The sequence below is a fragment of the Malus sylvestris genome, chromosome 6, assembly GCF_916048215.2.
Source record: "Malus sylvestris chromosome 6, drMalSylv7.2, whole genome shotgun sequence".
Taxonomy (NCBI): domain Eukaryota; kingdom Viridiplantae; phylum Streptophyta; class Magnoliopsida; order Rosales; family Rosaceae; genus Malus; species Malus sylvestris.
Genome location: NC_062265.1, coordinates 28,164,085 through 28,308,263, shown reverse-complemented (window position 1 = coordinate 28,308,263; position 144,179 = coordinate 28,164,085). Strand labels below are relative to the sequence as shown.

The 144,179-nt window shown below is 37.2% G+C and overlaps 6 protein-coding genes, 2 long non-coding RNA genes and 7 pseudogenes across 18 annotated transcripts in view; 4 read left to right on the top strand and 11 right to left on the bottom strand.

Moving 5' to 3' along the window:
* LOC126627256 (26S proteasome non-ATPase regulatory subunit 6 homolog) overlaps positions 1–94 on the top strand; it is a 2,946-nt gene extending 2,852 nt beyond the window's left edge. The window contains exon 8 of the mRNA XM_050296728.1: positions 1–94. This exon is cut by the window's left edge and continues 345 nt beyond it. The gene's annotated coding sequence lies outside the window, so the exon portion shown is untranslated.
* A 1,584-nt stretch (positions 95–1,678) lies between these two features.
* LOC126625583 (flavonol 4'-sulfotransferase-like) lies at positions 1,679–2,779 on the bottom strand (annotated as a pseudogene).
* Positions 2,780–12,993: 10,214 nt separating this feature from the next.
* Positions 12,994–15,036, bottom strand: LOC126627277 (uncharacterized). The gene is made up of 2 exons (XM_050296748.1): positions 14,909–15,036; positions 12,994–13,629 (listed from the first exon to the last, which is right to left on the bottom strand). The coding sequence occupies exons 1-2, from the start codon at positions 14,988–14,990 to the stop codon at positions 13,160–13,162; spliced, it is 552 nt and encodes a 183-aa protein (XP_050152705.1). The 5' UTR covers positions 14,991–15,036; the 3' UTR covers positions 12,994–13,159.
* Positions 15,037–17,745: 2,709 nt separating this feature from the next.
* Positions 17,746–19,742, bottom strand: LOC126627262 (uncharacterized; annotated as a pseudogene).
* Positions 19,743–21,634: 1,892 nt separating this feature from the next.
* LOC126627287 (uncharacterized) lies at positions 21,635–25,704 on the bottom strand. Of its 4 annotated transcripts, none has more exons than XR_007624948.1 (8): positions 25,438–25,704; positions 24,943–25,012; positions 24,756–24,859; positions 24,268–24,488; positions 24,024–24,158; positions 23,354–23,394; positions 22,448–22,636; positions 21,635–22,104 (listed from the first exon to the last, which is right to left on the bottom strand). It is a non-coding gene; the product is annotated as an uncharacterized LOC126627287 (long non-coding RNA). The 4 variants fall into 4 exon arrangements; XR_007624950.1 differs by having other exon boundaries at positions 24,268–24,436; XR_007624949.1 differs by having other exon boundaries at positions 24,943–24,988.
* Positions 25,705–35,556: 9,852 nt separating this feature from the next.
* LOC126627253 (uncharacterized) lies at positions 35,557–40,394 on the top strand (annotated as a pseudogene).
* Positions 40,395–45,816: 5,422 nt separating this feature from the next.
* Positions 45,817–47,551, bottom strand: LOC126627269 (uncharacterized; annotated as a pseudogene).
* Positions 47,552–55,405: 7,854 nt separating this feature from the next.
* On the top strand, positions 55,406–56,473 carry LOC126625582 (uncharacterized mitochondrial protein AtMg00810-like). The gene has a single exon (XM_050294637.1). The coding sequence runs from the start codon at positions 55,406–55,408 to the stop codon at positions 56,471–56,473; it is 1,068 nt and encodes a 355-aa protein (XP_050150594.1).
* A 451-nt stretch (positions 56,474–56,924) lies between these two features.
* Positions 56,925–140,306, bottom strand: LOC126627275 (uncharacterized). Of its 7 annotated transcripts, XM_050296742.1 has the most exons (9): positions 139,738–140,306; positions 139,605–139,652; positions 139,168–139,371; positions 138,373–138,470; positions 58,775–58,934; positions 58,142–58,253; positions 57,745–57,845; positions 57,503–57,646; positions 56,925–57,253 (listed from the first exon to the last, which is right to left on the bottom strand). In XM_050296742.1, the coding sequence occupies exons 1-6, from the start codon at positions 139,784–139,786 to the stop codon at positions 58,240–58,242; spliced, it is 573 nt and encodes a 190-aa protein (XP_050152699.1). In that variant the 5' UTR covers positions 139,787–140,306; the 3' UTR covers positions 56,925–57,253; positions 57,503–57,646; positions 57,745–57,845; positions 58,142–58,239. The 7 variants fall into 7 exon arrangements, 4 of the variants coding, with proteins under 4 accessions (XP_050152699.1, XP_050152702.1, XP_050152700.1 ...); XM_050296743.1 differs by lacking the exons at positions 56,925–57,253; positions 57,503–57,646; positions 57,745–57,845; positions 58,142–58,253; positions 58,775–58,934 and adding exons at positions 137,421–137,564; positions 138,076–138,241 and having other exon boundaries at positions 139,738–140,283; XM_050296745.1 differs by lacking the exons at positions 56,925–57,253; positions 57,503–57,646; positions 57,745–57,845; positions 58,142–58,253; positions 58,775–58,934 and adding an exon at positions 78,594–79,013 and having other exon boundaries at positions 139,738–140,303.
* On the top strand, positions 59,975–62,202 carry LOC126627265 (uncharacterized; annotated as a pseudogene).
* On the bottom strand, positions 86,945–88,631 carry LOC126627273 (uncharacterized; annotated as a pseudogene).
* Positions 100,283–102,343, bottom strand: LOC126627272 (uncharacterized; annotated as a pseudogene).
* On the bottom strand, positions 105,199–107,310 carry LOC126627298 (uncharacterized). Its single transcript, XR_007624965.1, has 3 exons — positions 107,031–107,310; positions 106,062–106,188; positions 105,199–105,755 (listed from the first exon to the last, which is right to left on the bottom strand). It is a non-coding gene; the product is annotated as an uncharacterized LOC126627298 (long non-coding RNA).
* Positions 123,431–126,261, bottom strand: LOC126627271 (uncharacterized). The gene is made up of 2 exons (XM_050296739.1): positions 126,100–126,261; positions 123,431–124,138 (listed from the first exon to the last, which is right to left on the bottom strand). The coding sequence occupies exons 1-2, from the start codon at positions 126,227–126,229 to the stop codon at positions 123,669–123,671; spliced, it is 600 nt and encodes a 199-aa protein (XP_050152696.1). The 5' UTR covers positions 126,230–126,261; the 3' UTR covers positions 123,431–123,668.
* LOC126627276 (uncharacterized) lies at positions 128,473–130,323 on the bottom strand. 2 transcript variants are annotated; one of them, XM_050296746.1, is made up of 2 exons: positions 130,184–130,323; positions 128,473–129,194 (listed from the first exon to the last, which is right to left on the bottom strand). In XM_050296746.1, exons 1-2 carry the CDS (start codon positions 130,263–130,265, stop codon positions 128,725–128,727), a joined length of 552 nt encoding a protein of 183 aa, XP_050152703.1. In that variant the 5' UTR covers positions 130,266–130,323; the 3' UTR covers positions 128,473–128,724. The 2 variants fall into 2 exon arrangements, 1 of the variants encoding a protein (XP_050152703.1); XR_007624944.1 differs by having other exon boundaries at positions 129,052–130,085; positions 130,184–130,291.
* Positions 140,307–144,179: the final 3,873 nt, after the last annotated feature.

The window sequence follows — 144,179 nt, the reverse complement described above, 5'->3', positions numbered from 1 at the left end:
TACTGCTAGCTTTTTGGGTGTATGGATACAGTCGTATTGTTCTCGACTCATGCTGTGAAATTATTGAATTGGCTCGGTGCGAGAACTTGGAACACCTGCTGCCTGCTTTTTTTAATTGCTGTTATTTTCCCAATTTCTCAACGTTTGTAGCGTCGTTGGATTCGATAAAAGATGCACAAGCTTATGATAGCATATAACAAAAGTACAGACATTCTCTACAGATACAATACAGCATAAGTAGTTATCCAATACGGACGATCGCAAATTAATAGTAATTTACTAAAGTACAGCAACTTCTTAATGTTAATTAATTATCAGTACCCGCCCTCTCTAGGATTGTAGGCGTGGTATCAGTTTTTAATTATTTACCTAATTGGTTAATGTTAAGTGTCGCTGAAGATCAAGAAGATGATGAAAGCAGGCACATGATGTTGATAGGCAAAAATTGGATCACCGTGATTAATGAGGTTAAGCACGCAACACCATAGACATAAGAGAATGCCTAATTAAAAAGAGAGGGTACGTACTTACTGCAGCAGTATAACCACCTTTAAATAATCGACCTTGAAACAAAATCCAGGATACGTACTTATCGAGAGAGCTGCTGCACCAACTGGACACCTACAAGAGTAGCCAGGCCCTCCATTTGATCTGCACCCAATGTATGCAAACCCTAGCAAGCTGACGATCGATGTGGAACAGCGATGGCGCTAAGAGGAGATTCTACGCAAGGTTAAACCCTTGGATTCAGCCATATCTATATCTTCCGCTGATGTTGGCAGTTTCTGGTCGAACTTCTGCGCTACATTTGCCAAAGCAAGCTCAATAATAACCGAGGAAAACTAAATTGCTGGGCAGCTCCTCCTGCCAGATCCCGTACGGAAGGGTTTGGAAGTCAGTCGCTTTGTAATCTATTTCACTATTCACAAACCTCTCCAGCTCAAACTCATCCGGCTTGCTGTGAGATTTCGGGTCTCTTGTAATGTCCCTCACATTGACTATAACTTGTGTGCTCGCTTTTATGTCGTAGCCATTTATTTTCACATCTTGGTTTGATATTCTGGGGATTAGTAATGGAACGACAGGATATAAGCGAAGAGTCTCCTTGATCACTACCTTGAGATTAATGCATTTCAACCAAGCGAAGAGTCTCCTTGATCACTACCTTGAGATTAATGCATTTCAACCAATTCATCCCCTGTTATTATCTCTTCTTTGTTTCCATTACAATAAAGGAAAGCTTGCTTATATGGAAGAAAACAAGTCCTTTTTGGATTTTGTTGTCCTAGAAAATACAAGGCATCGTGGCGCACAGACCGAGTAATAACTATGAACTAACTAGTAACTACATCTTTATTGTGAAAGCGGGTGTGTCAACTCGCCACTGAGCTCGGTCGGGCCAGAAGAAAAGATGTGGTGGTGTCGAATGCATTGCTGACTTCTGCACAAAAGCTCTGAGGAAGGAACGCATCTTGGCCTTGGGCTCTAAAACCTGAAGACAAGGTTACTAGATGACCGCGACCTAGATTGATTCAACGTTTATCCGGAAACAAATCATGATCCTCAATATTTCTATCATCCAACAACTTAGAGTACATGAGCCGAATGCGCACAAAATCGGGTTCAAATAGTTTTACATAAAATGGGTTATTTAAAATTAGAAAACAATGGGGTTTTGCATAAAATGCAATAGTTATTATACAAAGTCAACAACGCGCAGATCTACCAACTAGTACAGGACCGAATTGGGAGGAAAACACGAAACATGACTGAATAAAGCAAATACTTGGATCATAAGCCCTTATTATTATTGATTAAGCAACTAATTAATCAAACCTAGGCATCTGTATAAAATGTCAATACGGAACCGTTCAACTTGTCATCTGTGATTTGATCCATACGTTTTGCCATGTCTTCAGTGAAAAAGTTCTTCCAGTCCCCACTTGACCTTTCCTGAAGAAGTCACAGTTATTAATATCAAACTGCGTTTTACTAAACAGTTGAGTCTTGCCGGTTTTATTAACCTCCAGACCGCTCAAATTCTCGAAACAACAGAGCTTGATGATCTGCTGCACCACCCCTTGGCTCTCTTCCTCCAAGGAAAAAGGTCGGCCCAAGAACTCAGCCAATCTCTTCACATGCACATCCGGCTCTTTTTTCAGATCCTCATATTTTAAGAACAATATTTTCTCTGGAAATTCCTGGCTTGCTTTCCAAAAACCTAGCACATGGTCCCAAAAGGGTCCATAGTCAGAGACTCCTTGGCAAAAAAGCTCAAATGCTTCTTCTAGTGAGAGGGGTGTACATACTTTGGACTTCAATTTGTTCATGAAGTTCCATGAATACAAACATCTTTTGGGTTGCGGCAAATGTACACAAATTTTGACCCACCAATATCATTAGTAGTCACTGATTTTGGTAACAAAGAGTAAGGCTTGTGGGTTGCAAAGAGTCTAGTAGTTGTAGCAATGCTAGTACTACCATCACCATCATGATCATGATCATCATGCGACATCAATGAACGGCTGTGATGATCATGATCACGATGTTCATGCATATTATTATTATATAGATATGCATCCAACTGTAAGTACGGAAAACAGTCGTGGGGCCCCGTGGTGAGCAAAGGGTGATGAGGAGAGGCAACATCATGCAGGGTTCTATTGATGGTAGCAAAAATGAGTGCTCTATGCCATGTTGTACCTGATTTCGGAAACATAGCCAAGAATATATTGGACTTACTACTTGCACCAGCTTTGAAATGATCTTGAAGCAGCATGACCGCTTTTAAGACAAAGCTAGAGTTTAGCCAGAATCCTTGGTATTGAACCAAGTGTTCAGTGGCCCAACCCTTCTCTTTTGGAAGGTTTGGCAGTAACTCTCTTTATTTTGCATAGGTTTCTCGATAGGCTTCCACATCTTCCTTCTCCTCTATATTTTGCATTCTCTCATCTGGAAGATTATGGGATGGCTTAGAAACAGGTAGTAGGGACGAGGTTGAAGACATGCGCAGAGGATATATATATATATATATACGATCAAAGTGTTAATTAGGGTTTAATTGCAGTGATGATATGATCGAAGTGTGGTTGTTCAGGGTTAATCAGAAAACCTTGTATATATAGTAGTTGCGATTTTAATTTGGTTTGTTGCTCTCTAGACTGTTCCAATTAAACAATTATTTACATAACTTAGATCTCCATCAATGTTATTCGTTATATGCATACACAAGATCGGATGCATGGGTCCAAATCTCCTGAACATTTTCCCAACTTCGTACGTACTCAAATGAAAATTGTGGACGGAACTCCATTTGTGCTGGAGATCGGCCGAATTATTATTTTTATTTGGAGATAATAGCGTGATTAGACTTAAGTGTAAAGTTGAAGTTAAATGGGTGTTTATGTTACTGTACAGGTGTGGGAAAATTGGAGGTGGCACATGAGGTACTGGGAGTTTGAGTACGGAAGATTTGATGCCGGAGACATGGGCTCAGAAGGAACACATGCCAGTGTTCAATGTTTATTAAAAAATAACAAATTAATGATAGTTCATGTAAAGCGTATTTAATGTATTTTAAGAAAAATGTTAGGAAGTATTTTTGTTCACCATCATAAATTATGGTATATGCTTACCATCCTATTTACTACTGTTAAATGAGTTTAAATTTCAAGATTCGTGCAGTGGACAAACACAAATCTCAAAATTAAAACTCATCTAACGTGATAAATAGGGTAATGAGCATTACTACCACTTGAGGGTGGTGAGCAAAAATGCACTCAAAATATTAGGGAGATTATGTTTTTAAATCATATTTTGTAGACCACGTATGTGATGTGGCGACTAATGGGTGAATTCCTTTTCTAATGACTTGAAGGAATCCAACCATCAAAATGCCACATTATATATATGTAATCTACAAAATACAATTCACGTAAATAGTCTCTAGCATCAGTAATGATACACTTACTACTTATTTGTACTATCACTTACTACTTATTTGTACTATCTTTCTAATAAAGGTAGGGTCGACCAACGCATTTAGGTGAAAAAGAAACCCTGGAGTCGCATCCTGTGCCAGGTTAGTGAAACAACTGAGAAAGGGTTAGGTCAACAGTAAGAAGCACAAGGCCAAGGAAGCCAGACTGAGAGCTCAGCAACTGGACAAGAGCTCCGGCAATGCACCATCGTCGCAATCAACAAACTCTGATGTTGACTTGATATTATGATTAGCAAAACGCTAATCGGACTCCTACATTGTTTGTGAAAATCGTATCTTCTCATGTTTCGAAACCCTAGTGTTGATTTTATTGGAATTTAGGATTATTTTGTTATTTGAATTTGGGCTTAGCCGATTAGTATTAGGATTTCGTTTTCTTGCTTATTAGGGTTAGGTTAGTTCTTTATATATATGGTGCTTTGTAACTCGTAGAATATTAAGTTAGTCACAATGTAGCCTCTTAGGGTTTTGTAGCCGTTTCGGCATTCTCGTTTATTAATAATATTCTTATTATTCTTGTTAGTCTTGTTCATTGTGCACTCTGATATTCAACTTGGTATCAGAGCAGGTTTGATCCTTCGGGATTTAATCTGCTTCTGTTCAGTATCAATTTGTCTGTCTCGTTCGTTTGTTTGTTGTTTTGTTCTCAATTGTCGTTGGCTTAGGTTGCAGAAAAAGTAAAGAAAAGAGTGTAGAAAAAGAATTTGTTTGACAATGGTTTTGATGAAGCTCTGACTCGAGAATCACAAACTCGGATCAAGTTTGTCTCTACCTTAGGCCTTCCTGTTGAACCCAGCTTGCATGAACCCACCATACCAGTACCCGTCGCCACATCTGACTGAATCCGAACCGTTCGATCCATCGACCATTGCTAAGAAACCCATCCGCGCATTGCCGCTGCTCATGCACCCAGTCACCAAGCTTGCCGCTGTTATCCATCGCGCCTATAGTCACCGCATCGTAGCAGATCCAGATTGTCCACCAACCTGCACCCATTTCCATCTCCATGGATTACACCGTTGTTGCTTCTATATTAGGGAAAAAAAGGGAAAAAAATGAAAAAAAAAATAGATAAAAAAATTGTTGGAAGTTTTGGCCCACACGAGCAGAGAGGAAAAATGGGTTGTAGGCTATTTACCGTCCATTTTTTGGTTTGATGTCTTTGAGGTCCACACGGATATCATGGAAATAACCTGCTGTTGGAGCTTGTTGTTGCAACGATTACTCGAGTACTTGAATTGGTGACCACTCAAGTGATGTTGTGTGCTGGTGAACTGAAGTTTGTTTGATTGGAAGTTTACACTGGGATTGGAATTGGAATCTTACACTTGCACCACTTGGAATACTTTCGCTTGCTTGCCTGTTTGCTCTCTTGATCGCTCACCCACTTGCCATGTCGTGTCCGCCTAACGGAGCTTGCCTTGTCGTGTCCGCCTAACGGAGCTTGTCTTGTCTTGTCCGCCTAACGGAGCTTGCATTCGCATCTGCTTATTGGCAAACTCATGATGTGTACCGCCATGAGTTTGACGGAGGTGTTGGAATTTAGGATTATTTTGTTATTTGAATTTGGGCTTAGCCCATGAGTATTAGGGTTTCGTTTTCTTGCTTATTAGGATTAGTTTAGTTCTCTATATATATATGATGCTTTGTAGCTTGTAGAATATCAAGTTAGTCACAAAGTAGCCTCTTACGCTATATTTGGATGAAAAAATTTAAGATTACTAAGGAATTTCAAAATGATGGAAATTAAATTGACATGATTTTATTTTCTAGAATTTGTGAATTTTCTTGTTTGGTTAACCTAAAAGAACAATGGAATTGAATATGGAATTTGTTATTTTTAAACTCTCAATCATAGAAATTGAGAAATGACACCTATTTACATAGAATTTAAACTTGGGAAGTAGAGGTCCCAAATTCCAAATTTTTTTCTATGCGGAAATTCTAAATTTCTATGGTTATGAATCCAAACAAGGGAACTGGTTCATATCAATTTATAAATTCTGACTTTTACACAAATTCCAAGTTTATTTCCCTCATCCAAACGTAGTGTTAGGATTTTGTAGCCGTTTCAGCATTCTCGTTTATTAATAATATTCTTATTATTCTTGTTAGTCTTGTTCGTTGCGCATTCTGATATTCAACTGATTTTTCACCTAAATCATAATCGTATCAAATTCCATATATTTGTATGTATTACAAAATCAGATGCCATACATATAATTAGTTGCAAACCCATACATAATAATCGCTCCGTTACAGTATTCAGCAAATCACCCCAGCTGCCAGAGATCGATACCGACATTGTTGGGATCACGGTAACTCAATCTGTTTGGTGTTTGGAGCATAAGTGGCGTGATATGAGTAGAATGAGCATGCTTCAAAGTTGAAATAGAGGTTATGTATTTGGTGTTGAGGCAAGTCCATCTCATTTTTACCACCTAATTAGATCAGCTGCCCGCTGGCTGGGGATGTAGCAGCAGCAACCACACAACTAATGTACGTTTTGGTAAGTAATGTCCGCACTCCCCTTTATAATCATTTCAGTTGGTAATAATATGGTAGCGTAAGCGCAAGCAGAGAGCCGACCAGCTTCAAACCACCGTGGGATGACCCAAATTGACCTAGGCCTACCTTTTCCTATATGTTGTAAATCTTCCATTACTTATTCCAACTTGATTAATTACCTTCTATTGTTTGTGAAAATCATACATCATTCTTACTTTTCATATGAGAGATGTTTTATGCACTCTCTTACTTTTCGGTAACAATCAATGGAGTATGAATAGACACAACTGAGGGAAGAGACTATACAATTAAATAACTCATGAAATTGGTCTAATCATTTGGGTTCGCTTTGTAGGACATAGTAGAAACCAACAATCGACACAAGGGAAAGAGAAGGAGCAGGTATCTACAACCAATACTGAAACCGAAACATCCACAAAACTCAAAAGACAAACGACGACTCGACAATGCAGAAGCTTGCCTGCTCGAAGGCAAGGTGTATGTCAATCATTCACTAAAATTGTTGATTAAAAACACACGTACACTCTCAAAGCAAAAACACCACCAGTTCAAGCAAATCAAAGCAAAACATCGATTCAAATTAATAGGCACTGCACATTTATCATATTCCAAGACGAGTTCCCAAGGCCAGTGCTAGCAGGGCGAACGTCTAGGGCCCAAAATAATTGGGGGCACCAAATTTATTAGGACGGTATATTTATACATGTTTTCATAAAAATATAAATTTATATAATTTGGTTCAATGACAAAAAAATTGAATTAGAACTGGTGGTTTTGTTATTTGAAATTAATGAAAAAGTCTTAGGTTCAAAACACCATGTGTGCTTATTTATTTTTCAATTTTTACAAATTTCTTTTCATCATAAGAGCATAAATAAATAAAACTTGACTAAATGAACAAGAAGTTTAATAAGAATCAATGGTTTTTGTTGTTTAAATTTAACGAGAGGTCCTAAGTTAGAAATGCTAAGTGCATGTTTATTATTTTCAATTTTTATGAATTTTTGTTTGATTGTTAATTTATTTTTAATTAGTAGCTAGTAGCTATGTGGGTTGTTGTTTTTAAACATTTGTTACAATTCAAGTCTAATTTTCAACAAAAAGTCATGCGTTGACCAAATTTGTAAATTATATGACGTGTCATAAAAAAGCTTAATTTAGTACCCATTTATTACTTATACATATCAATTAAATACTAAAAAACATCATTATTTTTTTAGTCCCATATTGACAAGGTTAGTAAATAAGAAAAAACACCTCACGATTTAAACAAAAACACTTTTAAAGTTCAGATAGAAAACAAAACTCATATATATCTACATGTAAACCTAGAGTTTTTTTTTTTTTTTTCCTTCTCATGATACAAAATAAATTATTTTTTCCGTGTTTATAAATTATTAAGTTTGAAATGCTTTTCTAAGTATAATTTTATCGATGTCTTACGTGTGAAAACAAATAATTTTATTATATAAAGTGAGGACACATTTTTTAGCGTCGTCCCGGACCTCAAAAATCTCTAGACCGGTCCTGAGCACATGCAAGGGACAGCCAAATTAAACACAGAAAACACCCAACAAGAAGTATATATACCAGTGACGACAACAGAGCTATCTAGCTTAATTATTCCAAGACATACGTGGGTGCACAACAACATATATATAACATAGAGTACTAAAATGAAACGATAATTCAACAGCTGCTGCATACATGCACCCAGTCCTCCTTAGCTTCAGCAATCAGCAAGCGGTATATCATCGAGCAAACAGGGGTGCAAGGGCGCATATCCCCTCCATTTTCCTCGAGTAGTTTTTTTAAAGGGGTAGGTGGAGTTTAATCCTTGGCATAGATCAACTTTTCATAAAAACCTGGTACAAGATAAAAAATTTAAATTAGTCCCTTGACTGGATGTCCACCTCAGAATTAACATTAAAACTCATATTTCATTGGATTTAATGTCTTTATGTGTATTTTAGTTCCTAAAATACCCCCACAATTAATATTTGATTTGAGGGCTTCATTTCCTCCTATAAAATAAGAAATTCAGTTACATACCAAATAAGAAAACAAAATTATTGATTAGAATTCAAAAAGTTTCATATCACAATGAAACAAAACTCTAGAAATCAAATTTTAATGAATACATCATACCAAATAAGTAAATAATGTACCTAAACCATGGTACCTATATCACAGTACCTATAACATGGTACCTATATCATGGTACCTAATACATGGTACCTGCAAATTAAAAAAACATTATTAGGATTTTAATGTACCTCAACCATGGTACCTATGTTGGATTAGTGTACCTCATTTCTATAGTGCTCCAAAATATAGAGGAGCGAATGGCATGAGAACTATTAGAAACCATGTGCAATACACATATGCAGATCATATACAAATATTGAACTAATATATCAAGTATACCACAAACAAACAACAAATCCTAACAAAAACCCATGTACACGATTTTAGTGAAAATGCTAAACTTCCTAGACAAAGAAACGAATCTGCGCAACACCATAGAAGAGGACGATGAAAGATTCATACAATTGAACTTTTGTGTTTAAAATGGGCAAAAATTAAAAATATATTAAGTAATAATTGCACACTCATAACTCAGCATTTAAAATTTGTTATTGTCCATAATCACATATGGGCAATGTTGGAAAAATAGAATCAATAAAACCACCAAAAAAATAAAAGCTGCCATGGATAATATATATTGACATGGATGTATAGTCAAAGGACTATAATCAATACTTAATCTTGTATAAGACATTTTTCTAATTATAATCTTAAGCAAGGATTAAAATCACATTTACCATTTTTTAAATCCAGGCAGTCATCAAGCATGTGGGTACCAATCTCATAACAATAAACACACTCAAGGAGAACAGCACGCCCCCACTCTACTACATAGCCCTTGCCAACCTGAGTTACGCCTTTTGGAAGCCGTTTCCTCCAGGGGCACATACCAGGAAAGTGCCCAAACTCGGAGCAAATTGCACAAGTAGACGGCATAGAGGAAAATGTGCCTGGCTCGATTATGAGTTTACGACGGGCTAGGCATGTGGGATTATTATCCTCCTTGAGAAAAGCTGGAAGAGTATTCTTCTCCTCAAGCTGGAGTTTGAGTCTGAGAGTCTTGGGCAGCCTCTACTTTTGTGAGATGAGTCGTCGGAGAGTCTTTAATAGAATCTTTTTCTTTATTCTTATCTGCACCTGTGTTTTAGAGAAAATGCACATATATATTAATCAGTAGCGGACCAAGGATTTAGCTCATGTGGGGCATAAAAAGAAAATTAACTACATATGTTTCAACAAATTATGAGAGTGAGGACATTCGTAACTTGAGACCACTTTCAATATTAGAAAGAGAACAAACACTAGACCAATAACTAATATAACTGGTAAGTAAGAAACCTAATATATGAAGTAAAAAGTTTTGACCTTTGACAATTAATAGCATTTTTAATAAGTTAATTTACAATTATCCAATAATGCATTTTTCATAAGCTTACTTTCAATTATCCAATAATGCATTTTGACCTTTTCACAATAATGCATTATAGTCTTATTAGCCTACAAGCTGTATCAACTACATAGTTAAAGTTAGAGATTGTATAACCAAGTGAGGGGCATATGCCCATACTTGGTCCCCCCAGTGACATTAATAATTTAGAAGATGAGCTAAGTAAGCGAGAACATCTGGATTCAACCCCTTATTTACTTTGTACCCTCAATTTCATTCATCAAATACTTATTACTACTACTTCTACTTCATGATCAATTACTTTGTACACAAGTAATAAATATCTACTCGAAGTATTTTTACACGAGTGGCCGGCATGGCCAAATCAAACAGAACTGCGGTACTTAGCTAACAGAGCCGGCCCTGAGATTTCAGGGCCCTGTGTGAAAGTGAATTGGAGGCCCTAAAAAGTACTAAGAATTTATTTATTTTTTATATTTTTTTGTTCAAAATAATAATTTTAGTTTTCAATTGAGCTTCTATAAATTCTAATAGCACAAACAAATTTAACAAATTAACAAGTGGAAAGGTGGCATATTGTTTTTCCTTAACTATTTAGAGGGTTAGGGTTCAAATTTGTATGTTATTCTGTGGAATTTTTATATTATTTTGTGAAAGTTTATGCATTTAATAAAAATATAAACTGAAAAAATGATGGAGATGAGTTTCGAACCCGCAATAATTCCACTTGCACTAAGACTCAAGTTTGTAATATTTTACAAATACTACTGCATACAAGTAAATGCATGTAAAATTGAAAAATCGGGGGCCCTTTCAATTTAGGGCCCTATGCGGTAGCACCACTTGCACCCCCTCATCGCCGGCCCTGTTAGCTAACCAATCAAAGTTGCGATTCTTAATGGATTCTTAAATTAAAATCTAGCTATTAATAATTAAAAAATGCAAAAAATTAGGCATCAAGTACCCTAATTAAATTCAAGCACCGAACCCTAAAAACACATGCAGATTGCAACAAACATATGCAGCCGGAATTGAAAGCAAACACCACCGGTTCAAGCAAACCAAATCAAATCAAAACGTCAATCCAAATTAACTAAATATGTTTCAACAAATTATGAGAATGAGGGACATTCGTAACTTGAGATCACTTCAATATTAGAAAGAGAACAAACACTATACCAATAACTAATAACTGGTAAGAAACCTAAAATATGAAGTAAAAAATTTTGACCTTTCGCAATTAATAGCATTTTAATAAGTTAATTGCAACTATCCAATAATGCATTTTAGTCTTCAACGGGATAGATTTGTTTTATGTGGCCGCGCGAATATTAACCTATGGTCTTACTAGCCTATAAGCTGTATCAACTACATAGTTAAAGTTGACAACTTGTATAACCAAGTGAGGGGATAAGCTAAGTAAGCCAGAACACCTGGGTTCAGGCCCCCTAGTATTCTCCATCTCACTCTTTCAATCATCAAGTACTTATTACTAACACTTCTACTTCATGCTCAATTACGTTCTACACAAGTAATAAAGAGCTACTTGTTCTACACGGGTGGCCGGCCTGCCAAATCACAAAACTTTTGTTAGTTCTAGAAACCTGATAAAGTCGAAAGCTAGACTTGTTGATCAAGGAAAGCTACACTCATTGATCAGTACTCGAACTCGAGGATGAGTAAGAGTAGACTTGTTCCATATATTGGAAAAAGGAAATGTGACAGTTCCAAGCGAAATGCTGAAGATCTGTGTAATTGTGCCAAAAAATGTTTGGGAAAATTTCAAAGGTTGATGAAATGCTTGTTTCGAGGCAGAAAAAGAATGAAACTATGCTGGTTTCATTTGTGTTGCTGCCTCCCTCGGCTCTCCAAAGCTATGCCCCAATGGACAAGCTTTGCAAGAGGAAACATTCGCTGCCGAATGATGTGGACTATTACATTGAACTTTTCTAGTTGAATTTGTTTGCATGTTTGACCTTTTGTAACATGGCAAGTCACCGTTGGTCCACTACTTTCGGACGCATTGTAGTACAAAAACATTGTCCTTGTCTGAAAATTTGATTTGCCCTGCTCGTAATGAAAAATAATGAACGAAGAGCAACAAGAGAGATAAATGCACATATTTTCCGTACGACAATTTTTTGGGATCGCAGACATTATAAATTTTATGTAAGAGCTGATTTAATTAGACAGTTATTGAATATCTTCTTCTTAATCAACTAAATGCGACCCTTATTTGATGACAACAATAAAAAAAAACATTTGCGCATTTTTCTAAACCATTAGTAAAAGCGGCTCACTAAAAAACGCAATCTATTTTCATAATCTTTACAATTATTATATTTTGCATAAACTAAATATAATAAAGACGAAAATTTTACGACTACTCAATCTTTTTCTACTCAAGAACTAATACTACTTGTTAGTCGTTTCTTGTACGATCAGTAATAAATAAATGTCTCATAATATTTCCTTTTTCAATTTAGGAAAAAAAAAAGAAAGAAGAAGATTGTATGTTTGTTGTATATTTAAAATATATTTTGAAAAGACAAGATATTTTCCCCCTTCAAAACAATCATGAAGGCTTTTGCCATTTGGGGAAATTTGCAACGTATTGTTCAAGGGAACCATGAATGCAGCAGCACTGCACAATTAACCCCAACAACAAACAATCGACACGACACTAACTGATACGAACCCCAACAACCATTACTTATGCGAAATATCTACAAAACTCACAAGACCAACAATAACTCAAAAATGCAGAAGCTTGCCTGCTCGAGGGCAAGGTGTCTGGATAATTCACTACAACTGTCGATTAAAAACACACGCATACCCTCAAAGCAAAAACACCACAAGTTCAAGCAAATCAAATCAAAGCAAAACATCGATCCAAATCAATAGGCACTGCACATATATGACATTCCAAGACGAGTAATTGCAAAGGACAGCCAAATGACACAGAAAACACCCAACAACAAAGCATATATATCCAATTATCCACAACGACAACATAGCTATCTAGCTTAATTATTCCAAGACATACGTGGGTCCACACCAACATATATAACATAAAGCGCTAAAATGAAACGATAATTCAACAGCTGCTGCATACATGCACCCAGCCCTCAGCTTCAGCAATCAGCAAGTGGTGTACCATCGAGCAAACAGGGGTGCAAGGGCACATCCCCTCCATTTTCCTCAAGTAGTTTTTTAAAATGCGGGCAGTCATTAAGCATGTGGGTACCAATCTCATAACAATAAACACACTCAAGGCGAACATCACGCCCCCACTCTACTACATAGCCCTTGCCAACCTGAGTTACACCTTTTGGGAGTCGTTTCCTCCAGGTGCACATATCATCCCAGTGGTCAGGCTCAGAGCAAATTGCACAACTAGACGGCATAGAGGAAAATGTGCCTGGCTTGATTATGAGTTCATCAGCTAAGCATGTGGGATTATTGTCCTCCTTGAGAAAAGTTGGAACAGTATCCTTCTCCACAAGCTGGAATTGAGTCTGAGAGTCTTGAACAACCTCTACTTTTGTGAGATGAGTCGTTGGAGAGTCTTTAACAGAATCTTTTTCTTTATTCTTACCTGCATCTGTGTTTTAGAGAAAAGCATTGATACATTAATCAGTGGCGAACCAAAGATTTAGCTCAAAAAAAAAAAACAAATTAACTAAATATGTTTCAACAAATTATGAGAGTGAGGACATTCGTAACTTGAGACCACTTCAATATTAGAAAGAGAACAAACACCATACCAATAACTAATAACTGGTAAGAAACCTAAAATATGAAGAAATTTTTTTTGACCTTTAACAATTGATAGCATTTTTAATAAGTTAATTTACAATTTTACAATAATGCATTTTAGTTTTCAATGGTATAGATTTATTTTATGTAAACGCACAAATATTAACCTAGTCTTATTAGCCTACAAGCTATATCAACTACATAGTTAAAGTTAACTCTTTGGATAACCAAGTGAGGGGATAAGCTAAGTAAGCTAGAACACCTGGGTCCAGGCCCTTACTTGTATTCTCGATCTCACTCTTTCAATCATCAAGTACTTATTACTAACACTTCTACTTCATGCTCAATTACGTTCTACACAAGTAATAAATAGCTACTTGTTCTACACGAATGGCCGGCCTGCCAAATCAAACAGAATTGCGATACTTAATTGATTGAGAAATTAGTATCTAGCTTAGCTACACAATTCGGTTTAAAATTCTACTCAGTAACTGGGAAAACCATTCAAAGTTGCGATACTTAATTGATTGTAAAATAAATATCTAGCTATTAATAATCAAACACTGCAAAAAATTAGGCATCAAGTACCCTAATTAAGGGGGTGTATGCAATTGGAAATTTGAGAGATTTAAATGGATTTATAAATCAATGGATTTTTATGGAGTTTATTGATTTGTAGAAATTCTATGTAAAATTTTGATTCAATTCTCTCGAAATCTCATGGGAAGATGTGAGATTTGTGAATACTTAAAATACACTACAAATTATCCCTAATTCCTCAACTTTTTCAAATTCTTTAAATTCAAATTATAATTGAATACACCTAAAATATTTTTAACTTCTTTAAAATTCTAATTGAATGCATCCGGATTCCTAAGAATTTTTAAAAACTATCTTAAAATCCGGATTGAATACATATTGAATTTCAGATAATCACTTAAAATCCTAATTGAATACACCCCCCGTCAATTAAGCACCGTAACCTTGAGAACACAAACCCTAATTAAATATAATGCTACTGCTAATCGTCCCCTAAGAACAAAATTGAAACAGATAATCGTCCCTTCACAAACCCTAAAAACAAAAACTGACAAGCGTACCAATACTAGGAGTCCTATTCTCACCTTGTAGCTTCGTGGGTTGGTCCGGAGTTTGATTCTCCCTCTCCGCGGATTCTCCTGATCCGCCTTCGAATCGCCGTTTCATGGCTTTGTGTTTGTCAGAGAGGAGAAATTTTTAGTTGTGACGGGAAATTTTATTTTTTAAGTTATTAACTTTTTAGCATATATATCTCACTATTTGTTTAGTGATACGTGGTGTACCACCCGTGTACCGGTATCTCTCGTGAGAGAGAGAGAGAGAGAGAAGGGGACACGAGTTTGGGTTTGGTGATAACTTTTTGTTTACTTTTGTCAAGATTACCAAACTTCTAAACTTCAACGTAAATTGATTGGATTATTACTTTAATATTATTTTTTTGTCGAATATATTATTTAAGTGTTAATTAATATGTTTATTTCAACATGTCAAAGCATTTCTACAGGAGATTTGACTATAACACCCTCCAAACATTTAACCGATTATGTTTTCTTTTCCTTAGAAGGATTTGACTATATACCCTTCACAAAAGACTGTTTACTACCCTCATGTTTCGTGGTTTTCAACATTTAGTACATCAAGTTTTTTTCGTCTCAGAATCATACTTAAAGTGTAAATTTTGGGACAATCTCATACATCCGTTAGTCAAACTGTTAAGTCTCCCGTTAACTGTGACGTGGCGCCTATGTGGACAATGACTGGGCACCACATGTCATCCACGTGGAAATTAAAAATAAATTATTTATAAAATAAATATTAAAAAATAATATATATATATATATATATATATTTATAAAAATAAAAAAAATAAAAAACCTTCATCTTCCCTAGATTCGGAGGAAGAAGAAGAAGAAGAAGAAGAAGAAGAAGAAGAAGAAGAAGAAGAAGAAGAAGAAGGAAGAAGAAGAGAAAAAAAAACCGAATCTGCACCCAGATTCAAAGGAAGAAGAGGAAGGAAGAAGGAGGACGAAGGAAGAAGGAGGAAGAAGAAGAAAGAAGAAGAAAAGAAAAAAAAAAAAACCTTCATCTTCCCCAAGAGGAAGAAGAAGAAGAATGAGGAGAAGGAAGAAGGAAGAAGGAAAAGAAGGGGAAGGAAGAAGGAGAAGAAGGAGAAGAAGGAGGAAGAAAAAAAAAAGTTGCAGTTGGAGGAAGAAGAATAAGAAGAAGAAGAAGAAGGAAGAAGGAGAAAGAAGAAGAAAGAAAAAGAAAAAAAAAATGGAATCTACAACCCAGATTCAGAGGAAGAAGAAGAAGAAGAAGAAGAAGAAGGAGAAGGAAGAAGGAAGGAAGGAGAAAGAAGGAGGAAGAAGAAAAATAAAAAAATAAAAAGTAACCTTCATCTTCCCCAGATTCGGAGGAAGAAGAAGAAGAAGAAGAAGAAGGAGAAGGAAGAAGAAGGAAGAAGGAGGAAGAAGAAAAAAAAAATTGCAATCGGAAGAAGAGGAAGAAGAAGAAGAAGAAGGAAGAAGAAAGAAGAAAAAAAAAAAAACCGAATCTGCAACCCAGATTCGGTGGAAGAAGAAGAAGAAGAGGAAGGAAGTAGGAAGGAAAAGGAAGAAGAAAAAAAATAAAAAAAAACCTTCATCTTCCCCGGATTCGAAGGAAGAAGGAGGAAGAAGGAGAAGGAGGAAGAAAAAAAAAAAAAAAAAAAAAAAAAAAAAAGTTGCAGTCGAAGGAAGAAAAACAAAAAAAAACGTGGATGACACATGACGTCCAGTCATTGTCCACATGAGCACCACGTTACAATTAACGGCAGATTTAACAGTTTGACTAACGAATGTATTAGACTATCCCAAAATTTAAACTTTAGTATGACTCTAAGACGAAAAAAACTTGATGTACTAAATGTTAAAAACCACAAAACATGAGGGTAGTAAACGGTCTTTTACCCTTAAAAGATTATGTTTTCTTTTCCTTAGTTTTTATTTATTTATTTTGTGTGTGACCGTTTGTCAATTTAAAAAAGAGTGATACTATCTACACATTTATTTTCTTCGCAAACACGCCTCTCATTTCTCAATTGTCGGATCGAATAATTTGGAAAAGAGCAATAGCACTACCCTTCAAAAAATTCTCAAACGCAAACCATGGGTTATCAGCAAGACCAATTGGAGTATATATCAGAGGCAATACATGGCCCTAAACACCTTCTGGAAAAACAAGAAGCAACATCACTATGAAACCACCATCTCCATACCGACAAAGAAATGTGATACCAGAACTCCACACCATATGACAGCATACCAGATAATTAATAAGTTAATCCATGCATTCAACACCTCAGAACTAGAGGAACCAAACGAAGACTCCATACAATCATAAAACAACATCTCCAGTAACAGATAACAAAGGACCATGATTGAGATGAGAGTAAATCCAAAATCCAATATCAACATCCAAGCCAAAGTGAGGTACAATCGTTATCCAAAATGAAATGTGAAAAAGAGATCCACTAACCGCAACCAACGTTCCATATATTGGAAAAATGATTTGCTCAAGGGACGACATACATCCAATATCTGCTATGCAGCTGGAAGCAAGATTAGCTTCAGCATGATCTAATATTTCATCCAACTCTTTAGCCATCTGTAGAGTCGTAAGTACAAACAGTATACGAAAATAAATACAGATACAGTATGTTCTAAAATTTCATTAAAAATTTCCTGCCGGCACTCTAATATTCAATTTGGCACAATTAACCACCATTTTTGGTTTTGGAAACGGATTCAAAACTAACAATCGACACAAAAGAAAGAGGAGGACCATATGAACACCAACAACCATTACTTAACCGAAATATCCACAAAACTCAAAAGACCAACGACTCGAAAATACAGAAGCTTGCCTCCTCGAGGGGATGGTGTACGTAAATCATTCACTACAACTGTTGATTAAAAACACACGCACACCCTTGAAGCAAATAACACCAGTACAAGCCAATCAAATCAAGTGTCAATCCAAGTTAATAGGCACAGCACAGATAAGCCAAGTGCATGCAAAGGACAGCCGAATCAAACACAGAAAACACCCAACAACAAAGTATATATATCCGCGATGATAACAGAGCTATCTAGCTTAATTATTCCAAGACATACGTAGGTCCACGATAACATATATATAATATAGAGCACTAAAATGAAACGATAATTCAACAGTTGCTGCATACATGCACCCAGTCCTCCTCAGCTTCAGCAATCAGCAGGTGGTACATCAACGAGCAACCAGGCAGGCAAGGGCACATCTCCTCCAGTTTCCTTGAGTAGTTTGTTCCAATCCGGGCAGTCAGCAAGCCTGTGGGTACCAGTCTCATCACAATAAGCACAATTAAGGCGAAAAGCACGCCGCCCATCAAATCCATAGCCCTTGCCAACCTTAGTTACACCATAGGGGATCTGTTTCCTCCAAGGGCATTGATTGGGCCAGTGGCCAGGCTTAGTGCAAATTACACAACTAGACGGCGGCATTTGGGGAGGCTTCGCAACTATGGGTATGGGTGGGCCTTTGGGAAGTATGTCCTCCTTGAGCCAAGCTGGAAGAGTATTCTTCTCCTCAAGTTGGAGTTGAGTTTGAGAGTCTTCAGCACCCTCTACTTTTGTGAGATGAGTTGTCGGAGAGTCTTCAACACACTCTTTTTCTTTATTCTTATCTGCATCTGTGATTGAAAGAAAATGTGCAGATACAATAATCAGTGCCAGACCAAAGATTTAGCTCACATGGGGCATTAAAAAAACAAACTAAATCTGGGGCATGAAAAATAAACAAATTAACTAAATCTGTTTCAAAAAAATTATGAGAATTTGTAACTTGAAAACACTTTTAATATAAGAAAGAGAACAAAGACTAGGCCAACAACTAATAACTGGTGATAAACCTAATATGTGAAATAAAAATTTTAGATGTTCACGATTAATAACATTTTTAATAAGTTAATTTACAATTATCCAATAATGCATTTTAGTTTTCAATGGGAATATATTTGTTTTATGTGGGGGCACAAATATTAACCTATAGTCTTATTAGCCTACAAGCTGTATCAACTACATGGTTAAAGTTAGAGATTGTATAACCAAGTGAGGGGCATATGCCCATACTTGGACCTACGTAGGTCCGCCCCGGTGACATTAGTAATATAGAAGATAAGCTAAGTAAGCCAGAATATCTGGATTCGGGGCCTTATTTGTATTCTGGATCTCACTCATTCAATCATCAAGTACTTATTACAACTACTACTTGATGCCCAATTACGTTCTACACAAGTAATAAATAGCTACTTGAAGTATTTCTACACGAGTGGCCGGCCTGGCCAAATCAAACAAAACTGCGATACTCAATTGATTGAGAAATGAGTACCTAGCATAGCTACACAATTCGGTTTAAAATTCTACTCAGTAACTGGGAAGACCAATCAAAGTTGCGACACTTAATTGATTCTAAAATAAACATCTAGCTATTAATCATTAATCACTGCAAAAAATTAGGCATCATGTACCCTAATTAAATTCAAGCACCGTAACCTTAAAAGCACATGCAGCAGGAATTGAAATGCATGAACCCTAATTAAACACAATGCTGCTGCTAATCTTCCTCCTCACAAACCCTAAGACCAAAAATTGAAATAGATAATCGTCCTCCTCACAAACCCTAAAAACTAAAATTTAAAAGCATACCAATACTAGGACTCCGAACCTCACCTCGGAGCTTCGTGGGTTGGGCCGGAATTGGATTCTCCCCCTCCGCGGATTCTCCTGGTCCGCCTTCGAATGGGCGTTTCATGGTTTTGTGTTTGCAAAAAAGAGAGAGCGAGCGAGAGAGATAGAGAGAAGGGGGCACGATTTTTATGTTTTCCTTTCCGCCTTGGTCTTTTTTATTTAAGAAAACTAACGAAAACTTCAAAAAAAAATTCATTTTAATGAAAAGTCTTTTTCAAATGTATGGTGAATAGTACCAGAGAAATATATAAATGTGGTTTTTAATTAAAAGTGAATAGTAATGTGAGTGTTTTGTTAAAATTTCCTTTTATTTATATATTTATTTTGTGGAGTAAATTACCGATTTGCCCCTTGAACTATCATCTAACTTTCAATTTGCCACCTGAAATTTTTAATTGGAAAATTAAGGACTTAAACTAATTTTTTTTACCGATTTGCCCTATGCTGTTAATTTTTCATTCATCTTAAACTAATTTTTTTTACCGATTTGCCCTATGATGTTAATTTTTCATTCATTCTATCCAAATTTCTATTAAATTGAATCATGTGCATAACATGTAAGGGTAGTTCGGTTGCTTCATTCTTTAAAATAATTGAAAACCTTAAATTTCTAAAATATAAACATATGCAAATATGTGTGATTTTATAGCTTTTGTGTCTGAAGGTCTAGCGAAGTAACGCTTTTGTCCATAAAGGAGAGTCACGTGGTGTACACGTGATAAGAGTTAACGTTAATTTGGATGAAATCTATGAAAAACTAACGGTATGGGGGAAATCGGCCAAAAAAATAGTTTAAGTCCTTAATTTTCCAATTAAAAAGTTCAGTGGGAAAATCAAAAGTCAAGTGATAGTTCAGATGGCAAATTGGCAGTTTAACCTTTTTTATGTGTGTCTATTTAGAAAATTATCAAACTCATAAAAACATGAGGAAATTACAAACTAAGAAAACCCATAAAATTTTGAAATATCCAACAAAAACAATGGAACAAAATTTCAAATAAAATGTGGAAAAGTAGGAAGTTGTTTATGACTAAATTACAGTAGGACGTTTGAAAGTATTTAAAATAATCGACTGCGTTTTTGGTAGTGGTTAATAATTTTTGTGCTTTTTGCAAGAAGTAGTTTAAATACTTTTAGAATACAAAATTATTTTCCCTAAAAAGCTTTATGTCATTTAAAAAATATTTCTAAACGAGTCCTATATTGTTTTCTAAATTTATATACATTTAATTATTTTAAAACTTGTTAAAAGAATAAAAACGGGTTAAAATTGTCAATTACATACTCGGATCAAGAATGTTTTCTATTACACTATGTTTGGATGAGGAAAATAAATTTGGAATTTTGACCAAAGTCAGAATTTATAAATTGACATGCACCAATTTCCTTATTTAAATTTATAAACATAGAAATTTAGAATTTCAGCATTGAAAAAAAAACTTCAAATTTGGAACCTCCAATTCCCAAGTTAGAATTTCATGTAAATAGATGTCCCTAGCTATGCTGCGAGTATTGAAACAGTTTAAGATGATACTATTTAGAGGTGGGCACGGTGCGATTCAGTGCAGTTCTACCCATAAATTGGAATCGGAATCGAAAAACATGAACGGTTCGATTCGGTACAGTTCCGCTTAAATTTATTACCAAAACCTTACGGTTCGATCTACACCGGTTCCAATTCGGTTCTTGCCGGTTTACTCCGAAGCTCTCATTCCCACATATCTCCGCCATATTATAATAAAATCAACAACAACAAAAACAGAAAAGAAAAGAAAAGAAAATACTCCACCAAACAAAAAATGAGAGACTTCTATGACCCAAAAGGACGGATTTCTAAGTCCCAACTAAATACTGCGTCAGAAATGGTGGAAACCAAACACTAATTTTCAAAGCTTCAACTAATACAAATTAGAAACACTTCAATTCACTTGTTTTCATTATTCAATTTATATCCTAAGAATAATTACTAATAGTTCAAATAATAACTACTAATAGTTCAAATATTAAACGTTCCGCAACCAAAAGCATTAAACACCTCAAAAGTTACCGAAACTCTGATTTCACTAACAAACATAACAAATCCAGAACACCAAATTCAGTATACCTGCTGCTCTCATACTTTATGAGCATCCAAACAGAACCCAGAATACCAAATTCAAAACCCCTAAAATCAGAAAAACGTCCCCAAAAAAGCCTCTAATACAGACCTTTTTTTTTTTTTTTTAATCTAGAGTAAGATAAATTGCTTACCTATTGGTGTCTGGTGGTGCGGCGTGATTAACGCATGTCCTGCATTACAATATATCCTCCGCTACAAAATCTCAAAAGGGCTTTTCAACGTTCGAAGCACCAGAAGAAGATGAAGAAGCCGCTTTGCTTTTCTTTTCTTTTTTTTTTCTTCTTCTTTGATTTTTGATTGTTGGTTGAAGCTACACCGGCTTTCGTTTTCAGCTCAGGCCCTCCATGGGTTCATCAACATTTTCTGATTCATCCTACTGCAACCACCCAAGAACCTACAAAAAAATAGAAAATTAGAAAACACATCCTGACAACTAAAGTTCTATACAAAAACTCTTCAAGAGCTCAATTGAAAAAAAAAAATGCCCCATATCTATCCACTTGTCATGCTCTAATTAATTCTTACTCTCCCATTTCCAATTCAATTGGGTTTTATTATCTAAGGTTTCGAGTTGAAGTGTTTGCTCTAAAGTGTAAAGGGTTACGCTAAAAAAAAAATTCAAAGTAAAACCCTTTTACAGAATCCAATCAACAAATTTTCACCTTTTAAAATGTGAATTTGTTTCATTTTCTTAAATCCAAAAAAGCAAAAATTAAAATTAAATTTAAAAAGTGAACCTGGTGGTCATTGTTGTCTCCGCGGCCATTGTTGATTGATTTTAGCTTTTACATTGAGCTACTGGCTTTCTTCCTCCTCCTGATTCAGATTCTATCACGTGTCAGTCTTCTTCTTCTTCTTGTTCCTTCAAAACTTTCTTAATTCTCAATTTTTTCTAATCAAATCAGCTTCAGCCTTCAGTAATTCACCTTCCAACAAATAAAACCCAAATTGTCTTTCAAACCTTGCATACCCAAAAGAAAATCCCCAGAAGATAATTTTCTTTTCCACATAAATTTTTGAAATCTAATGTTGGAACAATACTAATCCAATTAGACAGTGTTAATCGGAACAATTAACTTTTCTCAAGAAGAATTGAAATCAAGTGCTTTCTCGAAAAAGGTACCCTTAGTGATGATTGGCAATCAAATCGTTCGAGGAGAAAGTAATGAACTTTTGTGAAATGTGATTAAGATTTTGAAAGGTGGAGTAAATCTTTGTTATCTAGATGATTGACCATAATGGATTCCCCTGTTCCAACTTAAGATGTATGCTTCAATGAAAAAATAAGAGGCATTTGCAATGTAATGGCCTTTGAACTGAAGTTAAAAATTAGGATTTAGAGAAGGAAAGGGACCCATTACTCTAAAGCAGAAAAAGTAAGTAAAAAGATTGTGGTTCTTAGCTTTACCATACTCTTGCAATGGATTTTTTATTTTTCAAATTAAAGCCAGTTTAATATTCATTTATTGGGACAGTGAACTGAAAATTCTTAAGCAAAATAGTTGAATAATCCTTTGCTTAGACTTTTAATTATGGTGGATTCGTTAAGCATAATTCTGTTGCAGCTGCAGTTAATTTAGTTAGTTTTTGTGAACAGGTGACAAACCGAAACTGATAAAGAAATGAGTATAATCTGTACTTACCACAATTGGAATGATTGCAATCCAGAAATAAGGATTAGATCCTGTCATAGTTCGCAGAAAACAGTCACATTTTAGAGTTTACAAAACTGATAATAGTATTATGAATTTATGATCTTCCAACTGGCAGCTAGAAGAGTATCAGAGTAATGAAATACACAAGCTACAAATATTACTGAAGGTGACTACAGATAAATCCTCTCGAGTTCTATGCATACGTTTCACATTAAACAGCATGAAAACAACAAATCCCCAGAGTGTGCCACTACAAGATATTTAAGAAAATGCATTTAGCTATTCATTCTTTGTGGAATTCAACTAATTTACCACTCGATCATAATAGGGGAAAACAATTAAACCGTAAAATTAAAAACAATTAAACCTAGCAAATTTTCTGTAATTCAAAAAACACAGAAAACAGTTGGCAACAAAGATTTAGAGTTAATTTATACCATGGAGTGCCAACTGATGGACATAAACAGGATGTAAAGCGAAATTTGAAAACAACAAAATATTCACACAAAAAAAAAGGAACAAAGGTGGATCATATAAGAATCTTCTTTCCTTAATCATATTGTATTGCATTATTTCAAAAACTAAGTATCTAATTTCACCCCCCAAAAAAAAAAACCAGATCAAATATTTCACAAAAATTAACAACTCCAGAAATTACCTTCCAAGAGATGAGTTGGTAGCTTCCATCTATTCGATTTGAAGTGGGTCTGCAAAAAAAATGTCCTTTGATGACCCAAGAGGAAGACGGAGAAAAACCCATCTCTCAAACACCCTTTCAGCTAAAGCGGTTTCGCTGCGAAAATCACAAAATCACACACAATTTCAACATAAACTTGAAATTCAGGAAATGACTTAACACTATAACGATTCGAAAGCATTGGAATTTAAATAACAGTTCTTACAAATTCAGCTAGATTATGGATATAAATTGTCAGTAGCTCGGCCCCCTCTTGCTCATACATGAATGTCGTCTTTTGGAGGCCATGGCTGCAACAAAATAACAGTACAATTTTCATTTCCCACTACCAACTGTGCGGCAGATGGACTTCTGTGTAGATGCAAGCTCGCGATCTGGGAATGATTCCTTCAGTCAGAAACTCAACCAAACATAGAGATCCACAACCTTTAATTTTGGCACAAACAGAGAAATTATCAGAAGCTCACCTCATAGAAAACTTATATCTTTCGGTTCCGAATCTTACTAATGAACAAATAGTACAGACCAGGATATTTTCAAGTAAAGTGAGAACTAAAATGATCACTAAAACTGAATCTTACGGGCTAGAAATTAGTATTTCCATCAATTGGGAGTGAATATTCCACTGGTGAAATTTGGAAATTAAACTCCCATAGTCCTCACAAAACAGGCAATCTAAACAAACTATATTACCTTGTGAAGGTATTCAAGCTCCGAGTGCGGCTTCCGATTTTGGTACCTTAAGTGACCTTGGCGTGAATCTTTCCCGAAGCCTAACAATGCCCTTTTTGTGGAAACTATAACAGGACAGAACGGTTATAATGGGTACCGGTAAAGAATAAACAACATGCAACACTCGAGAACAGTATTTTAATGTCACCTGTGTAAGGCTCTGAGCTGAAATTTCATCATCCATGTCAACTGGGCTGCAAATCGCAATGATAATAAATCTGAATCGGTCAAAGTTTAACACAAAAAAACTTAAGTTTAGAATATATGCATTATGGTGATAATCAATTTATTCTAAGCACTGTCAGTTTAACACAAAAAAGTTTAAGCATGCTATATCCAGTTGCCATGGAAAAAAAATAACAAACCTTCAACGCCACCTAAACTTAAATTTTCATTTTTTATTTTTTTTTGTAGAAATCTCAAACACATTTCATTCTGATCTAACTACCACACTATGCAGTCCAAATATAAACCAAAATTCAACTAAACCAATCAAAACCCACTAACAAAACACTTCACACAGATCCAATCCGAGCAAAACTCAGATTCAATCACACACACAAACCCTCAAATTAACACAACCCAGATGCAAAATCCCCAAATTTAACTGAAAACCGCAGCTCAGAAGGAGCTAGAAGATTACCTTGCCATCGACGACGAGGCAGCAGTCCTTGCAATCATTGTGAGTGGAGACCTCAGCCAAAGTGTATACCTTTTTGTCTCCAGCCATTCTTGAGGAACAGGAGAGTCAGACGCCGGTCTGCTTCTTCTCCTCAAAGACTTTGAAATGCAGAGCTTCCGTGTGAAGGTAAGGATTGGCAAATCGCTGAAATCACTCTCTCTGTCCCATCTCCCTCCTCCGTATGCAAATCCTCCCATCTCTCTCATCAGCCCAATCCGTGCTTTTTGGCTGAAGCACAGCCACAAACACAAACATGAACAGTGCTAATTTTAACCTTTACTTTTGAATACTGGCAAAACCGTAAATATTTCCAAATCTGTTCGGAGACAAAATTGCCCTCCTAACTTTTTATAATTACCCTCTAACCCAGCTACAAATTTGATGGCAGTGTTGAAAATAAAGCAAAATCGAGTGTCAAAAGAATCCCTCCTCAATTTTAGAATAGATAATTTCTAAATTTAATGAAAGTTTAAAAATAACAAATTTCATAAGGAACTTTAATGAAAAAGGATTCGACTAAGTTTATTTTAACAAAAAAACCATGCTATAAACTTTATTTAATGAAAAAAATTAAATTTTAATGAAAAACCCTTAATTTTAATAAAAATGACAAAAAAACTTAATTTTTATCGAACAGGACACAATTTCAAAATAAATAAATAAAAAAAACCTAACGAGCGCAGTACATATACACTGTTTATGAAACTTAACATTATTTATGAAATTGAACAGTACTATACTATTTATTGGTTCAATTTCATAAATAGTGTCTAGTTTTTTTGTCCACTTTCATAAAATGAAGTTTAGTTCTTGATCATGTTTCATAAATAATGCCTAGTTATTGGGTCTAGTTTCATAAATAATGTATAGTAATTGGTACAATTTCATTAATAGTGTCTCTTTCTTGGTCCGGTTTCATAAATATTGTCTAGTTATTGGTCCACTTTCATAAATAGTGTCTAGTTCTTGATCATAATTCATAAATATTGTCTAGTTCTTACTCCAGTTTCATAAATAGTGTATAGTCCAATGTTCAAAATTATGCCTAATTCTTGTTTTCATTTCATAAATAATGTCTACTTGTTGGTCTAGTTTCATAAATGATGTCTACTCATTGGTCTAGTTTCATTAATAGTGTCTACTTATTGATGAAGTTTTATAAATAGTGTTTAATTCTTTGTTCAGTTTCATAAGGTTTGAAACTTAGACCCTTATTGGTGAAGTTTTATAAATGGTGTTTAATTCTCAGTAATTATATTTAAAAAGTTGTTTTCAATTACCAAATTAAAATTTCCTCACTTTTTCATATACCTACAATAATAAATGTAACTCTCCATCCACTTTCTTGAGCTTGGTGTCATTTTCGAGAAATTTTTCATTGTACCCGTAACACAAATGATATACCACGTGTTATTATGTGTAGTGGAAAATTTTATTTTTTATGTTATTAATTTTTTAACACAAGATTCTCACAACTTGTATGGAGTGTATCATCTCGTGTTCTAGGCACATTGAAAAGTTTCTCATCATCATAATTACTATTAGAAAACTACACCACAAAAATAAAACAGAATAATGTAATTCAATTCAAAGTTTTAATTTTTTCTACGCAACAAAAAAAAAACTATTAATGTAGATGGGATAAAAGGTATAAGAAAAAAGTGGAATTGGGGGGCTTTTTGGGGTGGTTGTTTGAGAGAGAGGGGGGTAACGCGCCCAGCATTTGTGGGTTTGTTATTATTATTATTTTTTTTAGTCTTTTGTTTTTATTATTAAAATAAAGTTAATGAGTGATTTTTTTATTAAAATGTAAAGATTTGAAATCCTTTTCATTAGTTTTTATAATTTCATATTGAATTTTCGTTTTTCTTTTAAGTTAGTCAAACAAGAAAATTCAAAAATTCTAGAAAATAAAATTTTGTCATTTCAATTTCTGTCATTTTATAATGAGTAATGCATTAAATTTGTAAACTAAATTTGCAAACTAAATTATGTGTCATCAATAAGAAATGAACACGTTTATCAACGTTTAAGTAATAATCAAATCATCAACTTCCATGTCATTTAGTTTACAAGATTTAGTCTACAAATTTAGTCTTCTTAGCATTAATCTTTTATAATTCTTTAGTAATTTTAAATTTCCTCAGCCAAACAAAGTGTGAGGAAATTTTATTTGAACCGATATAACCTCTCTACACCCAACTTAAATTTTAAATGTGAGTTGTCTTTTTTATCGTGTTGCATAATTACAATCAAATATGGTGAAATTAATAATGAAACTAAAATTTATCAATAAGCCTTCTATTAATAAAGACAACTAAGGGAGGCTCCTTCAAATTGAAGAATCTGAATTAAAGAATTTGGATTTAAAAATTTGGACAAGCATAAAATCATCCTCTCCTACTTCTCACAACCTTAGGCCATCTCTAACCGAAGGGTCCAGAGGGCCAGAGGGCCGAAAATAGCCCTAAAACCGTCTCCAACCGAGGGCTAGGCCAGAGGGCTCGAGAATCTGGGAGGGCCCCACAGAATTTCAAAGGGCCAAAGGGCTGGCTGCTTCCGGCCAGCCAACTAGCCCCGGGCTGGCTATTTTTTTTTATAGTTTTGTTATTCCTGTCGGTTATAACCGACAGGAATACATGCTATTATTTAATATACTAAATAATGGTGTATTCCTGCCGGTTATAACCGACAGTATTGTTTTAAAAAATATTCAAATGAAACGGCTACTAGCCGTTGCATTTGATTTGATTTGATTTTTTTTTTTTACATTTTTTTTTTTTTTACAAAATTTTTCATATAACTTCTATTTTTTCCTATAACTTCTATTTCACAAAATTTGGTTCATATTTTTTTTTAATTCCATTTTTTCCCTATAACTTCTATTTCACAAAATTTGTTTCATATTTTTTTTTTCCTATAACTTCTATTTCACAAAATTTGTTTCATATTTTTTTTTTAAATTCCATTTTTTTTCCTATAACTTCTATTTCACAAAATTTATTTCATATTGTTTTTTAAATTCCATTTTTTCCTATAACTTCTATTTCACAAAATTTGTTTCATATTTTTTTTTAATTCCATTTTTTTTCCTATAACTTCTATTTGACAAAATTTGTTTCATATTTTTTTTAAATTCTATTTTTTTCCTATAACTTCCTAAGCCATTATACAACATTAAATAATATGAAACAACATTAAATAACATTAACCAATATAAAAATTATACAACATGAAACTTAAACAACATTTTAGTTGTAGTTTTTAAATAATAAATTATGTTTGGCCCTATGGCCCTTTGGCCCTCGGTTGGAGACGGTTTTTTGTGACAGAGCTAAAACGAGCCCTCTGGCCCTTTGGCCCTCAGTTGGAGACGGAGACAAATATGGCCATATACTGTTCATTAAAATATTAATATCTTGGAGAATCTTGGAGGGCCAGAGGGCTAAAACGAGCCCTCTGGCCAGCCCTCGGTTAGAAATGGCTTTAAAATCATCAAGTTCTCTCTTCCACCCCAAACAATGCCATTGAGGTTAAAATCGAGGACATATCTCCATAGCTAGAAAAATTGCTCTTAGAGGCCTTAACCCGCTTCTACCCACTTTCCAGAAGAATAAAAAATAACAATTAACATCTTCGTTGAATGTAAAGATGAGGGGATATCTTTCTTGACGCTCTAGTTTACTCTTTACTTTCAACCTTTCTTCACCAGCCTAATTTCAAAATACTAAAATTGTTGCTTCCCGTTAAGGTTTAATCCTTTGAGCAGCCACATGGTGTCTACTGCGAACCCCACATCAACCGCTGTTTGCTGACCTCAGATTCTTCCTCTGTTACCTAAGCAATCCTCGTGGTTGACAAATAAAGATGACTGGAACAAGAGCACCTCTATAAACATAAGTGACAAAGGTCGAGTAAACACGCCATTCCATTAGCACATTTTTTCTTCTTGTTCGTAACTTTTTTTCCTGGAAGCTTGGCATTGTTGAAAGGCTCTTTTTGTAGAATTATCAAAGAGACGAGCCGAAGGCTCACATCCAACAACACTGATATTGTCCCTAACTTGGTATTTACCACCTGCACAATCCGTCAAATGTGGGGTTTTATCACAAAAATGCATTGGTATTAGTTAGAGTAGAGTAATTCTATTTAAATTGCTTTTCTCCTTACCCTCTAGCCGATGTGGGATTCAACACACCCTCGCACGTGAGACCCCATTTTTGTGGGTCACACGTGAAGATCCACACATTGGCAACCATGTGGAGTAAAGGGGACTCACCCTACATGCGGGGCCAAGATGACCCGCTCATCATTGCACGTGGCCAAGGAGACCCACCCATCTCGTGGTAGTATGGTATTGGCCCGCTCTCTGGCTTTGATACCATATAGAATTATCAGAGAGACGAACCGAAGGCTCACTTCCAACAACACCGATAATGTCCCCAACTTGGTAATTACCACCTGCACAATCCGTCAGGTGTGGGGTTTTATCACAAAAGGCCTCGGTGTTAGTTAGAGTGTGGTAATTCTATTTAAATTGGTTTTCTCCTTTCCCTCTAGCTGATGTGGGATGCAACACACCCTCGCATGTGATACCCCATTTTTATAGTTCACACGTGGAGATCCACATATCGGTAACCATGTGGAGCCAAGGGGACTCACCCTACACACGGGGCCAAGGGAACCCACCCATCATCGCGTTGGGCCGAGGGGATCCACTCATCACGTGGCAGTACAATATTGGCATGCTCTCTAGCTCTGATATCATGTAGAATTATCTTCTAGAACCTCTATTAGGTTAACTTGATGGTGAGCTAATCATCTTATTAGATTAATGTAGTGATTCACTAGCTAGTTAAAGAGCATTCTTCTTTCTGGTAAGAGGGAACATGAATTGTGCAAGCAATCATAATCTATATTCATGGAAATGCCACTCACCAACAATTATTGTCCTGCATAACTCATGACACTATAGCCCTAATACTAGCTTAAGCATTTGGGCTTGATAAACATAAAAAACCGGACAAAATTAGAACCCATTCTATTCTATATAATTTCTGTATTTATATAATTATTATTACTGCTATGTGTGTATTTATAAAATGATTTTGAGTTACGAAGTAGAGTTTAATTACTGTGGCAATGGGAGTGAGTGAGTGAGTTTGAATAGATCTTGTTTATGAAGCGGCAATGGTAAGAACAATGGGAATCCAATTCAAATAAAGCACACTTTGAATGAATTGCAAGGCACTGATTTGGAGTTTTTATTTTCTAAATCTGCTAAAGCTAAAAGCTAGACTTGTTGGTCAAGGAAAGCTACACTCATTGATCACTCAAACTCGAGGATGAGTAAGAGTAGCGTTGTCTGGAGAAACTAGGTCAAACCAGAAGGGCACAAAGATCTGTCCAAATTTGAGAAATTCAAGGACTTCTTTAACTAGGCCTTATCCCACCATGTGTGGTCGGCTGTATGAATCTTGAAACTCCACTACACTTGGTCTTTTGTCAAGTCTTCCGGTAGCTCCAAAGACTCATATGATTCGACGTGAGAATAGAGTACCGGCTATCGACTACCTGACACACTCCCCCTCCTCCTTTATTCGGGCTTAAGACCGGCAATGTAAGATACACTTACACATACTGAGAGACAAATATAAAGTGAAAAAGAACACAATAACTTTAACCACCGTCTCCATACCAACAAAAGAAATATACTAACAAAATCTCACATCAGATTACAACATACTAGATAATTAATAATTTAATCCATGCATTCAAAACCTTAGAAAGAGGCACCACACGAAGACTCCATATACTCCTAAAACATCATCTCCAATATTAGATAACAAAGGATCATGATTGATATGAGAGTAAATCTAAATCCAATATCAACATACAAGCCAAAATGAGATACAATCGATATCCAAAATGAAATGTGAAATAGAGATCCATTAACTGCAGCCAATGTTCCATATATTGGAAAAATGATTTGCACAACGAACGACACACATCCAGTATCTGCTCTGCAGCTGGAAGCAGAATTAGTTTCAGCGTGATCTAATATTTCATCTAACTCTTTAGCCATCTGTAGAGCCGTAAGTACAAACAGTATACGAAAATGAAGAAATCTTATGTTCTAAAACTTTATTAAAAATTTCCTGCCGGATGTAATCTTGCACTTTAAATCTGAACAAATAAATTCAAAAGGGCCAGCCAACACTATATAATTCACTTGACCTTGCATACAATACAATTCATAGATAATTCACTTGACCAAAGTTTCAACCTCTGGAATACAATATTGAAATATTAGTACTACTGTTATCGGTTGATGAATAGTGTCATCTTAAATCACTCACTATGATTGTAGCAGCAACAACAAAGTATATATCGGTCAACCATGGACCACAATAAAAGTCTTAAAATCCAAATCCTACTGGAAATCCTATTTTATTACAAACCTTAAAGTTCATCAAACCCTTCAAGCCTTGTGATCTTTTCTGTCAATGATTTCAAGAACTTTTCCGAAGGCTTTGCCATGTAAATCTTTTCTTTTTCTGCAAATTTTGTGATTTCTTCATTTGAGAACTTCGCTAACTCGAATGCCTCAAGATTCCTCTCCATTGCATCTTTCATATTCAGCTCAAAAACTTTCATATGAGGCGAATATGTCGATGCAAAGTTCAGAGCTGCATCAACATCTTTTTGTTCCTCCAATGTTAAGCGGTGTAAACAAAGGTCATCTTCCAATAGGGCCACGCGATGTCCTTCATATTTCACCTTTTCACGCACAATCCTATAACCACACAACAGTTCAAAAAAAAAAAAACTAAACAACCCAAGTATAACTTAACTAAAGCCAAAAGTAGACTTACGGGATATTTTCAACAACAAAGAAGCCGAAATTTGACCCCTCGAGCCTTTTGTGATATATTAAGAACAATGTATTCGCCTCCATCAAACCTTCATAAAAGTCGAGATAGGTTTTAATAAAACCATAGGGGCCCTCACGCTCAACTTTTCCCTCTATGCTAACACTGCACACTGGAAATAATAAAAACAATAACAATCAACGAATTTGGGATATAATATATCTACAATAAAACAAAAAATACAATTTTATTATAACTCAGTTACCTCTAAACGGCGCGCCACAATTATTATCCTTCAAACAAGCCTTAAGCATAGCAAAACAAGTGATCTTTCTTGCTTGTCTCAAATCCATATTCAATTTTCTCTTAATGTTCACAATTTGGTAATCGTCCGCATTACCGACTTGTTTTTTCTCCTCTCCATCAGAAAACGGCATAAACAAAGTATCATGCGCATCACTTGCACCAGATCCATCATTGTAAACAGCACCATGCTCCAACTTCTGAGCACCGCTTCTAATTCCAACTACTAGACATTTACAAGTGTAATCTTCTTTGCATTCTTTTTTATGGTCAAAAACAGGGACAAAATAAAAAACGTGGCCGCTCGGAACTCCATCTTCTATGTAGCACATATATGTTGTAAATGCAACCCTACCACGATGTTCGTCTACAAAGGAAGTTCCGTACTTAACGAGTTCTTTAATTGATTCATTATTTGTTGCCTTAGACCTTAAATACTCAACTAAATTCTCCGTTACTTCAAAATCACCGCACATCAAACCAAGAATCAGTGGGTTCTCTCTAATTGTTCGAATTTTAAGTTGATCGGACATAACTGGAAAAAAAATATACAAAATGCACATATAAATAAACTGAAAAAAAATAATAATAATGGATTGATCGAAAATAATAGATAAAGAAAGAGATTATTACTTCTATCGTCTTCAAGATCGAGGATCCTTGCATCCGATCCCAATATAAAGCCACGCTTCAATAGCATGGTTGAAACTATGGTACCCTTCTTAGATTTATATCCTTCAGTGCAAGAGATAACACAGTTAGGCGTTTTCTCTAGAGAAATGCAGTAATATGTTAAGCAGAAGTAGCAAACTAAAAAGGGAAGAAAGCACAATATAACAACGCAAAAGTTTTGTATTATTTCTACGTGGTCCTCACTTTTCGAGCTCATTTTCGACCCACGAAAATCCGTCGTTTAAAAAGCCACTCTTCAAATCTGCTGCGAGCTGATTTCCACAAACCTTCAACACCTTACACTGCAAACCACAAAAGAGGTGCAATCTTTACTCTGAAAATAAATTGCACTACACAGAGAAAAAGAGCAAAAAAAATTCTTAAATACATGGCGCTTACGTCATTTTGTCAAATATTTATGCCGATTCCAAGCTTTGGGACGGAGTGAGTAACTTGCTGCAGACTATGATGGCAAAAGGTGGGATGAAGCTTCCCGGTTGTAGCGTCGTCCTAGAGGTCAATAGAGAAGTTCATGAGTTCCTTTAATTTGGGAGACAATTCCCATCTCGGTACGATGAAATCTCTCAGCGGCTGAGGTTGATGGGTTATGTGGCTAATACCAGGATTGCCATTTGCTATGGAAGAAGAAGAAGAAAAAGGATGTATTGTTTAAACATAGCGAGAAGGTACAACCATAAAAAAAAATGAAAACATATTCCAAAAAAGAAAGAGAACAAAACTTACAATGCAGACAATCACAATCCCAAATGAAGTTCTAAGCTCTTCGTGTGAAAAATTTTCCGGAAAATTTTCAAACGTACCCAATGTACAAGACTCCCGCTTTACGCAGGGTCTGGGAGAGGTGAATGTCGGCTAGCCTTACCCCCATTTATGGAGAGGCTGCTCCCAAGTCCGGAAAAATTTCAAACGATTGGATGAAATACTTGTTTGGAGACAGAAAAGGTATGAAAAAATGCTGGTTTCATTTGTGTTGCTGCCTCCCTCTGCTCTCCATAGCTATATGCCAATAGACAAGTTTTGCAAGAGGAAACATTCGCTGTTGCAGACAGGTGTGGGAACACAAATAATGTATCTTTTTCACCCTTGATCGCCACGTGGACTAGCACATTGAACTTTTCTAATTGAATTTGTTTGCATGTGTGACTGTTTGTAACATGGCAAGTCCCCATTGGTCCACTCCTTTTGGACGCATTGTAGTACAAAAAGGTTGTCCTTGTCTGAAATTTTGTTTTGCCGTACTTGTAATGAAAAATAATGAATGAAGAGCAACCACAAAACAAAATGTATGTTTGTTAAATATTAGAGAAATTATTATATTTTGTCGAAATTAATGTTTGACAATTCCTAAAGCTTTATTTTAAATTTTCATAATTTCCATTAAAATCAACCGATATCGGTATCGATATCTGTCTATATTTCTATAAATTTGCATATCAATATTTCTACCGATACCAATATTTTACTATTTTATGTGAGAGCTAATTTAATTAAATAACTACTGAATATCTTCTTAACCAGTTGAATACGACCTTTATTGATGTCAAAAGAAATATATATATATATATATATATATTTTTTTTTTTTTTACCCATTTTTCTACATCATTAGTAAAAAGACTTCATTAGGGCATGTCTTCAAGTAAATGTTTCGTGGAAAACTATTAGAACATAAAGGAAACACTAATCGATATGAATTTTACTTTCTAATTTAACGACACATGTGTGGTAATTAAACATTTGGTTGCCTTTTTTTTCAAATTGTTCATGAAACGAGTGGTGTGTTTCATCAAACCAAAATAAGCGACTCACCCAAAAACGCAGTATCTTAATCGCCTGCTCAATCTCTTTCTACTTAGTAACTAGTACTACTTATTGACAGTACAATAAATGCCTCATATCCTTTTCGTTTTTTTTTTAAAAAAAAAAATGTATCTTTATTGTATATTTAAACTATATATTTTGAAAATTAAATGAAAAGATATTTTTTACTTTCAATACAATTACGAAGGGTTTTGCTATCTGAGGAAATTTTGCATGCCAGCTGCCCTGCAGAAGCACAGAGCACAGACACCGTCTGCAACAAGCAACGTTCCATTGATCTCAAAGATATGGATTCGTGACTTCCCCCAATTTCTGATTTTTGAGTCGAACCCATAAAACAATGCCTCGATTGTACGCTAATTACTCTGTTTAATCTGCCCATTTGATTGGAATTTTGGTATTTTAAGCAAAATTGATAGAAACCCAATTGCGATAAGAATAAGAGAAGCTCAGAGAGCTATGCTTCCTCTGCCTCCCATTGATCTTAAAGTTGTTCAGCAGGAGCTCGCCACCCATTTCAGGCCATGGCAGCGTTCCTTTCGGGTGCGTTTGGTACGCGGACGGGACGGAACGGAACGGGACGGGACGGGACGGAACGGAACGGGACGGGACGGGACGGAACGGGACGGGACGGGACGGAACGAAGGTGTAATTTTTGAAAAAGACATGGGGTATATTTATCTTAAAATGGTAAAACATTGTGTTCCACAGACGTGGAACAAACCCGTTCCAGGGGGGAGAGGTGGAACGCAAAAACACCCAAAATCTGTCTCGTGGAACAACCCGTTCCACCCATTTTTAGCGCACCAAACGCGGGACGGAACGCCTCGTTCCGTTCCGTCCCGTCCCGTCCCACGTACCAAACGCACCCTTCAGTTCTGGGTTCGAGCTGTTGATATCTACACTGGCTACAAGGTCCCCCACTCCTCTCTCTCTCTCTCTCTCTCTCTCTCTCTCTCTCTCTCTCTCTCTCTCTATATATATATATATATATATATATATCTATATATAGATATTTCTGCATACTTTGATGGTGTTTTCTTTGTTTGGTTTTGATAGGCGTTTCAGCTGAGAGTGAGTTTGGTGAAGGATGCGAAGAAACAAGAGGAAATGCAGGAGAGGCAGCATGAATTTGCAGCTGAGAAGATATATGCAATGTGCTCGGACCTTGGCGGTTTCTTCCTCAAGGTGTTCGATGAATTTACTGTTTTAATTTTTCGTATGGATTCCTTCATTCCTTGCCCTTGTGCCACTGGATTTAATTTTAGGAAACTAATGAAAATGACTTGAAAACTTTGAGTTTTAGCATAAAATAAAGAGTAAAGTGAATAGTACTAGGATTCACTTTTTAGTGTAAAAATGTGTTTTTTCGTTAAAATGAACAGTATCGGGAGCTTTTCGTTAAAGTTCCCAATTTTAGGAGGCGGAATTGGGAAATCACTTGGATTATGTGTTTTGTATTGAAAACTGGATTTTTGTGTATGATTAGAAACGTGAAAGAGTCATGCTTTATCAATTGCTTCTTGTTGAAGTGCATTTTAGACTGTCAACGAGGACTTGTAGTGTATTTGAGAATACATAGACATATTATAAGGGAGAGGCATTAGATAAGAGCCTTTCTACAGAGAATTTGGGAGAGAAGAACAGTGCAAACGAAGGTGAGGAAAGCCTCCCTGGCTGCCTCTACGGCAGTCCCTTTTGTAGGCTTCTAAACTTCTTAAGTTGGTTCCAACATGTGGACACAATGTAAGGGTAATGTGGCCTAATAGAAACCACTCAGTAAATATCAAGGGTCAAAGTTCTCCCTTGGTTGGTGGATCTTGGTGAGGCCCAATATGGTATAAACACTTGTTGTTCGTTTCGATTTGATTTCCAATTAGTTTCCAGATTAGGGTAGTTGCTAGTTATCAGTGAACATATTGGTTTTAAAGAACCTTGGAATTCATCGTTGGTGGTTTATTGTTTTTGTAATTTTTGTGCTGAATACTGAGTTACTTCTTGAATGGGGTTTTCAATTAGGTTGCCCAAATTGTCGGGAAGCCAGACTTGGCCCCAGCTGCATGGGTGAAAAGGCTTGTTACATTGTATGATCATGCTCCTGCAACCCCATTTGATGCTGTGCAACTTATGTTGGAGATAGAGTTGGGTCGAAATGTTGGCGAAGTGTTTGAAAGATTCGATGTGGATCCTCTTGGCTCTGCCTCAATTGCACAGGTATTTCTATTCATGAGTAATTTCTCGTTTGCTAAAAATGCCACAGTAGAAGTTACAGTAGTAATTTGAAATTGCAAGTTAATATACTTAGCTAGTATCAGTATCAAGTTTTTAATTAAGAGAAACTTTCTGAAAGCCGACACGACTTGATGTTGATATTGTTCTTCTATAAGTATGTAATTTGCATCTAGAGCATTAATACTTAAGATTCTTGGTCAGATATTACGATTAAGGAACAATTTGTCAAATTTCAGAGTTCTTCTTGGAATTTATAGTTATCTTTTTATTTGCATTTAATGTCTTTTTGGGCTAGCGGTTTTGTATTGGAGGCAACCATACTGGAAACGGTATTAGATTGGTTGTGGAAGCATATACATTTTCACCTGATACGTGTTTTATGCTCAAACTAAGTTCACTGAGCAAGATTGAGAGGTGATAAAACTGATGTTGTTGTCAAGGTGAGGGAACTTAGAAAACTCTGTGGCTACTTTATGTTCTGTGAAATTCTGATTTCTTTTGGGCTATAACAGGTGCAACATCCTGGAGTTCAGGACCTAATGATGACTGATATCCATAACCTCCAAGCCTTCGCTTTATACATGCAAAAGACAGATATGAAATTTGATCTATACTTTGTAACTAAGGAAATGGAGAAACAGGTATCTAATACACACAAATTGTGGAATCATTCTCGTGATAGATTATATCTGAAATTTAATCATCAAAATCTGGAGAATAACTATCTTTGATGTTTCCATTTTAAGATTGGATACGAATTTGATTTCACGAGGGACGCTGATGCTATGGAAAAGATTAGACGCTTTTTGTAGGAGAATAACAAAAGGAGTCCTGTTTTGGTGCCAAGACTTATACGTGATATGGTCACTAGGTATGTAATGTTGCACCCCATTTTCTTTCCCTACCAATAATGATGCATTTGATGGTTTTTCCTTGTCAAATCCTTGCACCATTTATTTGTGGGTGCTGTAAGTCTCATGATCTGATCAAGTGTTCTTTGTTTGGTTAGGAGAGTCTTAGTTATGGAATATATTGATGGAACCCCAATCCTGAACCTTGGTGATGAAATTGCGAAAAGAGGCATAAACCCTGGTGGTAAGATTGCAGCAGCCGCAAAGCAGTAAGCATCTAATCCGTCCAGGGTTTGCTGAATTGTTTATCTACATGTGTTGCTATAAAATTGCATTTAATTGTCAATAAAGTGCTATTTATTTATTTTCATTAATTGTTTTACGTATTTCTTCAAAATTAGATATTCAAACTTTCATGTATTTTATTAGGAAGGGCCCCTTTGGTCAATTCAATACCTTCACTGTCCCCTTCTTTCTCTTTTGCAAACTGATTTCGTATATGAAGATTCTGAGAAAGTTCTCTGTTCTAGCTTTTCGAAAAAAAATTCATATTTGTCTTTTTATTAGATAGTTTGTTCTCTCATAAGGAATGGAGAAGGACATTGATCTGTTTTCTAAATATGCAGGAATATCCTTCAAAGCTTGACACTAGCATATGGACAAATGATTTTGAAGACTGGTTTCTTCCATGCAGATCCTCATCCAGGAAATATTCTAATCTGTAAAGGCTCGGAGGTAAATGACCAACTTAAATTTGCAGGAAAAACTTTCATATTTTATGCTTTTTCTCCAGGAAAGCTACATACTTTTGTCTTTCTAGTTAATAACATACATTATAGATAACATTTCCTTTAATTGGAACGGTAAGCTGATTCAGAATTTGTACAATTCTTCCAAGTTAGGTTGCCTTACTGGACTATGGCCAAGTGAAAGATCTACCCGATGAGTTAAGACTTGGCTATGCTAACCTTGTTCTTGCCATTGCTGACGGCGACCCTATTAGAGCATCAGAGAGCTACAGGTAATTAATAACTTTGCTGTTGTTGTTATACTTATTATAAATGGGCATAAGTAGCCAACAAGGCAAGAGAAACTAAGGCTGATATACGAGCTGCAAACTGCACGCAAGTGCATGTGAGTTTGAGGCTCAAGGAGATAGAATCGCAATAAAGAAAGTAGTTGAATTTCTGTGCTCAACTTGCATATATGAAACATGGGACTAAGTAGAAAATTGACCTTCTTTCGTTTTTCAATCTCAGTTTAATAAGGTGCTTTCCGGATTGACTGTGTATGCACATTGTACTAATTTATTCCTCTTTACAGTGAGCTTGGCATAGAAACCTTGAGCAAATGTGAAAATGAACAGCATGAAATGTTGAAGTTGGCGCAGACAATGTTTGACACAAAATTACCCCCCGGCTTGACGATGCTGCAGCCTTTTTCTGACAAATCTTCAATTAAAAAAATTGCAGTTCAGGTATCCTAGATACCAAATTTTCATCGACTACTTAATTCACATCAGTTCATCACTCTGGTTATCAACTAGCAAAGGCGTTAATTTGTTTTCTTTCTAATTCTAATGCCTTGTTTTTCCTGATCTACAAGTTATTGTTTACTTGCTGTTTCCCCTATTGTCCCTGGCTCTTGTAGGGTTTTCCAGAGGAGTTGTTTCCAGTACTTCGGACAGTGCTTCTCCTGAGAGGACTTAGCGTCGGTTTGGGAATCAACTACTCATGTGCGGAACAATGGAGACCAATTGCAGAAGAAGCTTTGTTCTGTGCTGGGAGATTAAAAGGTAGCCTTTCCAAACTCCATATTCTTGTGCTAACCCCGTCATGAGGAAGCATGTTCACGGAATTGCTCTTATTCAACGCAATGTTTGAATACTGCCCCTTGAGTTGTTTTCTGATGTCTCTTTCATTCACATTCTCTCTACCAGGTAGGCCTATCAAAGCCAGAGGTCGTAGGCACGGTTTATCGAGGTTATTCAGGAGATACTGATTATCTTGTGAGAATAGGTAGCCTTTTACTGATATAGTGATAGTGTTTTTCCTAATTGTGTGATTGATGTTAAACGTAAAGGACGAAAATTCATTTCATCCAATGGTGTATATTCTGTATTCGTTATGTAATTATGCTCACTTTTATTCTACGTGTAATTATGGTTAGTTACGACAATCGTCCATGAAACTCATGCCCGTGTTCCATATTGGTCCTTCGATACAGTTTGTAAATTCTATGGTCCTCCAATTGCGTTACGGGTCTCATTTGAGTAATTTCATCCCACTTTCGTCTGTTTTGATCATTTTAGCTCTCAAATGGAGATGGAATGACTAAAGACACATGACACAATTGGAAGGGCTATATACTTTGCAAACTGAATTGAAACACTAAAGTAGAACGCAGGTACAAGTTTAGGGACCACTACCGTAATTAACCCTAAATCATAATAAGATTACTAAAAACCGTTTTACTCTGATTTTATCTTCTAAAAATAAAAACACATTCATCCTCTCTACCCTAAGGCAATCCAAGCAAAAGCACAACGAAGCACTGCGTGTGCCGTATGGTGTCTAGTTGCAAGCACACAGTTCAAATGGAAACATATTACAATTTAATGATATTCTCTTTAGTTGTGAATGAGAGGCCTCGTGTCCGACACCTCACCTCTCAGATCCTCAGGATCTTTGTAATAAAATAAAATAAGAAAATTGCTAAGGGTCTGGCCCAGTCAATGCAGTCGGCTCGCCCCAAAACGAAAGAGTTCAAAGCATGCTTCCCGCCATTCCTCTGTTTCTCCCGCGCCCTTCACTTCTAGTTTCTCTCTCTCCTCAAAGTGAAGACCACACGATTCAGATCTGTGAGAGAGAGAGAGAGACTGAGAGATGTTTGGGAGGATAAGAGTGTCGTATTGCCCGGCGGAGAGCTTGGAGAGACTGCCGTCCAAGATTCTCACCCACATAAGAGCAACTTCACCGTTGCAAAGGCCTCATAGGCAAGTCACTATTAAATAGCCTTCAATGAACGCTAACTGTTTTTAGCATCTCCACCTATACACTAAATAGCCCTGACGATGGGTAATAAAATATTACTATTTTTTATTTTATAAAATAATACAAAATAATTTTATTTGTAATTTCGGATATGATTTTTAATCGATCTCGTTGTACCACATGTCATTAAATAAGAAATTACAATCCAAAGTATTTGAGAAAATATAAAATTATGGTGTAAGTTGGAAGATAATGATAACATATTTATAGAAAAATTAAATCAAAATTTTTTAAATTTTTTAATATTTTTTTGATTTTTTAAATTAATTTTTTACTTTTTTTAAATTTTTATTAATTTTTACATTTTTAATTAATTTTTACATTTTTTATTAATTTTATATTGTGGCTGACGTCACCCTGACATCAGCCATTCATCACTTGAGCCTCAGGCTCTCAGGCTGTGGATTCGTATCTGGCCTGTCCATCGGGCCTCCCCCGAGCCCCATTGCCCGCATGAGCTGGAGCTGATTGCTGAGGCTATTGCCTCATTTTTGTCGCCTATCCATCGGGCCAAATACATCGGTGGACTTGCTCTAATAATCTCACCCACCTCAAAAAGATGAAGAAAAAAAAATGTTATTTTTCCACCCTCTATTATTTCTAAAATAATCTTTAATATATATGCTATAATAAATCCCTTCCTCCTCTGCTTGCACTTGCAAAAAAACTGAAATTAAATGATTAAACATCTTCAAATACGAGTGTGAAATTTGAGAGAGAGGACATGAACGGAAATGAATGGTGGTGTTATAGATGGAGGAAGAAAGAAGTGACAGGGAGGTAGAGAGAGGTCCGGGGAGAGAATAAAGGGGAGGGAAGAAAAGGACCACTAGCGTGATTAGAGACAAGCTAAAGCGAATTTTCTCACTCCTCTTGTCTTTTTGGTTTCAGTTTTTTTTTTCAAGTTTGAAAATGGAGCATGAGAACCAAATTTTGAGAAGGGAGATTTCGGATGTGGTCTCTGATCACTAATATTTTAAGCACTGTTTTATGTGAGAGCTAGTTTAATTAAATAGCTACTGAATATCCTCATAACCAGCTGAATACGACCCTTATTGATGACAAATAAAAAAATTCTTTATTTTTTATGCATTTTTCTATACCATTAGTAAAAAGACTTCATTAGGGCATGTCTTCAAGTAAATGATTCGGGAAAAACTATTAGAACACATAGGAAACACTAATCGATATAAATTTTACTTTCTAATATAAGGACACATGTGTGGTAATTAAACATTTGGTTGCCTTTTTTTATTTTTTTTCCCAATTCATTCCTGAAATGAGTGGTGTGTTTCAACAAACCAAAATAAGTGACTCGCCCAAAAACGCACTCTCCTTTCATATTCTTTAGGATAATTTTCTTTTGCATAAACTAAATATGATAAAGACGAGAATTGAACGTTGAATGGTCTGCTCAATCTCTTTCTACTCAGTAACTAGTACTATTTCTTGCCAGTACAAATAAATGCCTCATATCCTTTTCGTTTTACAAAAAAGATTGTATCTTTGTTGTATATTTAAACTATATTTTGAAAATAAAATGAGAATATATATTTCACTTTTAATACAATTATGAAGGCTTTTGCCATTTGGAGAAATTTTGCAACGTCTTATTCAAGGGAACCATGAATGCCAGCTGCCTTGCAGAACTGAGTTCTGAGTCTGAAAAATGTAACAGAGTACATACAATGTTTGCAACAAGCAAAGTTCCATGGGCCTTGCCTGCCCTACCCAATGTCAAAAACCCAATATCAAGATCATATGGGCCTCCAAGAATCCAGTCCAATATGCAACTGGGTTCCACAATTAACCACTACCATTTTAGGTTTTGGAAACGGACTCCAAACTAACAATCAACACAGAAGAGAGAGAAGGGCAGTATGAACACCAACAACCATTACCTAAGCGAAATATCCACAAAACTCAAAAGACCAACAATGACTCGAAAATGCAGAAGCTTGCGTGCTCAAGGTCGAGGGCAAGGTATACGTGAACAAGGGCTGGAAATTTATTTTAAAAAAAAGGAAAAGAAAAAAACAGATTGAACCGCAACGCCGGATTAGTTTAGTTTGATTTTTGTTGTTGGGTGTTTAGTTCTCCGTGGTTAAACGAACCATACTGACTTTAATTGGTTTGACAATCGGCTCCTAAAATTTTTGGAGTGTGATTAACAGAACCGACCCGTATATATTTTATTTTTTTAATTATAATTAATACTTGTAGTAATAAAAATTGTTAGTTATTTACGAGTTACCGTTTTTCCACCATATGAAAACAAAACCTGACTAGTTTAAGAGTCATTTGGAGAAGGACGGGGGCACCATTTGGAGAAGGTAGCAACTACTGCTTTGGTGCTCTCCTTGGGCTGCTTCATTTGTGCTTTTCTTTGAGCAATCGCTCATATTGGTCATTGGTGCTACATTTTGTAGCTTTTGAGAGAGAAATTTGTTATGTATTTTCGTCTTACACAAACAAATAACCAATCCAAACCAGCCCACCACTGTCGGTTAACCGATCTGATCGGTTTTAGACCCAGTTTAGTTGGTTTCGATTTACAATTTTGGCCCAACCAACCAACACCCACCCCTATTATGAACTACAATTGTCGATTAAAAACACACGCACACCCTCAAAGCAAACACCACCGGTTCAAGCAAACCAAATGAAATCAAAACGTCAATCCAAATTAACTAAATATGTTTCAACAAATTATGAGAATGAGGGACATTCGTAACTTGAGACCACTTCAATATTAGAAAGAGAACAAACACTATACCAATAACTAATATAACCGGGAAGAAACCTAAAATATGAAGCAACAAATTTTGACCTTTCGCAATTAATAGCATTTTAATAAGTTAATTTGCAACTATCCAATAATGCATTTTAGTCTTCAACGGGATAGATTTGTTTTATATGGCCGCACAAATATTAACCTATGGTCTTATTAGCATATAAGTTGTATAACCAAATGAGGGGATAAGCTAAGTAAGCCAGAACACCTGGGTTCAGACCCCCTTGTATTCTCGATCTCACTCTTTCAATCATCAAGTACTTGTTACTAACACTTCTACTGCATGCTCAATTACGTTCTACACAAGCAATAAATAGCTACTTGTTCTACACGAGTGGCCGGCCTGCCAAATCACAAAACTTTTGTTAATTCTAGAAACCTGATAAAGTCGAAAGCTAGACTTGTTGATCAAGGAAAGCTACACTCATTGATCAGTACTCAAACTCGAGGATGAGTAAGAGTAGCATTGTTACATATATTGGAAAAAGGAAATGTGACAGTTCCAAGCGAAATGCTGAAGATCTGTGTAATTGTGCGAAAAAATGTTTGGGAAAATTTCAAAGGTTGATGAAATGCTTGTTTCGAGGCAGAAAAAGAATGACAATATGCTGGTTTCATTTGTGTTGCTGCCTCCCTCAGCTCTCCAGAGCTATGCCCCGATGGACAAGCTTTGCAAGAGGAAACATTCGCTGCCGAATGATGTGGACTATTACATTGAACTTTTCTAGTTGAATTTGTTTGCATGTTTGACCTTTTGTAACATGGCAAGTCATTGTTGATCCACTACTTTCGGACGCATTGTAGTACAAAAACATCGTCCTTGTCTGAAAATTTGATTTGCCCCGCTCGTAATGAAAAATAATGAATGAAGAGCAACAAGAAAGAAAAATGCACATATTTTCCGTACGACAATTTTTTGGGATCGCAGACATTATAAATTTTATGTAAGAGCTGATTTAATTAGATAGTTATTGAATATCTTCTTAATTAGCTAAATGCGACCCTTATTTGATGACAACATTAAAAAAACATTTGCGCATTTTTCTAAACCATTAGTAAAAGCGGCTCACTAAAAAACGCAATCTATTTTCATAATCTTTACAATTATTATATTTTGCATAAACTAAATATAATAAAGACAAATTTTACGACTACTCAATCTTTTTCTACTCAAGAACTAATACTAATTGTTAGTTGTTTCTTGTACGATCAGTCATAAATAAATGTCTCATAATATTTCCTTTTTCAATTTAGGAAAAAAAAAAAAAGAAAGAAGATTGTATGTTTGTTGTATATGTAAAATATATTTTGAAAAGACGATATTTTCCCCCTTCAAAACAATCATGAAGGCTTTTGCCATTTGGGGAAATTTGCAACGTATTGTTCAAGGGAACCATGAATGCAGCAGCACTGCACAATTAACCCCAACAACAATCGACACGAAACTAACAGAGAAGGACCATACGAACCCCAACAACCATTACTTATGCGAAATATCTACAAAACTCACAAGACCAACAATAACTCAAAAATGCAGAAGCTTGCCTGCTAGAGGGCAAGGTGTCTGGATAATTCACTACAACTGTTGATTAAAAACACTCATACCCTCAAAGAAAAAACACAAGTTCAAGCAAATCAAATCAAACCAAAACATCGATCCAAATCAATAGGCACTGCACATATATGACATTCCAAGACGAGTAATTGCAAAGGACAGCCAAATGAAACACAGAAAACACCCAACAACAAAGCATATATATCCAATTATCCACAACTACAACATAGCTATCTAGCTTAATTATTCCAAGACATACGTGGGTCCACAACAACATATATAACATAAAGCGCTAAAATGAAACGATAATTCAACAGCTGCTGCATACATGCACCCAGCCCTCAGCTTCAGCAATCAGTAAGTAGTGTATCATCGAGCAAACAGGGGTGCAAGGGCGCATCCCCTCCATTTTCCTCAAGTAGTTTTTTAAAATGCGGGCAGTCATTAAGCATGTGGGTACCAATCTCATAACAATAAACACACTCAAGGCGAACAGCACGTCCCCACTCTACTACATAGCCCTTGCCAACCTGAGTTACACCTTTTGGGAGTCGTTTCCTCCAGGTGCACATATCATACCAGTGGTCAGGCTCAGAGCAAATTGCACAACTAGACGGCATAGAGGAAAATGTGCCTGGCTTGATTATGAGTTCATCAGCTAAGCATGTGGGATTATTGTCCTCCTTGAGAAAAGTTGGAACAGATAAACTTCTCCTCAAGCTGGAATTGAGTCTGAGAGTCTTGAGCAGCCTTTACTTTTGTGAGATGAGTCGTTGGAGAGTCTTTAACAGAATCTTTTTCTTTATTCTTACCTACATCTGTGTTTTGGAGAAAAGCATTGATACATTAATCAGTGGTGAACCAAAGATTTAGCTCAAAAAAAAAAAATTAACTAAATATGTTTCAACAAATTATGAGAGTGAGGACATTCGTAACTTGAGACCACTTCAATATTAGAAAGAGAGCAAACACTATGCCAATAACTAGTAACTGGTAAGAAACCTAAAATATGAAGTAAAAAATTTTGACCTTTCACAATTGATAGCATTTTTAATAAGTTAATTTACAATTATCCAATAATGCATTTTTGTTTTCAACGGTATAGATTTGTTTTATGTGTAATCACAAATATTAACCTATAGTCTTATTAGCCTACAAGCTGTATCAACTACATAGTTAAAGTTAACTCTTTGTCTAACCAAGTAGGGGATAAGCTAAGTAAGCCAGAACATCTGGGTTCAGGCCCTTACTTGTATTCTCGATCTTACTCATTCAATCATCAAGTACTTATTACTACTTCATGCTCAATTACGTTCTACACAGGTAATAAATAGCTACTTGAAATATTTCTGCACGAGTGACCGGCCAGGCCAAATCAAACAGAATTGCGATACTTAATTGATTGAGAAATGAGTATCTAGCTTAGCTACACAAATCGGTTTAAAATTCTACTCAGTAACTGGGAAAACCATTCAAAGTTGCAATACTTAATTGATTGTAAAATAAATCTCTAGCTATTAATAATTAAACACCGAAAAAAATTGGGACCCTAATTAAATTCCAGCACCGGAATCCTAAAAACATATGCAGCCGCAATTGAAATGCATGAAACCCTAATTAAACATAATGCTGCTGCTAATCTTCCTCCTGACAAACCCTAGGAACAGAAATTGAAACAGATAATCGTCCTTCTCACAAACCCTATAAACTAAAATTGAAAAGCATACCAATACTAGGACTCTGAACCTCACCTCGGAGCTTCGTGGGTTGGGCCGGAATTGGACTCTCCCCCTCCGCGGGTTCTCCTGGTCCGCCTTCGAACCGGCGTTTCATGGTTTTGCGTTTGTCAGATAGAAGGGGGCACGAGTTTGGGTTTGGCGACAATTTTTGTTTATTTTTGTGAAGGAAGCCTTTAGCTACCGTTTGGTACGCAAATGGGACGGAACAAGACGGGACGGGACAGGACGGAACAGGATGTAACAGATGATGTAAAAATTGAAAAAGATAAGGAGAAATTTTGTCATAAAATGTTATAAATTTGTGTTCCATGGATGTGGAACGGGTCGTTCCAGGGGGAAGAGGTCGAACGAAAAATCAGTTAAATTTCGTTCCATGGGACAACTCGTTCCACAGTTTTTAGGTGTATCAAACGTGGGATGGAACGGCTCCCGTTCCATCCCGTCCCGTCCCACGTACCAAACGGTACCTTAAGGAAGGGATCCATTTAAAATAAAAAAAAATTGGAACATTCTCTTGACCCGTTAGATTTGGCTTTAAAGAAATCTTATGGTTGAGATTTTGTGGCTGTGATTTAATCTCAGCCACATAATTTTATTAAAGTCAAATCTAATGGTCAAGAGAATGTCTTCATTTTTTTTTGAAAAATGGGGATCCCTTTCCTTAAAGGACCTGTTTTTGTGAAATAGTTTTGGGGATGGTTAAACTTTCAAGGATTTGACTATAATACCCTTCACACTTAACAGATTATGCTTTCTTTTACTTAGTTTCTATTTATTTATTTACTTATTTTGCGTGTAAAAATAATCATTGACCGTTTGTCAATTCAGAAAATTCTCAAACGCACAAAATGCGTGTCTTGTGTTTTTTTTTTGTGTGGGTAAATTGCATTTTATCTTTTTAGGTTTCAGTGCAATTGCAATCTCATACAACATATTTAAAACATTTCAATTTCATATATTTACTATTATTTTATTTCAATTTCATACAACCGTTACAAAGTCTGTTAAATTAACCGTTAAGTGATGATATGGCAAATATGAGGTCCTTATTTGTGCTGACGTGACTACCACATTTGTAACACGTGGCTAAACACTTAATAAATTTTTTAGAATTATTCAAATAATTAATTAAAGAAAAGTAAAAAGAAAAAAAATGAAAAACCAAAAATCTCCTTCGTCTTCCCCACCCATCACCCACCCTTTCCCCCATTAATTCTGCACCCTTTCTCAAACCCAAAATTTGCAAAAAATTGACCTTTCACAATTAATAGCATTTTTAATGTTAATTTATAATGCATTTTAGTTTCAACGGGATAGATTTTATTTTATGTGGGCTCGAGTGGGGGTCGAAAGGGGATTTTTGGTGTTTTTTGTTTGTTTGTTTAATTTTTTTAACTTTTCTTTAATTTATTTTTTTAAAATTTTAATTAAATATTTAGTCACGTTGTACAAATGTGGTATTCACGTCAGCACAAATAAGGAACCCATATTTGTCATGTCATCACTAAACGGTTAATTTAATAAACTTTGTAACGATTGTATGAAATTGAAATAAAATAATAGTAAATGTATGAAATTGAAATGTTTTAAAGGCGTTGTATGAGGTTGCAATTGCATCGAAACATGAGAGGGTAAAATGTAATTTATCTATTTAAAAAAAAATAGTATTAGACTAGGGGAGAGGCAGGGAGAGAGTTAAGTCTTACAATGGGTTTGCCATAATAATGTGATTCAACTTCGCCTTTGGCGAAAATCAAACCTAAGACTTCTTCCTTACAAGTGAAAAAAAATACTACTACACCGTAGTACTAAGTGGTAAATATGAGGAAATTATAAACAAAAGAAAACCCACAAAACTTTGAAATATCCAAAAAAAGAAAAACAATGCAAAAAGAATTAAAATAAAATGAGAAAAAGTAGGAAGTAGTTGATAACTAAATTACTATATTGTTTTTCAATTTATATGCATTTAATTAGGGCAAATCAGATAAATAGTCATGTGCTTATAAGGTATTCGGATAATAGTCTATTTGGTAAAAGAAATTATGATATATACCCTTGTGGTAAAATCTCTCCCCCTCTGGACCTCTGATTCGCCTTAATCGTTGAACCCAATTTGTCCAATTCTTGCATTCCAACCTAGAAACCCAGTTTCCACCGACTCTTGAGATTGACGGCGATCACCCAACATAGAAAGGAACGCTCCCAAATCGATTCCCAATTTCCCATACCCTCTCAGTTTGGTTCTTCAATTGCCGTTGTTTGTTGTTGTGATTGAATTCCTCCTTTACGAATTCCAATTCTTGTTTTTGTTTTCAATTGTTGTTGTGATTGAATTGGGTATTCTCTTATTTGGATTTTGTTTACTATTTGAACTGTTTAATTCGTGATTTGTTCTATGCCAATTCAAATTGACCGTGGATTTGATTGGTTTGATTCAATTCTTGCATCCAATTTATTAATTTTTTAATGTTCTTGAATTGTGCCAAGAAAATGTGGGTTTGGTAGGAATTTTGCCTAAGCATTTGAGATATTGTAACTGGACCTCTAATTTTAGCAATTCTTTGATTATATGTTTGATGGGTAATTTGGTTTCGTATTAATATCAAAATGCTGCTTTGGTAGTAGACTGGAAAAGAAACCAGACACCTTTAACTTAAGCTTTCGACTTAAGCTTTCGACGGAAGAGGCTTTGAACTCGGATACAATGAGATTAATACGAAGAGGCCCTCGTCACGGAGGCAATCGATCACATGTGCACAAAACAAAATAAATATTGATTCATATGAAACAAAAACAGTTTATCACTACTTATCAAAGCATCCAAAAGCAAAACAAGGATATTTGTGTTGAATTGTAATCTTGTTTTGACCCAAAGATAATGGATCTAGCCCATGCACAAAGAAATATCCATGCACATGCTAGAGAATTCTAGCAAAGTTCAAGTTGGTGGAAAAGTCTAGAAGAATGGTGAGGATTTCACCAACATACAAGATTAGTATAGATAATTCTAGCATAGAAAGGTAGTGGAATTGTCTAGATATATCTAGCATGATGTTTCCATGCTTCTCTAAGGTTCCATCCATGCATATAAAAGGAGAAGACATCCACACCATTTGTAACAACCAAGAGAGCAAGTAGTGAGAAGTGAGAAGAAGCAACAAAGCTTCTAAGAGTGTTTGAGTATTTCCTTTTATACTAAGTTTGTGAGTGAATAAAAATCTTGTGTAATACTTTGAGTATTCTTTCTTTCTCTTGCCTATAGTTTCCGTTGCATTACATTCTTCTTTGTGAGATAAACGTCTCCAAAGTAGGGAAGTCTTTTTAAACCCCAACAAAGTTGTATCAGAGCTTTGGCTAGCAATGCTATGGCAGCCTTCCAAGTTTCAATGCTCGACAACAACAACTTCGATAATTGGAGTATCAAAATGAAGGCCCTTTTGGGAGCACATGATGTATGGGAAGTCGTGGAGAAAGCCTACACTGAGCCAGAAGATGAAGCTACTCTGTCCCAACCCCAGAATGAGAGCTTGAAAGATTCAAGAAAGACAGACAAGAAGGCTCTCTACCTCATTTACCAAGCATTAGATGAAAATGGCTTTGAGAAGGTCTCGAGTGCAACCTCCGCCAAGCAAGCATGGGAGAAACTTCAAACCTCTTACAAAGGAGCCGAACAAGTGAAAAAAGTTCGTCTTCAAGTATTAAGAGGTGAGTTGGAATCTCTACAAATGAAAGGGTCTAAATCAATCTCTGATTATTTCTCAAGAGTCTTAGCCGTTTGAAGAAACTAAAAACTTGGAAGAAATTAGTATAGAGCAATTAATGGGTTCGCTACTAGCATGCAAGAACAATGATGGAGACCAAGACTATACATGGTACCTTGACACCGGCGCCAGCAACCACATGTGCGGAAGAAAAAGCATGTTCGTATAGCTCAATGAATCGGTGAGTGGCAACGTTTCTTTTGGAGACGAATCCAAAATACTCGTCAAAGGAAAAGGTAACATCCTTATTCCCCTGAAAAATGGCGGTCACCAATTAATTTCAAATGTCTACTACGTGCCCAATATGAAAAGCAACATTTTGAGCTTGGGTCAACTCTTAGAAAAAGGTTATGATATTCACATGAAAAATTATAGCCTTTTTCTTAGAGATGACAAAGGAAGATTAATTGCCAAGGTGAAAATGTCAAAGAATAGGATGTTTCCTATGAATATTCAAAATGATGTTGCAAAGTGCCTCAAAACATGTTACAAAGACACATCATGGCTTTGGCATCTTCGTTTTGGGCATCTGAACTTTGGGGGACTGGAGTTATTATCAAAGAAGGAGATGGTGAGAGGCTTACCGTGCATCAGTCGCCCTGAACAAGCTTGCGAAGGATTTTTACTTAGGAAACAGTTCAAGAAAAGCTTTCCAAAGGAGTCGACCATAAGAGCCCAGAAGCCACTCGAGCTCATTCACACTGATGTGTGTGGTCCAATAAAACCAAGCTCTTTGGGTAAAAATAATTATTTCCTTCTCTTCATTGATGATTTTTCAAGGAAAACCTGGGTGTATTTCTTGAAGCAGAAATCAGAGGTATTTGGAGCATTCAAGAAGTTCAAAGCCGCCGTAGAAAAAGAAAGTGGTTGTAAGATCAAAGCCATGAGATCTGATCGAGGAGGAGAATTCACTTCGAAGGAATTTCAAGAATTCTGTGAAGCCAATGGAATTCGTCGACCTTTGACAGTTCTAAGATCCCCTCAGCAAAATGGTGTGGCGGAAAGAAAAAATCAAACCATCATCGACATGGCTTGAAGCATGCTCAAAAGTAAGAGATTGCCTAAAGAGCTGTGGACAGAAGCTGTAGCATGTGCTGTCTACCTATCCAATCGGTCTCCAACAATAAGTGTGGGGAAAGACTCCGCAAGAAGCATGGAGTGGAAGAAAACCAGGTATCTCCCATCTAAGAGTTTTTGGAAGCATAGCCCATGTACATGTACCAGACGAGAGGAGAGTCAAACTCGACGACAAAAGTGAGAAGTTCATCTTCATCGGCTATAACTCAAATTCAAAAGGCTATAAGCTGTATAATCCAAACAATGGGAAGATGGTGATCAGTCGAGACGTGACGTTCGATGAAGAAGGAGAATGGGATTTTTGCTCTCATGCATGTGATCTTCACTTTTTTTCCTCAGTTTGAAGAAAAGAATGAACAAAGGGATGATGGAGCAAGCAAGAGAGGTTCAACAAGAATCCACTACTCCACCTGCTTCACTAATATCAACCAATCATGGTAATTCACCAACATCAGCATCATCAAGTGGGAGTCTAAATGAAAGAGAAGTACCACGCACAAGAAGTCTACGAGATCTCTATGAGGTAGCTGAAATACTTGATAATCCTACACTTTTCTGTCTCTTTGCTGATTGTGAACCAGTTGACTTCCAAGAAGCAATGCAAGATACTAAGTGGAGGAAAGCAATGGATGAAGAAATTGAAACAATCCAGAAGAACGATACATGGGAACTCGCTATTCTTCCAAAAGGACACAAAGCCATCAGAGTCAAGTAGGTGTACAAGACAAAGAAAAATGCCAACGGAGAGGTCGAAAGATACAAGGCAAGATTAGTGGCGAAGGGTTATAGTCAAAGAGCTGGAATCGACTATAATGATGTATTTGCACCCGTTGCTCGGTTGGAAACTATACGATTACTAATTTCTTTGGCAGCTCAAAACAAATGGAAGATTCAACAAATGGATGTGAAGTTCGCTTTCCTAAATGGAGTCCTTGAAGAAGAAGTCTACATTAAGCAACCGTCAGGCTATGAGATCAAAGGGCATGAAGACAAAGTTCTGAAGTTGAAGAAAACCCTCTTTGGGTTAAAACAAGCGCCACGAGCATGGAATAGTGATGCGAAATATATAAGCACACAAATTAAACCCTTTTTTTATCAATTGTAGCAAAGTATGTAAGTAGGGATCGTTCTAGGCTGGGGATTATGAGGGATTGCTAAATCACTTGAAAACTGACTCAAAACTTAAAAACAAAGTTTAAAACACTAAACTAGACTCAAAGAATGCAAAACTAAACTCGAAAATACTAAAACAAACCAAAAGACTCAAAACAGCCCAGAAACACTCAAAACTGCCTTAAAAACACAATCTGGGCAGTTTTGAGCAAAAGACACAATTTGGACGAAAATAGGTTATAACTTGACTCAAGACACTTAAAAACACAAACTAAATTGATTTCTAACTAAGATGACTCAACAAAATAAAGGGGGATTGATTTTGGACGAATTTGAAAACAAAACAGAAACTTTGTAACTTGAACAGATTTTAAAACGAAGTTGATAAAAGTGAATGGATGGAAAGCTAGTTAAGGGGTTCTTCTCCACACATGTCACACTTGCATACAAAACGATTTCCAATTGCTTCTCAATAAACCATAAATTCCCAACGCCCCAGATTAACCGTGAATTGCACTAATTAACCCTCAAATTTTCCTAAAGTTATTGAATTGGATGAATTGCATACGACAACCCAAAGCATTCCTCACAAGTTCCCCGCATGAATTGCATAACAAAGATACAAGCAAAGATCATTAAGTTCTATGAAAATCATAAGCATTGGCGAGGCACTTGTTACTATGAATTGCATGAAACTTATGCCAAGAATTTACTTAACACGATTGTGATCAACAACCTTTACTACTTTCGAATATAAGTTCATAACGATTAGGTGAAATTCCCTTATATCCTAACATCAAACTTATGCATGAAAATTAAGAGTGCACTCTCAACCAACACACACAAATCGGTTTTAATTCATATAGATAAGCAAATTGAATTCACAACTTATGAAACGCAATTGAAAGTAATCAAATCATATAGCAAGCATGAACATGGTTTCGAATCCCCCCTAGCCAAGGAGGGGTTTAGTTCCTCATACGAACAAAGCAAAGATAAATAAGTTTAAACATTGAAATCCAAGGAAAGAAAACACCTAGATACTCCAACTTGGACAGCAAATGCATCCACGAAGTTCCTCCTTCCTCCTTGCTGCGGCAGAGAGTTTGTGGACAGGTTTTGGGTTATTAAATGGTGTACAATGGATGGGGGAGAGTGTGGTAGTGGTTAAGGTTGATGGTTGGTGCGGCAAGTGATGATTTTTGGCTGGAATTAGAGAGAATGGTGGTGGAAGGCTGCGGCAAAGAGTGGGTGTATGATTCTGACGTGAATGATGTATTATGAGGGGTGGTAATTCAGCCAAGGGGTGAATGAGAGTATATATAGGCACTTAAAACCCTAGGGTAATCAGATATGGACTTGGATAACCCAAATCCACAAGGAAAAAGGCTTAGAAATCAGAATTAAAAGGGGAAAAGGTCCAATAGTTGCGGCAGCAAAGGGAAACAATGGATAAGGCTTCTAGAAAGCCTTGCAAGGCAAGGAAAATAGATGTCCTTGCTGAAATTGGTGCGGCACTCCTCTAGGATAAGGCTAAGGTGTCCTAAAGTGTTTAGGACTCCTCTTTGTAGCTGAAACCTTTGCCCATTAGGAATAGGGAAACTTGCTTGATCAATCCTTCTTCTTTTTGGATTCCTTCTCCTTCTTTGACTTGGAATACTTCTTTGTTGCTGAAACTCAAGGCCAATTAGGTTTAACTTTCCTACTTCAAGTAGGAAACCTTGTTTGAGTAGGAATCTTCATTCTCCTAGGAATCCATCTTCAACTAGAAATCCTTCGTCGATTAGGAATCCTTATTCATGTAAGCACTTTCCTACTTCAACTAGGAAACCTTGTTCAAGTAGGAATCATCATCTTCAAGTCTTCAAATTCGTCCAAACTTTTGGCTCCAAATATGTGACATTCATTCCAAGCTCCATTTTGCTTCAAAAGGCTCCAAAATGTATCTTTTTATATGCTTTGCCCTTAAAACCTGAAAACACATAAAACTAGCTTAAAAGACTACTTTAACTAAGAAAACACCATGGAAATGCATAAGAACTAGCTAACTAAGGCGCATAAATATGCTCCTATCAAATAGTCGCATTGACAACTACTTTCAGGAAAACAACTTCATCAAGTGCCCTCATGAACATGCTCTCTACGTCAAAGTCAAAGATGGAGATATTCTAATTGTGTGCTTATATGTGGATGATCTAATCTTCATCGAAAGTAATCCAAGCATGTATGAACAGTTCAAGAGAGTGATGACCAAAGAATTCGAGATGACCGACATCGGGCTGATGGCATACTACCTAGGCATTGAAGTCAAGCAGAACGAAGAAGGTATTTTCATCTCCCAAGAAAGCTACACAAAGGAGATACTGAAAAAGTTCAAAATGGACGACTGCAAGCCCATAAGCACGCCAGTGGAGTGCGGAGTCAAACTAACCAAGCATGACGAAGGAGAAAGTGTAGATCCAACATTTTTCAAGAGTTTAGTTGGAAGCTTGCGTTACTTGACTTGCACAAGACCAGATATTCTCTATGCCGTCGGATTAGTCAGTCGCTACATGGAGAATCCCACAACTACACATTTGAAGACCGCCAAAAGAATTCTTCGATACCTTAAAGGTACTGTTAACTTTGGCTTGTTCTATTCAAGTTCTGATAACTACAAACTTGTTGGGTATAGCGACAGTGATTGGGCAGGAGATTTCGACGATAGAAAAAGCACTACTGGATTTGTGTTCTTCATGGGAGACACTGCATTCACATGGATGTCGAAGAAGCAACCGATTGTCACTCTTTCTACCTGCGAAGCTGAATACGTAGCTGCTACCTCATGTGTCTGTCATGCAATCTGGTTGAGAAACTTGCTAAAAGAATTAAGCATGCCACAAGAAGAGCCAACAGAGATCTATGTCGACAACAAGTCTGCAATAGCTCTAGCAAAGAATCCAGTATTCCATGACAGGAGCAAACACATAGATACCCGCTATCATTACATAAGAGAGTGTATTGCAAGAGAGGATGTGCAAGTGGAATATATGAAGTCACAAGACCAAGTTGCCGACATATTCACCAAACCACTCAGGCAAGAAGACTTTGTCAGATTGAGGAACACAATCGGCGTCACAAGCCAAGATTAAAGGGGGATGTTGAATTGTAATCTTGTCTTGGCCCAAAGATAATGGATCTAGCCCATGCACAAAGAAATATCCATGCACATGCTAGAGAATTCTAGCAAAGTTCAAGTTGGTGGAAGAGTCTAGAAGAATGGTGAGGTTCCACCAACATACAAGATTAGTGTATATAATGCTAGCATAAGAAGGTAGTGGAATTATCTAGATATATCTAGCATGATGTTTCCATGCTTCTCTAAGGTTCCATCCATGCCTATAAAAGGAGAAGGCATCCACACCATTTGTAACAACCAAGAGAGCAAGTAGTGAGAAGTGCGAAGAAGCAACAAAGCTTCTAAGAGTGTTTGAGTGTTTCCTCTTGTACTAAGTTTGTGAGTGAATAAAAATCTTGTGTAATACTTTGAGTATTCTTTCTTTCTCTTGCCTATAGTTTCCGCTGCATTACATTCTTCTTTGTGAGATAAACGTCTCCAAAGTAGAGAAGTCTTTTTAAACCCCAACAATTTGAGCACTCCTCTCTTTTCCCCATTTTATATAAAACACAGCATCAGCGAAGCAATTATAAACCTTTCTAATCGAGTCGCCAGCTCTCACTTCGATTGTTGTTTTTCTCAGCCATACACACACTCTTTCTCCTCTACCCCAACACTCACAGATATCGATTCGTCACTTCCCCAAGTTCTGATATTTAAGCCGCACCGCACCATCTTTTTTCCTGTCTCTTGACATCACGATTCCGCTCTATTCGGCCCCCATCTTTGTTCCAGATTCAGCAAGAGGTTTAATCTGGCAGATTGAAAAGGTTGGCGTGTACACTTGTTACTTTCACTTGATACACTGACTCGATATATATAAAAAACACAGCACAAATACAATAAGTCCTAGCCTAAGAGAAACTAAAGATATATTTCTGCCCCACAACAACAATTCCCTTTCCCCTCCTCGCATAAAAAAATTCCGATTTCCAATTCAACCAAACATATATCACATATGAAACTAAATTCTCATATAATTTTGTAAATTATATGAGATTACCTATTCCATGCAAGCCGAGTCCGCAGGTATCCGCAGAATTCATATATAACACATTCTAGTCTCCGTAAGTTTGGATATCTCAAAATCAGCGAGAAGTTTGGGGAATTGCTTGGTATGCCTAAGTGCTGATATTGCACCTCTAACCTGGTGAGATAACCAAACATTCAAAATAGTAAGTCACGAGTAACTTCAAGGGCAGGAAGAGCAGATGGCAAAACATATATAATTCAGGCCAAACTTACTTCTGGGAAAACTCCAATTGCATTGGCCAATTCTGGGGAACAACATTATAGTCTGTAAGTTCCCCAGATGATGTTGCACTGGTGTTTTTAACTCTTCACACCTATAAACCCAGATCAATGACAAAAGTCAATCGCTTACACTGAATCTGAACCAACAATGCTGAAAATAGTTGGCAACAGAGATTCGTAAACCATGTTTTTGTTTCACCATTATTATTATTATTATTAATCACCCAAAAGCGACTCCAATAAGTGAATATAAGATGAAATTCTAGGTATAGTTTATATGGGTCAAACTTCGCTAAGTGCAAATGGATTAAAAGACACAAACAGGCTTACAACAAGAAGCCATTTGTTGAATATTACATGCAAACATATGAGGTAAAAGGACAAATACCTCCCCCGAAATAAGTCTTCCAACTCCATTAGGATCGGCATCTTTGCTAAGTACCTCCATCAACTCAACTAAAGGCCTCAAGGTAGCAATTGTCTTTTTCATTTCCAAATAACTGAGCTCCAATATGAGACAAAAAAGAAGAAATAAATAACATATTTAAACAAATCATAAGGGAAAGTTCTATCCATTTTCTATATGTTTGAAGAAGTGGAAAAGAAAACCATTTCTTTGGGTTAAAAAGAAAAATAACAAACAAAACTGCATGCTCATAACGCAGCATTATACTGCCACACACAAAATATTAACTACCTTGAAGGAATTTCCCATAAAACAGATATGTCAAGAAAAGAAAAAACAACCTCAATTTCCCCCTTTTTACTAATTATGAACTTCTTAAATTACAGCTTTCTAGTGCCGAATCCTAGTTCTGTTATGCATTCCAACACATAATGCCCAAGTGGTTCAAATTCATGAGTTTCAAATTTCAATATGTGTATTCTAGTCTCCGTAAGTATGCATCGCATCTCATTAATACAGAATACAAACACACAAAAATATGGGCAGATTACCCAACAATTTTTGAGTTAAAAAAACAAGTATCCAACTAAAGCAAAAAATGGAGGCCATACTTACCAAAGTAAGCACCAAAAGTTCCAGATTCACGCCATCTTTGTTCCTGTCTCTGGATATCACCAACTCCATGCCGTCGCTTGTATTGCTGGTAAAAATCCCAGAGGTGCTCAATATCACGATTCCGATCTATTTGACCCCCATCTTTTTTTGCAAGTTTTTGCTGAAAGAAAATTTCAAATACTCATATCTTAGAATTTTAACCATAAGAAATGACAAGAAAATACAGTAGACTTGCACTAATATCAGCCATTCAAAAATTACCAGTCACGATTAGAGCCTAAGTGATACCTTGATTACAGACATCAATCCAGTCTTAAACTGAAGAACACCTCTGCCATCACTTTCCAAGACATACAAAGGACAACCAAATTAAGCACAGAAAACACGGAACCATCTAGCTTAATTATTCCAAGACATACGTGGGTCCACAACAACATATATGTAACCTAAAGCACTAAATAAAACGGTAATTCAAAAGCTGCAGCACACATGCACCCAGTCCCCTCAGCTTCAGCAATCAGCAAGTGGTATATCATCGAGCAAACAGGGGTGCAAGGGCGCATCCCCTCCATTTTCCTCAAGTAGTTTTTTAAAATGCGGGCAGTCATTAAGCATGTGGGTACCAATCTCAGAACAATAAACACACTCAAGGAAAACAGCACGCCCCCACTTTACTGTTAAAAGGTAATCTTGTCTTCAGCCCAAGACAAGTGATCCAACCCAAAGCCAATGTACAAATGCTAGAAAATTCTAGCAATCTATGTCGGTAATAGTAGCTGGAAAATTCCAACTATGTAAGTCGGTGGGAGTGTGTGCATGATCAAGAAAGTTCTAGAAAAATTGTGAGGACATTATGCAAGCCAATGTTGGTGTGCATGCTAGAAAGGTCTAGCTGATTGTAAACTTGTGTGGTTGAAATGCAAAGCCCAAAGGCGGTGGGCAGTAGTAAGTCAGCAAAGTATGCCTATAAATATAGGTATGTGTGTGTTGTAAAAAAAACCAACCAAGAGAGCAAGTAGTGAGAAGTGAGAAGAAGCAACAAAGCTTCTAAGAGTGTTTGAGTGTTTCCTTTTGTACTAAGTTTGTGAGTGAATAAAAATCTTGTGTAATACTTTGAGTATTCTTTCTTTCTCTTGCCTATCAATTCCGCTGCATTACATTCTTCTTTGTGAGATAAACGTCTCCAAAGTAGAGAAGTCTTTTTAAACCCCAACAAAGTGGTATCAGAGCTATGGCTAGCAACGCTATGGCAGCCTTCCAAGTTCCAGTGCTCGACAACAACAACTTCGATAATTGGAGTATCAAAATGAAGGCCCTTTTGGGAGCACATGATGTATGGGAAGTCGTGGAGAAAGGCTACACTGAGCCAGAAGATGAAGCTACTTTGTCCCAACCCCAGAAGGAGAGTTTGAAAGATTCAAGAAAGAGAGACAAGAAGGCTCTCTACCTCATCTACCAAGCATTAGATGACAATGGCTTTGAGAAGGTCTCGAGTGCAACCTCTGCCAAGCAAGCATGGGAGAAGCTTCAAACCTCTTACAAATGAGCCGAACAAGTGAAAAGGGTTCGTCTTCAAGTGTTAAGAGGTGAGTTCGAATCTCTACATATGAAAGGGTCTGAATCTATCTCTGATTATTTCTCAAGAGTCTTAGCCGTTTCCAATCAATTAAAAAGAAACGGAGAAAAGTTAGAAGATGTTAGAATTATGGAGAAGATACTACGCTCGTTGGACCCCAAGTTCAAGCACATTGTCGTGACGATTGAAGAAATTTAAAACTTGGAAGAAATTAGTATAGAGCAATTAATGGGTTCGTTACAAGCATATGAAGAGAAACATAAGAAGAGGCAAGGGAATGATGAGAAGCTCCTCAAGACGCATGTTCAACCAAAGAAGAAAGAAGAAAGCTTTGATAACGAGAGAAGCCAGTACGAAAAAAGTCGTGGTTGAGGACGCGGACGTGGACATGGACGTGGACGTGGTTGGAACTTCAACAACCATAGCAACTACGAAAGAGGAGGAAACTCAACAAAAGGTCGTGGAAGAGGACACTCAAACTTGAGGTATGAAAAATCTCAAGTTTAATGCTACAATTGTAAAAAGTTTAGGCATTATGCTTAGGAATGTAAAGCTCCAAGCAACAGACCTGATGAGAAGGTCAATTACGTGAAAGAAGAGAAAGAAGATAATGGCATTGTGCTACTAGCATGCAAGAACAATGATGGAGACCAAGACTATACATGGAACCTTGACACCGGCGCCAGCAACCACATATGCGGAAGAATAAGCATGTTCGTAGAGCTCAATGAATCAGTGAGTGTCAACGTTTCTTTTGGAGACGAATCCAAAATACCCGTCCAAGGAAAAGGTAACATCCTTATTCCCCTAAAAAATGGTGGTCACCAATTAATTTCAAATGTCTACTACGTGCCTAATATGAAAAGCAACATTTTGAGCTTGGGTCAACTCTTAGAAAAAGGTTATGATATTCACATGAAAAATTATAACCTTTTTCTTAGAGATGACAAAGGAAGATTAATTGCCAAGGTGAAAATGTCAAAGAATAGGATGTTTCCTATGAATATTCAAAATATTGTTGCAAAGTGCCTCAAAACATGTTACAAAGACACATCATGGCTTTGGCATCTTCATTTTGGGCATCTTAACTTTGGGGGATTGGAGTTATTATCCAAGAAGGAGATGGTGAGAGGCTTACCGTGCATCAGCCCCCCTGATCAAGTTTGCGAAGGATGTTTACTTGGGAAACAGTTCAGGAAAAGCTTTCCAAAGGAGTCAACCACAAGAGCCCAGAAGCCACTCGAGCTCATTCATACCGATGTGTGCGGTCCAATAAAACCAAGTTCTTTGGGTAAAAATAATTATTTCCTTCTCTTCATTGATGATTTTTCAAGGAAAACCTGGGTGTATTTCTTAAAGCAGAAATCAGAGGTATTTGGAGCATTCATGAAGTTCAAAGCTGCTGTAGAGAAAGAAAGTGGTTGCAAGATCAAAGCCATGAGATCTGATCGAGGAGGAGAGTTCACTTCGAAGGAATTTCAAGAATTTTGTGAAGCCAATGGAATTCGTCGACCTTTGACAGTTCCAAGATCCCCTCAACAAAATGGTGTGGCGGAATGAAAAAATCGAACCATCCTCGACATGGCTCGAAGCATGCTCAAAAGTAAGAGATTGCCTAAAGAGCTGTGGGCAGAAGCTGTAGCATGTGCTGTCTACTTATCCAATCAGTCTCCAACAAGAAGTGTGTGGGGAAAGACTCCGCAAGAAGCATGGAGTGGAAGAAAACCAGGTATCTCCCATCTAAGAGTTTTTGGAAGCATAGCCCATGTACATGTACCAGACGAGAGGAGAACCAAATTCGACGACAAAAGTAAGAAGTTCATCTTCATCGGCTATAACTCAAATTCAAAAGGCTATAAGCTGTATAATCCAAACAATGGGAAGATGGTGATCGGTCGAGACGTGACGTTCGATGAAGAAGGAGAATGTGATTTTTGCTCTCATGCAGGTGATCTTCACTCCTTTCCAAAATTTGAAGAAGAGAATGAATAAGGGATGATGGAGCAAGCAAGAGAGGTTCAACAAAAATCCACTACTCCACCTGCTTCACCAACATCAACCAATCATGGTAATTCACCAGCATCAGCATCGTCAAGTGGGAGCCTAAATGAAAGAGAAGTACCACGCACAAGAAGTCTACGAGATCTCTATGAGGTAGCTGAAAGACTTGATAATCCTACACTTTTTTGTCTCTTTGCTGATTGTGAACCAGTCGACTTCCAAGAAGCAGTGTAAGATACTAAATGGAGGAAAGCAATGGATGAAGAAATCGAAGCAATCCAGAAAAATGATACATGGGAACTCGATATTCTTTCGAAATGACACAAAGCCATCGGAACCAAGTGGGTGTATAAGACAAAGAAGAATACCAACAGAGAGGTCGAAAGATACAAGGCGAGATTAATGGCGAATGGCTATAGTCAAAGAGCCGGAATCGACTATGATGAGGTATTTGCACCCGTTGCTCGGTTGGAAACTATACGATTACTAATTTCTTTGGTAGCTCAAAATAAATGGAAGATTCAACAAATGGATGTGAAGTCCGCTTTCCTAAATGGAGTCCTTGAAGAAGAAGTATACATTCAACAACCATCAGGCTATGAAATCAAAGGGCATGAAGATAAAGTTTTGAAGCTGAAGAAAGCCTTCTATGCGTTAAAACAAGCGCCACAAGCATGAAATAGTCGCATTGACAAGTACTTCCAAGAAAACAACTTCACTAAGTGCCTTCATGAACATGCTCTCTACGTCAAAGTCAAAGATGGAGATATTCTAATTGTGTGCTTATATGTGGATGATCTAATCTTCACCGGAAGGAATCCAAGCATGTATGAAAAGTTCAAGAAAATGAGGACCAAAGAATTCGAGATGACCGACTTTGGGCTGATGGCATACTACCTAGGCATTGAAGTCAAGCAGAACGAAGAAGGCATTTTCATCTCCCAAGAAAGCTACACAAAGGAGATACTAAAAAAGCTCAAAATGGATAACTGCAAGCCCATAAGCACGCCAGTGGAGTGCGGAGTCAAACTAACCAAGCATGACGAAGGAGAAAGTGTAGATCCAACATTTTTCAAGAGTTTAGTTGGAAGTTTGCGCTACTTGAATTGCACAAGACCAGATATTCTCTATGCCGTCGGATTAGTCAGTCGTTACATGGAGAATCCCACAACTACACATTTGAAGACCGCCAAAAGAATTCTTCGATACCTTAACGGTACTGTTAACTTTGGCTTGTTCTATTCAAGTTCTAGTAACTACAAACTTGTTGGATATAGCGACTGTGATTGGGCAGGAAATTTCGATGACAGAAAAAGCACTACTGAATGTTCTTCATGGGAGATACTGCATTCACATGGATGTCAAAGAAGCAACCGATTGTCACTCTTTCTACCTGCGAAGCTGAATACGTAGCCACTACCTCATGTGTCTGTCATGCAATCTGGCTAAGAAACTTGCTAAAAGAATTAAGCATGCCACAAGAAGAGCCAACAGAGATTTATGTCGACAACAAGTCTGCAATAGCTCTAGCAAAGAATCCAGTATTCCATGTCAGGAGCAAACACATAGATACCCGCTATCATTACATAAGAGAATGTATTGCAAGAAAGGATGTGCAAGTGGAATACGTGAAGTCTTAAGACCAAGTCGCCGACATATTCACCAAGCCACTCAAACAAGAAGACTTTATCAGACTGAGGAACTCAGTCGGCGTCACAAGACAAGATTAAGGGGGGATGTTAAAAGGTAATCTTGTCTTCAGCCCAAGACAAGTGATCTAACCCAAAGCCAATGTACAAATGCTAGAAAATTCTAGCAATCTATGTCGGTAATAGGAGCTGGAAAATTCCAGCTATGTAAGTCGGTGGGAGTGTGTGCATGATCTTGAAAGTTCTAGAAAAATTGTGAGGACATTATGCAAGCCAATGTCGGTGTGCATGCTAGAAAGGTCTAGCTGATTGTAAACTTGTGTGATTGAAATGCAAAGCCCAAAGGCGGTGGGCAGTAGTAAGTTGGCAAAGTATGCCTATAAATATAGGTATGTGTGTGTTGTAAAAAAAAAACAACCAAAAGAGCAAGTAGTGAGAAGTGAGAAGAAGCAACAAAGCTTCTAAGAGTGTTTGAGTGTTTCCTCTTGTACTAAGTTTGTGAGTGAATAAAAATCTTGTGTAATACTTTGAGTATTCTTTCTTTCTCTTGCCTATCAATTCCGCTGCATTACATTCTTTTTTGTGAGATAAATGTCTCCAAAGTAGAGAAGTCTTTTTAAACCCCAACATTTACTACATAGCCCTTGCCAACCTGAGTTACGCCCTTTGGGAGCCGTTTCCTCCAGGGGCACATACCAGGAAAGTGTCCATACTCAAAGCAAATTGGACAAGTAGACGGCATAGAGGAAAATGTGCCTGGCTTGATTATGAGTTTAGGACGGGCTAGGCATGTGGGATTATTGTCCTCCTTGAGAAAAGATGGAAGAGTATTCTTCTCCTCAAGCTGGAGTTGAGTCTGAGAGTCTTGAGAATCCTCTACTTTTGTGAGATGAGTCGACGGAGAGTCTTTAACAGAAAATTTTTCTTTATTCTTATCCGCATCTGTGTTGTAGAGAAAATGTACGGATACATTAATTAGTGGCGGACCAAAGATTTAGCTCATGTGGGGCATAACAAAAAAAACAAAAAAAAACAAATTAACTAAATATGTTTCAACAAATTATGAGAGTGAGGACATTCGTAACTTGAGACGACTTTAATATTAGAAAGAGAACAAACACTATACCAATACCTAATAACTGGTAAGATACCTAATATATGAAAGTAAAAAAATTTGACCTTTCACAATTAATAGCATTTTTAATAAGTTAATTTACAATTCCCACTCTCACACTCTCAGAAGTATGAAACACATTTTCAATGGAGAACTGAAAAACTGCTACTCTCCCCATTCATACTATTCTCAAACACAACATCATAAAAGAAACGAGAAGTTCGCGAGGGAAGATGAAACTAAACGAATTGCAATCCCTATGTGGGTGGGTAATTCCTACAGGTATGTCTCAGACTTTCCTCCCGATAGTTCTTAAAGTTCTAAAAGCTCTGTAAGTTCTGCTTTAACCGTGTAAGTATTATCTTCCCAAGTTCTATAAGTTCTGCTTTAATTTTGTTGACAGGAGTAAAAGAATTTCGTGTGTCTGACATCTGAAGCAGCAAAAGCAGTCCTCAAGAAGACAGTGCGATACTTAATTGATTGAGAAATGAGTATCTAGCTTAGCAACACAATTCGGTTTAAAATTCATTGTAAATTAAATCTCTGGCTGTTAATAATTAAACACTAAAAAAAATTAGGCATCAAGTCAAGCAAAACCTTAAAAACAGGGTGCAGATTGCAACAAACATATGCAGCCGGAATTGAAATGCATGAAACCCTGATTAAACATAATACTGCTGCCAATCTTCCCCTAAAAGCAAAAATTGATACAGATAATCGTCCCCTCAAGCATGCAGCAACTACAAGTATTTCTAGGTGATGGTGGTATCTCTGGGCGTTACCATAACTCTCAACTTCGATCCCAGCTAAGCTTTAGATACACTATATGGGTGAATCAAGTGTTGGCACAACATAAAGACCCGAACGTAGAACGACTAAAGGCTTGCTTCTTTCTAGGTTTTTGCAATGGAAGTTCCATTCATAGTTGGATTCAGTTTCCATTAGAAAAGAGAGTTCAAACAATTGATTTGGAGTTTTTCGCTGACAGTTTTGCTAGCTTCCAACGATATGCATTTGCCCGCAAGCTATTATGTATTATTATCAGTGCAAATAATGAAATAAAGGGTCTATGTTGGAGCAGTTCTTGCATTATGCATGGGAGAACTTAATGAGTTTTGACAATCCAAGTCTACACTCTTGTAGACACACTCCCTGTTTCAAGTCCCTCAAAGTTCTTCATTTGTGACAAATTAGAGTGAGTAATGAAGTGTGAAAGCGACGGAGACCAACAGAGAGAGATTAACCCTCCGTCCTGCTCCTTCTCTCTTGCACGAGACCTGCTCGACGAAATTCCCCAGAGGCAAAAAGCAAATTCAAGGCACAGACGAAGAAGAATATCGTCTTCAGTTTGAGGTGCCTTGTACCTGCTCGACGAATTGCTCCAGAGAATCTCCCTTTTTTTTTTTTTTTTTTTTTTTTTTTTTTTTTCAAGGCGCCCAAGGTTATTCTGCGTTCAACCTTGCTCTATGGTGTTGCAAAACTGAATTATCATGGGCACAAATATCTTTTGTCCATGGGGTTTTCTTGCAGAGACGGTTATGCCGACAACTAATATGCCCCCCGCTCAACCACTTCTGAAGGCTAGGACTTTTGCTTCTGTGGTTTCCACCCCAATTGAAGACGTCCATCTCAGCCAACTTCCAACTCCGGTTGTGCGCGGGGACAAAACATATGTCAAGATTAGCGAGGATCTATACCAAGAACAGTTGAAGTTGTTTCAAAATAATCTCCTTGGGCGTTTGCTCCTAAAAAAGGGTTCTACGCCAATGAAGACCGGTGCTCTAAAATCTTGTTTAGAAGATGCATGGCGCCCTACTGCACCATGGAACCTGGTTCCTATAGGTAAAGGCTATTTTGATATCCATTTCAATAAGGAAGATGATATGCGACGGGCATGGGGTGGCGGTACGTGTACTCTCGCTACTGGTTTATTCAGGTTATCAAAATGGACACCAGATTTTAAACCAGGTGATGTTCTCCCTCAAACTCATGCTCAGGTATGGATTAAAATTTTTGGTTTGAGTCAGGAATATTGGCATCCTAGACACTTGATGGAAATTGCGAGAGGGGTTGGCACCCCCTTGCAACTAGATTCAGCTACAAGGGAAAGGCAATATGGTTATTATGCACGTATATTAGTTGATGTCAATCTTGCAGGTGATTTACCTACATCTCTTATGGTTGAAAGAGAAAGTCATGGCTTCCCGGTTGAGGTGGTTTATGAAAATTTACCGCCCAAATGTAGTCACTGTGGTTTGATAGGGCACTTGGCTAATAGTTGCAGACAACTCAAACAGATGTCGAGAGGTCGCTCTCGTAGCCGGACGCGAAAGGGTGGTAACATGGGGGACAACAAAACCGGAGATCACTCTCGCAGTCAACTGCACATGGAATATCGTCCCAAAATAGATACAACAATACCAGTTAATGTCTTTTGTGGGTCACATGCCTCTGAACCTCTTCAACAGGTTGATCAATTGTTGCCTGCAGGTATTGAGGCAGTGGATGATGGTAATGATGAGTCCCTGAACAAAGCTCTTGAACCGGTGGTTGATGAGGCCTTAGGGACCATTGCCCAAGCTGTGAATAACTCTGAATTTGAAGAGCATGGTATTCAATCCCCTGGGATTTCTCATATTAGCAATTCTATGACCGGATCGCTGTCTCCAGATGGATCACATCATCAGAATGGTCTTTCTTATGGTCAGCATTTGGGCAACACCAATGTGCCTAATATTCTTGGCCCACATGATCTCTGTGACGACTCTAGCACTCCTCCTGGCTTTGATCAGGTCGAGACGGTAGCTCAGAATAGTCAGCACTTGGGCAACACCGATGTCCCAAATAATTTTGGCATGCAGGATCCTCATGACAACCATAGCATTCCCCCTGGTTTTGAACATGTTGCGACATTAGCTAAGGATGTCATCGATATTGTCAATCACATAGAAGGCTGTGATATGGATGGTTTTACTCCTGTGCTATCTAACAGTCAAAAGAAAAAACAAAAGCAGCTTGCCAATCTTGATCAACCCTGTGATAAACCATATCCGAGTAGGGTCCGCGGATTACCGGCTCGTTATAAATGAAGGTTCTCTTCTGGAATATCCGTGGCATTGGTAACGATGACTCTCGGACGGAGCTCTCTAACATCTGTCGGTTGCATCACCCGGATTTGGTTTGCATTACGGAGCCCATGGTGACTTTTAATTCTATTTCAGCTGCTTATTGGGATTCTTTAAATTTATCTGCTCTTACTTTTAACTCTAGAGGAACTCTTGCCCCCAACCTTTGGTTACTAACATCTTCGGCTTGTGCAGACCCTTTAGTTATTTCTATATCTGATCAACAGGTTACGGTTCGCTGTACTTTTGATCATATCCCAAGCCAGTTCACATTTGTTTATGCAAGCACCTCATCTATTAAAAGAAGAGACTTGTGGGCTGACTTTATCTCTCTGCGCCCACAAACACAAGTTCCATGGATGGCTATTGGCGATTTCAACGCTATCCTGGGTGCCCACGAGCAGATGGGAGGAGGCAGACCGTCCCAAGCTTCATGTGCTGAGTTTAGTAACATGTCTGACACTTGTAACTTTACCCACTTGAACACATCTGGGGCAGCCTTTACATGGTCTAATGGCTGGAGGTCTCGTGGTCGCACTGAACGAAGGTTAGATCGCTCCTTGTGTGATATAAGTTGGTTTGATTCTTGGCCCCACTCTAACTGCATAGCGTTGCCAAAGGTAGTCTCAGATCATAACCCCCTTATTTTCTCTGGTTCTAGAGTTTTGCGCAATGGTCATCGTCCTTTCCGTTTTCAATCAATGTGGGTTCAACATCCATCTTTTCGAGAAACTGTAACTCATTGCTGGAGCAATACAGTTGTCTATGGTTGTCCTATGTTTATCATTCTGCAAAAATTGAAAGCTCTAAAAACCTGCCTGCGCCAATGGAATTTTTCGGTTTTTGGTGATGTTCATAATAGAGTGGCTAATGCTCGGCATAATCTTTCTATGATTCAACAAAGAATTTCAATTGAGGGTATAAATAATGATCTTTTCGAGGAGGAGATTGTCGCCAAGACTACAGTAATGGAGTCTCTTCAAATGCAAGAGGCATTTTGGAAAGATAGAGCTCGTGTTAAGTGGTTAACTAAAGGGGATAGAAATTCTTCTTTCTTTCATGCTTATGCTCGTATTAAATCATCCAACTCTCATATCAGTTGTATTCTTGATGGAAATAATCTTCTTACCGACCCGCTGGCTATTGAGAACCATATTGTTAATTTCTATCAGACTGTGTTTGGCTCTTCTTTCAACCCTTCAGGTATTGATGAGGTTTGTGAGGTCATCCAGCCGATGGTCACAGACTCTGAAAATGATCTCTTATCTGCATTACCTACTGATGAGGAAATTAAGGAGGCAGTTTTCTCATTAAGTGCTTCCAGTGCGCCAGGGCCAGATGGTTTTCCAGGTTTTTTCTATCATCACTGTTGGGATATTGTCAGCTTTGATGTCATTCAATTTGTGAAGCAATTCTTTCAATCAAATTGGCTATACCCCAATACCAATAGTAACTTCTTAGTTTTGATACCGAAGGTGGAAGACGCTATTTCCATGACTCATTTTAGACCTATTGCTTTGGCAAACTTTCTCTTTAAGATTATTCCCAAAATTTTGGCAGTTCGCCTTTCTCATGTTGTTCAACGCATTATTTCTCCACATCAAGCTGCTTTCATACCTGGCCGACGTATCACTGATTGTATTGGCCTAGTTTCAGAATGTTTCAATGTGCTTGACAAAAAAACTCGTGGTGGCAATATGGGAGTCAAAGTTGATATAGCTAAGGCTTTTGATACTTTAGATTGGTCATTTCTATTGCGGGTGCTTACTAACTTTGGGTTCTCCACTTGTTTTATAGACTGGATTTCTACCATCTTACGATCTGCTAAATTGTCCATCCTAATCAATGGTTCCCCGCATGGTTTTTTCTCTTGTTCACGAGGAGTGCGCCAAGGGGATCCTCTCTCTCCGTTACTTTTCTGTCTAGCTGAGGAGGCTTTATCAAGGGGCTTGAGTCGTCTTCAACTTGATGGGCTTACTAAGCCAACTTTTGCTCCAAGAGGTTGTATCTCTCCTTCTCACGTTCTCTATGCAGATGACTTATTCATTTTCTGTAGAAGTGATGGTGTCACCCTGCGTAACTTGCAAGGTTTCTTCGATAGATATAGTAGAGCCTCTGGTCAATTTATCAATAAGGCAAAAAGTACTTTCTACTTGGGCTCTACCTCAAGGCATCGCAAAGCTGTGGTTGAGAGTTACTTGGGTTTCAAAGAAGGCAAAGCACCTTTTGTCTACCTTGGAGTTCCAATCTTCTGTGGCAAGCCTAAAAGGAGTCATCTTCAAGCCTTGGCAGATAAAGCTAAAGCTAAGTTAACTGGTTGGAAGGGGAAACTTTTATCTATGGCAGGAAGAGTTCAACTCACTCAATCAGTTTTTCAAAGTATGCTCTTGCATAGCTTTTCTGTTTATAAGTGGCCTTCTTCCTTGCTAAGGTCTCTTTCACGATGTGCTCGCAATTTTATATGGTCTGGTGACGTAACCTCCAAGAAGTTGGTTACCGTTTCTTGGCATCAGATATGTGCTCCGAAGAATGAAGGTGGTTTGGGTTTGCGTGATCTTGGCTCTCTTAACACTACAGCTCTCTTAAAGCTTGGATGGCTTATTATTACTACTGATTCCCCTTGGAGTATTTATATTCGGAAACGTTTCAAGCTACATGGTCGCCTATACTCTTGTAGTTATATGCGATCTTCTATATGGCCTGGTATTAAATCCATTCTTCATATCTTGTTTCAGAATTGTCGTTGGGTGATTGGAAATGGTTCTACTACTTCCCTTTGGGTTGATAAATGGCTGGATAAGCCTATTGTGGACGTCGTTGGTGCAACAGAGATTGCCCCTTCTCTATCTCGTACTAAGGTCTCAAATATTATTCGTATGGGACAATGGGTTATTCCTTCTATCTTTTCTTCTACTTTCCCAGACCTAACTAAAGAGATTTTAGAAATGCCTCTTCCAATTGATGAGGATAAGGACGTTTTAATTTGGGAAGCTTCTACTTTTGGTGGTTTTTCTTTTTCCGATGGCTATGAAATTGTTCGTCATTGGTTTCCTGTCAAGAGTTGGGCTTCCATTATCTGGCGTCCTTTCATCCCACCTCGTTACTCTATTTTAGTTTGGAAGATTCTTTTCAACAAGCTCCCAACGGAGGATCAACTTCAGCGCCGAGGTATCCCGCTGGCTCCAATATGCCAACTATGTCACAAGAATTCTGAATCTATTGACCACTTATTTTCTAGCTGTGACTTTGCACAATGTGCTTGGCGTTGGCTAGCTACCCAATTTGGCACTATTATTCAACCTATGGGCTCCCTCTCTGATCTATGGCTTGATTTTCTGTCAAAGCGGTTCTCTCCACATCTTCGCAATGTCTGGCTAGCTTCAGGGTTTTTCTTACTCATGGCTATTTGGAAGATGCGTAATAAAGTGAAGTTTGAAGGCAAACCTCCCTCATTCTCACGTCTCTGCCACTCCACCTCGGCCTGGATTAGGCAGGTTGGAGCTCTCACCCCTGGCCATGTACGAGGCACTTTGGATCGGCAACTTTTAGTCTCTCTTGGAATATCGCCTAACCCCTGTAAAGCTCCTTCTATTGTCCCTGTTCTTTGGCACCCCCTCCTTCTTCTTGGGTCAAAGTGAATACTGATGGCCTTGCTAAAGGTAATCCGGGTCCTGCGGCATGTGGCGGGGTTTTTCGAGATTCTGCGGGTTATTTTCTTGGTGGTTTCTCCCTAAGCTTGGGCCATCGTACTTCTTTCTATGCGGAGCTCCATGCTGTCATCCTTGCTGTCGAATTGGCCCACGCGCGAGGCTGGCAAAATTTATGGCTTGAAAGCGACTCTTCGAGTGTAATATCATGTTTTGCTTCTGGATCTTTCTCTCCCCCTTGGTCGCTCCAGACACGCTGGAACAATTGTACTCTCCTTTTGCAGAACATGGTTTTTCGTTGCTCTCATATTTTTCGAGAAGGGAATGCTGTTGCTGACAAATTAGCCAATTTAGGGCTTCTATCATCTTCACTTGTCTGGCATTCCACTCCCCCAATTGAGATCCTCCCTCCTCTGCACTCAGATTTCTTGGGCATGCCAACCTACAGGTTTGTCTCCTCTTCTTGATGTGTTTTCTCCTTTCTTTTCCTAACCTTTTTGGATTCCCTTTTGTTTTGCAGTTTGTTTTGCAGGTTATTACCTTTTAAGGTTTATAGAGGGGTTTGGGCTTATGTCCGCCTAGTCTTTTCCTTGTATTTTCTTTTCCAAGAGGGGTACGGTCTATGTCCCCCCCTCTTTTTCCGGCATTTCCTTTCTCAAAAGGGGTAAGGTGCATGTCCCCCCCTTTTTCTTTTGTATTTCTTTTCTCTTGTTCTATGAGGGGTTAGGTTTATGTCCCCCCCTGTCTAGGTGTAACTTCTTTTTTCTTATCAATAAAATTCCCTCGTACCGCCGAGGTTCTCCAAAAAAAAAAAAAAAAAAAAAAAAAAAAAAAAAAAGTTCTCGAATACCTTTTGGGGTGGTCAGAATTTCTTAGTGCTGCCTGAGATCTTTGGAGTTTTCGTTGTGGGTGGTAGGAGAGGCGGCAGTGGGGGGTTAGGGACGGGTAGAAATTGGGAGCAGTTGGGGTTTGGAGAGATGGGGTGGTTGGAATTTCTTAGTACTGTAATTTTATTTTTTTGTTCTTTTTCATTATGGGTGTAAAAAGAGATTTGTTGGGCACTTTCGGAATATCAAGATAAAAAAAGATAAGTTGAATGTAAAAAGATGATAAATGAGTCTCAATAAAATTTCCCTTTATCCTTATCCTGTTTCCACCTGTGAAATCTCATCCCCGGAATTTCACCATTTATTACGTATTTCGTAATTTAAATTCGTATTTCGCGATTACGTTATCTTTATTAGTTAATTTTAATTCTACTAATTATAAGTTTAGTAATTGATTAGTTATCGAGCTGGAAGTTTCATAAACAATCCTTATCTTTCGTTGACATTTCGAAGTTAGAACTAGTGTTTTTAAATAAATCTTGAACCCACAAACGCATAGGCGAAAGCCGTTTGCGAGTCCGAATTATAACGGTATAGTTACAGACGTTTAAAGTGTTGAAACTTTAGATTGTGGGAATCATTTTAATTTCCACTTATGGGTTAAAGACCCAAACCCTTTTTAGATTAATGGACCGGCTATTATAAGTGGAATTGGGCAAATTAGGTGGTGGAAAAAGTTTAGGCAGCAGCCACTATTAAGGGGACCCAGCAGATTTTTTTTTAAGGTTAAGAAAGGATCAATAGGAAGGAGGAGAAGGTTGACATTTTCTTTTTCCATTGGGTGAACCCGTGCACCACCACCAAACCCTTTTTATTTTCAAACCGGCCAATGTTAGGCCAATTCCTACCATTTCTCTTTTGATTTTCCTACCTCCTTCACCTGCAACTTGCTCCACTACCTTCCTCCTTCCCTCTCTACAAAAAAATCAAGGGTTTTAAGGTGTATTTCATATAGAACTCCATAGGAGAACCCGGGGGTTCTCGACGACGAATTGTCATTCCGGAGAGTATCACCATTCACCATCACCCTTAAGCAGCTTCCCTTGGACCCAAGAACAAGACCCAATTGGTGGTTGGGGCATTGGAACACCAAGGAAGCCGAATTGAAGAACACCCACCTTCGGGTTTCGTTGGGTGCGAGCCAATTTGAGGGCCTTCCTGGCCAAATTGGACTCGGCCACATGTATAAAGTTGACTCTACTTGTTGAAATCTTCAATCTTGTAAAATTTGAGATTTTTTGGAAAAAGTCGAATTTTCCAATATGTGACATTCGATTTATGAAAATATTGTTGATTGTATATATTATCGATAAGGTTGACCACTTGATTATTCTAACAATTGACAATCTTATCATTGAATTGAGACAAGATTTTAATATGCTATTGTAGATTGTTTAAGGACCTTAGGGACTTATAAGTGAAAATCTAGTGATTGGATTTTACGAAGCAAATGACGTAAGATCATGCACCCTACATTAGAACGACGGTTCGATTCCTCATTAAATGTTGTTGTGGGAGACATATGAGAATTTTTTAGTATGTGAATTATCGAAGGAAATCTAAATGTGGACTTGTGCTTTGTTAGGCAGTGATAGAACATGATGCCTTGACTATCGTGCTAGGGTACATTAGCGCGGACTCCAGGTGAGTGACTTTAATATATGTGATATTGGTAATTACCAGGTTGTCATAATTATGATCCTGTGTGGATATGAATTGGTTTTATGAATATGTTCTATTGAATTGTTATTCCAATACTTCGACATCAATTTATGTTTATGAAATGGGGTGTGGCATGTATATTGGAAATGTGGTTTGATTTGTATGATTGGCATGTTGAGATTAATGTGAGGACTAGTAATGACCGTTAACCATTATGATGGGGATTTGTTGCTTCGATATGGTTTCACCTTCCGCTTCGGTGATTGGTTCTAAATTTAGTAATTGTGCCTAATCTTCCTTTGTTGAGTTTTTGTAAATTAAGTAGCATGTGCTTGTCTCATTTCTTTGAGCCGCCGTACATTCTGATTGTTGGTCTTCTGCGATTCCATTGAGTGATGGTCCGGAATCGTATCCACTCGAATTCCATTGAGAGATGGTCCGGAATCCCTTCTATTCCGCGATTCCGTTGAGTGATGTTCCGAAATCGTATCTAAATTGGGTTTCATTTAGTTATTGTTACGTATTGTATTTAGCGATTCCGTTGAGTGAGGGTCCGGAATCGTATCCACTTGGATTTCGTTGAGAGATGGTCCGGAATCCCTCCTATTTCGCGATTCTGTTGAGTGGAAGTCCGGGATCTTACTCACTTGGGATTTATTGAATTTGAATTGAGATGGCTTCAAAGGGGTAGGCTTCGGTCAACCTGTGTCACTCTAACTCTACTTTTCATTGTTGTATGAGAAGATGGTTGTGAGATGTTGTGATTGGTTTCAGATGAACCGTTGGGTGTTTGGGTGATTCCTTCGGGGTTTGCAAAAGTTGGTATTGATTTCTTATGAATGATTTATATTCAAGATATGTAAACTGTGTTTGATGGTTGACATTAGCATTATTCTCACATACTTGATATTATTGTCATTCGCATAAACTTCTCAACTTATCCAGGTTGTTGTTTGCCTGGTGCACCACTCCGATGGTGTAGGCACTGATCGTACAGATGACAGGTTTGAGTAGACTCTGGGAAGTTTGTAGGTGGGGACTAAGCCTTAAACAATCAACCAATTTTTTCTTTTTCCTTTTTCTTTTTCCTCCCCTTTTAAACAGCATTTCTTCTTCTTTTCCATTTTCCTGTATCCTTCTTCCTGTATTCTTCTTCCATTCTCTTCTATTTTCTTATTTTTGCAGAAACATTACTCTGCGATCTGACAAACACGACATAGAAAACAAACACAGATTGACCAAAACAAAAGCGGACAACTTTCACAAAACTCACCTAATCCAGACCCAAAAAAAAACTAATAACTAATTTTCCAACACCCCCCGTCAAACTCATGGTGGTACACGTCATGAGTTTGCCAACAAGTAGATGTGGATGCAAGACTCCAAATTCCAGTGCTAATGCCACTGCCAATGTCGATGCCGATGCCGATACCAATACCGATGCGAATGCCAATGCCACTGCCAATGTCGATGCCGATGCCGATGCCAATACCGATGCGAATGCGAATGCCGATGCTAAACAAAAAACAAAAAATCCAACTTTCGTAACGTCGCTCGAATGATCACTAGTCCAAGCACTCGAGCGATCGTCGCAGTGAGAACGACAGACAAACCAAACAAATCATATTTCTTTCTTGCCCGTGTGGGCCTAAGCCTCAAACAATCAACCAATTTTTTCTTTTTCCTTTTTCTTGTTTCTTCCTTCTTTTTTTTTCTCCCCCTTTAAACAACACGTCTTCTTCTTTTCCATTTTCATGTATCATTCTTCCTGTATTCTTCTTCCATTCTCTTCTATTTTCTTATTTTTGCAGAAACATTACTCTGTGATCTGACAAACACGACATAGAAAACAAACACAGATTGACCAGAACAAAAGCAGACAACTTTCACAAAACTCACATAATCTAGACCCAAAAAAGAAACCAATAACAATCAATCTTGACGAACCTAACTAGAACCCTAACAGATAACGGAGGCAAAAGAGAAACGGATATCAAACAAGCAGATTAAATCCCGAATGATCAAACCTACTCTGATACCAAGTTGAATATCAAAGTGCGTAACGAACAAGATTACAAAATAATAAGAATATTATTAAACAAACTGAATGCCGAAACGGTTACATAATCTCAAGAAACTACATCGTGACTGACTTGTTAAAACTAACTAATACAAGCACTACTATATATAGTGAAAACTAAAGCAAACCCTAATCCTTAAAGGATATAGAAAACTAAAGCACAATCCTAATCCTTAAAGGATATAGAAAATTCTAACATCCTTGTCCCACAAGAAAACCATAAACAAAAAAAAACTAATAACTATTTTTCCAACAGGTAGCAGTGCAGTTATCAGAGACTTGGAGCGTTAGGTTACCCTTGTTTCACTCTTGTACTTTATCGTTTGGGACTTTCTTTTAAGCACCTCATACTTGTTCTTAGTAAAGCAAAGATTATGCTTCTTTTTGGGATGTACATATTTGTAAATATTTTGTGGAGAACTTAGCCACCTTCACATTATTTTGGGTTATCAGTTAAAGTATTTCATTCCGTAACTTATACCGTATTCAAAGAACATCGTATTCAAAGAACATTATTTTCCTTGTCAGGTGTCAATTTTCGACGTATGTTGGGATCGGGACGTGACACCACCCCTAGTCTCTCCGGAACTTCCTTTAGCAGCAAAATGCGTTACTTTGGCAACCCAAAATCCCAGAATCGAATACCGTAATTAAACTTGTGAAAATCAGGAATTTTAATAGACTAAGATTACCTTCAACTCAACAACGCCCATAGAAAAATCAGTATCAGCGGACGTAAAACATTCCTTGATTCTTTAACAACTGACAGATACACACTTGCATCGAGAAAATCGATCGACGGAGGTCCAAGTAGAAGAGAAAATGCAGCAGGAAAATGAAGGAAACTAACCCGGATAAAGGGGTGGTCTTTCAAACAAAATAAATATAGATTCATATGAAAAAGAGTTTGTCAAAAGCATCCAAGAGCAAAACAAGGAAATTTGAGCACTCCTCTCTTTTCCCCATTTTACATAGAACACAGCATCAGCAAAGCAATTATAAACCTGAGTCACCAGCTCTCACTTTGATTGTTGTTTTTCTCAGCCACACAGACACTCTTTCTCTTCCACCCCAACACTCACAGATATCGATTCGTTACTTCCCCAAGTTCTGATTTTTAAGCCGCACCACACCATTCTTTTTCCTGTCTCTTGACATCACGACTCTGATCTATTTGGCCCCCATCTTTATCCCAGATTCAGCAAGAGGTTTAATCTGTAGAATAAAAAGGTTGACGTGTAAACTTGTTACTTTCACTTGATACACTGACTCGATATATAAAAAACAGAGCATAAATACAGTAAGTCCCAATATTCATATTGAACTCAAATGCCTAAGAGAAACTAAAGATATATTTCTATCCCACGACAACAATTCCCTTTCCCCAGATGATGTTGCACTGGTATTTTTAACCCTTCGCACCCAAAAACCCAGATCAATGAAAAAAGTCAATCGCGTACACTGAATCTGAACCAACAATGCTGAAAATAGTTGGCAACAGAGACTTGTAAACAATGTTTTTGTTTCACCATTATCATTATTATTAATCACCCAAAAGCGACTCGAATAAGTGAATATAGGATGAAATTTTAGTATAGTTTATATGGGTCAAACTTTGCTAAGTGCAAATAAAGACACAAACAGGCTTACAACAGTAAGCCATTTGTTGAATATCACATACGAACATATGAGGTAAAAGGACAAATACCTCCCCCGAAATAAGTCTTCCAACTCCATTAGGATCGGCATCTTTGCTAAGTACCTCCATCAACTCAACTAAAGGCCTCAAGGTAGCAATTGTCCTTTCATTTCCAAATAACTGAGCTCCAATATGAGACAAAAAAGAAGAAATAAATAACATATTTAAACAAATCATAAGGGAAAGTTCTATCCATTTTCTATATGATTGAAGAAGTGGAAAAGAAAACCAATGCTTTGAGTTAAAAAGAAAAATAACAAACAAAACTTATGCCATAACGCAGCAGTATACTGCCACCCACAAAATATTAACTACTTTAAAGGAATTTCCCATAAGACAGATATGTCAATAAAAGAAAAAACAATCTCAATTTCCCCCTTTTCACTAATTATGAACTTATTAAATTACAGCTTTGACACATGGTGCAGAAACTTAGTTCTGTTATGCATTCCGGCACATAATGCCCTAGTAGTTCAAATTCATGAGTTTCAATATGCGTATTCTAGTCTCCGTAAGAATGCATCGCATCTCATTAATGTAGAATACAAACACACAAAAATATGGACAGATTACCCAACAATTTTTCGGTTAAAAAAACAAGTATCCAACTAAAGCAAAAAATGGAGGCCATACTCGCCAAAGTAAGCACCAAAAGTTCCAGATTCACGCCATCTTTGTTCCTGTCTCTGGAATATCATCGACTCTATGCTGTCGCTTGTATCGCTGGTAAGAATCCCCAGAGGTGCTCAATATCATGATTCCAATCTATTTGACCCCCATCTATTTTTGCAAGTTTTTGCTGAAACAAAATTTCAAATACTCGTATCTTAGAATTTTAACCATAAGAAAAGAAAAGAAAATACAGTAGACTTGCACTAATAGCTGCCATTTAAAAATTATCAGTCACAATTAGAGCTTAAGTGATACCTTGATTACAGACATCAATCTGGTGTTAAACCGAAGAACACCTCTGCCATCACTTTCCTGATCCAGATTTTGCGCCATACTATATGCCTGCTCGCACACTAACATCCAAACAATACAACTCTCGTGAATACATAAATACTCCAACAAAAATACAAGTATCAAAACACCACCAGACCAAATATTCCAGCTCGGAAACAAAAGATAGTCCGTAGACAACTTTGATTGGACAGCAAATTGAAAACATCTTTACATCAAAGCAAATGCTACTGAAACCAGCAGCATACTGTAGAATTCCAATCCTTAGAACAATTGTTAAGTTCGATTATGACGATTAGCTAAATGTAGCTCACTTAAAACTAAATCATAGCCGAAATTATACGCACATACAGAAATAGTAACAATTCGATGTTGGTATTTAGACAATCTTTCATCATTAATAAAACTTGAATAAAATGATAAAGATTGAAAATCAAAGAAACAGAGTGCATAGTGCTTTGGAAACAGAGGGCTGATGCTTTTTCTATAAACAGAGATATGATCTTTTCATTCAGATATTTCTGATATATATGGCTCAATACATAAGCCGACTGAAGTAATTGGGTCGACTGATAAAGGCAACAATCAGCCCTTTTACACAGAATTGAGTCGACTGAAAAACATTACAAATTACATAAAAGGACATAAGAAATTAGACGGCAAACAGAAGCAAAGGATTAATTTTAACACTCCCTCTTAATGCTTTGATGCTTCACTCCCAAAAGTTCTCTTAGGTAGATGAATCTGTCCTTTGGTAATGCCTTGGTGAAGATATCAGCAACTTGATCTTCTGTCTTGCGGTAGACCACATCCACTTCCTTGTCTTCCACAGCACCTCTGATGAAGTGATGCTTCAGAGCAATATGCTTTGATTTACCATGACAGACAGGATTCTTGCTCATGGCAATAGCTGACTTATTGTCACAAAGGATATGATTTGCTGATTCTTGTTTCTCACCAAAATCTTGCATAATTCTTCTCAGCCACACTACTTGAGAAGTTGCAATTGAAGCCGACACATACTCAGCCTCTGCCATTGATAGTGCAACTGATTTTTGTTTCTTAGATGCCCAAGAGAATACACCAATCCCTAATGTAAAAGAATAGCCATATGTGCTCTTCAAGTCATCCACACTACCTCCCCAATCACTATCACAGAACCCACACAATTTTGGCTCAACATTCCTTTCATACATAATACCAAAGTCAAGTGTACGTTGTATGTATCTTAGGATCCTCTTTGTAGCTCCATAGTGAATGCAAGTAGGCTTGTGCATAAATCTGGACAATAAGCTTGCAGCATACATAATATCAGGTCTAGTCGTTGTCAAATACAACAAACTCCCAACTAGGCTTCTATACACAGATTCATCAGCATCACCACTACCATCTTCTCTTTGAAACTTTTCATTCACAACTAGAGGTGTTGCAACAGGCTTGCAACCAACCATTTTGAACTTTTCTAGAAGTGTTTTTGCATATTTCTTTTGAGTAATAAAGATACCATCATTTGATTGAATGATACTAATTCCCAAAAAATAATGCAACATGCCTAGATCACTCATCTCATATTTCCTCATCATGTCATTCTTGAAATTCAAGATCATATTATGACTACTTCCAGTATAAACCAAATCATCAACATATAAGGAAACAATAAGGATATCTGAAATACCTTTTGTTTTGACATAAAGGGCAGGTTCATTCTCACTCCTTTGAAAACCTCTTTCATTGAAATATGAGTCGATCTCTCCATACCATGCTCTCGGAGCTTGTTTCAGGCCATAAAGTGCATTCTTAAGCTTATACACCTTGTGCTCTTGTCCTTTAAGAACAAATCCTTGAGGTTGATCAACGAACACCACTTCTTTTAGGACTCCATTTAGGAAAGCCGACTTAACATCAAGTTGGTGTAGAAACCACCCCTTCTGAGCAGCTACGGAAATAAGGCCTCTGATTGTTTCATGCTTAACTACCGGTGCAAATGTTTCTTGGAAATCAATCCCGAGTTTCTGAGAATAACCCTTTGCTACCAATCTAGCTTTATTCCTTTGAACAGAACCATCTTGATTGAGCTTAGTCGTATAAATCCACTTCACTCCAATGACAGAGTTGTCACAAGGTCTGTCCACTAGTTCCCATGTCTTGTTTTTCACAATGACATTGATCTCGTCTTGCATTGCAGCCTTCCAAGTCTCTTCTTTCACTGCATCATCAAAGTTTTCTGGTTATTCAACACAAAAATTGCAGCTTTCATAGACTTTATTTAAGCTCCTTAACCGAACCGGCGTTGAACTTGAACTTGAAGGTGTAGGAGAGTGAACTTAAGGACTGTTTTCAGGTGATAATTGTGGAATTTCTGGCTCAATTTCCTCTTCATTTGGTTGATTTTCTTCTTCAATTCTGATTAGTGCAGATTCCTCTCGGATGGTTGCTTGATTCCAATCCCACGAAGATTTCTCACTAAAAAGAACATCTTTACAAACCACAACTTTCTTCCTTTTTAAATTGTAGAGTCTGTACCCTTTTATGTATGAAGCATAGCCTATGAAAATGCATCTTTCACTTGACTCATCAAGTTTTTGTCTTAGTTCTTTTGGAACATAAGCAAAGCAGATTGACCCAAACACTCTCAAATGATTCACGGAAGGCTTTCTTCCACTCCATGCCTCAAATGATGTCTTCTCTTCAAATGCCACTGTTGGATGCCTATTCATCAAGTAGACCGCTGTATTAACTGCCTCACCCCACAAATATTGAGGCATTCCCTTGTCATGCAACATTGCCTTAGCCATTTCGACTATGGTTCTGTTTTTTCTCTCAGCTACTCCATTTTGTTATGGAGTGTAGCTGACTGTAAGCTGCCTTTCCAAACCAATATCTTGACAAAACTTATCAAATTCTGTGGATATATACTATCCTCCTTTGTCACTTCTAAGAACTTTGATTAGATAACCAGATTGTCGCTCAACCATAGCTTGAAACTTCTTGAAGATTGAGAACACTTCTGATTTCTGTCTTAAAAAGTATACCCAAGTCATTCTGGAATAATCATCCACGAAGATTAGGAAATACTTGTTTCCCACTTGAGTAGAGGTCTTCATGGGTCCACAAACATCTGTATGAATCAATTCCAATGGAACTTTTGCTCTCCAAGCTTTACCATGTGGAAATGAATCTCTATGATGCTTCCTAAGTGCACACCCTTCACAGATTTCTTCATTTTCTTGGATACTTGGCAACCCATGCACCATTTCTTTTTCTTGTAGCTTCTTGAGACTTTGAAAATTCAAGTGGCCAAGCCTTTTATGCCATAGCTTTAAATCTTCTTGCACTTCCATCTTGAATGCAGATTGAGTTGCATACTCAATTGTGAGAGGAAAACTTCTACTCTTCCTCATCTCAATCTTAGCCAAGAGTTGTTGACGATTCCTCCTATCGTATATCTTGCAAGTATTGTCACGAAAATATAAGTAGTAGCCATGCTCAATAAGTTGTCCAAGACTTAGCAAATTTTGCTTCAAATCAGGAACTAACATGACATCCTTGATGAACATCTTTCCATTCTTTGTATGCATGGTAATAGTACCTCTTCCCAATGTATCGACTAGCTGCCTATTTCCCATCTTCACTTAGGTTAGGTTTGTAGTGTCAACATTATGGAGAATATTCTTATTCGCCGTCATATGATTGCTACAGCTGCTGTCCACAAACCAAACTTTAGCTTCTTCTTGGACGGTTGTATCATGACCAAATAAAATATATTGGTCTCTTCATCTTCTGCTTTGGTGTAGTGAGCTAGCTTATTATCTTTGTAGGTACAATCCTTTTGCATATGCCCGAATCTGCTACACTTGTGGCATTTCACTTTTCCTTTGAACCAACATTCACCAGAATGAGCTTTGTCACAAATTTTGCACTTCGAAACATACAAACTCTTCTCAACCTTTTTCTTCTCTTCAAAATTACCCTTTCCTTCCCACGCTTTGTTTTTGCCTTTCCAATTCTTGTTGGAGTTGGCTTTGCTTTGACTTGAACTAGCTTGAGTTTTTGGATTCACTGTAAGTGTTTGGAAAGCATTTTCTACATCATTGTTGTCATGCCTAGATAATCTCTGAGCAAAACCTTTGAGAGAACCAATCAATTCTTCAACACTCAAAGTTGACAAATCCTTAGTCTCCTCTATGATTGAAACTATGTTGTCATACTTTCTTGGCAAGCTAATTAGATACTTCTGAACTATTCTCTCATCAGACAAGATTTCACCATAGCTTTTCTTTTGATTAATAATCTCAGACAATCTACTTAGGTAATCATCTTTCATTCTTATATACTCAAAATCTCTTCTCAAAGATTGGAGTTTGACAACCCTTACCTTAGTATAGCCTCTGTAGACTTTCTCCAGCACATCCCAAGCTGATTTGGCACTTGTCTCATTTGAGATTCTCGGAAAAATTTCATCTGAGATAGCATTTTGGATGACCCCAAGAGCTTTTGCATCTCTCTTGATGTTTTCCTTCAACTCCCTTGTTTGAGTCTCTGTCAAAACCATAGTACTTAGAGGTACAACATAGCCATCTTCAATCAAGCTCCACAAATCATGAGATACAAAAATTGTTCTCAACTTTGTCCTCCAGAAGTCGTAGTTCACTCCACTGAATATAGGAGTTCGAATCTCACCACTGCTACTTGAACCAGCCATGAATTTGAAAAATTTTGATTTTAGGGTTTCACTTAGAATTTCCCCCCTTTTTGAGAATAAAAAAACGCCCCACTCTTTGATCAAATTGGCTCTTATACCATGTTGGTATTTAGACAATCTTTCATCATTAATAAAACTTGAATAAAATGATAAAGATTGAAAATCAAAGAAACAGAGTGCAAAGAGCTTTGGAAACAGAGGGCTGATGTTTTTTTATATAAACAGAGATCTGATCTTTTCATTTAGATATTTCTAATATATATGGCTCAATACATAAGCCGACTGAAGTAATTGGGTCGACTGATAAAGAGAATGGGTCTATTGATAAAGGCAACAGTCAGCCATTTTACACATAATTGAGTTGACTGAAAAACATTACAAATTACATAAAAAGACATCAGAAATTAGACAGCAAACAAAAGCAAAGGATTAACTTTAACATTCGAACGGCACCAATAATCGAATTGAGCACGGAAAAATCAGCATTAATTTAAAAAATTCAAGAAAACAAGAGATAGGCTTACGAATTCTGGAGACGTTGGGCTCCTCAGCTTGAATCACATCGGCAGCTTGTAAGATCGCATCGATATTGACGGCGGGACGGCGCCGGCGATTCCACTTGGAACCCTATCGCGGCCTGGCCGGAGCTCCTGAGCTGCTTCAGCTTCAGCTGAAATCGTCGTGAATCTCAGCCATCCGGCTCAGATGAAACTGGAGCTACTGGATATCAACGCGACCAGGAGAGAGAGGTGGTACGGTGGAAAAACAGAAGATGGCTTGAAGAAGAAAAAGACAACAAGTGAAGAGATAATTAAAGAGGTAGAAAATATAGATGAAGTCCCAAATTCTGTTGCAGAAATCTATCCTAGTTTTATTTATTAAAATCAAAACCTATTCTACTTTTATTTATCATTGATATGATTATCATGGAGACTCCTCGTCGAACAACGTGACTTCTTCTTTCAAAGATTTCAACAAGTCTTTTGTTGGTTTTCCCATAAAAATTAACCATGACCATTTTTGGTTTTGGAAACGGACTCAAAACTAACAATGAACACAAAAGAGAGAGAAGGGCAGTATGAACACCAACAACCATTACCTAAGCGAAATATCCACAAAACTCAAAAGACCAACAATGACTCGAAAATGCAGAAGCTTGCCTGCTCAAGGTCTCGGACTCGAGGGCAAGGTGTATTTGAACAAGGGCTGGGCATTTATTTTAAAAATTAAAAAAATTAAAAAAAAAAAAAAAAAACCGACTGAACCGCACCGCCGAATTAGTTTAGCTTGGTTTTTGTTTTTTTTTTGGTATTTAGTCCTCGATGGTTAAACGAACCGCATTGACTTTAATTGGTTTGACAATTCTCTCTCAAAATTCTTGGAGTGTGGTTAATCGAACTGACCCGTATATATTTTATTTTATTTTTTCAATCATAATTAATACGTGTAGCAATAAAAATGATTAGTTATTTACGAGCTACCGTTTTTCCACCACATGAAAACAAAACATGACTAGTTTAAGATTCATTTGGAGAAGGACAGGGGGCATGACCATTTGTAGAAGGCAGCATCTACTGCTTTGGTGCTCTCCTTGGGTTGCTTCATTTGTGCTTTCCCCTGAGCAATCACTCATATTGGTCATTGGTGCTACGTTTTGTAGCTTTTGAGAGAGAAATTTGCTATGTATTTTCGTCTTACACAAACAAAGAACCAATCCATACCAACCCACCATTGTCGGTTAATTGACTTGATAGGTTTTCAACCCAGTTTAGTCGGTTTCGGTTTACAATTTTGGCCCAACCAAATGACACCCACCCTTATTGTGAACTACAATTGTCGATTAAAAACACACGCACACCCTCAAAGCAAACACCACCGGTTCAAGCAAATCTGAGGACATTCGTAACTTGAGACCACTTCAATATTAGAAAGAGAACAAACACTATACCAATAACTAATAACTGGTAAGAAACCGAAAATATGAAGTAAAAATTTTGACCTTTCGCAATTAATAGCATTTTAATATGTTAATTAGCAATTATCCAATAATGCGTTTTAGTGTTCAACGGGGTAGATTTATTTTATGTGGCGGCATAAATATTAACCTATGGTCTTATTAGCCTATAAGCTGTATCAACTACATAGTTAAAGTTAACAATTTGTATAACCAAGTGAGGGTATAAGCTAAGTAAGCCAGAACACCTGGGTCTTATTCTCCATCTCACTCTTTCAATCATCAAGTACTTATGAAGGCCTTTGCCATTTGGGGAAATTTGCAACGTATTGTTCAAGGGAACCATGAATGCAGCAGCTGCACTGCACAATTAACCCCAACAACAATCGACACGAAACTAACAGAGAAGGACCATATGCACCCCAACAACCATTACTTATGCGAAGTATCTACAAAACTCGAAAGACCAACAATAACTCAAAAATGCAGAAGCTTGCCTGCTCGAGGGCAAGATGTCTGTGAATAATTCACTACAACTGTCGATTAAAAACACACGCATACCCTCAAAGCAAAAACACCACCAGTTCAAGCAAATCAAATCAAAGCAAAACATCGATCCAAATCAATACGCACTGCACATATATGACATTCCAAGACGAGTACTTGCAAGGGACAGCCAAATGAAACACAGAAAACACTCAACAACAAAGCATATATATCCGCAACGACAACATAGTTATCTAGCTTAATTATTCCAAGACATTCGTGGGTCCACACCAACATATATATAACATAGCTATCTAGCTTAATTCTTCCTCCCTCCTCTTCTTCTTCTTGTTGCAGATGTGGGTTTCAAATTTTTTTTTTTTTTTATTTTTTTTGTTGAGAAAATTCAGGTTTTAAAAAAAAAAAAATTATTATTTTATTTGCCACGTGGCAGACATTTGCAGCCACGTTAGCATTTAACAGATCAATAGATGAAAAATGTAACGGATATATTATTTTGAAATAAAATAGTACTTAAGGTATGAAAGTGAAATGTTTTAAAGATGTTGTAAGGAATTGAAATAGACATCAAACCTGAAGTATGAAAGTGTAATTTACCCAAGTATTATATATCCGCGACGACAACAGAGCTATCTAGCTTAATTATTCCAAGACATACGTGGGTCCACAACAACATATATATAACATAGAACACTAAAATGAAACGATAATTCAACAGTTGTTGCATACATGCACCCAGTCCTCCTCAGCTTCAGCAATCAGCAAGTGGTATATCATCGAGCAAACAGGGGTGCAAGGGCGCATCCCCTCCATTTTCCTCAAGTAGTTTTTTAAAATGTGGGCAGTCATTAAGCATGTGGGTACCAATCTCATAACAATAAACACACCGAAGGCGAACAGCACGCCCCCACTTTACTACATAGCCCTTGCCAACCTGAGTTACGCCTTTTGGGAGCCGTTTCCTCCAGGGGCACATATCATACCAGTGGTCAGGCTCAGAGCAAATTGCACAACTAGACGGCATAGAAGAAAATGTGCCTGGCTTGATTATGAGTTCATCAGCTAAGCATGTGGGATTATTGTCCTCCTTGAGAAAAGTTGGAACAGTATCCTTCTCCTCAAGCTGGAATTGAGTCTGAGAGTCTTGAGTAGCCTCCACTTTTGTGAGATGAGTCGTTGGAGAGTCTTTAACAGAATCTTTTTCTTTATTCTTACCTGCATCTGTGTTTTAGAGAAAAGCATTGATACATTAATCAGTGGCGAACCAAAGATTTAGTTCAAAAAAAAAAAAAAACAAATTACCTAAATATGTTTCAACAAATTATGAGAGTGAGGACATTCGTAACTTGAGACCACTTCAATATTAGAAAGAGAACAAACACCATACCAATAACTAGTAACTGGTAAGAAACCTAAAATATGAAGTAAAAATTTTTGACCTTTCACAATTGATAGCATTTTTAATAAGTTAATTTACAATTATCCAATAATGCATTTTAGTTTTCAACGGTATAGATTTGTTTTATGTGAACGCACAAATATTAACCTATAGTCTTATTAGCCTACAAGCTGTATCAACTACATAGTTAAAGTTAACTCTTTGTATATCCAAGTGAGGGGATAAGCTAAGTAAGCCAGAACATCTGGGTTCAGGCCCTTACTTGTATTCTCGATCTCACTCATTCAATCATCAAGTACTTTTTACTACTTCATGCTCAATTACGTTCTACACAGGTAATAAATAGCTACTTGAAATATTTCTGCACGAGTGGCCGGCCAGGCCAAATCAAACAGAACTGCGATACTTAATTGATTGAGAAAGGAGTATCTAGCTTAGTTACACAATTCGGTTTAAAATTCTACTCAGTAACTGGGAAAACCATTAAAGTTGCAATACTTAATTGATTGTAAAATAAATCTCTAGCTATTAATAATTAAACACCGAAAAAAATTGGGACCCTAATTAAATTCCAGCACCGGAATCCTAAAAACATATGCAGCCGCAATTGAAATGCATGAAACCCTAATTAAACATAATGCTGCTGCTAATCTTCCTCCTCAAAAATCCTAAGAACAAAAATTGAAACAGATAATCGTCCTTCTCACAAACCCTATAAACTAAAATTGAAAAGCATACCAATACTAGGACTCTGAACCTCACCTCGGAGCTTCGTGGGTTGGGCCGGAATTGGACTCTCCCCCTCCGCGAGTTCTCCTGGTCCGCCTTCGAACCGGCGTTTCATGGTTTTGCGTTTGTCACAGAGAGAGAGAGAAGGGGGCACGAGTTTGGGTTTGGCGACAATTTTTGTTTATTTTTGTGAAGGAAGCCTTTAGGTACCGTTTGGTACTTGGGACGGGACGGAACGGATTCCGTCCCACGTTTGGTGCGCCTAAAAGGTGGAACGCACTGTTCCATGAGACGAGTTTTGGGTGAATTTTCATTCTGCCTCACCCCCTGGAACGACTCGTTCCACATCCGTGGAACACAAAATTATAATACCTCCGTCTCCTTCTTGTTCCTCCTTGTTTCCATCCGAGGGCATCTTTGCTCCCTCTCCGTTCCGTCCCGTCCTGTCCCGTCCCATTCTGTCTGTCTCGTCTCGTCTGCATACGAAACAATACTAACGGATCCCATTTAAAAAAAAAAAATAGGAACATCTTTTTTATCATTAGATTTGGCTTTAATGAAATTCTATGCTTGAGATTCTATGACCTGAGATTTAATCTCAGTTACAAAATTTCATTAAAGCCAAATCTAATGGTCAAGAGAATGTTCCTTTTTAAAAAAAAAAATAAGGATCTCTTCCCTTAAAGGACCTGTTTTTGTGAAATAGTTTTGGGGATGGTTAAACTTTCAAGGATTTGACTATAATACCCTTCACACTTAACAGATTATGCTTTCTTTTACTTAGTTTCTATTTATTTATTTACTTATTTTGCGTGTAAAAATAATCATTGACCGTTTGTCAATTCAGAAAATTCTCAAACGCACAAAATGCGTGTCTTGTGTTTTTTTTTTTTTGTGGGTAAATTGCATTTTATCCTCTTAGGTTTCGGTGCAATTGCAACCTCATACAACATCTTTAAAACATCTCAATTTTATACATTTACTATTATTATATTTCAATTTCATACAACCATTACAAAGTCTGTTAAATTAACCGTTAAATGATGACATGTCAAATATGAGGTTTTCATTTGTGCTGACGTGACTACTATATTTGTGTCACATGGCTAAACGCTCAATAAAAAATTTAGAATTATTCAAATAATTAATTAAAGAAAAGTAAAAAGAAAAAAAAATGAAAAACCAAAAATCTCCTTCGTCTTCCCCACCCAAGCCCACCCTTTCCCCCATTAATTATGCACCTTCTCAAACCCAAAATTTGCAAAAAATTGACCTTTCACAATTAATAGCATTTTTAATGTTAATTTACAATTATCCAATAATGCATTTTAGTTTCAACGGGATAGATTTTATTTTATGTGGGCTCGAGTGGGGGTCGAAAGGGGATTTTTGGTGTTTTTTGTTTGTTTGTTTGTTTTTTTTAACTTTTCTATAATTTTTTTTTTAATTTTTTTAATTAAGTGTTTAGCCACGTGGTATAAATGTGGCATTCACGTCAGCACAAATGAGGAACCCATATTTGTCATGTCATCATTTAACAGTTAATTTAATAGACTTTGTAACGATTGTATGAAATTGAAATGTTTTATAGACGTTGTATGAGGTTGCAATTATATCAAAACTTGATGGGGTAAAATGTAATTTATCTTTTTTTTTAACAATAGTATTAGACTAAGGGAGAGGCGGGGAGAGAGTTCTTACAATGGGTTTGCCATAATAATGTGATTCAACTTCGCCTTTGGCAAAAATTGAACCTAAGACTTCTCACTTACAAGTGAAAAAGAATATCACTACATCATAGTACTAAGTGGCAAATATGAGGAAATTATAAACAAAAGAAAACCCACAAAACTTTGAAATATCCAAAAAAAGAAAAACAATGCAAAAAGAATTAAAATAAAATGAGGAAAAGTAGGAAGTAGTTGATAACTAAATTACTATATTGTTTTTAAATTTATATGCATTTAATTAGGGTAAATCAGATAAATAGTCATGTGCTTATAAGGTATTCGGATAATAGTCTATTTGGTAAAAGAAATTCTGATATATACCCTTGTGGTAAAATCTCTTCCCCTCTGGACCTCTGATTCGCCTTAATCGTTGAACCCAATTTGTCCAATTCTTGCATTCCAACCTAGAAACCCAGTTTCCATCGACTCTTGAGATTGACGACAATCACCCAACACAGAAAGGAATGCTCTCCAAATCGATTCCCAATTTCCCACACCCTCTCAGTTTGGTTCTTCAATTGCCGTTGTTTGTTGTTGTGATTGAATTCCTCTTTTACGAATTCCAATTCTTGTTTTTGTTTTCAATTGTTGTTGTGATTGAATTGGGTATTCTCTTATTTGGATTTTGTTTACTATTTGAACTGTTTAATTCGTGATTTGTTCTATGCCAATTCAAATTGACCGTGGATTTGATTGGTTTGATTCAGTTCTTGCATCCAATTTATTAATTTTTTAATGTTCTTGAATTGTGCGAAGAAAATGTGGGTTTGGTAGCAATTTTGCATAAGCATTTGAGATATTGTAACTGGACCTCTAATTTTAGCAATTCTTTGATTATATGTTTGATGGGTAATTTGGTTTCGTATCAATATCAAAATGCTGCTTTGGTAGTAGACTGGAAAAGAAACCAGACACCTTTAACTTAAGCTTTCGACGGAAGAGGCTTTGAACTCGGATACAATGAGATTAATACGAAGAGGCCCTCGTCACGGAGGCAATCGATCACATGTGTGTAAGCATTTCTATAAAACTTATAAACCACAACCACAACAACTGGACACTAGGGTTACGATACAATTGCATCATGCAGAATATAAAGCATATCAGAAACTAATTACAGAAACTAATTACAGAAACACCTACTTGTGTTTGATGCCATAATTACAACGCAAGTCAGTCTTCTACTCCCACTACTCAATAGCTCCCTTACTGTATGAATAGGTTTCAGTATTTCTAGGGTTTTTCACGTATGGGAGCAGGGACTATAACTTCATATATATATCACTAGGGTTACACAACCAGCCTATTAACAGTTGTGTATCCTTATCGCCTTAATAATGAATGAGTCCTATCATGATTAAACATCTTTGCATTCAATCCTTATCAAAATTGCTTTAAGTTAGTTGCATGAAATAAGACTCCATAACCCTTACGAAGTTGAGACCAACTATACTATCTGCGTCACAGTTAACTTGAAAACCAAGCTAACTGTTATTCAAGTAATATTAACTAACACTCATTGTCATTCACAAGAACTTTACATTCTCCCACTTGAATGTCAATGAGAAATCTCAACTCATAAGGATTCATGGTGATCACTGAGCCTTCAAAATTTGCAACCAACTTTTCTTGACAACGGGTCACTAAAAATTTAATGTCGAACCAAAGAAAACAAAAAACAAATTGGTATGTTCTTTGCACTCCATGATTACAAGCACATAAAACTTAAAGCACAATGTTGTCATCAAAGTCATGATATCAAGAGCCATTAACCAAAAACAACAGCTCACAACATAAGAACAAAAGCTATCAGAATAAAATATGAATGAGAATATCATAGCATATTAGATGCTGTCTGCAGATTGAATAAAACTACTAAGGTTCTGAAGAACAACCATACATATATATAAGCATACCTATCACAGTCAATTGAGTACTTACTCCCACTCATTAGCTGCTTCAAAGGTCTCTTTAACACCCATGTTGAAAACATGGTTCTTAAATACTCCCACTGGTAGGGCTTTAGTCATGGGATCGGCCACCATAAGAGTTGTGCTTATATGCTGAATGTCGATGCTCCCTTTCTTAACTTCATCCCTCACCTTCAAATACTTCATGTCCATCAGCCTGTTTGCCAAAGATCTCTTATTGTTTTTAGAGAAAAAAACAGCTGCTTTATTGTCACAAAATAGCTTCAATGGTCTGTCAATGTTGTCCACAATTTCCAATCCTTTTATCATATTCCTCAGCCATATTGCATGTTTGGTTGCTGTGTAACAGCCAATGAATTCAGCTTCCATAGTTGACGATGTTACCGACTTTTGCTTGGCACTTTTCCACAATATCACACCACCAGCAAGTAGGAATAAATAACCATTAGTAGATTTCCTATCATCGATACATCCTGCCAAATCTGAATCAGTGTAAGCTACCAATTCTAATTCATCGACTTGACAAAAAACAAGCATGAAATCCCTGGTTCTTTTGAGATATCGCAACACTTTCTTGGTTGCAGTCCAATGAGCTGCCCCAGGATTTGACTGAAATATTCCCAGTACACTTACTGCAAATGCTAAATCCGACCTCGTGCATACTTAAGCATACATCAAACTGCCCACAAGTGATGCATAAGGTTTGGTCTTCATGCTATCCTTTTCCAGATCATTCTTAGGACTTTGATCATTACTGAACTTATCACCCTTCCTAATTGGTAATTCACCGCTGGAGCAATTTTCCATGTTAAACCTCTTGGTTATTCTGTCAACATACAGTCTTTGAGAAAGTACAAGAGCTTTCTTGCTTCTGTCTCTAATAATCTTAATTCCCATAACGAACTTGGCTTCTCCTAGGTCCTTCATATCAAAACGGTTGGCTAGCATCTCTTTGGTTGATTGCAGAAGAGTCAAATCTGAGCTAGCAATTAAAATATCATCAACGTATAAAACTAGGAATACAACTTTGGAACCACTTATCTTGAGGTACACACATTCATCCATCTTATTTTCCCGAAAGCCAAATGATGACATGACATGATAAAACTTTTTGTTCCATTGCCGAGAGGCTTGTTTCAATCCATAGATGGATTTATTTAATTTGCAGATCATGGATTCCTTCCCCCTTTCAACAAATCCTGGTGGCTGATGCATATAAATGTCTTCCTCAATATTGCCATTGAGAAAAGTGGTCTTGACATCCATTTGATGCAGTTCTAGGTCAAAATGAACAGTTAGGGCTAGAATCACCCGCATTGAATCTTTTGTAGACACGGGAGATAACGTTTCATTGTAATCAATTCCTTCCCTTTGAGTGAAACCTTTGGCTACCAACCTTGCCTTATGTTTGTCAATGTTGCATTGTGAGTTTCTTTTGGTCTTGAAGACCCACTTGCAACCTACTGTTTTTGTAACACCTGCAGGTTTTGGCACAAGACTCCAAACTTTGTTTTTCAGCATTGAATCGATCTTTTTCTCCATTGCTTGGTGCCATAGGGATGCTCTCATACTTGTGATGGCTTGGTGGTATGTTGCAGGGTCATCTTCATCTCCTAGGCTGAATTCTGCTTCATTTAAATATACAAAATCTGGAAGCACATTAATTTTCCTAGTTCTTTGGGACCTTCTGACATTTCCAGCAGCCAGTACTTCAGTTGGCACTTCATTTTCTTCAATGGGAATGTCCTGTGATTGCACATTTATTTCTTCATTGATGGCACTATTTTCAGTGACATCATTTGAAGCTGGTTCTTGAGCGCATGCATTCGTAGTCGGTGCTTCAGTATTCATTTCAAGTGGAGCTATCACGGTTGGGAGAAATGTCACTGTTGGGATTTGCATTGTGGCTTCTTGCTGATCATGCAAAGAACTGATATTGTTGCTCATTTCTTCGAACTCAAAAGGCTGTGAATTAGTGGCAGATGAACTCAACTCCTCATATTCTTCTATAAACTTTGCATTGTGAGTTTCCATTATTCGAGACTGACCATGAGGAAGGTAAAATTTAAACCCTTTCGATTTTTCTGAGTAACCAATAAACCTGCAACTTGTTGTTCTTGAATCAAGCTTCTTCTCATTTGGATTATAAAAACGTGCCTCAGCTTTGCAACCCCATATGTGAAAATGATTGAAGCTTGGTTCTCTTCCAGTCCAAGCTTTAAAAGGCACTATTGTTACTGACTTACTCAGCACTCTATTGATTATGTAGTTAACAGTTTTCAAGGCTTCCCCCCACAGAAACATAGGTAATCTTGATTGTGCAAACATTGATCGAATCATATCTTTTAGGGTCCTATTCCTCCTCTCGGCCACCCCATTCTGTTGTGGAGTCCCTGGGGTTGTGTATTGAGCAACTATGCCATTGTCTTGAAGGTATGTAGCAAAGGGTCCTTTGTGCTGTCCAATTTCAATGTACCTGCCAAAATACTCACCACCTCTATCAGATCTTACTATTTTAATGTGTTTTTCCAATTGTTTTTCAACCTCTAACTTAAAGATTTTAAAACAATCCAACGCTTCAGATTTTTCAGAAATCAAATAAACAAAAGCAAAGCATGAAAAGTCATCAATGAAAGTGATGAAATATGTCTTTCCACATATAGTTTTGTTTGGAAAAGGTCCACAAATGTCAGTGTGAATGATTTCAAGTAAGTGTTGACTACGTGTTGAACCCATTTTCCTTGTGTTAGTAAGTTTCCCTTTAAAACAATCTGTGCAGATTTTGAAATCGTCAAAATTTAATTGGGGCAACAAGTTTTGTTTGCTCAAAGTGATGATTCTTTCCTTCGAAATGTGCCCCAACCTCTTGTGCCAAAGCATAGAGGATTTTTCAGAAGTGAGCAGCCTTTTAGAACCAACACTTTGAACATTAAAACATTCATGCACATATGGACATTCCATTTGCCACATATCAGTTTGTAAATGAGCAACACCAAGCAAGGAATTCATATTATTTGATTCGAAAAACCTTACACTTTCATTGTCCCCAACAAAAGAAATACCTAACTTAACTAATTTGGATGTAGAAATTAGACTCCTTCTCATTGAAGGTACATAAAGCATTGGACATAATTCCAAAATAAAACCAGATGACATAACTAATTTGACACTACCAATGGACTCGACAGCAACCTTGCTCCCATTCCCAACATAAACATTGTAGACTTCATTGTTTACTTCCTTTGTTTTTGAGAAGCCCTGCAAAGAATTAGTTATGTGAATTGAACATCCAGTGTCAAACCACCAACTTTGAGGAGGAATAAAAATTAAATTAGACTCTACACAGATAAAAACATTTATTATTTTACCTTTCTTTGTAAGCCAATTTTTGAAACCGACGCAATTCCTTCTTAAATGACCTGTTTCTTTACAAAAATAGCATTCCTTTTCCTTTTCCTTTTCTATCTCAGTGTTCACTGGTTTGAGTTTGACAGATCCCTTAGAAGTGTTAGCATTTTTAAAAGAAGAAGAAATTACATTCTTCTTCTTCTTACCAGCAGTAAAAGTTGAACTAGCATTGAATGACTTGGACCCTTTCTCCATTTGCACCAGGTTCACTTCACCAGTTTTGTCAACCCTAAGTCGTTCCTCCTCTTGCATACACATTAAGATCAGCTCATTTATACCCCATTTTTCTTTCTGTGTGTTGTATGAGACCTTCAGCTGACCATACTTAGCAGGTAGTGAGTTTAAAGCCATATGAACCAAGAATTGATCAGTCATAGGTACCTCTAAGTCTTTCAGCTTCAGAGAGAGATCGACCATCCTGAGAATGTGCTCCCTCACACTCCCTGTGCCATCAAATTTCATGGAGGTAAGTTAAGTGAGGAATGTGCCTGTCTCTGCCTTTTCTGATTCTTTGAATTTTTCTCCAACAGCAGCTAAGAATTCCTTGGCATTATCAAGCTTTGGAATCCCTCCCTTGACAGGTTGTGCCATGGCTTTAGTCATAATCATTAGGGACATTCTGTTGGTTCTTTCCCATTTTTCAAATTGCGATTTCTGATCAGCCGTGCTCTCATATGTTAAGGCTGCACGTTTGTCTTCTCTCAATGCCAAGTCAAGGTCCATTAGACCCAAAACTATCTGTACATCCTCTTTCCACTTCTTGAAGTTGGAACCAGTAAGGGTTTCAATGCTGTTGAAGTTAAGGGAGGTCATATGTGGAGCTACAAAATACAAAATTTCCTTGATGTCAGTATATTCAATCTGCACCTTAACAGTTAATGAGGAAAACTTTCACATAATGTTTTCCCTTAACAAGCATATGAACACAGCAACATCTTTAGACAGATGCTGTTCATATTAATTTTGCATAGCTGGATAATAAGATACAAGGTAAATTTACATGTTTTCAACACTTTTGAGCAGATGAATAATGTAATCTTGTCAATTTCATGTTCCACTATACATTGAATCATTTAAACAAACTGAATAATAAACACTTTTGAGCAGATTATCATTCAAATGCTTTTAAACGAGTCACCACATCAATATGTTTGATTCACAGGTCAAAACAATGATCTAAACACTTTTGAGCATAATAGGTATTGTTTTCTTGTTTTAGTTGTTCATACGTTATCATTATGATAACATGAACCCTATAGTCTTCGAGTAGTCATATCTGCCATTGTTAGAGAATCTCTTCCTAATAAAACTTGAACAAACACATCATTATGATATAAAGTGTATGTATATATATATATAACCAGTTTTAATGAATGTAAGCATGCATCAACATTAATAAGGAAAGCTCTATTAGATATGACAAAAAGTTTGCAGCGGAACGACCAAGATCTTAAACATAATAATCATTAGTGAAAGATTTAGAATGAACCCTAGCCATGTTAGGTGGCTCTGATACCACATGTAAGCATTTCTATAAAACTTATAAACCACAACCACAACAACTGGACACTAGGGTTACAATACAATTACATCATGCAGAATATAAAGCATATCAGAAACTAATTACAGAAACACCTACTTGTGTTTGATGCCATAATTGCAACGCAAGTCAGTCTTCTACTCCCACTACTCAATAGCTCCCTTACTGTATGAATAGGTTTCAGTATCTCTAGGGTTTTTCACGTATGGGAGCAGGGACTATAACTTCATATATATATCACTAGGGTTACACAACCAGCCGATTAACAGTTGTGTATCCTTATCGCCTTAATAATGAATGAGTCCTATCATGATTAAACATCTTTGCATTCAATCCTTATCAGAATTGCTTTAAGTTAACTGCATGAAATAAGACTCCATAACCCTTACGAAGTTGAGACCAACTATACTATCTGCGTCACAGTTAACTTGAAAACCAAGCTAACTGTTATTCAAGTGATATTAACTAACACTCATGGTCATTCACAAGAACTTTACAATGTGCACAAACAAAATAAATATTGATTCATATGAAACAAAAACAGTTTGTCACTACTTATCAAAGCATCCAAAAGCAAAACAAGGATATTTGAGCACTCGTCTCTTTTCCCCATTTTACAGAAAACACAGCATCAGCGAAGCAATTATAAACCTTCCTAATCGAGTCGCCAGCTCTCACTTCGATTGTTGTTTTTCTCAGCCATACACACACTCTTTCTCCTCTACCCCAACACTCACAGATATCGATTCGTCACTTCCCCAAGTTCTGATTTTTAAGCCGCACCGCACCATCTTTTTTCCTGTCTCTTGACATCACGATTCCGCTATATTCGGCCCCCATCTTTGTTCCAGATTCAGCAAGAGGTTTAATCTGGCAGATTGAAAAGGTTGGCGTGTACACTTGTTACTTTCACTTGATACACTGACTCGATATATATAAAAAACACAGCACAAATACAATAAGTCCTAATATTCATATTGAACTAAAATGCCTAAGAGAAACTAAAGATATATTTCTGCCCCACGACAACAATTCCCTTTCCCCTCCTCCCATAAAAAAATTCCGATTTCCAATTCAACCAAACATATATCACATATAAAACTAAATTCTCATATAATTTTATAAATTTGCTACAGTCAAAAGCTACTCTTACTCGAGGATGAATAAGAGTAGCCATGCCTGGAGAAAGTACGTAAAAGTTTACTTCCACCAACCAAAAGAGCACAAACCTGCAAAACCTAGAACTTGTTTTTAGAAAAAAAAAAAAAAAAAAAAAAACAACTTTATGAGGCACTTTCACATATATGTCGATCTCATATATGCCATCACTCGATTTAACATACAAGCGTGAAAATTAAATACGCAAGTACTAACAGAACTCTCCATCACGAATATCTGTCCATATTTGAGAATTCCAAAAACCCCAACAGACATATATAGAGTGAAAAAGAACACAATAAACCTAATGAACTCAAATGGATTAGGGTAGAGATATTTATCTGCAGACTCATGACACCTTAACTTGCATATCATAAGTCAAGCAATTATTTCCCTTAGGTGATGACAAGCATAGCCCAGTGACAGACAGGTCCTATGAATATGCCAAAATATGTGATACCTCATTACAAAGGAAAAAGAATATCTAAGCCTAAAATACTCTGGACACTTAACCTGGTGAGATAACCAAACATTCAAAATAGTAAGTCACGAGTAACTTCAAGGGCAGGAAGAGGATAAGCTAAGTAAGCCAGAACACCTGGCCTGGGTTCAGCCGTTCAGGCCCCCTTGTATTCTCGATCTCACGCTTTCAATCATCAAGTTCTTATTACTAACACTTATACTTCATGCTCAATTACGTTCTACACAAGTAATAAATAGTTACTTGTTCTACACGAGTGGCCGGCCTGCCAAATCACAAAACTTTTGTTAGTTCTAGAAACCTGATAAAGTCGAAAGCTAGACTTGTTGATCAAGGAAAGCTACACTCATTGATCAGTACTCAAACTCGAGGATGAGTAAGAGTAGCATTGTTCTATATATTGGAAAAAAGAAATGTGACAGTTCCAAGCGAAATGCTCAAGATCTTTGTGTAATTGTGCGAAAAAAAGTTTGGGAAAATTTCAAGGGTTGATGAAATGCTTGTTTCGAGGCAGAAAAAGAATGAAAATATGCTGGTTTCATTTGTGTTGCTGCCTCCCTCAGCTCTCCAGAGCTATACCCCAATGGACAAGCTTTGCAAGAGGAAACATTCGCTGCCGAATGACGTGGACTATTACATTGAACTTTTCTGGTTGAATTTGTTTGCATGTTTGACCTTTTTTAACATGGCAAGCCACTGTTGGTCCACTCCTTTCGGACGCATTGTAGTACAAAAACATAGTCCTTGTCTGAAAATTTGATTTGCCCTGCTCGTAATGAAAAATAATGAACAAAGAGCAAGAAGAAAGAAAAATGCACATATTTTCCATACGACAATTTTTTGGGATCGCAGACATTATAAATTTTATGTAAGAGCTGATTTAATTAGATAGTTATTGAATATCTTCTTAATCAACTAAATACGACCCTTATTTGATGACAACAATAAAAAAAAATTGCACATTTTTCTAAACCATTAGTAAAAGCAACTCACTCGAAAACGCAGTCTATTTTCATAGTCTTTACGATAATTATCTTTTGCATAAATAAATATAATAAAGACGAGAATTTTATGTTTAATCGACTACTCAATCTTTTTCTACTCAAGAACTAGTACTACTTGTTAGTTGTTTTCTTGTACGATCAGTATTAAATCACCAAAGGCTTTCAATGAACTATTGAAGCTATCGAGAGAGTACCAAATGCTGACAGTGACGAAGGTTACCGATGTCTCATAATATTTCCTTTTTCAATTTAGGGAAAAAAAGAAGAAGATTGTATGTTTGTTGTATATTTAAAATATATTTTGAAAGGACAGAAGATATTTTCCCCTTCAATACAATTATGAAGGCTTTGGCCATTTGGGGAAATTTGCAACGTATTGTTCAAGGGAATCATGAATGCAGCAGCTGCACTGCACAATTAACCCCAACAACAATCGACCTGAAACTAACAGAGAAGGACCATATGCACCCCAACAACCGTTACTTATGCGAAATATCTACAAAACTCAAAAGACCAACATTAACTCAGAAATGCAGAAGCTTGCCTGCTCGAGGGCAAGGTGTATGTGAATCGCTCACTACAATTGTCGATTCAAAACACACGCACACCCTTAAAGCAAAAACACCACCAGTTCAAGCAAATCAAATCAAAGCAAAACATCGATCCAAATTAATAGGCGCTGCACAGATGATTCTCCAAGGCGAGTATATGCAAAGGACAACCAAATTAAGCACAGAAAACACGGAACTATCTAGCTTAATTATTCCAAGACATACGTGGGTCCACAACAACATATTTGTAACCTAGAGCACTAAACTGAAACGGTAATTCAAAAGCTGCAGCACACATGCACCCAGTCCTCCTCAGCTTCAGCAATCAGCAAGTGGTATATCATCGAGCAAACAGGGGTGCAAGGGCGCATCCCCTCCATTTTCCTCAAGTAGTTTTTTAAAATGCGGGCAGTCATTAAGCATGTGGGTACCAATCTCATAACAATAAACACACTCAAGGAAAACAGCACGCCCCCACTTTACTACATAGCCCTTGCCAACCTGAGTTACGCCCTTTGGGAGCCGTTTCCTCCAGGGGCACATACCAGGAAAGTGTCCATACTCAGAGCAAATTGGACAAGTAGACGGCATAGAGGAAAATGTGCCTGGCTTGATTATGAGTTTAGGACGGGCTAAGCATGTGGGATTATTGTCCTCCTTGAGAAAAGATGGAAGAGTATTCTTCTCCTCAGGCTGGAGTTGAATCTGAGAGTCTTGAGCAGCCTCTACTTTTGTGAGATGAGTCGTCGGAGAGTCTTTAACAGAAATTTTTTCTTTATTCTTATCTGCGTCTGTGTTATAGAGAAAATGTACAGATACATTAATTAGTGGTGGACCAAAGATTTAGCTCATGTGGGGCATAACAAACAAAAACAAATTAACTAAATATGTTTCAACAAATTATGAGAGCGAGGACATTCATAACTTGAGACCACTTTAATATTAGAAAGAGAACAAACACTATACCAATACCTAATAACTGGTAAGATACCTAATATATGAAAGTAAAAAAATTTGACCTTTCACAATTAATAGCATTTTTAATAAGTTAATTTACAATTCCCACTCTCACACTCTCAGAAATATAAGAGGTCGCACTTGGTGCGATGGCAAGTGCCTTTGCCCATGAGCGGTAGGTCTCGGGTTCGAAACTTGGGAGCAGCCTCTCCATAAATGGGGGTAAGGCTAGCCGACATTCACCTCTCCCAGACCCTGTGTAAAGCGGGAGCCTTGTGCACTGGGTACGACCGACACTCTCAGAAATATGAAACACGTTTTCAATGGAGAACTGAAAAACTGCTACTCTCCCCATTCATACTATTCTCAAACACAACATCATAAAAGAAACGAGAAGTTCGCGAGGGAAGATGAAACTAAACGAATTGCAATCCCTATGTGGGTGGGTAATTCCTACAGGTATGTCTCAGACTTTCCTCCCGATAGTTCTTAAAGTTCTAAAAGCTCTGTAAGTTCTGCTTTAACCGTGTAAGTATTATCTTCCCAAGTTCTATAAGTTCTGCTTTAATTTTGTTGACAGGAGTTAAAAAGAATTTCGTGTTTCTGACATCTGAAGCAGCAAAAGCAGTCCTCAAGAAGACAGTGTGATACTTAATTGATTGAGAAATGAGTATCGAGCTTAGCTACACAATTCGGTTTAAAATTCATTGTAAATTAAATCTCTGGCTATTAATAATTAAACACTAAAAAAAAAAATTAGGCATCAAGTCAAGCAAAACCTTAAAAACAGGGTGCAGATTGCAACAAACATATGCAGCCGGAATTGAAATGCATGAAACCCTAATTAAACATAATGCTGCTGCCAATCTTCCCCTAAAAGCAAAAATTGAAACAGATAATCGCCCCCTCACAAACCCTAAAACCTAAAATTGAAAAGAATAACAATACTAGGAGTCCGAATCTCACCTCGGAGCTTTGTGGGTTGGGCCGGAATTGGATTCTCCCCCTCCGCGGATTCTCCTGATCCGCCTTCGAATCGGCGTTTCATTGTTTTGTGCTTGTCACAGAGAGAGATGTTTGGCGGCAATGCTTATTTTTCTGAATAGTTTTGGGGAATACTTAAACTTTCAACGATTTGACTATAATACCCTTCTCGTTTAACAGATTATGTTTTCTTTTCCTTATTTCTATTTATTTTGCTTGTAAAATTAATCATGGTTAAATTACATTTTACGCTCTCAAGTTTGATGTCAATTGTAACTTCATATAATATTTTTAAAATATTTTAATTTCATACTTTCTTTTCAGTTTCATACATCCGTTAAAAAATCTGTTAAGTGATGACGTGACAAATATAGAGTCCACATTTATGTTGATATGAATGCCAACCTTGCACCCTGTGAATTAAAAATAATGAAAAAGGATTAGTTAGTAAAAAATCAATTTAGGTTTTAATTAAAAACTTTAAAAAATTGAAAAGATGATCTTGGGCAAAGCTTGCCCCAATAACCCCATCTCATCCTCAACTCCATCCCATTTCCTCTGCTTGTCTGCAACCAAAAATTTGATTCTTGGTTTGGGAAGCTTCTTTCGCCGCCGCCACCTCCTTGATTCGAGTCCATCCCCATATGCATGTTCGTCTCTAATAAGTCCGTCAACGACATCCTTACCGGCTTTGTCGTCCCCGACACCGCACCCTGCATGGGACTACTTTCTATAAAGTGCTTTAGGTGGCTCTACTACTTCCATCTCTCCCGATGACACGTTATTTCCCATTTATTCTCCCCCCTCGTCGACTTCCTCCAACTCTTTATTATGTTTAAAACTAATTAGAAAAAGAGACAATTGTATGAGGTTTGAATGAAATATTAAAAAAAAGTATGTGAATGAAATGTTTTAAAGAGGTATGAAATTGCAATTATACTCAAGCAAAAATGGGCAAAATGTAATTTACCCTTGTTTTTAAATTTATATGCATTTAATTATTAGTGCTACTAGAAGACCAACCTCATTGTCCTATTTCACCACCCCATTATAATCTCACTCACTATAAAAATTAAAATTAAAATTAAAATCCTATTTTTCCACCCACTATCACTAGTAAAAAAAACACTTTGCACGACGTAGGTCCTTCGTCGCGCAAAGTGAAAAAAACGTCGTGCAAAATTTAGCGCAACGAACCTTCGTCGCGCAAAAATCGTCGCGCCAAGGCAGTGACGGTAGGGTTTGCGCGACGAAGAAGTGACTTTGCGCGACGCAGGTCACTACGTCGCGCAAAGTACTTTTGCGCGACGTACGACCTACGTCGCGCAAAGTACATTTGCGCGACGCAGGGATCTTCGTCGCGCAAAGTACTTTTGCTCGACGTAGGTAATTTCTTCGTCGCGCAAACCTTTTTTTTTTTTTGGTAAAAATATTTTTTATTTAATTTTTAATAAATGTTGTATTTAAATTGTAAACAATAATTAATAAACCAAGAAAAAGTATTTAATTATAAAATATATGAAAATGTACATACAATATGTCTGAACAAAAAAGAAAAAACTACAATTGCACAGGACGCAGAAAATTTCGTCACGCAAAGTGTCGTTGAGCAAAGGCCATTTGCGCAACGCTTTCTGTTTAGCGTCGCGCAAACATACTTTGCGCGACGAAATTTTCTGCGTCGCGCAAGTTTTCGTCGCGCAAACATGTTTTTGTACTAGTGTATTAATCCTAAAATAACCTTTATCACATCACCACACCATTATTATCCTCTTGGGAAATTTTATTTAGACTCATTTATTCTCTTTTTACACCCAACTTATTATTTTTTATCTTGAAATTCTGAATGTGCCCAACAATTCTCTCTTTCCACTCAAAATGAAAAAAAATAATAATAATAATAAGCACTAAGAAACTCCTGCCATCCCATCCCTCCAACTTCCAACCACTCTCAATTTCTACCCCTCTCCAACCCCCCACAACCACATTCCCTACCACCCACAATGAAAACCCCAAATATCTCAACCATCACTATCCCCATCTAATCTTTATTGTTTGTACATTCTCTCTTGCTGCTCAAGCATGCAGAAACTACAAGTATTTCTATGTGATGGTGGTATCTCTGGGCGTTTACCATAACTCTCAACTTCGATCCCAGCTAAGCTTTAGATACACCATATGGGTGAATCAATTGTTGGCACAACATAAAGACCCAAACGTAGAACGACTCAAGGCTTGCTTCCTTCTAGGTTTTTGCAATGGAAGTTCCATTCATAGTTGGATTCAGTTTGCATTAGAAAAGAGAGTTCAAACAATTGAGTTGGAGTTTTTTGCTGACGGTTTTGCTAGCTTCCAACGATATGCATTTGCCCGCAAGCTATTATGTATTAGTATCAGTGCAAATAATGAAATAAAGGGTCTATGTTGGAGCAGTTCTTGCATTATGCATGGGAGAACTTAATGAGTTTTGACAATCCAAGTCTACACTCTTGTAGACACACTCCCTGTTTCAAGTCCCTTAAAGTTCTTCATTTGCGACAAATTAGAGTGAGTAATGAGGTTCCCGAATACCTTTTGTCTAACTGTCCAGTCCTTGAATGACAAGTTAGAGTGAGTGATGCCTAAGATCTTTGGAGTTTTCGTTGTGGGTGGTAGGAGAGGTGGCAGTGGGGGGTTATGGACGGGTAGAAATTGGGAGTGGTTGGGGTTTGCAGAGATGGGGTAGTCGAAATTTCTTAGTGCTGTAATTTTACTTTTTATTTATTTTTTTGTTCTTTTTCATTATGGGTGTAAAAAAACATTTGTTGGGCACTTTCGGAATATCAAGACAAAAAAAGATAAGTTGAAAGTAAAAAGATGATAAATGAGTCTCAATAAAATTTCCCTTTATCCTTATCCTATTTCCACCCCTAGTCTCTCCGGAACTTCCTTTAGCAGCAAAATGCGTTACTTTGGCAACCCAAAATCCTAGAATCGAATACCTTAATTAAACTTGTGAAAATCAGGAATTTTAATAGACTAAGATTACCTTCAACTCAACAACGCCCATAGAAAAATCAGTATTAGCGGACGTAAAGCATTCCATGATTCCTTAACAACTGACAGATACACACTTGCATCGAGAAAATCGATCGACAGAGGTCCAAGTAGAAGAGAAAATGCAGCAGGAAAATGAAGGAAACTAACCTGGAGAAAGGTGTAGTCTTTAAAAAATTATTGTCTAGTGCAAGTATGAGAGCACGAAAATGTGGATCGCAGAAAAGAAGACAAGTAACCTTGCAGTTGTTCTTCTCAAATTCCATTCTCAATCTTGTTCCACAGGCTATGAATCTCTAGATTCGGTATTACTGCATCAAATCACTTGCTGCTCAAGCATGCAGCAGCTACAAGTATTTCTAGGTGATGGTGGTATCTTTGGGCGTTTACCATAACTCTCAACTTCGATTCCAGCTAAGCTTTAGATACGCCATATGGGTGAATCAAGTGTTGGCACAACCAGTGGCGGATCCAGGATTTTAACATAGGGTGGTCCCAATATAAAAGCTCCAAAAAAAAAAAAGGACGAAAATATCATTGAACAAATAAATCGCAAACTACAACTTTTCATTTATAATCTTTGTGCTAAACAAGCTAGAAATACTAAATTTGTCCACGACGGGATTTCATACTTCGAAAACATGTCATGATAGTTTCATTGTCAATACAAGAAAAAACTTATTTCTCAATGTAAACAACTAAGCTATCATTTAACCATTGATCCTCCATTATGTAACACAATCTTCAACAAAAAAAATTGTATCAACTAACACTAAAAATAAGTAAGAACTAACACTAAATTAGAAAACTTACAGAAATTCTAAAGTTGATGCTGATGGCGTTCAGCAAATCGGCTGGTTTGGGCTCGGTCTCAGAGGAAGTATTTTCTGCCGGCAGTCCACCCATTTCTCAAAGTTCTTGAAGACCTAATAGAAGTATGCTAACCAAGAAAAAAAACAAAGAACATCAGCTTCGGCTCGGTCTTAGAGCAGCCTTGATGTTAAACATATATCCATTAAGGACGGATACACCATATCTTACCTAAACAGAGAGAATGGAAAAGAGGGATATGGCGTCTTACTTTATAAAAAAAAACATCCAAAAATTCATTGATCACACATTAGCCTAATCGCTAGGCACTAGCTCATGTAAATAAAGGAATTCACCGTACAGGAAAAACTCGTTTATTTAAGCATGCAATGAGTTCAGATCAACTAAACGACGCCTCTAAATTCCACTAAATACATGAAAGCAATAAACTGAGACCAACACTTTCATATCATAGCAAAGGTGAACCAATTTCAATACTGAAGCAATTCAACCAATCTCCCAAAGTAATAATAAGAGCCTATTTACTAGCTTCTTTCAGCTTCAAAAGGGAAACCCATTTTCCTACTATTTACTTGAATTAAAAAATCCTCCAAACTGGAACTAATCAACAGAAGGAACTCGAAGCAAAAAGCCTAGATGAAGAAATAAACTTCTTCACACTGATTCTGGATTTCAATCAAGATTCAAGACACGCCCTTTATCCAATACCCACTATGGCATTCCTTCAAGCACATGGTGGGCACTTTGTTACTACAATCAACTCCATCATACTTCATACATGCTATATATTTAACAGAACCATCAGAAACCACCAATACAAAGGCAAAACAGAACACCTAGAAGAAAATTAAGGTAACCCATCTAATCAAACACGAAGACAGCCTTAACAATAAATCTGTATCAACTAACACTAAAAATAAGTAAGAACTAACACTAAATTAGAAAACTTACAAAAATTCTAAAGTTGATGCTAATGGCCTTTGGCGAATCGGCTGGCTTGGGTAGCGTGAGGAATAGAAGCGGCCAATTAGTGACTTCGGCGAATCGGATGCTGATGACCTTCGGAAAATAGGCTGGCTTAGGTATTATGGTAAAGTGAATTTGATTACTATTCTGTAAGATAGTGAGTGCTCTATCGCGGGAAGGTTCTCATGTGAGTTTTTAATTTTTTTTTAATGACTTGGCTCAAAACGACGTCGTTTTGGCCAAGTCATTTTTAAAAAAAAATGGCTTTCTTCTTCCTCCCTTGTTTTGCACAGCGTGCAGCAGCCATGGCTGCTGTTCTTCTCCACCACTGCCCAGACTTGGGTGGTCCTTGAGGATTTCACGACAATTTATCCAAGCTTCCGGGTGGTCCTGGACCACCCTGGTCCCTTAATAGATCCGCCCCTGGGCGCAACATAAAGACCGAAACGTAGAACAACTCAAGGCTTGCTTCCTTCTAGGTTTTTGCAATGGAAGTTCCATTCATAGTTGGATTCAGTTTGCATTAGAAAAGAGAGTTCAAACAATTGAGTTGGAGTTTTTCGCTAACGGTTTTGCTAGCTTCCAACGATATGCATTTGCTCGCAAGCTATTATGTATTAGTATGAGTGCAAATAATGAAATAAAGGGTATATGTTGGAGCAGTTCTAGCATTATGCATGGGAGAACTTAATGAGTTTTGACAATCCAAGTCTACACTCTTGTAGACACACTGCCTGTTTCAAGTCCCTCAAAGTTCTTCATTTGCGACAAATTAGAGTGAGTAATGAGGTTCTCGAATACCTTTTGTCTAACTGTCTAGTCCTTGAATGACAAGTTAGAGTGAGTGATGCCTGAGATCTTTAGAGTTTTCGTTGTGGGTGGTAGGAGAGGTGGCAGTGGGGGGTTATGGACGGGTAGAAATTGGGAGTGGTTGGGGTTTGGAGAGATGGGGTGGTCGAAATTTCTTAGTGCTGTAATACTTTATTTTTTTGTTTTTTTTCATTATGGGTGTAAAAAAACATTTGTTGGGCACTTTCGGAATATCAAGACAAAAAAAGATAAGTTGAATGTAAAAAGATGATAAATGAGTCTCAATAATTTCCCTTTATCCTTATCCTGTTTCCACCCGTAGTCTCTCCGGAACTTCCTTTAGCAGCAAAATGTGTTACTTTGGCAACCCAAAATCCTAGAATCGAATACCTAAATTAAACTTGTGAGAATCAGGAATTTTAATAGACTAAGATTACCTTCAACTCAACAACACCCATAGAAAAATCAATATCAGCGGACGTAAAGCATTCCATGATTCCTTAACAACTGACAGATACACACTTGCATCGAGAAAATCGATCGACAGAGGTCCAAGTAGAAGAGAAAATGCAGCAGGAAAATGAAGGAAACTAACCTGGCGAAAGGGGTAGTCCTTCAAAAATTATTGTCTAGTGCAAGTATGAGAGCACGAAAATGTGGACCGCAGAAAAGAAGACAAGTAACCTTGCAGTTGTTCTTCTCAAATTCCATTCTCAATCTTGTTTCACAAGCTATGAATCTCTAGATTCTGTATTACTGCAACAAATCACTTGCTGCTCAAGCATGCAGCAGCTACAAGTATTTCTAGGTGATGGTGGTATCTATGGGCGTTTACCATAACTCTCAACTTCGATTCCTGCTAAGCTTTAGATATGCCATATGGGTTAATCAAGTGTTGGCGCAACATAAAGACCCAAACGTAGAACGACTCAAGGCTTGCTTCTTTCTAGGTTTTTGCAATGGAAGTTCCATTCATAGTTGGATTCAGTTTGCATTAGAAAAGAGAGTTCAAACAATTGAGTTGGAGTTTTTCGCTGATGGTTTTGCTAGCTTCCAACGATATGAGTTTTGACAATAATGAAATACAGGGTCTATATTGGAGCAGTTCTTGCATTATGCATGGGAGAACTTAATGAGTTTTGACAATCCAAGTCTACACTCTTGTAGACACACTCCCTGTATCAAGTCCCTCAAAGTTCTTCATTTGCGACAAATTAGAGTGAGTAATGAAGTTCTCGAATACCTTTTCGGGTGGTCGGAATTTCTTAGTGCTGCCTGAGATCTTTGGAGTTTTCATTGTGGGTGGTAGGAGAGGCAGCAGTGGGGGGTTAGGGACAGGTAGAAATTGGGAGCGGTTGAGGTTTGGAGAGATGGGGTGGTCGGAATTTCTTAGTGCTGTAATTTTATTTTTTTCTTTTCATTATGGGTGTAAAAAGAGATTTGTTGGGCACTTTCGGAATATCAAGATAAAAAAAGATAAGTTGAATGTTAAAAGATGATAAATGAGTCTCAATAAAATTTCCCTTTATCCTTATCCTGTTTCCACCCCTAGTCTCTCCGGAACTTCCTTTAGCAGCAAAATGCGTTACTTTGGCAACCCAAAATCCCAAAATCGAAAACCTTAATTAAACTTGTGAAAATCAGGAATTTTAATAGACTAAGATTACCTTCAACTCAATAACGCCCATAGAAAAATCAGTATCTGTGGACGTAAAACATTCTATGATTCTTTAACAACTGACAGATACAAACTTGCATCGAGAAAATCGATCGACGGAGGTTCAAGTAGAAGAGAAAATGCAGCAGGAAAATGAAGGAAACTAACCTGGATAAAGGGGTGGTTTTCAAACAAAATAAATATAGATTCACATGAAAAAGAGTTTGTCAAAAGCATCCAAGAGCAAAACAAGGAAATTTGAGCACTCCTCTCTTTTCCCCATTTTACATAGAACACAGCATCAGCAAAGCAATTATAAACCTGAGTCACCAGCTCTCACTTTGATTGTTGTTTTTCTCAGCCACACAGACACTCTTTCTCTTCCACCCCAACACTCACAGATATCGATTCGTTACTTCACCAAGTTCTGATTTTTAAGCCGCACCACACCATTCTTTTTCCTGTCTCTTGACATCACGACTCTGATCTTTTTGGCCCCCATCTTTGTCCCAGATTCAGCAAGAGGTTTAATCTGTAGAATAAAAAGGTTGACGTGTAAACTTGTTACTTACACTTGATACACTGACTCGATATATAAAAAACAGAGCACAAATACAATATGTACCAATATTCATATTGAACTCAAATGCCTAAGAGAAACTAAAGATATATTTCTATCCCACGACAACAACTCCCTTTCCCCAGATAATGTTGCACTGGTATTTTTAACTCTTTGCACCTAAAAACCCAGATCAATGAAAAAAGTCAATCACGTACACTGAATCTGAACCAACAATGTGTTAGTGTTTAAGTGTCTTTAGCTGAAATAAAACATTTCAGTTTACCTGTTTTAATTAGAGCCTTTGGATTACATTCCAAATGGATGCTCTAGATTAAGTGAGAGTTAATGATATAGAGTGACAACTGTAGCTATCTCATAGGATAGATGAAATGAATGGTTGTGATGTATCCTCTTTGTTATGAGAGAGAAATGTGTTAATGCTCTGATTTGTATGTGCATTCGAAGGACATTGTTTCTATTAGCAAGAAAGAGAAGGAATGAAAGTTCTTGTTCACTCATCTTTGTGAAAACTCTCTGCAACTCTTTGTTTTCTTTTCTACAAGAAAGTTCCTAAAAACAGCATCAAATCGATAAACTAACATGGCCTCAGAGCCAGGTTGCATCCTCTGCAACTGGGCGTGAATCTGTGAAGCTCACAGTGAAGAGCTCGAACTGACCGTTGAGCTTTCTCACTGAAGAAAACGCGAAGAAGAAAGTGTAGTGATCTTAGATCTCGTCTCACATGGCTGGATCGAGTGGAGCTGATCTTCGTGCGCCGATTTTCAATGGTGAAAACTTTGATTTCTGGCAGATTCGGATGAAGACAATATTCCGATCGCACGAGCTATGGGATATCGTTGAAAATGGTGTCGAAACTTCGATGAAGAAGGATGAAGAACTCACTGTAGCTGAAAACAAGTTATTGAAGGAGAATATAGTCAGAGATGCGAAGGCACTTGGAATCATTCAAGGGGCGGTTTCATATCAGATCTTTCCGAGAATCGCAATCCAAGAGACTGCAAATGCTGCTTGGAATGTGCTGAAACAAGAATTTGTGGGAGATAAACAGGTACGGGCTGTGAAACTCCAAGGCTTACGCCGTGACTTTGAATATACTAAAATGGGTGAAAATGAAGCTTTCTCTGCATATCTAGTTAGGTTATTTGATCTGATTAGTCAAATGAGAAGCTATGGTGAGGAGATAAGTAATCAGAGAATCGTTCAAAAGTTGCTGATAAGTTTACCTAGGTCCTATGATAGTATTGCTTCTGTGATTGAAAATACTAAGGATCTAGATACTGTTGATGTCCAAGATGTGGTAGCTATTCTCAAAGGTTATGAGCAAAGAATTGACCGGCTGATGAATCTTACACTGAGAAAGCATTTGTTAGTCTCAGTATTGCTCCAAAACAGAATAAGTACAATGGGAATCAAGGATTCAAACCACAGAAGAATTGGAAGTCTAAATGGAAGAAAGGAGAAAATAGACCTGCAAATCAAACTGGAAAAGTTGCAGGTACTTCTGAAGGAGCTAAGAATTCTTGTATACATTGTGATAAATTGCATTTTGGTGAATGTTGGTTCAAAGATAAACCAAGGTGTCATAGTTGTCATAAGTTGGGGCATATTGCAAGAGATTGCCGAGTGAAGAAGGAGAAGGCTAATCAACATGTGAATTTTGTCAATCAAGTCAATGATACTCCTACCATGTTCTATGTCTGCAATAATGTCAATGTGAAAGAAAATGAAGATATATGGTATGTAGACAGTGGTTGTAGTAACCATATGACTGGAAGGGAGGAGTTACTGATTGACATTGATAGAAATATGACTACTAAGGTAGAGATGGGTACTGGACAGCTCATTGAAATCACAGGGAAAGGAAGTTTAGTAGTTGATACCAAAATGGGAAGGAGATATATCAAAGAAGTGATGTTAATTCTAGGATTAAAAGAAAATTTGCTCAGTGTAGGGCAAATGATGGAACACGGTTACTTTCTTGTGTTTGGAGGTACAACTGCAGAAATATATGATGATAGTTCAATGTCTAATCTGATAGCTAGAGTACCAATGAAGGGAAATAGAAGTTTTCCTTTGAGACTTATACCTGATATGCAGGTTGCTCTAAAGACTAGTGTGTATCAGTCTTCTAAAATCTGGCATAGGAGGTTAGGACATTTGAATTTGAGCAGTTTGAAACAAATCAAAGAGCATGATATGGTGTTGGGTTTGCCTGATCTTGAAATGACAAATGAGATATGTGAAGGGTGTGCTCTTGGGAAGCATTGCAGATATGCATTTCCAAAGGAAGCATCATGGAGGGCCACACTACCTCTTGAACTCATTCACTCTGACATTTATGGACCCATGCAGATTTCTACAAAGGCTGGAAATAGGTATTTTCTTACCTTTATAGATGACTGCACTCGGATGTGTTGGGTTTACTTCTTAAGGAACAAGTCAGAGGTGTTTAGTGTATTCAAGAAATTCAAGCTCACAGTTGAATTGCAAAGTGGATATAAATTGAAGAAGTTGAGAAGTGACAGATGAGGAGAATATGTATCTGTTGAATTCAGGGAATTTTGTGAAGAAATGGGCATGGAAAGACAATTTACAATGGGATACACACCTCAGCAGAATGGAGTAGCTGAGAGGAAGAATAGAACCATAGTTGAGATGTCAAAGTGTATGTTGATTGAAAAGGGTGTTCCATTTGAATTCTGGGCAGAAGCTGTTAATACATCAGTGTATTTTTTGAACAGATGTCCTACCAAGTCTCTTGACAAGAAGACTCCTTTCGAGGCATATAGTGGAAGAAAACCAGAGATCAAACGCTTAAAGATTTTTGGTTCTGTGTGTTATGCATACATTCCAAGACAAGTTAGACAGAAATTGGATGAAACAAGTACTAAATGCATATTTTTGGGATATGGCACATGTGAGAAAGGGTATAGACTCTATGATCCTATCTCAAAGAAAATAATTGTGTCAAGAGATGTAATAGTTGATGAAAATGCTTGCTGGAATTGGGAGTCACAATCTGAGAAAACCATCAGTGTATCTATACCTGGAAAGAAAATGTGTGAACAGAATGTGGAAGGAAACTCAAGTGATAAAAGTGATGAAAATGATGAATTCTTAGCATCTTCATCTGAATCAAATGAGTCAATTGAAAATGATTCAAGGCTGGTGCAAATGCAGAGTAACACAGGTCCTCAAGACTATGATCATACTCCTTTGAAGTTCAAAAGTTTAACAGAAATATATGCAAAATGCAATCTGTGCATTATTGAACCTGAGAACTTTGAGTAAGCAGTAAAAGATGAATCATGGCAGAAGGCAATGGAAGCAGAAATAGGCATGATAGAGAAGAATTGTACCTGGGAACTTGTTGATAGACCATTTGATAAGCCGGTTGTGGGTGTCAAGTGGATCTATAAAACAAAATTGAATCTAGATGGGTCTATACAGAAGAATAAGGCAAGGTTAGTGGCTAAGGGATACTCTCAAAAGCCTGGAATCGATTTCAATGAGACATTTGCTCCTGTGGCAAGGCTTGACACTATTAGAACTTTAATTGGGCTTGCTGCACAGAAAGGATGGAAGCTTTTTCAACTTGATGTGAAGTCTGCATTTCTGAATGGAGTTCTAAATGAGGAAGTATATGTAGATCAACCACTTGGCTTTGTGATTAGAGGCAAGGAAGACAAGGTTTACAAGCTCAAGAAAGCTTTGTATGGGTTAAAACAGGCACCAAGGGCCTGGTACAAGGAGATTGACTCTCATTTCTGCAATTCTGGTTTTCACAGAAGTCCAAGTGAAGCAACTCTCTACATCAAAGCAACTGAGGCAGGAATACTTATTGTTTCTCTGTATGTTGATGACATCATATACACAGGAAGTTCAGTTGCATTGATGGATGAGTTTAAAACAGAAATGATGGGAAAGTATGAAATGTCTGATTTGGGACTATTGCATCATTTCTTGGGGCTTGGAGTCATTCAAACAGAGGGTTGTATTTTTCTGCATCAAAAGAAATATGCAAGGACTCTGTTGGAGAAATTTGGATTGAAGGAGTGCAAACCTGTTGCAACTCCACTTGCAACAAATGAAAGATTAAGCAAAGAAGATGGAAGTGAAATAGCTGATGAAAGTCTTTACAGGCAGATTGTTGGTAGCTTGTTATATTTAATAGCTACAAGACCTGATATCATGTTTGCTGCAAGTCTACTTGCTCGGTTCATGCATAATCCAACCAGGAAACATATGGGAACTGCAAAGAGAGTGCTAAGATATATTCAAGGCACACTGGACTATGGAATTGCATATGAAAAGGGCAAGGATGCTGTGCTTATTGGATACTGTGATAGTGATTGGGCAGGAAGTGAAGATGACATGAAGAGCACATCCGGATATGCTTTTAGTTTTGGTTCTGAATCATTTTCTTGGGCCTCAATCAAACAAAGCAGTGTAGCTTTGTCCACTGCAGAGGCAGAGTATGTTAGTGCTGCAAAAGCAACTGCACAAGCCATCTGGTTAAGGTTTGTCTTATCAGATTTTGGAGAGGAACAAGTGGAACCTACTCAAATTCTATGTGATAACACTTCAGCTATTGCAATCTCTAAGAATCCAATGGCTCATCATAAGACAAGACACATAAACAGAAGGTTCCATTTCATCCGAGATGCACTGCAGAATGGTGAAGTTGACCTGATTTACTGCAAAACTGAAGAACAAGTTGCAGATATCTTTACAAAAGCATTGGCAAGAGATAGATTTGAGTATTTAAGAAAGGCTTTAGGAGTGATTTCAGCTAAACACTTAGAAGGGAGTGTTAGTGTTTAAGTGTCTTTAGCTGAAATAAAACATTTCAGTTTACCTGTTTTAATTAGAGCCTTTGGATTACATTCCAAATGGATGCTCTAGATTAAGTGAGAGTTAATGATATAGAGTGACAACTGTAGCTATCTCATAGGATAGATGAAATGAATGGTTGTGATGTATCCTCTTTGTTATGAGAGAGAAATGTGTTAATGCTCTGATTTGTATGTGCATTCGAAGGACATTGTTTCTATTAGCAAGAAAGAGAAGGAATGAAAGTTCTTGTTCACTCATCTTTGTGAAAACTCTCTGCAACTCTTTGTTTTCTTTTCTACAAGAAAGTTCCTAAAAACAGCATCAAATCGATAAACTAACACAATGCTGAAAATAGTTGGCAACAGAGACTTGTAAACAATGTTTTTGTTTCACCATTATTATTATTAATCACCCAAAAGCGACTCGAATAAGTGAATATAGGATGAAATTTTAGGTATAGTTTATATGGGTCAAACTTTGCTAAGTGCAAATGAAGACACAAACAGGCTTACAACAGTAAGCCATTTGTTGAATATCACATATGAACATATGTGGTAAAAGGACAAATACCTCCCCCGAAATAAGTCTTCCAACTCCATTAGGATCGGCATCTTTGCTAAGTACCTCCATCAACTCAACTAAAGGCCTCAAGGTAGCATTGTCCTTTTCATTTCCAAATAACTGAGCTCCAATATGAGACAAAAAAGAAGAAATAAATAACATATTTAAACAAATCATAAGGGAAAGTTCTATCCATTTTCTATATGTTTGAAGAAGTGGAAAAGAAAACCATTTCTTTGGGTTAAAAAGAAAAATAACGAACAAAACTTCATGCTCATAACGCAGCATTATACTGCCACACACAAAATATTAACTACTTTGAAGGAATTTCCCATAAGACAGATATGTCAATAAAAGAAAAAACAACCTCAATTTCCCCCTTTTTACTAATTATGAACTTATTAAATTACAGCTTTGCGGTGCAGAAACCAAGTTCTGTTATGCATTCCAACACATAATGCCCAAGTGGTTCAAATTCATGAGTTTCAAATTTCAATATGTGTATTCTAGTCTCCGTAAGTATGCATCGCATCTCATTAATGCAGAATACAAACACACAAAAATATGGGCAGATTACCCAACAATTTTTCAGTTAAAAAAACAAGGGTAAATTACATAGTAGCTCCTCAGGTTTGAAGTCTATTACAACCCCATACAACAACTTTAAAACATTTCACTTTCATACATCAAGTATCATTTTATTTCAAAATAACACCTCCGTTAGATTTTTCATCCATTAGTCTGTTAAATGCTGACGTGTCTGCCACATTTGTGCTGATGTGGCTGCCATGTGGCAAAAAAAATTAATTTTTTAATGTTTTTTTTTTTAAAACCTAAGTCTTCTAAATATTAAAATTAATAAAAAAAAAATTGAAACCTTCCCTCATCCTCCTCTCTTCTCCCCGCAACCCCACATCCCACCCCTACCCCCTCACCTCTCTGCAACCCACATGAAAACCCACACCCCACCCTCACCCCCTCACCTCCCCGCAACCCAGATCCCCTTCTCTGTACGACCTACCTGAAAACCCACACGACCTACTACCCCCCCCCCCCCCCCGGCGACGACCCACATCAGATCGAGGTCCCCATCCAAACAACAATCCCGACCCTAACCCTAAACTCAAATCGAGGTCCAAACCCTCCATGCCCACATCGCAATTCGACTTAATAACCCTAAAACTACGATCCTCGTCGTCAATATCTTCATAAACCAAAAGAGATTGAGGATGAGGGGTTGGGTCGGAATGGGCTCAACATTCTGGTCGTCTCTGTGGCAGTGAATTTGGGTCCTGCGCTGCATCGCGGCCTATACAGCTCCAGTGGGGCTCAGAATGAGAGGCGGAGGCGGAGGATTAATTGATTTGAGGGAATGGGAGGCGAAGTGCTTGCAATGGCGGAGACCGAGATAGATGAAGTATGAATCGTCGACGTCTAGTTGGAGGAAGATGAACATGGAGGAAGGAGAAGGGGAATGAGAAGGGGGATAGAGGGTGAGTGCGGGTGCAGGGAGAAAACGAACTGGTTGCAGGAATGGGGATCTAGGGAGGGAGGGTCGAGGGTTGGGCGGGTGGGATGGGGTGGGGAGGGGGGTACGGGGGTGGTTTATTTCATTTTCTTTTTTTAATATTTATTTAACAGATTTAGGTTTTTTTTTTTAAAATTAAAAAAAAATTTACCACGTGGCAGCCACATCAGCACAAATGTGGCAGCCACGTCAGCATTTAATAGATTAATAGACGGAAAATCTAACAGATGTATTATTTTGAAATAAAATGGTACATAATGTATGAAAGTGAAATGTTTTAAAGACGTTGTATGAGGTTATAATAGACCTCAAACCTGAGGGGCTAGTATGTAATTTACCCAAAAAACAAGTATCCAACTAAAGCAAAAAAATGGAGCCATACTCACCAAAGTAAGCACCAAAAGTTCCAGATTGACGCCATCTTTGTTCCTGTCTCTGGATATCACCAACTCCATGCCGTCGCTTGTATCGCTGGTAAAAATCCCAGAGGTGCTCAATATCACGATTCCGATCTATTTGACCCCATCTTTGTTCCTGTCTCTGGATATCACCAACTCCATGCCGTCGCTTGTATCGCTGGTAAAAATCCCAGAGGTGCTCAATATCACGATTCCGATCTATTTGACCCCATCTTTTTTTGCAAGTTTTTGCTGAAAGAAAATTTCAAATACTCATATCTTAGAATTTTAACCATAAGAAATGACAAGAAAATACAGTAGACTTGCACTAATATCAGCCATTCAAAAATTTCAAATACTGAAACCAGCAGCAGCATACTGTAGAATTCCAATCCTTAGAACAATTTTTAAGTTCGATTATGACGATTAGCTAAAGGTAGCTCACTCAAAACTAAATCATAACCGAAATTATACGCATATACAGAAATAGTAACAATTCGACCGGCACCAAAAATCGAATTGAGCACGGAAAAAATCAGCATTAATTTAAAAAATTCAAGAAAACAAGAGATAGGCTTACGAATTCTGGAGACGTTGGGGTCCTCAGCTTGAATCACATCGGCAGCTTGTAAAATCGCATAGATATTGACGGCGGGACAGCGCCGGCGATTCCACTAGGAACCCTATCGTGGCCCTGACCGGTGCTCCAGAGCTGCTCCCGCTTCAGCTGAAATCATCGTAAAACTCAGCCATCCGGCTCAGATGAAATTGGAGCTACTGGATATCAACGCGAAATGGCTGGGCGCGCGTTTTTGAACAGTGTTGACTCGGCGATATTTGAAATGCGAAAATGGGGTTTGCATATCGAGAGAGGTTCAAGGAGGAGAGAAATGTGGCACGGTGGAAAAAAAAGAAAGGCCTGCAGAAGATGGCTTGAAGAAGAAAAAGACAACAAGTGAGGAGATAGTTGAAGAGGTAGGAAATTGCAGAAATCTACCCTACTTTTAATTATCAAAATCAAAACCTATCCTACTTTTATTTATGATTAATATGATTATCATGTAGACTCTTCGTCGAACAACGTGACTTCTTCCTTGAAAGATTTCAAGAAGTCCTTTGTTGGTTTTCCCATGTAAATTGTTTCAAAGTCTTGGAACATTGCCACTTCTTCCTCTGAGAACTTGGCTGTCTTCAGTCCCAAAATATTCTCGTTTCTCCTGTTTTTCTTCACCTCTCTCATGTCAAGTGTATAATATCTCAAATGTGACTCATCGGTACTAAACTGTGGACATTCAGTGACCGCTTTACCATGGTCAAAAAATCCCTTGACATCTTTGGCTTGCTTAAGGATCAAGCGATGTAGGCAGAAGTCTCCTTCAAGCAAAGTCACACGATGTCCCTTTTCTTGCAAACCGAAACTACGTCAAAGTTAAAAATAAATTAAAACCTAAACAAAAATAAATTAAAAACCTAAACAACCTTTTGTAAGTAGAACTTAAATAGATACCAGACATAAACACACCGAATATTTTGAATTACAAATCCACCAAAGTTTGATCCCTCAAGTGTTTGACGATAGATTAAAAATAATGTCTTACGGTCGTGAGCCTCCAAAAATTCAAAATAATCCAGGTAAGTTCTTATAAACCCATATGGTCCCTCTTTTTCGATTGCTCCGTCTACACTGACACTGCACACTAAAACAAAATAGCAATCAACCAATTTTAGATATACTATATCTACAATAAAACAAAAAAATACAATTTCATTATATGTTAGTTACCTCTAAATGGCGCGCCACAATTACTATCATTCAAACAAGAATGAAGCATTGCTAAACGGGTGATCTTTATCGCTTGTATCAAACTAATCTTCAATTTTTTTCTTAATATTTGCAATCTAGTAATCGTCGGCTGTATCAACATGTTGCACCATTTTTCCATCAAAAAATGGCATAGATAAATGTTCTTGTGCATCACTTGCACCAGATCCGTCATTGTAAATAGAACCATGCTCCAACTCCCTAGCACTGCGTCTAATCCCAACCATTGGACATTTGCAAGTATAATCCTCTTTGCATTTGTTGACATGGTTGAAATAAGGGACAAAATAAAAAATGTAGCCGCTGGGAACTTGTTCTTCTATGTAACACATATATGTTGTAAATGCATGCCTACTATGGTGTTGTTACTTTCCACACCGAACAAGCTCTTCAATTGATTCATTATTTGTTGCCTTAAACTTTAAAAGCTCAACTAAATTTTCCGCTGCTTCAAAATCACCGCACAACAAACCAAGAATCGGTGGGTTTTTGCGAATAGTTTGAATTTTGAGTTGATCAGGTGTAACTAAAAAAAAAATTGTACAAAATGCACATATAAGTAAACTGACAAATAAAAAAATAATAGTGGATTAATTAATTCAAAATAATAGACAAAGAGAGAGAGAATATTACTTCTATCGTCATCAAGATCAACGATCCTTGCATCCGAACCCAATGTAAAGCCAAGGTCTAAAAGCATAGCCGAAACTATGGTACCCGGTCCGCTCTTCTTAGATTTGTATCCTTCAAAGTTGTGGTCCTCACTTTTCAAGCTCATTTGCGACCCGGAAAAATCCGCCATTGAACAAGCCACTCTTGAAGGCAAAAGGTGTGAGGAAGCTTCCCTGTTGTAGCGTTCTAGAGGTCGATGGAGAAGTTCATGAGTTCCTTGTGGGAGACAAGTCCCATCTCGGCACGATGAAGTTGAGACAATGCTGGGAGAAATCTCCCAGCGGCTGAGGTTGGTGGGTTATGTGGCTAATACCAATCATGTGCCGTTTGCTATGGAAGAAGAAGAAGGAAGAGGATGCATTGTGTAAACATAGCGAGAAGGTACAACCATAAAAAAAATGAAAACATATTCCAAAAAAGAAACAGAACAAAACTTACAATGCAGACAAATCACAATCCCAAATGAAGTTTTTGAGCTGTTCGTGTGAAAAATTTTCCGGAAAAATTTCAAATGATTTGATGAAATACTTGTTTGGAGACAGAAAAGGTATGAAAAAATGCTGGTTTCATTTATGTTGTTGTTTCATTTGCGTTGCTGCCAATCTCTGCTCTCCAGAGCTATATGCCAATAGACAAGCTTTGCAAGAGAAAACATTCGCTGCGGACAGATGTGGGAACACAAATAATGTATCTTTTTCACCCTTGATCACCACGTGGACTAGCACATTGAACTTTTCTATTTGAATTTGTTTGCATGTGTGACCGTATGTAACATGGCAAGTCTCCATTGGTCCACTCCTTTTGGACACATTGTAGTACAAAAAGGTTGTCCTTGTCTAAAATTTTGTTTTGCTGTACTCGTAATGAAAAATAATGAACGAAGAGCAACCACAAAACAAAATGTATGTTTATTATATATCGGAGAAATTCTTATATTTCATTAAAATTAATGTTTGACAATTCCTAAAGCTTCATTTTAAATTTTCATCATTTCCATTAAAATCAACCGATATCGGTATCGATATCTGTCTGTATTTCTATAAATTTGTATATCAATATTTTTACTGATATCAATATTTTACTATTTTATGTGAGAGCTAGTTTAATTAAATAGCTACTGAATATCTTCTTAACCAGTTGAATACGACCTTTATTAGGGCATGTCTTCAAGTAAATACTTCGTGAAAAACTATTAGAACACATAGGAAACACTAATCAATATGAATTTTACTTTCTAATTTAAGGACACATGTGTGGTAATTAAACATTTGGTTGCCTTTTTTTGTCCAATTTGTTCACGAAACGAGTGGTGTGTTTCAACAAACCAAAATAAGCGACTCACCCAAAAACGCAGTCTCTTTTCATATTCTTTAGGATAATTTTCTTTTGCATAAACTAAATATGATAAAGACGAGAATTTTACGTTTAATTCGTCTGCTCAATCTCTTTCTACTCATTAACTAGTACTACTTATTGCCAGCACAAATAAATGCCTCATATCCTTTTCGTTTTTTTTTTAAAGATTGTATCTTTATTGTATATTTAAACTATATTTTGAAAATAAAATGAGAAGATATTTTTCGCCTTCAATACAATTACGAAGGCTTTTGCTATTTGGGGAAATTTTGCAACAAAGATTCGTCAACAGAGATTCGTCACTGAATCTGAACCAACAATGCTGAAAATGGTTGGCAACAGAGATTCGTCAACCATGCTTTTGTTTCACCATTATTATTAATCACCCAAAAGCGACTCCATTAGGATCGGCATCTTTGCTAAGTACCTCCATCAACTCAACTAAAGGCCTCAAGGTAGCAATTTTCCTTTTCATTTCCAAATAACTGAGCTCCAATATGAGACAAAAAAGAAGAAATAAATAACATATTTAAACGGGATAGATTTGCAACTATCCAATAATGCATTTTAATCTTCAACGGGATAGATTTGTTTTATGTGGCCGCACAAATATTAACCTATGGTCTTGATAGCGTATAAGTTGTATCAACTACATAGTTAAAGTTAACAATTTGTATAACCAAGAGAGGGGATAAGCTAAGTAAGCCAGAACACTTGGGTTCAGCCGTTCAGGCCCCCTTGTATTCTCGATCTCACTCTTTCAATCATCAAGTTCTTATTACTAACACTTATACTTCGTGCTCAATTACGTTCTACACAAGTAATAAATAGTTACTTGTTCTGCACGGGTGGCCAGCCTGCCAAATCACAAAACTTTTGTTAGTTCTAGAAACCTGATAAAGTCGAAAGCTAGACTTGTTGATCAAGGAAAGCTACACTCATTGATCAGTACTCAAACTCGAGGATGAGTAAGAGTAGCATTGTTCCATATATTGGAAAAAAGAAATGTGACCGTTCCAAGCGAAATGCTGAAGATCTGTGTAATTGTGCGAAAAAATGTTTGGGAAAATTTCAAAGGTTGATGAAATGCTTGTTTCGAGGCAGAAAAAGAATGAAAATATGCTGGTTTCATTTGTGTTGCTGCCTCCCTCAGCTCTCCAGAGCTATACCCTGATGGACAGGTTTTGCAAGAGGAAACATTCGCTACTGAATGATGTGGACTATTACATTGAACTTTTCTAGTTGAATTTGTTTGCATGTTTGACCTTTTGTAACATGGCAAGTCACCGTTGGTCCACTCCTTTCAGACGCATTGTAGTACAAAAACATCATCCTTGTCTGAAAATTTGATTTGCCCTGCTCTTAATGAAAAATAATGAACGAAGAGCAACAATAAAGAAAAATGCACATATTTTCCATACGACAATATTTTGGGATCGCAAACATTATAAATTTTATGTGAGAGCTGATTTAATTAGATAATTATTGAATATCTTTTTAATCAGCTAAATGCGACCCTTATTTGACGACAACAATAAATTATTTTTTTTTATGCATGTTTCTAAACCATTAGTAAAAGCGGCTCACTTGAAAACGCAATCTATTTTCATAATCTTTACGATAATTTTCTTTTGCATAAACTAAATATAATAAAGACAAAAATTTTACGTTTAATCGACTACTCAATCTTTTTCAACTCAAGAACTAGTACTACTTGTTAGTTGTTTTCTTGTACGATCAGTAATAAATAAATGTCTCATAATATTTCCTTTTTCAATTTAGGAAAAAAAAAGAAGAAGATTGTATGTTTGTTGTATATTGAAAATATATTTTGAAAAGACAGAAGATACTTTCCCCCTTCAATACAATTATGAAGGCTTTTGCCATTTGGGGAAATTTGCAACATATTGTTCAAGGGAACCGTGAATGCAGCAGCGACACGAAACTAACAGAGAAGGACCATATGCACCACAACAACCATTACTTATGCGAAATATCTACAAAACTCAAAAGACCAACAATAACTCAAAAATGCAGAAGCTTGCCTGCTCGAGGGCAAGGTGTCTGAATAATTCACTACAACTGTCGATTAAAAACACACACATACCCTCAAAGCAAAAACACCACCTGTTCAAGCAAATCAAATCAAAGCAAAACATCGATCCAAATCAATAGGCACTGCACATATATGACATTCCAAGACGAGTACTTGCAAAGGACAGCCAAATGAAACAAAGAAGGCACCCAACAACAAAGCATTATATATCCACAACGACAACATAGCTATCTAGCTTAATTATTCCAAGACATACGTGGGTCAACACCAACATATATAACATAAAGCGCTAAAATGAAACGATAATTCAACAGCTGCTGCATACATGCACCCAGCCCTCAGCTTCAGCAATCACCAAGTGGTGTATCATCGAGCAAACAGGGGTGCAACGGCGCATCCCCTCCATTTTCGTCAAGTAGTTTTTTAAAATGCGGGCAGTCATTAAGCATGTGGGTACCAATCTCATAACAATAAACACACTCAAGGCGAACAGCACGCCCCCACTTTACTACATAGCCCTTGCCAACCTGAGTTACGCCTTTTGGGAGCCGTTTCCTCCAGGGGAACATACCAGGAAAGTGTCCATACTCAGAGCAAATTCGACAAGTAGACGGCATAGAGGAAAATGTGCCTGGCTTGATTATGAGTTTAGGACGGGCTAGGCATGTGGGATTATTGTCCTCGAGAATAGCTGGAAGAGTATTCTTCTCCTCGAGCTGGAGTTGAGTCTGAGAGTCCTGAGCAGCCTCTACTTTTGTGAGATGAGTCATCGGAGAATCTTTAACAGAAAATTTTTCTTTATTCTTATCTGCATCTGTGTTTTAGAGAAAATGTACAGATACATTAATTAGGGGCCGACCAAAGATTTAGCTCATGTGGGGCATAACAAAAAAACAAATTAACTAAATATGTTTCAACAAATTATGAGAGTGAGGACATTCGTAACTTGAGACCACTTTAATATTAGAAAGAGAACAAACACCATACCAATACCTAATAACTGGTAAGATACCTAATACATGAAAGTAAAAAAAATTTGACCCTTCACAATTAATAGCATTTTTAATAAGTTAATTTACAGTTCCCACTCTCTAAAATATGAAACACATTTTCAATGGAGAACTGAAAAACTGCTACTCTCCCCATTCATACTATTCTCAAACACAACACCATAAAAGAAACGAGAAGTTCACGAGGGAAGATGAAACTAAACGAATTGCAATCCCTATGTGGGTGGGTAATACCTATAGGTATGTCTCAAACTTTCCTCCCAATAGTTCTTAAAGTTCTAAAAGCTCTATAAGTTCTGCTTTAATGGCGCGTTTACGTAACCGTAATCAAAATAGAGGAATTGGATTAAGGAGGAATTGAATTGAAGAGGAATTGGATTGAGGAGGAGTCAGAATCGGATTCCTGTTAAAGCTGTTTACTTAAATGTTCTGGAATCGGAGTAAAAATGAAACAAAATTCATCTAAGTTGTTTACTAGTTCATATGAATCGAAATAAAAATTAATATGATTACTAAAATACCCTTAATCTAAATAATAGAAAAAATCGTAAGTTTTTAATACAAATTCACACTCACACGAGCGCGCGCGCGCGCACACACACACATATATATGTACATATGTATAGTTTTATTAAAATATTAACCATTCCCGTTGGAAAATATTGGAATATATTGGTTGGCACGCCATCAGAGTACATCATCATTTTTTTTTATATTTTTTTCAGTCCCCTTTCGCTTCGTTCTCTCCGTCCGTTCTCTCTAGCTCTCTCTCTAGCTATCTCTCTCAGTCTCTCTAGCTATTTCTCATTCTCTCCGTCTAAGCAGCAAACCTTCCATAAACGCAACAGCATACCCAGTTTCTTGCAATTCGAAAGATCTGAGGGGCGGAATCCGGACTTTTAGTGGCAATTTCAGACAACCGCCCCTCCTTGTTCCTCTGTAGCTTCGCCAGTGGGTGATAGGTCTTGGTAGTCTGGGAGGTGGTGCGGTGGTCTGCATTGGTTAAGGGTGGGATGGGTGTGTGCTTTGGGTGGTTGAATCGTGGGAGGCAGATGGGAGGGGAGGGCAATTTTGGTAGAGAAGTTTGATTCCATATGCTGGCTTTCTTCCGAAATTCAATTACCACCTTCAAGTCAGTATTTGGATTCCGGGAATATCAGGAATCCGATTATTGATTTTGGGTGGAGCCCACTAATTTTTTCATTCCCAAAATTTGGTAAACGCCGGAATCACTTGGATAGGAATTCAATTCCCTTTCTTCTACCTCCATTCCGGTTTGGTAAACACGCCATAAAACTGTGTAAGTATTCTCTTCCCTAATTCTACAAGTTCTGCTTTAATTTTGTTGACAGGAGTTAAAAGAATTTCGTGTTTCTGACATTTGAAGCAGCCAAAGCAGTCCTCAAGAAGACAGTGCGATACTTAATTGATTGAGAAATGAGTATCTAGCTTAGCTACACAATTTGGTTCAAAATTCTACTCAGTAACTGGGAAAATTCATTGTAAATTAAATCTCTAGCTATTACTAAATAGACACTGAAAAAAATTAGGCGTCAAGTCAAGCACCGGAACCTTACAAACACGTGCAGATTGCAACAAACATATGCAGCCGGAATTGAAATGCATGAAACCCTAAGTAAACATAATGCTGCTGCCAATCCTCCCCTAAAAACAAAAATTGAAACAGATAATCGTCCCCTCACAATTCACAAACCCTAAAACCTAAAATTGAAAAGAATACCAATACTAGAAGTCCGAATCTCACCTCGGAGCTTTGTGGGTTGGGCCGGAATTGGATTCTCCCCCTCCGCAGATTCTCCTGGTCCGCCTTCGAATCGGCGTTTCATGGTTTTGAGTTTGTCACACAGAGAGGTTTTTTTTTTTTTGTCCAACATAGGGATTTTGGCGACAATGCTTATTTTTGTGAATAGTTTTGGGGGAAATATTTAAACTTTCACGGTTTGACTATAATACCCTTCTAATTTAACAGATTATATTTTTTTTTTAAGTAAAATACAAAAAACTACATCAACTATTGGTGTCACAACTCACGACACTTTTATACCTCATCTTTTAAAATTGACAATGTCATACCTCATCTTACGAATTTGTGCCAATGTTATACATTCCGTTAGGATTGGCGTGAATTTCTCAGTTAAATGCTGATGTGGCTTGATCCGATATATATTTTCTATTAAAATATTATTAAAAACTAAAAAAAAATTTATTTAATATTTTTGAAATATTAAAATAATACAGAAAAGTAAAAAAAAAAAAAAAACCTCAGGTCAGTTCGTCCCCAACCCAACCCAGTTCTCCCCCCCTCAACAAACCCAGAAAGAAGGAGGAAGAAGAAGAAGAGAGAGAGAACAAAAAAAAAAAAAAAAACCCAGTTTGTCTGTCCCCCCCCCCCCCCGGCGCACCCACCCTCTTCCCTCCACACCCATTTCCCCTATTTTCTCCACGCCCAGATTCTCAATCTTTGGAATTGGCTCGGTGAAGGTTTCCCAATTCCACCTCAACGGGGTCTGGGTTTGTTTTTTTTTTTGGGTTGCAGGTAGTAGGTGCGAGGTTGGGTGCGAAGGTGGGGAGGTTGGGTGCGGAGAGTGGGTGCAGGGAGAAAAGGGGGGGGCGGGGAGGGGGGAAGACAAATTGGTTTTTTTTTTCTCTTCTTTTTTCTGGGTTGCAGTTGCAAGAAGGGGGAAGAAGATGATGATGGGGAGAAGAGAGAGAAGGGGGGAGGGGACGAACTGACTGAGTGTTGTTTTTTTTTAATAGAAAATGGGCCCCAGATCAAGCCACATCAGCATTTAACTGAGAAATTCACGCCAACCCTAACGGAAGGTATAACATTGGCACAAATTCGTAAGATCAGGTATGACATTGTCAATTTTAAAAGATGAGGTATGAAAGTGTCATGACACCAATAGTTGAGGTAGTTTTTTGTACTTTACCCTTTTCTTTTCCTTGGTTTCTATTTATTTTGCGTGTAAAATTAATCATTGAACGTTTGTCAATTCAGAAAATTCTCAAGCACACAAAATGGGTGTCGCGTGTTTTTTATTTTATTTTTTTAGTACATCAATATTTTTACATTTAGAAGAGAGAGAGTTTGACTAAACTACACAATGAGTAGTCTAATTTGGTATCGAATTCGTCATCCACAATGTTCGAATATAAGACATTTCACTTCTAAGTGAAGATGAATACTAAAAGAAAACCTAGGGGGAGCGGGGGTTGGTTTATGTTTGGGTCAAAATTTCAAATCGAAACCGATCATGTCACATCCCAACCTAGCTCCACCACTTCCCGGGCTTGACTCCGTTGTAGCACGATATTATCCGCTTTGGGCCCCAACCACGCCCTCACGGTTTTGTTTCTGGGAACTCACACGAGAACTTCCAAGTGGATCACCCATCATGGGATTGCTCTCGCACGCTACTTACTTAACTTCAGAGTTCCGACGGAACCCAAAGCCAATGAGCTTCCAAAAGGCCTCATTGCTATAGGGAAGGGATATGTACATATAAGGCTTATAGGATCCTCACCTCTAGGCGATATGGGATCTAACAATCCACCCCCTTAGAGGCCTGACATCCTCGTCGGCACACTTCCGATCAGAGAGTGGCTCTGATACCAAACTGTCACATCCCAACCCGGGCTCCACCACTTCCCGAGCTCGACTCCGTCCTAGCACGATATTGTCCGCTTTGGGCCTCGACCACGCCCTCACAGTTTTGTTTCTGAGAACTCACACGAAAACTTCCCAGTGGGTCAGCCATCATGGGATTGCTCTCACGCGCTACTTGCTTAACTTCAGAGTTCCAATTTGTGTGAAGACCAAAATACATAACAAATTTATTTCTCAAAAATTACAACGGAGCTCCAATATGTGTGATTGTTCAAAGAAAAATATAAATGATGCAGTCCAAGAAGAGCACTAAAGAGCAGGTTCTAACTTCTCCAAATGGTGGCCCCTATCTTTCTCACACATTGTGTCTGCTTCTATCTCTCAAAATGGGATCCAAATGGGAGATGCTAATGCCTTTCATAATTTCATTCCTCTATGCTTTTTAGGCACATAAAGGTTGCCTTTCCTTTTCTATGTTTGCTTTTTGAATGTAAGGAAAATGGACTCTTAAACTAACCAAGTTTTATTTTCATGCGGTGAATACACAGTAACTCTTAAATATCTAATTATTTATATTACTACACATATTAATTATGACTAAAAAATAAAATAAATATATTCGGATCAGTTCAGTTAACAACATCCTAAGAATTTTGAAAACCACTTGCCAAAACAATTAAGATTGGTATGGTTCGGTTTAAGCACTAAAATGAAACGATAATTCAACAGCTGCTGCATACATGCACCCAGCCCTCAACTTCAGCAATCAGCAAGTGGTATATCATCGAGCAAACAGGGGTGCAACGGCGCATCCCCTCCATTTTCGTCAAGTAGTTTTTTAAAATGCGGGCAGTCATTAAGCATGTGGGTACCAATCTCATAACAATATACACACTTAAGGCGAACAGCACGCCCCCACTCTACTACATAGCCCTTGCCAACCTGGGTGACGCCTTTTGGGAGCCGTTTCCTCCAGGGGCACATACCAGGAAAGTGTCCATACTCAGAGCAAATTCGACAAGTAGTCGGCATAGAGGAAAATGTGCCTGGCTTGATTATGAGTTTAGGACGGGCTAGGCATGTGGGATTATTGTCCTCGAGAATAGCTGGAAGAGTATTCTTCTCCTCGAGCTGGAGTTGAGTCTGAGAGTCCTGAGCAGCCTCTACTTTTGTGAGATGAGTCATCGGAGAGTCTTTAACAGAAATTTTTTCTTTATTCTTATCTGCATCTGTGTTTTAGAGAAAATGTACAGATACATTAATTAGGGGCCGACCAAAGATTTAGCTCATGTGGGGCATAACAAAAAAACAAATTAACTAAATATGTTTCAACAAATTATGAGAGTGAGGACATTCGTAACTTGAGACCACTTTAATATTAGAAAGAGAACAAACACCATACCAATACCTAATAACTGGTAAGCTACCTAATACATGAAAGTAAACAAATTTGACCCTTCACAATTAATAGCATTTTTAAGAAGTTAATTTACAATTCCCACTCTCAGAAATATGAAACACATTTTCAATGGAGAACTGAAAAACTGCTACTCTCCCCATTCATACTATTCTCAAACACAACATCATAAAAGAAACGAGAAGTTCGCGAGGGAAGATGAAACTAAACGAATTGCAATCCCTATGTGGGTGGGTAATACCTACAGGTATGTCTCAGACTTTCCTCCCAATAGTTCTTAAAGTTCTAAAAGCTCTGTAAGTTCTGCTTTAACTGTGTAAGTATTATCTTCCCAAGTTCTATAAGTTCTGCTTTAATTTTGTTGACAGGAGTTAAAAGAATTTCGTGTTTCTGACATTTGAAGCAGCAAAAGCAGTCCTCAAGAAGACAGTGCGATACTTAATTGATTGAGAAATGAGTATCTAGCTTAGCTACACAATTTGGTTTAAAATTCTACTACGTAACTGGGAAAACCAATCCAAGTTGCGATACTTAATTCATTGTAAATTAAATCTCTAGCTATTAATAATTAAACACTGAAAAAAATTAGGCATCAAGTCAAGCACCGGAACCTTAAAACACGTGCAGATTGCAACAAACATATGCAGCCGGAATTGAAATGCATGAAACCCTAATTAATCATAATGCTGCTGCTAGTCTTCCCCTAAAAACAAAAATTGAAACAGATAATCGTCCCGTCCCCTCACAAACCCTAAAACCTAAAATTGAAAAGCATACCAATACTAGGAGTCCGAATCTCACCTCGGAGCTTTGTGGGTTGAGCCGGAATTGGATTCTCCCCATCCGCGGATTCTCCTGGTCCGCCTTCGAATCGACGTTTCATGGTTTTGTGTTTGTCAGAGAGAGAGATGTTTGGCGACAATGTTTATTTTTGTGAATAGTTTTGGGGACATTTAAACTTTCAACGATTTGACTATAATACCCTTCTTGTTTAACAGATTAGAGCAACTCCACCCTTGGTGGTTGCTCGGGGGACAGGAGAAGGGAAAGGGCCCGAGGGCCGGTGGATAGGGCTCCAGCGTTGGGCAGCCCGAGTGAAGGTGGGAGCCTGATGGCCAGGCCCGTGGAGGATTGCCAGCCCTGCAACCCAAGGTGGGTGTGACGTCAGGCTGACGCCAGGCCTGGCATCGATCCTTTTTTTATTATTTTTTTGTGTCAGGCGCGTGCCCCTCACTCACGAGTAGGGGCGCGTCAGCCGACAGCTTTACAGGGCATGAGGCCCGCATGTCAGTTTTAGCAGGTGACCGTTGGGAAGCCACATGGCTTCCCACGGTCCGTTCGATCTCAACGGCTCTTTAATATGAGCCGTCCGATTTGAAATGGTAATAAATAAATAAATAAACTTATTTAATATCAATCGTTCGATCTGAGATCAACGGTTGATATTAATCTTCTTTATAAAATAAAAAAATAAAAAAATAGTTTTAAAATTAAGAAAAGTTACCGTTGTGACACGTGACACAATCTGGAGTGTTGGAATTTAATTTTTTTTTAAATCCAATGGCAGAGATTAATTATTTGAATAAAAAAAATTTAAAAATTGTAAAAAATCCGGAAAAAAATTCTGAAAATTTAAAATAAAAATGTTTCTACTTTTCTATAAATACCTTATCATTATCATCTACCTTACACCACAATTTCATATGTTCTCAACTACTTTTAATTACATTCCTATCTTTCTCTCAAAGTTTCAATCCAATTTTTTTCAACAAAATGACTACTGATGCAGGTACGAATTGGACGTCTTTTGAAGATGTTGCATTGTGTACTAGCTGGGTTGAAGTTACTCATAGTTCGCATACGGGTAATGAGATGCAGTTGTGAGAAATGTGGAGTCTTATTCATACAAATTATCTTGAGAAAATGTGTGGGGGTAGAACCAAAAAATCGATGTCTAATCGTTGGAAATTACTTAGCCAATCATTTACTATTTGGAGAGACGCATTGGCACAAGCCAGTAGTAATCTTCGAAGTGGGGAAAATTACACGGATCAGGTAACAATATATTATTTATTTGTTTGTACACCCAAATTTACATTGTAATTATTTGTTTGTATTATTTATTTGTTACCTACTTTAATTATAATGATTTGTTTGTATTATTTATTTGTTACCTACTTTGATTATAATTTTTTGTTTGTATTATTTATTTGTTACCTACTTTAATTATAATTATTTGTTTGTATTATTTATTTGTTACCTACTTTGATTATAATTATTTCTTCTCCCCCATTGTGTAGCTAATTCAAGCACAAGCTTGGTATGGTGCCAAAACCAAAACCAGAAATAAATCATTGAACCAGTGGGAATGTTGGAATATTGTCAAAGATTGTCCTAAATTCAGAGTTGTGCCTGTCGGTCCAGAAGTTGTCATGAACAGCACCCCTCTACACTCTACACCTGATAATGGCTCGCATGAAGATGATGCAAAAGAAGTGCCTGAAACGCCCATCCCTGAACAAGCGTCTAGTTCGACCCGTTATCCAATTAGGCCTCAAGGTAAGAAGGCTTCAAAGAGAAAAGGAAGTGCTTCCAAGCATGATTATGCAAAGTACATGGAAGAACTTACTCGCCATAATGAATTGACTTTGGCGCAGGAAATGGCGAAATTTGAGGCTGATAAGGCTAGAGATGAGGCAAAAGCTGCAGCTGTTGAGAGAGAATTTCAAGCTAATGAGAGAGAAAGAGAGTTACTTAGGCAAGAAAGGGAGCTGGTTAGAGAAGAAAGAATGGCTCAACAAGATCGTGAGATTATGAACACATCTTTAGAAGGGAAGTCTCCAAATTCTAAATATTTTTGGAAGTCGGAGAAAGAGGATGTGGTGCGTAGAAGGCGTGCAAGAGAAGCGAGAGCAAGAGGAGATGGTCCTAGCATGATAAGAGAATATCATCCTAGCACCACAAATTGGTTAAGTGATGATGAATAGAGTACTTTTTGTAATCGGAGCCCATAGTTTTCCAGTCACCTATTTCCCCACTATCCTATTTCCCCAATGTAATTTACCCTTGTTTTTAAATTTATATGCATTTAACTTATTAGTGCTACTAGAAGACCAACCCCATTGTCCTATTTCCCCACCCCATTATAATCTCACTCACTATAAAAAAAAATTAAAAAAAAAATTCCTATTTTTCCACCCACTATTATTCCTAAAATAACCTTCATCACATCACCACACCATTATTATCCTCTTGGGAAATTTTATTTAGACTCACTTATTCTCTTTCTACACCAAACTTATTATTTTTTATCTTGTGATTCCAAATGTGCCCAATAATTCTCTCTTTACACTCAAAATGAAAAAGAATAAAAAATTAAAATAAGCACTAAGAAACTCCTGCCACCCCATTCTCCAACTTCCAACCACTCTCAATTTCTACCCCTCCCCAACCCCCCACCGCCACATTCCTACCACCCACAATGAAAACCCCAAATATCTCAACCGTCACTATCCCCTTCCAATCTTTCTTGTTAGTACATTCTCTCTTGCTGCTCAAGCATGCAGCAGCTACAAGTATTTCTATGTGATGGTGATATCTCTAGGGGTTTACCATAACTCTCAACTTTGATCCCAGCTAAGCTTTAGATACGCCATATGGGTGAATCAAGTGTTGGCGCAACATAAAGACCTGAACGTATAACGACTCAAGGCTTGCTTCTTTCTCGGTTTTTGCAATGGAAGTTCCATTGATAGTTGGATTTAGTTTGCATTAGAAAAAAGAGTTCAAACAATTGAGTTTGGAGTTTTTCGCTAACTGTTTTGCTAGCTTCCAATGATATGCATTTGCCCGCAAGCTATTATGTATTAGTACCAGTGCAAATAATGAAATAAAGGGTCTATATTGGAGCAGTTCTTGCATTATGCATGGGAGAACTTAATGAGTTTTGACAATCCAAGTCTACACTCTTGTAGACACACTCCCTGTTTCAAGTCCCTCAAAGTTTTTCATTTGCGACAAATTAGAGTGAGTAATGAAGTTCTCGAATACCTTTTGTCTAACTGTCCAGTCCTTGAATGACAAGTTAGAGTGAGTGATGCCTGAGATCTTTGGTGTTTTTGTTGTGGGTGGTAGGAGAGTTGGCAATGGGGGGTTAGGGACGGGTAGAAATTGGGAGCGATTGGGGTTTGGAGAGATGGGGTGGTCGGAATTTCTTAGTGCTGTCTTTTTATTTTTTATTTTTTTGTTCTTTTTCATTATGGGTGTAAAAATAGATTTGTTGGGCACTTTCGGAACATCAAGATAAAAAATGATAAGTTGAATGTAAAAAAATGATAAATGAATCTCAACAAAATTTCCCTTTATCCTTGTTCTGTTTCCATCCGTAGTCTCTCCGAAAGTTCCTTTAGCAGCAAAATGCGTTACTTCCCAGAATCGAATACCTTAATTAAACTTGTGAAAATCAGGAATTTTAATAGACTAAGATTACCTTCAACTCAACAACGCCCATAGAAAAATCAGTATCAGCAGACGTAAAGCATTCCATGATTCTTTAACAACTGATAGATACACACTTGCATCGAGAAAATCGATCGATGGAGGTCCAAGTAGAAGAAAAAATTAATGCAGCAGGAAAATGAAGGAAACTAACCTTGCAGAAAAGAAAGGGGTAGTCTTTCAAAAATTGTCTAATGCAAGTTTGAGAGCACGAAAATGTGGACCGCAGAAAAGAAGACAAGTAACCTTAGAAGAGAATGCTTTGAATGATGATTTTATTCTTCTCAATGAGAGGTATTTGTACAAGGTGTACAACCCTAATGTAATAGGAAAAAAATTAATTACACGAGATTATAGGAGATTACACGGAATTGATATCAATTAGGAATCCTACCTAAAATACAAAGTTAACAACCTTGCAGTTGTTCTTATCAAATTCCTTTCTCAATCTTGTTCCACAAGCTCTGAATCTCTAGATTCTATATTACTGCAACAAATCGTTGCACTTGTAGCAACTATCGACCAATGAAGTTCAAGGTCAAAAGAAAGAAACTAAAAAGTTGATTACCGCTGTGATGATGCTTTCAATCTCCACGACACCATTCAAAATCAATGGAAATTGAAATTTAAGCTCCAAATGAGAAGAGACATGACGTGGCCGAGAGGAGAGGACCATTCCTCTTGCTCTTCCTCCATCACCACAACTCTGTCGTGCTCCCCCTGATACTCCGTGCTTCCGGCCGTGGTGGTCGGTGCAGAAGCCGAGAAGAGAAATGAAATGAAAGATAGAGAAGAACGGGGGAGCAAGAAATGGGGCCGCAAAGAGAGTGGGAGAGAAATGGGGTAGGGGTTTAATAGTCTTTTTCTATAAAATTATAAACATGTTATTAATACTTTTTAAGATTTTTACTAAAATGTGATTGAGAAAATAGGACAATGAGATAAGATTATCAACACGCTTATATATTATAAAACTTGTTAAGAAAAGGTTAAAATGTCTATTTACATACTTCGATCCACAAAAGAGTGTTTTCTTAATAATAGTATTGTTGGATGAGAGTCGACCAATTGGGTATTTTCCCACCTATTTCATTTGAATTTTGGTAATTTAATTTGAATTTGCCTTTCGATCTAAAACTACAGGAAAACGGAAGAGGCTTTGAACTCGGATACAACGAGATCAACATGAAGAGGCTCTAGTCACAAAGGCAATCGATCACACGTGCACAAACAAAATAAATAGAGCTTGTGACATGAATTTTAATCCAATACCATTCACATAGATATGCCAAAACAGAAAATACAATGATTAAGTCCCCATCTTTTGCTTTTTCTTTTTTCTTGGTTTGCCACTTTCTTTTGTTTGATTCCTTTTATTTTTATTTTTATTTCACAACTCTAAGTCCTTTTAGTTACTCAGGAAGTAATAGTAACAATAAGTTCCAATTGGTGTTCCTCCTCAGTGAGTTTCAAAACAAGTTGAAACGGTTTCCATAAGTTTTGGAGTCAAGAGTGTCTGCAACTTATGAGAAAATCAAACCGTTAGATTTAGTTCAAATTTTAGTATGATATGGATAAGAGGATAACGAACAACTTTCGTGAAGAAATAATTTTGATCTGAGCTATCGAAATGGAGTTTTTGTACTCATAAGGTGTCTGTCCAATTTTCTGCGGAAATTGGAAACTGGTTTGATATTTCAGGCATCTACGATGATCGCACCGTTGGAATTTTCTGAAAATTTGATATGTTGTAGGTACTAGGCGGACGAACAACTTTGAAGAAGAAAGTATTTCAATCCAAAGTCTGCAAGTTGGAGTTCCAAGGATGTTTACATGGCAGTCAGATTCTCTACGAATTTTGAGTCTGTACTAGTTTGCTTTTGCAAAGGATGATATACAGTCATTCAACAACGTATATATATTTGCTTCAGGAAAATCAGTAGTTCAAAGATTTTAAGATGAAATGAAAAGATTTTCTTATCTGTGAGATTCCAGGCAACATAGGTGAATAGGATTTGTGGCGTTGTGCTTTCCACTGACACGAGAGCTTTTCGTGCTAATAACGTGTTGTAGAATCGACGGTGTGTGCAGTGAAATAAATAAAACAAGACACAAAATTTACGAGGTTCTTCTACAATCAGTGTGACTGGAGTACGTCCTCAGAGCAGCAATGGTGCTTTCATTTATAATCTGGAATAATAGAAATATAAAGATAATTATCTCTATTCTCTCCTCTCTTCTTCTTCTCTTTTCTTTCTCTTCATTCTTTCCTCTCTCTCTGCCGTGTATCATCTCTTCCTTCTCAGCCTTTGAGCCGTATCACTTGTGTCTTGTTGCTCTATTCCCTCGTCTTCTTTTTATAGGAAAACTAGGAGCAGTGGTAGCTCTTAGTGGGAGGGCATCTTCTTAGTGGAGCCACCTAACATTCCACCACATTTGCCAGCCATCCACATTCAATGTTTTACAACATTTTAAGATTTTTACTAAAATGTGGTTTAAAAAATAGGACAATGAGATACGATTATCAACACGCTTATATATTATAAAACTTGTTAAGAAAAGGGTAAAATGTCTATTTACATACGTCCATCCACACAAGAGTGTTTTCTTAATAATAGTATTGTTGGATGAGAGTCAACCAATTGGGTATTTTCCCACCTATTTCATTTGAATTTTGGTAATTTAATTTGAATTTGCCTTCTGATCTAAAACTGCAGGAAAACGGAAGAGGCTTTGAACTCGGATACAGCGAGATCAACATGAAGAGGCCCTAGTCACGAAGGCAATCGATCACACGTGCACAAACAAAATAAATATAGATTCATATGAAAGAGTTTGTCAAAAGCATCCAAGAGCAAAACAAGGAAATTTGAGCACTCCTCTCTTTTCCCCATTTTACGTAGAACACAGCATCAGCAAAGCAATTATAAACCTGAGTCACCAGCTCTCACTTCGATTGTTGTTTTTCACAGCCACACACACACTCTTTCTCTTCCACCCCAACACTCACAGATATCAATTCGTTGCTTCCCCAAGTTCTAATTTTTAAGCCGCACCACACCATCTTTTTTCCTGTCTCTTGACATCACGACTCTGATCTATTTGGCCCCCATCTTTGCTCCAGATTCAGCAAGAGGTTTAATCTGCAGAATAAAAAACAGAGCACAAATACAATAAGTCCCAATATTCATATTGAACTCAAATGCCTAAGAGATATATTTCTAATCCCACGACAACAATTCCCTTTCCCCAGTTGATGTTGCACTGGTATTTTTAACTCTTCACACCTAAAAACCCAGATCAATGAAAAAAGTCAATCGCGTACACTGAATCTGAACCAACAATGCTGAAAATAGTTGGCAACAGAGACTTGTAAACAATGTTTTTGTTTCACCATTATTATTATTATTAATCACCCAAAAGCGACTCGAATAAGTGAATATAGGATGAAATTTTAGTATAGTTTATATGGGTCAAACTTTGCTAAGTGCAAATAAAGACACAAACAGGCTTACAACAGTAAGCCATTTGTTGAATATCACATACGAACATATGAGGTAAAAGGACAAATACCTCCCCCGAAATAAGTCTTCCAACTCCATTAGGATCGGCATCTTTGCTAAGTACCTCCATCAACTCAACTAAAGGCCTCAAGGTAGCAATTGTCTCTTTCATTTCTCAATAACTGAGCTCCAATACGAGACAAAAAAGAACAAATAAATAGCATATTTAAACAAATCATAAGGGAAAGTTCTATCCATTTTCTATATTTGAAGAAGTGGAAAAGAAAACCAATTCTTTGGGTTAAAAAGAAAAATAACAAACAAAACTTAGGCCATAACGCAGCAGTATACTGCCACTCACAAAATATTAACTACTTTGAAGGAATTTCCCATAAGACAGATATGTCAATAAAAGAAAAAACAATCTCAATTTCCCCCTTTTCACTAATTATGAACTTATTAAATTACAGCTTTGACACATGGTGCAGAAACTTAGTTCTGTTATGCATTCCGGCACATAATGCCCTAGTAGTTCAAATTCATGAGTTTCAATACGTGTATTCTAGTCTCCGTAAGAATGCATCGCATCTCATTAATGTAGAATACAAACACACAAAAATATGGACAGATTACCCAACAATTTTTCGGTTAAAGAAACAAGTATCCAACTAAAGCAAAAAATGGAGGCCATACTCGCCAAAGTAAGCACCAAAAGTTCCAGATTCACGCCATCTTTGTTCCTGTCTCTGGAATATCATCGACTCTATGCTGTCGCTTGTATAGCTGGTAAAAATCCCCAGAGGTGCTCAGTATCATGATTCCAATCTATTTGACCCCCATCCATTTTTGCAAGTTTTTGCTGAAACAAAATTTCAAATACTCATATCTTCGAATTTTAACCATAAGAAAAGAAAAGAAAATACAGCAGACGACTTGCACTATTAGCTGCCATTTAAAAATTATCAGTCACGATTAGAGCTTCAGTGATACCTTGATTACAAACATCAATCCGGTGTGAAACTGAAGAACACATCTGCCATCACTTTCCTGATCCAGATTATGCGCCATTCTATATGCCTGCTCGCACACTAACATCCAAACAATACAACTCTCGTGAATACATAAATACTCCAAAAATGCAAGTATCAAAACACCACCAGACCACATATTCCAGCTCGGAAACAAAAGATAGTTCGTAAACAACTTTGATTGGAGAGCAAATTGAAAACATCTTTACGTCAAAGCAAATGCTACTGAAACCAGCAGCATACTGTAGAATTCCAATCCTTGGAACAATTTTTAAGTTCGATTATGACGATTAGCTAAAGGTAGCTCACTTAAAACTAAATCATAACCCAAAATTATACTCGCATACAGAAATAGTAACAATTCGAACGGCACCAAAAATCGAATTGAGAGAGGTTCAACCAGGAGAGAAAGGTGGCACGGTGGAAAAAATGAACGGCTCGCAGAAGATGGCTTGAAGAAGAAGAAGACAACAAGTGAAGAGATAATTAAAGAGGTAGAAAATATAGATGAAGTCCCAAATTCTGTTGCAGAAATCTATCCTACTTTTATTTATTAAAATAAAAACCTATTCTACTTTTATTTATCATTGATATGATTATCATGGAGACTCCTCGTCGAACAACGTGACTTTTTCTTTCAAAGATTTCAAGAAGTCTTTTGTTGGTTTTCCCATATGAATTGTTTCAAAGTCTTGGAACATTGCCACTTCTTCCTCTCAGAACTTGGCTGTCTTCAATCCCAAAATAGTCTCCTTACCCTTGTTTTTCTTCACCTCTCTTGTATCAAGTTTATAATATCTCAAATGAGACTTGTCGGTGTTAAATGGTGGACATTCAGTGACCGCTTTACCATCGTCAAAAAATGCATTGCCATCTTTTGCTTCCTCAAAGATCAAGCGATGTAGGCAAAAATCTCCTTCAAGCAAAAGCCACGCGATGCCCCTCATTTTCCACAGGTAAACTACATAAAAGTTTAAAAGAAATTAGAAAACAAAACAAAAATAAAGTGAAAATCAATGAACAACCACTTTTAAGTAGAACTTAAATAAATACCAAACATAAACTTAACGAATATTTTCAACTACAAATCCACCAAAGTATGAGCCCCCAAGTGTTTGACGATAGATTAAAAATAATGTCTTCCAGTAGTGAGCCTCCAAAAATTCAAAATAATCCAGGTAAGTTTTTACAAACCCATATGGTCCCTTCTTTCGATTGCTCCGTCGACACTGATACTGCACACTAAAACAAAATAGCAATCAACCAATTTTAGATATAATATACCTATAATAAAACAAAAAATACAATTTTATTATATCTTAGTTACCTCTAAACGGCGCACCGCAATTATTATCCTCCAAACAAGAATGAAACATTGTTAAAGGGTGATCTTTCTCACTTGTATCAAACTAATCTTCAATTTTTTTCTTAATGTTTGCAATCTGGTAGTCGTCGACGATATCAACTTGTTGCACCATTTTTCCATCAAAAAATGGCATAGATAAATGTCGTTGTACATCACTTGCACTAGATCCGTCATTGTAAATGGAACCATGCTCCAACTCCCTAGCACCGCGTCTAATCCCAACTATTGGACATTTGCAAGTATAATATTCTTTGCATTGTTGACATGGTTGTTACTATGGTACCTGATCCTCTATAGCAAATGGAGCAGGATTGGTATTAGCCACATAACCCACCAACCTCAGCCACTGGGAGATTTCACCCAGCATTGTCTCAACTTCATCGTATCGAGATGGGACTTGTCTCCCACAAGAAACTCATGAACTTCTCCATCGACCTCTAGAACGCTACAACCGGGAAGCTTCCTCACACCTTTTGTCTTCATAGTACACGTTCTAACTCCTTCCCGAAGCTTGGAATCGGCATAAATATTCGACAAAAGCACGTAAGCGCCATGGTTCTTGGCCCGTAGTTGATTTGAAAGTTTGTGATTTTTCAAAATTTAGGATTTAAGAATTTTTTTGCTATTTTTCTCTCTATCTGTAGTGCTATGTTCAGAGTAAAGATTGTGATAGGGATTTTACCACCTACAAGAGTAGAGATAAAAACACTTAAAATACTTGTAAGAGTACAAGGTAATTGGAGTATAGATGGCTCTAGTAAGGTCGTTCTCCACATGGATTGAATGAATAATTTGTATCAAATCAAATCTTAATTAATTACTTAAAACAAAGTTTGAGAAAAAGTTGATTTTGTTATTTCAAATAATAAAAACGAATTTAATAGAAAATAATTAAATAAAGTGATAAAATAAAATAAACTAAAAGAAAATAGTTTTTGAAAATTAAATTGTAAAAGCCTCGGGTTCCGCCGTCACCTTAACAATCTTATATAGTTCTTCCAATTACTTATGAATTACACATGCATATTTTGAAGGTTAGGTTTTTCTAATATATGCCTACTTGGACCCCTAACATAGAGCGTATATTAAACATGCAATCCGTCTGTGGTATTCAGATCAAATCTAAACATGCATGACTCATTAAGCTTTGTGAAACCTTTTGAAAAAATCATACAACCTTTAAGACGTGGTATTCATCCTAAGTGAACTTGCACATATTAATCACAAGAAGCCTTCGTCAATTTCAGGGATCGACCTCTGACCAAAATTGCATCAAATTACTTTTCTAAAGATCCTAATGGTAGCTAAGCATTAAGAAAATTAGACAGTTTCTACCGGTGATTAATAATTCAAACATGCATGCAAAATATCATAAGCAAATTGAAAAGAAACAGTTGAATATCAGAGTGCGCAACGAACGAGACTAACAAAATAATAGGAATTTTATTGAACAAACTGAGAATGCCGAAACGGCTACAAAACCCTAAGAGACTACATTTTGAATAGCTTGATATCTAATGAATAACAAAGCACTCTATTTATAATAAACTAATCCTAAACCCTAATGCTAACGGGCTAAGCCCAGAAAACAAAACATTAAAGTAAACCTAAATACTAATATTTTCCAACACCCCCCGTCAAACTCATGGCGGTATACGACATGGGTTTGCAAACAAGCAGATGCGGACTGGCTCCGTTAGGCGGACAGACAGACAGGCAGGCTCCGCCGCAACGCGGACAGACAGACAGGCAGGCTCCGCAACGCGGACAGACAGACAGGCAGGTATGCAAACTTGACTTGACTTGACTTGCGAACTGGTGAACTTGCGAACTTGACTTGACTAGCAAACTTGACTTGATTCTTGCTGGCAAACTGATTGTGGTTCCGACTGACTAGAGTTGAGAGTATGGAAAGAACCCGTCACTAAACGGACGAGATTTTCATATCTCAATTGTAGCAACAAACGAACAACGCCACCAATTTGTGTGGGCCTTCAAACAAACTTAACCATAACTTTTTTTTTCTCTGCCCGTGTGGGCCTAAACCAACAGCAATTTTTTTTCTTTCTTTTCCTTTTTTTTCATTTTTTCTTCTTCTATTTTTCGGCTTCTGTTTCCTTATTCTCTTCTTCTATCTGGGCAGTGTTCTCCAGAGAAAACAAATCCAAGTGCAGTATGGGATCTCAATTATGGGATTCTTGACGCGATAGGATAGCAGAGGCGATGAAGTGCGAATCAAAGTGGCGGCGAGGATGCGGGTACGGTGCGAAGGCAACGCAGTCAGTGGTGGGTAGACGATTTCATGGGTCTGGTGCGGAGGTGCAAGTGGTGCAGGTCCGATCAAAGGGTGCGGATGCAGTGCAGGAAACGGTGTGGTGATGCGGCTGGTGTTGGATACGAACAACAGATGTGCTGGGTTTCTAGTTGCAGACCTGGTATGAAGGCTGATGGCTGGGTGACGATGCAGCGGAAGTGGGGCAGATTCTGGTGGGTCGTCCGAGCAAACATAATCAATTTTTTTTTCTTTTCAAAACAAACACTGAAAACTATTATCAAACAAACAACATGGATACCTATCAAGAAGAACAGATTAAATCCCGAAGGATCAAACCTGCTCTGATACCAAGTTGAATATCAGAGTGCGCAACGAACGAGACTAACAAAATAATAGGAATTTTATTGAACAAACTGAGAATGCCGGAACGGCTACAAAACCCTAAGAGACTACATTTTGAATAGCTTGATATCTAATGAATAACAAATCACTCTATTTATAATAAACTAATCCTAAACCCTAATGCTAACGGGCTAAGCCCAGAAAACAAAACATTAAAGTAAACCTAACTACTAATATTTTCCAACAGAAACTACATATTCTTACTAAGGCTCGTGGCCTCGCCCTAGCAAACGGAAATTAGTTACTAACAATCATAAAATAAAATATTATTAAAAATAAGGATAGAAAGCACCTTGAAAATAAACTTGAATCCAAAAGCTCTCTAAAGTGTGCGTGCGTTCTCTTCTTTCCCCTCTCTAAACCCTAATGGCTAAAAGCCTTATTTATACTACTAGAAAATAAAACCCTACCTAGAAAATGTCTTAGAATAATACTAGGAAACCAAATAAATTAAAATAGATTATGAAACATAATCCTAAATTGACTAGGAAAATTCCCCCAAAATCTGCACAGCCTCAAAACAGCCACGTTTTTTATCTTCAAGGCTCCAAAACAGCTAGATTTAAAGCTTGAGATGTCCCGAACATAATTGCAGAAGACCTCGAACCCAACAGACACCATCTTGGACGCCAAAAAAGCCCAAACAAGCCCAAAAAGTCACTTTGATAGCACTGTACGCTGCTCCTTTATTTCTTTCATCACAATACATAAACCGCTTGGTATAAAATTATGAAACTTTGATACGATCAAGTCAACAGACTCACGAACATCTTCCAATTGGAATCACTCCAAAATTCATCCGTTTGACTACTTTTTGCTCCAGAGAAAGTTGAATGTCCTATATTAAAAATATAATCCACATTATCAAAATCTCACAAAATAACCAATAAATTAATACTAAGATTAGGGTAAAATATATATTAAAATATGGACTCATCAAATACCCCCAAACTTAGCTTTTTGCTTGTCCTCAAGCAAAACAAAACTCAAAAACTAAAACTAAAACTAACAAACTTGAAAACTAAAACTTGAATAAGACAAAACTTTCATCTTCAAGTTGCAATCCATAGAAAACGTTAAAAATTAAAACATATTTTCAAAAGTTCTAACTAATCCCACTACAGAATCTAAGCCATTTAGAATCAATTAGAAAAGAATTCATGAACTTCTTTTCATGTAAAGTGAACCAACATAGCTAAGGAGACTCAACTAAAACCGTTACCTCTTGTCCTTCTTTATTTCACACATACTAAAATTAAATATAGCTTCTTTTTTTTTTCGATTTTTTTTTCTTCTTTTCCATTTTTTTTTCCAGTAATAGTAGTAGTCATGCAATGCCAGTTCCCTTAAGCTTTCTATCCAACTCATGTAGCGAGTTTTAGGTCAATGACTCCCAAACCATAAAGGCTTTAGGGCACTAGGTGTAGAACACCCCTAAGGACTTATTTACTCGAGCTGAAAAGGCTACGAAACCAACTAACCACCCTGTCCCATACCAAGACTCTACCGTGTGACGCGAGAATCACTGTTGATCAGGTAGGACTGGTCCGGTTATTAAGCAAAGTCTTGGGTGGAACAATTATTACTTTATTTATAACAAAAATTAAAAATTACTTACACGAAATGCAAGTGTTTCAATTTCACTCCCCACAAACCATGTTGATGTGAATGTGCAAATTTTCAAAGTATAACTCATGAATTAGTGTCTAAACAACGATAAAAAGAA

Coding starts and splice junctions, on each gene's coding strand:
- LOC126627277 (XM_050296748.1), bottom strand. CDS start 14,990: ATGAAACGGCGATTCGAAGGCGGATCAGGAGAATCCGCGGAGAGGGAG. Junction 13,630..14,908: donor CCAACCCACGAAGCTACAAG/GTGAGAATAGGA, acceptor TCTAAAACACAG/ATGCAGGTAAGAATAAAGAA.
- LOC126625582 (XM_050294637.1), top strand. CDS start 55,406: ATGCTCCTATCAAATAGTCGCATTGACAACTACTTTCAGGAAAACAAC.
- LOC126627271 (XM_050296739.1), bottom strand. CDS start 126,229: ATGTTGGACAAAAAAAAAAAAACCTCTCTGTGTGACAAACTCAAAACC. Junction 124,139..126,099: donor CCAACCCACAAAGCTCCGAG/GTGAGATTCGGA, acceptor TCTAAAACACAG/ATGCAGATAAGAATAAAGAA.
- LOC126627276 (XM_050296746.1), bottom strand. CDS start 130,265: ATGAAACGTCGATTCGAAGGCGGACCAGGAGAATCCGCGGATGGGGAG. Junction 129,195..130,183: donor TCAACCCACAAAGCTCCGAG/GTGAGATTCGGA, acceptor TCTAAAACACAG/ATGCAGATAAGAATAAAGAA.
- LOC126627275 (XM_050296742.1), bottom strand. CDS start 139,786: ATGTTTCATTCTTGTTTGGAGGATAATAATTGCGGTGCGCCGTTTAGA. Junction 138,471..139,167: donor AGAGGTGAAGAAAAACAAGG/GTAAGGAGACTA, acceptor TTTGGATGTTAG/TGTGCGAGCAGGCATATAGA. Junction 58,935..138,372: donor GATTGATGTTTGTAATCAAG/GTATCACTGAAG, acceptor ATTTTCTTTCAG/CAAAAACTTGCAAAAAAAGA.